Source organism: Camelus ferus, chromosome 5 (genome assembly GCF_009834535.1).
Source record: "Camelus ferus isolate YT-003-E chromosome 5, BCGSAC_Cfer_1.0, whole genome shotgun sequence".
Taxonomy (NCBI): domain Eukaryota; kingdom Metazoa; phylum Chordata; class Mammalia; order Artiodactyla; family Camelidae; genus Camelus; species Camelus ferus.
Genome location: NC_045700.1, coordinates 66,655,611 through 66,799,789, shown reverse-complemented (window position 1 = coordinate 66,799,789; position 144,179 = coordinate 66,655,611). Strand labels below are relative to the sequence as shown.

The window sequence follows — 144,179 nt, the reverse complement described above, 5'->3', positions numbered from 1 at the left end:
CTGAAGGTCATCTCTTTCCCTTCTGAACAATCTGGACTTTCTCGGCTCCCTCATGGTACTTACGACCAACTACCTTATTTTAGGATTGTTCTTATGCAGGTTAATCTCACTTTGTAAACTCTAAGTACCTTATGCATCTTAGCATCCCTCACAGTATTGATCTACTATGGTTCTGCATAACTCTTTGTCATCTGTTAACAAAAAGGATAAATGAATAGAAGTCAAAATACTGGTACAGTCTAAAATGCAACCGATTTACACAATGAAGAGGTCACTGACTTACGGGTATGTTTTATTGGTCTTACACTGGTGTCTATATAAATATAGTTACAGGAATAGAAGGTGGAAATTATCAATAGGTCTACACACTTTCTTTTTCTGAAATCATTCTGATATTGGGCTGCCTATCTATTATCTGGATGTCAGTGTTTCATGTTTATAGCAACTTTATACATATTTGCACAAACCCAGAATTTTCCAAAAATGTTCATATTTAAAATGATATCATGGGGGATGAAAGATGGACATATATCCCCACTGAGAGGTAGGGTCTGCATCCCCTTCCCTTGAATCTGAGCTGGCCTGGGACTGCTTTGACCAATGCTGTACAGTGGAAGTGACATTGTGCCAGTGTCTGGCAGAGCCCTTAAGGGGAGTAAAAATTTCCATCTTGGGCGCTTAGAGCCCTAAATTGACGCATAAGAAGTCTGGCTACCCTGAGGTGCCATGCCGGAATACCCAAGAGAAGGAGAATGCAGAGGAGGGAAAGGAGTGGGGAGAGTGAAGGGGAGGAGAAGCGGGGTAAGGGAAGAGAGCATCTCAGCTAGTCTCCAGCTGTTCCAGACTTCAGCCAGTTGGGTCATCCCAGTCCAGCTGAGGCTCCAGATACTGTGAAGTAGGGAGGTGAACCTCCCTTCTGTGCCTTATTTAAATTCCTGATCCCTAGAATTGTAAGATATTATAATAATAAAGTGTTATTTTAAGCAACTCCATTTGGGGGCAGCTTACTAAGCATTCATTGTTAACTGGAACAATTTTAAACTACTATAGCCAACTATTACTCTAATTCATAAATGCTCATACACAGATTACATGAAATAAAGAAATTAAGTACATATGTCACATTTTAAGGATAGGTCTAACAGGTTCCTGGTGCAAAATTAAAGTGAGCTTAAGCACAGATTATTTTTATATTTTCAAAATTAGTCTTTTTAAAAAGTCATTAAACAATGAATTTATGTATGTTCATGTATAACTGAAAAATTGTGCTCTACACTGGAATTTGACACAACATTGTAAAATGACTATAACTCAATAAAAAATGTAAAAAAAAGTCATTAAAATTGAAAAAAAAATAGTGTTGATTAATCCACTGTGTTATATTTAGCAAGAATAGCTCAGATAAGCTGCAGAAAAAAAAAATTGAAGATCCTTCTTATGTCTTACATCCACAGAAAAATGCAATGCCAATAAAATGACCAAAAACAATAAAAAGATATAGTGAGCTTTATATCTTGGAGCCAAATAATCTGAAAGCATCTGTCAGGGGATCCACACAAAAGCTGGACACTGATTTCTGGAAGAGGAAGAATTCACTGGGCTGTTTCCAGGAGACACGGATTCTTGGCTTCAGAGTTCTTGAGCTGTTCACTCACTGTGCCAGAACAGCTGACCTCCCACAGCGTATATTTCAGTATCTCAGCAACGGAGGTGCGAAAGCGTGCTTGGAACTTCTTACTAATTAAGACATAAAGGATGGGGTTCAAGCAACTATTGAGGAATGCCAAGCCAGTGGAGAGGGGGATTCCGGCCTGCAGCACTTGGTGGAAATAGCTATTGTGGTGAATTGTGAGTTCCCAAATGCTAAACAGATGATAAGGGGTCCAGCAAATCAAAAAGGCCACGACCACTGCCAGGATGGTCCAGAAATGCTTACTGGAGATCAGGATGCTTCGCTTCTTCACCTTGAAGATGAGACACAAGTAGCAAATGCTCATTGTTAGCAAAGGGAAGAGGTACCCAATAATAAATTTCAGCCAGGTCAGAAGGTGGTGTCTCATCAACGTGAGGTCAGGATCATGCTCGTGGAAATTGTTATAGCAAAGAGTGTGGTTATTGAACTCCAGAGTGTCCCGGAAGAATAGGGCTGGACCACCTATGAGTGAAGCCAAAAGCCAAATGAATATAATAACAATCAGAGAATTCCTTAGGGTCCGGTGCCGATGTGATAAGACAGGATGGATCAAGTAGATATAGCGGTCCAGGCTGATCACTGTCAGGAAAAAAACACTGGCAAACATGTTCAACTGGGCAATGAAGGAATTGGCCTTGCACAACCAGATGCCAAAGGGCCAGTGGAAATTCATGGCCACGTAAGAGATGTACAGGGGCAGGAAGAGAAGAAAAATGAAATCTGCAATGGCCAGATTGAGGAACCAGAGAGTGGTGACTGTCTTCTTCCACTTGAATCCCGTGAACCAAATGACTATGGCATTTCCTGGAATGCCCAGAACAAATGCCAAACAGTATAACACCAGGGAGACCCAGTGAATGACTCCCAGGTGTGCATTCTCCTCAAAATCAGTCTCTGGGGAGTAATATTCCAGGACATAGGAGTAGTTCTCAAGTTCTTCAAATAATGTTTCCTCTAGATCTTCCATGACCTTGCTAAGTGCAGAATGAAAAAATCTATAGAAGCAAATTTCAAAAGAAAGAAACAACTTTTAAAAGAAGAAGAAATGTTCAGCGAATGATAAAAAAAAAAAGAATAAAAATATTGCATTGTATGAGCTGATAATAGTATATTTCTTGGTAGGACCTGTGATTACACTCTAGATGTCCAAGTCTTGGAGATCCAAATTTCACTATAATTATTCTCAATGCTGTGAGAGTTTATTTTTGTAAAGTATTAAGTAAGTGGTAAATTAAAATGATTGACTCTGCAGGTGCAGTTCCTATCTCTGTTCATAATGGCTGTAGGACTGACTAGAGAGCATCTAACATTCAACAAGTATTTATTAGGTTCTTACTACTTGTTGTTATTTTATGGAAGGAGCAAAAGAAAACAGATTAAGACTTACGTGGTGATAACTTCAAAATTCTTATTTGTACCCCGATTTCTTAAGCTCTAGACAGAGTTTCAGTTACTTCCTTGGCTCATCCGCCTGAATGTCATAGGCAACCACTGGAGATTTTGAGCCACTATTTGCACTCATGAGTGTTTTGATTCTATGTTTATGAATGCAAACATGTCCACCAGAATTATATCACTATGGGAGGTTTTTCAACGAAAAGATACCTTTTGGAATAAACTTGACTATGGCCACTTAATTTCTATATTAATTTCCAACAGAGTGCGGTAAAGCTTTATTAAAATTTTTACTTTACTGAAATTCCTTTGTCTTGAATTAATTTGAATTAATTCTTTTCTATATTTACAGCAAAGCTTTGACTTATTATTCAGTTTCAGTTTCATTTTGCTTATTTTTGACCATACCAAATGTTATCTCTTATAATTTCACTCAAAGTAAGTTTTTTTGGTGTGGCCTTTTTTTTTTCCTCTTATCAAGTCCAGTTTTCCTGGGTTAAGAAGACTTGGATGTCAATTTTTCAATCAAAACAAAGTTTACTGGGTGCAATTCCAGCTTCATCAATTTTATTCTGTTATTTCTATCTGGAGTGTTCAAAATCAAGTAGAAAAAAAGACTAATAGTTATATTCATTTTATGGAGCTACAATCATTAATGGGGCAAATACATAAGATTTGAAAGGATTATAGTAGGGTTACAATGAAGAGGTCAAAACATCTTGTGTTGCTCACAGCCATTTCAAACTCAATTCAACTAACACTAAAATCATTTGAAGAATCTAGCAGGGCATAATTAAAAACAAAAGCAATTCATTAGCATCCTCCCAACCCCAGACCTAGCCAACTTCTCTTTATTTTTCAATATTCAGCTCAAATGCCACTTTTCTTGGAAACTTTTCCTGACATTACCTTCCCCCAGACAGTTATAATACTATAATAATAATAATAATAATAATAATAATAATAATAATAATAATAATAATACACAATAGTCAATGTATTGGGAATTTACTAGGTGCCAGGCATATATGATCTAATTAATCCTTGCAAGAATCATATAAAGTGGGTAAGTACTATTATTCCTACTCACAAGAAAACATACTGACACTTGGAGAAGCTTGGTGACTTCCCAGTGTCACACAACCTATAATTAGATCTAAACTCAAATCTGTTGAACCCAGATCCTGAGCTCTTAATCACTGCAGCGTTCCCCTCTTTTGTCATATTTCTTTTACTGTACTTCACACGCTATTCTGCCATTGATTTGTCTTTGATTTCAGCACTACCAAACTGTGAACTCCTTGAGGATAAATGTCATCTCTGTATCCCACAGGGCTTAATGTATCACAGATGCTTCACGTGTGCTCAGAAAATGATCCACTCTGCTATGATGAACCCTGTTCAGAACCAAATGTAATTTTAAAGCCTCAGTTAAGAGATTACCTGTAAATCACTGTCATTGCCAGAATCTCTCTGACCTCGACCCACAGTTCTATCCCCAAGATCTTGCCTTGTTCCTTGTCAACAGGTCCTTTCCTTCGTGTGTCCTACTTCAGTGAGCAAGGATTGGCTTCTTTCTTGCTGCCCTTTTCTTTCAGGTCTGGGGTCGTCCTCTGCCCTCTCCACTCCTTCTGGGTGGCTGATCCTCCTCTGTGTCAAGTCCTTTCCAACATAGTCCCCATAATCTTGGTTTTCTACCTATAAACTAGGACACTTTACCTTCCTGGTGCCTCTGACCTGTTCTTTTAGGCTATTAGCAATTCTGAAGCCAAATGGACCTAAATCACCTTACAAAACCCTAAGTAGTGGGTAGATGGAACCTCATTCCCCAAACATAGAGAAGCCAACGGAGGACCTCTAATCGCCCAACCACTATCCTCACCAAGTCGGGAGACTTCCCCTTCCAATGTCACTGCTGACCCTGCTGGGTCAGAATGATCACAGAGTCTACTGAGGGATACCAGCCACCCCTCTTCCCAATTCTCGTGGGCGGGGGGAGATACCTTGAGGATGAGTGATCTTTCTGAACAGAATCCCTTCCAACAGAAAGCCCTGTACCAGAGAAGTTCCTAGTCTTCCAGAAAGCAGATGAGTAGATCAGCTGCAAGGACCAGTTCAGGCTTGAAGAAGAAAGATCTTCAAGAGGAGCTGAATTCTGCCCAGCTGAATCCTTCACAGGAAATATAAGCTAGGAATTCCCCGAGACTTGGAGCAGATGTTTTTGTGTGCTATGTAATGTTGAGAGGGTGGAGTGGGATGGAGAAAAGAGAGAAGTAAGGCAGAATTCAGCAACTCTCCTACCAAATCCTTGGCCAGACATAGTTAACCCTTGAGGGTATATTCTTAATTATACCTTGCTTGTATATTGCTTTAGAGTTTACAGTCACCTCCAGATTGAATTAGGTTTCCAAACCTTACTTCGACCTACCCAAATATCTAGAGACTAATGTATTAGTTTTTTAGGGCTGCTGTTGTTCTAAAGCACTCTAAACTGGGTGGCTTAAAATAACAAATATTTACTGTCTCAAAGTCTGGAGAAATCTGCAGTCAAAGTGTAGGCAAGGTTGTTTCCTTCCAAGGGCTACCAGTGAGAATCTGTTCCATGCCTCTTGCTTCGATTCTGGTGGTACGTTGACAAACTTAGGCAGTCCCTGTCTTGTACATGCAACACCAGTTGTTCTGACCACTTCATTCTATGCCACTGTCTCAGGCCTTCCCCTACCCTTTTTCTCTTCTTCTCATTGGCTGAATGAGGATGCAGGGACGAGCCATCATGTACCATATGGACGAGGAAAACATGATTTTTCATAAGATAGAAGCTGAAGTGCCTGGATGACCTCACGGAGCAGAGCTGCCCTACTTCTCTGGACCGCCTCCTTCTGCATTACTAAGTGAGAAAAGTTCCACACCCTCTCCCATTCTTTTGGGCTTTTGTTAAAGCAGCTGAACCTGTATCCCAACTACTATAGCTTCTCTAGGCCTTGCCTTTAAGCACTGTGGTGGAGGTTGGCAGTGTTCACCTCCGATGAAAAGAAGTTACAAGAAATGCTTGAAGCAGGAGCTAATCTTAACAATGGTCATGGCTTCTGGAAGAGAGATGGGAGCTTCCCTTAGGAAGAACACAAAGAGGAAGAAGCTGGCTTTGTGAGGAGGATCTCTCTTATCCCAACAAGGGTCAGGGAACCATTTAAGAAACACCCTTTGGCCATGGAGACAGAATATAGGGGAGTTTTTGCAACTGACTATGGTGGGCTGGTAAGGCTCCTACTGTCTAAGGAAATGAGGGGGCAGATCTTGAGTTGTGATGATAACAGGCTTATGTTATCTGGGCAGACTTTTAAACGTCCTTTGTCCTTTATCTCATAATTCAAATATCCCAGGGGCAGGTAACTTTAATGGATGCAATAGTCCAAGCTGGGGGAGACAATGGGATTTGGGTGTTTACTTGCTTTCAGTGGAGAGCAGCTACTCAGTTCTAGCCAGCTGGTTCCATGTGGGAAATGAGGGCTTAGTGTTGCCAGAGTTTCTGAACAATGGCTGATTATCTATATTTTTAATGTGAAAAGTTTCCAAATTCTAAACTCCTGTATTAAAGCAAAACAGTTGTGGGCCATATTCAGCCCATCTATAAACTTGTGACCCCTGGGACAGGCAAACTCTTTGACAACTTTGAGCTTTTCGACAGTGAAGGAGGAGGCTACACATTAAAATGGAAATAGAAACTCGGAGTTAGCCCCTTGGTCCCAGGGAGGCAACCAGAAGATTTAATGCTGCCCAGGGGCCTCTCCACAGGTCCTCATTTTAGCCTTCTTCCAATGGATATAGGAAATTGACTGTAAGAATTGAGGCAACTCCTTTTTCTCCAAGAAATAATGCCATGGACAAGTTCCTGACTCTATTGGGTTTTGGCTAGAGTTACCAGGGAGGGCCGTGGTTAAAAAAGGCAAAATAATGGATCAGCACCTAGAACCAGAGATATTCTTTGGAGTTGTAATAAAGCTCCTGGTTCTCCAGAGGCCATAGTGAGTAAATTCCCTGATAAAAGAAGGACCCTCATCCTGCTTCCAGCCATCTTTGGGTAGAAGATCCCTATGTTCCTGCCTCTTCATTACTCTAATCCCCACAGCTTGAGTCTTTCAGCTCTTGTCTGTAAGCTCTGCTCGGCCCCAGACTTGAATTCAACTATGTTCCTCATTCAAAGTATAACTTGGCAGTCATCCTGATCCATGGTTCTCCTTCTACTTTATTCTCTGATTCAGGTAACTGGGTTACTGCCTTGTTCCCAGTCCTTGCTCCCAGGTTCCAGTTTTGGATTGCTAGACCTTTGGTCCTCTGGAGAACACTAACATCTGTTACCACATCTCCATGACTCTGCTCTTTTGCTCTCTGGGAGGATCCATGCTTCTCTCCCACCTCGACCAGACTACTCACCACCACCCCAGGAGGCATTGCTCTGACACCGGTTCCCAGCCTTTAATACCACCGAGATCTATACCAGTGGTTCTCAACCCAGGACAAGTTTGCCTCCCAGGGGCTATCTGGCAGTGTCTTAGAGACATTGCTGATTGTCACCACAAGGGATGGGGGATAACAGGGAAAACGTTACTGATATCTAGTGGGTAGAAACCAGGGATGCTGCTAAGCATCCTGTAACAGACAGCCCCGCAGAACAAAGAATTATCTTACCCAAAAGTCAAGGAAGCCAAAGCTAAGAAACTCTGATCTACACATGCTGAGCTCAGCCTGAACTCCCTTCTTCTCCCCTGCTGCTGAATCTGCTCATTTCCTAGGAGCACACTTATCTTCCCAGGAGCTCTCTCATCTTGGAGTCCTGCCTTGGCCTGGTCTGCTCTACCCCCTACCAACCAAATGTGCGTCACAGAGGTTGCAAGCTGTTGGTCTGTGTGTTTAATTTGGTTGAAAAGGTGTTAAAAATGTTCGATGTAGACGCTAATAGTTAAACATAAATGGACTTCACAAAAAGATTCCAATTTTTAGCTTCTCTTAATAATTTACAACATCTGTTAATAATGGGTCTGTATTTCCTACAGCAGCATTTGCATTCCTCTTTAGACAAAGTATGTACTCTCTGATTTGCCAGTCACCCCCGCTTCCAGATCACTCATTTATGACACTTTCCAGGATACTGTCAGCTCTTGAATTTGCAATTTTTGCTAATGCTATGCCTTGTATATAGTAAGAAATAAAATTGCTGAACAAAATAAAACTGTACACATGTGAGAGTGCAAATGAAGTGTGATAATGCAATCTCAAGATAATATCTGCAATCTCAAAGGAAAAAGGTGGCCTATAAAGAAATCTTACTGCCTTGGGCATTTCTGCCGATTTAAACTTAAGGGTCTACTTATAAGGACATATAATTTTAGGGGGTGGTTTAGTTCAGTGGTAGTTAGTGCTTAGCATGCACAATGGCCTATGTTCAATCCCCAGTACCTCTGTTAAAAATTTTTTTTAAATAAATAAACAAACAAACCTAATTACCTCCCCTCCCCACCAAAATAACATATTTTTAAACTCATAGTAACTGATATTATGCTGTATCATCAATTATGCTGTGTATACTTAACTTTTTTTTCTTGGTGAGATAGAGAAATGGGCAAAAAGAGATACAGAAAGAAAATATGGGGAAATTTGTCCTCAGTTTAACCATATGGCTATAAATATATACACATTCACATGTATATCTGTGCATATATATACACATTTACGTATTTTTGAGAAGTGATGGGAGGATGTGAATGAAGACTCAAAGGTGAAACTGGAGGGATGTCTGGGTAACTGAAAAAGCCTTGTTAGGCAGTAACCAGAAATGAAGATTTAGGTCTTTAAATCCAGGTTTAAAGGAAACATTGTCATTTATTAAACAGGAAGAGTCAAGCTGTCTTGGCTGGCAGTGACTTTTCATTGAGACAGCGTATATTTTTCTCAGTTTGGAAGTGCTTGGAAGAGCACAATAACAATGCCAGGATGGAGCTTTTAGACTTGACTGAAAAGAGGAAATAGCTACTGTATTTTTTTTTAAGCCATATGTGCTGCTGAAAGGCAAATAAATAATTCTGACTCAAATAAAGGCTAATAAAGTCCTACATGATCTTAAATCTTTTGAGTAGCACTGAAGTGAGTGTTAAGCTGTACCGTGGACATGAATATAAGCAGGTCTACCCAAGTCTATCAGAAATGTGTGAAAAACTCTTGGTGAGAAGCGAAGTTTGGAGAAGCATCCTGGAAATTTGTGGTTTAGTTTCCAAAGAATGTGAAGAAGCATGTTTACTGCAGGGATTCAGCTGCTGTGGGGACCCACGTTATCAGATTCCTGGGTTACACTTACTTCAACACACAAGTGACACACGTCTAGTCCAGGAGCACAGAACTAGTTACTGAATTAAACAAACTGGTTTCTGATCTATGCAGACTTAATTGGTGATAAAGCTGGAAGTCTTTCCTGAATAAGTAGATTTCACTGCAAGAGCTCTGGCAGAAAGTGTCGTGATAAATAGTCTATAAAATCCAGATGATTTGGGGAAAGGACATCTGGTAGAAATGTGTATCACTAAACTTTTAAATGTGGTTTTAAATGAAGCTTGGTTGTAGAGGGAAACATTTTTTTTTATCTACCCTGACGAAATACAGAGATTCCTTCTGGCAGAATATTTGGTGTTTACAGAGGGGTTTAATTTAGTTCCATATTGTTGAGTGAGCTGGGTTTTCATGGACCACTGCAAAAATGTATACCTAACAGAATCTTAAGAAAAGTTAGGCTCGAATCTGCTTTAAACAGAGAGAAGGAATTGGTTTCACTGACTGCTGTCTGTATGGATTGCCTTCATGGAGTCCCCCATACACTCTGGTAAAAAAGAACTCAAGAATGTATCTCCCGTGAAATGTATCTCCTGTCAAAACCATAGAGGCCCTTGAGGGAACCTGTACTCTGCTTCTGATTGGATGACAGGAATGAGTAGAAAGAATTAATGGTGGGGAGGGTATAGCTCAGTAGTAGGGTGTGTGCCTAGCAGGCACCTGTGTTCAATCCCTAGTATCGCCATTAAAAAATAAATAAACCTAATTACGTCCCCCTTCACCAAAAAATAAATAAAATAAAAATAAAGTGATGTCATTTTAAAAGGAAGAAAAAAAACTAGACATTTTTTATGAAAAAAGAATCAATAGACATGAAAGAGAAACTCTCTGGTGAAAACCACACCCAGCGAACATACATGGTCAGCAAATTTTATTTTTCAAGGGCTGTCTGCTTAGAGAAGAGAGATTTTTATCTGAAAAGCGTATTTGTGTGTATGTGTTTGAGGGCACGGGGTTATCTGAGATCATTGCTCAGTATTTTCCACTAACTATCAAATATAAACTTGATACCACACCCCAGATTGTGCTCAAGATGTTTGGCACCAGTGGAATATTTTGCCACCCTTTGGGTGAATAATCACTGCTTGGAAGATGTTGGGGCGTAGCGGTATTTCATAAAGATTCCCTGTTTATTCACCCAAGGGAAGCAAGGGAGGTTTTAAATAGAAATTGAAGGCTGAGTGTGATATTGCTGGTTCCTGGGGTTGGCGGGTGGTAGAGCGGGATTGTCAGATTGCACATTTCCACCCCAAGCGCTAGCATAGCCTATTCTTGACTAGAGAAGCATCTTGCCTATCTGTAGCTCCCATGCTTAGTTGCATACATTAAGACAAATGGCAATATTCTTTGCCGCATTAGGATAAACGGAAGTATTTCGGTTTGGCTGGAAAAGACACAACAAAAAAGGGGAGTGTTTTGGTCACGAAGGTGTTTGAGTGTCATGCTTAAGCATTTGGATTTATTGCATTGTCAACTGGGAGCAAATAATGCTTGTAGCAGGGAGTGGCAATACTGAATTTTTGTTTTTGTAAAGATCATCTGGTAGCAGTTTGGGAGAACACTGCCACAACTGAAGTCAAAGACGGAAGAGCCTTAGGCAATGAGAGTTAGAATAGAGATGAGGGAGACATATTTGAAAGACATTCATTTAGGAAATTAATAGAATCTTTCAGAAGCTTAGATAAACTGAGTATAACCTTTTTTATTGACTTGGCATTGAAAATCAAACTTGGGTTAAAAAAAAACTAACTAATTTCAGGCATACAAATGTTTTATTCAGTTTTAAAGGCATTGGAGTTGGGAAAGAAAATTGTTTCTTTACCAAAAAATACAATTAAATCAAGTGGACATGAAATGATAGCTATTTCCATTCTGCTGGGATCAAAGGCACTTGTAGTTTGATTTGCATGTCTAACCCCCATGCTTCACTTGGCCAGTTTAAGAGGACACAGCATATATTTGAAAGGTCAATGCCTACTAATGTACCAGTTGATTTAAAGCTCTACCCAGAAGTTAGTGTCCTGATTTGTACAATCTGTTTAGCTCTGTCGATCACTGAGGGAAAACAGAGTGAATGATTAACCATGGGTCAGGGAGAAACTTTCAGGCTTAATTCCTTTGCAAGACTTTAAAATAATTAACACATGGGTATAATTTAAATATCGGGCCATAAAGTGGTCTACAGCCTCTGGAATCAGAATGCCTGCCTTCAAATCCCAGTCCAACCTCTTCCTGGCTGTGGAATCTTAGACAAATCAACCACTACCCAGAAACCTCAGTTTCCTCATTTGTAAAGTGGAAGTAGTAATAGATCTAACTCAGAGGGTTGCTGTGATGATCACCTAAGCAAATCCTCAGAAAGTGTTTAGCTCAGTGCCTGGCGCACAAAGCAAGCTCAATAATTCTAGCTACTGATTACTACCAGTTTAAAACTAAAAGCAGTACACAGTGGAGGAAGGTGGAGGGAAGGTAGAAAGATTAAGGGATATCTTTGTGTTACTTCAAGAGAAGAGTGAGAAGACTTAATTAGAGATTTTAAAACTTGTTTTGTGTGCTTTCTATTTTGAAAGATATTGAATCTGTATGGAACTCACACATTATTAGATGCCTTCCTTCTGAAGGAAGTTGGGGGACCCTGTGTCTAGGCCCCAGATGCCATTATTAGCCCCAGATCTGTCCAAGAAGGGTGAGAAATTAGAATGCTGTAAAGCATTATATTTCTCTTCCTCTGGGAAAAAAAAAAGCTATTTATTCACCTTTTATTAAAAAACACAGTCTAGGTCTTTATCTCACTTTTCTCCAAATTTTATCTAGAGTCTGGGAAGGAATCACCACCATTAGTGATGAAGTGTTTCAAAGCCTTGGTCAGAGCAGAGGGAAATCCCTAAATCCCTAAACCCCTTTTCCTTGAAAAGGGATTTCTGTGTATATAAATAATTTTGTAGCAGGAAGATGTGGGCACTTACTTTGGAAATCTTGATGGCATGGAATTTCTGTAACTCTGTTTTTGTAGGGCCTAGGATGAGATAGCTACGGGGGATCTGAATTGTTCAGTTCATATTGTGGATAGTTTCACCCATATATGTAGTCAAAACTCAAGCTTTAATCTTTTTTAGTGTCTTCTGGGCAATGTTATGTCTACTGAAGAATTGATTTTGGAAGTAGCAGTCACAACAGGGTACCTACCAGATTATATAACTTCTCATAAATAGCTAACACCCACGGTTTAGACAATAAAAGAAAAAAATAAATTTGAACATGACTACGTTGATCTGTATTTAGAATCTTTAATTTTGACCTGAAGTCTCTTCAAAGATATGCTTCAGAGTAGTCAGGGACACGTAGTGGAAGTATGTACTGCTACCATAATATATTTGTTTTCTGTTTCATCACTACTTGGCACTAAAGACGTTTTGGTTCTTAGTCGCATACTGTCAATGACATTTATGGAAATCTAGGAGGAATACCCAGTTTAGGATAGAAACTGAATTGGCAGCTATTATATGCTTATTTCAATTTGTATCAAGATTATTTCCTCTCTAAAAGAAAGAGAAGGCTGGTCTCCTAAAGGAGAAGGAACAATACTTAAGTAATTTGCAAAATACATTGAAGTTGCAGCCATGCCACAAAACAATACTATTCATCCTCCAGAGAGATAGTAAGTGAACTTGGTAAAGCAGGAAATTTGGGCAGCAATGATAATGTTTTTTCCAGACAGTAGGCAAAAGTAGGGAGAGGAGGGAAGGACAGCAATTCTAGAACTTCCTCCCATTCATGCAACATTACACCTGAAAATATTTCTGCATTTTTTCACCTAGAAGGAGCCAGGAGGGAGTGCAGGATCAAAGTAGCAGCAGAAGATAAAATAAAGCACCAGTTCAAAGACTTGCCCATTCATGCCAACCAAACAGTTGGGTGCCAGAATCATTATTGTGATGGTTTAAAGACATACTTCACGAACACTTCTAATTATTTGACGGTAATGATAGTAAAGCTAGCAGCTCAGCACTCCACTTTGTCATGGTCAATCTATATTAGGTATAGTTTGTACAGGTCTACGTAAAATAGATTGTGAGAAGACCACTGAAAAAGAAGCAGTGCCAAAGAAAGGACTGAGGGGACCTGAAATTATGTCTGTTGGAATGGTTGAAGGGATCAGTGAGAAAGGGAGACTGAAGGAGTCTGTGAGCTGTTTACAGATACTTGAAGATGAGGAAACAGTAAGGCATTTATTTCTGTGTGGCTCCAAGGTTGGAGCTAGTTGGCGTGATAGCCAGGAAAACTTTGGCATAGTAGAACCAAGATCTTATAGCCGTTCAAAGTGGAACATGTTGAAAACCTACCATCCAACAAATGAAACACACAGATCCATTGCACTGTGTGGCCACTAACAAGGTTCAAGCACAGCAGGAATGGCTGCTGGTGGGGATACTCAAGAAGGCAGAAGGCCTGCACGAAGGGGGCCTTTATCATCATCCATGACGGGCAAGAATCTATGACAATAGATATTATTTTTGAGCCCTTATTTTCTTTTTTTGTTTCTTTGTTTTTTGTTTGTTTTTTGAGGGGGTGGTAATTAGGTTTATTTATTTATTTGTTTAAATGGAAATGCCCAACTTCTTACCCTCTAGGCACCTAGAGCACAATAATTCTTTCTCAAGAATGCTTAAAACCGTAGTTTCTGACAGTGACACTGAATTGAGAGAATAATTCTTCTTTCCTTTTCAAGAGCTGTCCCTGTGGCTGAACAAAAAAACAAAACAAAACAAAAATAAACCACTCTTCCCTGCAAATGAGGAAGACTAGACAGGAGGCAGCTCAGAACAACATAAGAAAAAGAAAGTTACTTTGGTTCTTTCCTAAACCCTTTCTCACTACTCCTCACCACCCACCCTCACCTCCAGGGCCAGTGGACCCAGCTTGTGAGAACAGTGGCTACACATTAGCGCTGTTGTCAGAGGCCCACATTTACCCAGAATCTATTCTATTTTGGGGCCTGGTTCTGACTCTGCTGTTAAAAGTTACTACAAATGTGGAAAAGTAAAGAATTAAGTGACCAGACCAGGAACCTAAACCAACCCCCATCCAGCCATGACAGCTAGATTCTGAGGACATTCCGGCAAATGCATATTCTTTACTTATCTATGGCAGGTTAAGTCTCATGTCCCCTCTTGGTGAACTGGACCACTCCTGGACTGCATTTGCCCCAGAGCCTCTCCCTTCCTCCAGGACCCCACCATGATTTCTTCTTGGCTTACTAAGGGCAAAGATACTTTCAAATGATGCATATGTAGGTCCTGGATTAATATTTCAGGCGTAGGACTTGGATAAGAGAAGACAATCCAAAAGAGGAAGAAAAATTTAACCCAGTTTCTAGTTCCAATCAAAGTCCTCCAACCAAACCTCACTGTGAGGCCCTGAGCACTCCATTTTGTCTTCTATCCTGCAAGAGCCCTTGAGGGGAACAGGGTTCATCATGGGAGCAGCGCCCCCTAGAGGTCAGCATGATCTACTGTCACATCTCCAGTTTTTCCCTCTGTGGTCCTCAGTAGGCTTATTAAAACAAAATGAGAGCTATTTTATCTCAGTACACTACTGTGGATCATTTGTGATCCATCTCTGAACATCTGGACACCTCAGTCTATCCCTTTCAGGATTGCTTTACAATTATCCCAGCCAGAGAAATATTTTTTTGTTGGCTTTCCCCCTTGGTCCACCCACAAGTTAAGACTGTATGGCATACGGCCAAGACTGGGGTGAGGCAAGTGAGACTGGGTCATGCAAGTACAAGGTCAGACCCTGACTTTATCTCAAATTTTTTGACATTTTATTCAGCATGGATTTTTTCTTTTCTTTTCTTTTCCTTTTTTTGGGCGTTTATTTTGATTACTGAGATTTTTGATGCCTGTTAACATTTTGTCTCAATAACCTCACTCTAATTCCAACCGTGCTATGACACTTGACCCTATTGACGTACACAATACTAAGCAGCCTGGTATGTTGAAAGAGCACTGGAACTCAGGAGAGATGATTCTAAGTTTTTGTTCTGCACGTCATCCATTAGCTGCATTATTTTAGATGAGTCACCTTCCCACTTGGGACCCCAGGTGCCCAATCTGAAAAATGCAGGTGACATTTAAACTTTTACGAGAAGCTCAAAGATGGCAGGACAAAGTAATCTAGCTCTTTTACTACCTTCGATGCCTCCCAGTAGCCCCAAATCCGGTGCTTTGTACAGAATGGGTATTCAAAAAATGTCTTCTAGTAAATTGTTTTTTGAACACTGGAACAAAAATATGGGCCAAAGTTCAAAACTAAAAGCCCACACAAATTAAAAACATTTTGCAAATGAAGACAAAACCTCCCCAAACAAGAATACTGTCCCTCCCACATTCCCTTCAGAGAAAAGAACGGATTTGAAATCATCGGTCTTGCTGATTCATTTAAGTACAGCAAAGTCTTGTTGCCTTTTTTCCCCCAGGAAATATTCTCTTCAAATATTTCAGGTTTTGTGTGAACAAGACTTGTGTAATCATCCATCCCTCAGAGATTTATTTCCATCGAAAGATGTACCACCCTGATGAGTCACATTTCATAAAATCTAACATCTGTGAGAAAAGATGATAAACACGCAGCAGCGCCTGGAACAGCTATAGAACTGGAGAAGAAACGGATCTCCAGTGCCCGGCCAGTTTTTCGTATTTAAGTTTGCATAATGAGAAAGCAGGGAGAGACAGCATTTGTGCGTATAGCCCAAACTCCTTTGTATTTTCTCCTCTTCTTTCCTTGACCGACAAGGGAGGGATGGAAGGAAAGAAGGGAGGAGGGAAGGGAGGAGGAGAGGGAAGGAGGGAAGGATGGAGGAAAAGATACTGGTAAATGATAAAATGATAAAACATATGACTATATTTTAAGAGCTCATTTCTTTAGTCTTAGCTCATTTTATATTATGGCATCTTTTCCATTTACTTACTCTCCAACCAGTGGTAGGAATATGAGGGAAGAACCGCTTCTGAGACCTCAGCTATATTATTTTGCAAACTGGTTCTGAACACAGTTGATATTCAGTAAATAATTTCAATGTATTTAATTTCTTTCTCCCATATTTGATATCACTCACCTTGCCTCTGAAACAGGTCTGGTACTCGAGGAAAATAAAAGTGACCTTCTAAAGGTCACTAGTATGGCGGTTCATGAGAAAGGATGGATGTGGGCATATATCTGTCCCTGTGGTCTCAGTACAGATCTTCTTCGACTAATGATGGGGTTATGTCCCGATAAACCCATCATAAGTTGAAATACCATAAGTCGAAGCTGCACTTACCACACCTAAGCTACCAAATGTCATGGCTCAGCCTAGCCAAACATAAATGTACTCAGAACACTTACATTAGCCTATAGTTGGGGAAAATTACCTAACACAAAGCCTATTTTATAATAAAGTCTTGAATAGCTCATGTAATTTATTGACCACTGTACTGAAAGTTTAAAACAGATGGTTACCTGGGCACAAAAGGGTTCTAAGTGTATCAGTGTTTTACACTCGTGATGGGGTGGCTGGGGCTGTGACCGCTGCTGGGAAAAGATCACTCGTCTGGGAAAAGATCAAAATTCAAAGTTCGAAGTACAATTTCTACTGAACATGTATCGCTTTTGCACCATTGTCAAGTCAAAAAATCCTAAGCTTGCATCATCGTAAGTTGGGGACAGCGTTTTGGATAACTCAAAAGCCAAGTACTTCTCCAAGTACTCAAGTCCAAGAAAGCAGTCAGAAAATACCTTGGCACCTACGCAAGTAATTCAATACCCTGTCATTAAAACATAATGCAGTTAGTTTATTTCCTGACAAGGAAATTGGAAGGAACTCAGTAGCGAACCACTTGATACAATAAAATTTCTTTTCAAAAATTCTCCTTCTAGAACAGGTTTCTCTATCTTTTCTGTTCATCACAGATTTTCTCTAACAAGGTAAAGTCAGACAAGCCACTTCAAGCCTAAAGTCTGATTCCCTGAAAGCATGTTTAATAACTCACATGACTAGTTATTAAAAGAAAAATGCTTGGCAAGTCTAAGCTCAACTTTAAAACCATCTATTGTTAGTCATATTAATAGTAACCATAGATATCTTGAGTCAAAAACACTTTAGTTTTACTTGCATTCAAGATAGCAAAGTTTTGAAGGTTCTGGAAAGAGATATTCTGAACGGCCATTCTGTTACTTCTAGAAAAATCTAATTCTACCATACTGACCTGGGAAATGGGACTGAAAGGCAGTGTCCAGAGTATTCTATAGAAGTTACCCGTCTCCTTTCACTTCAGAATTCATTTGTTAAGCAACACCTGCATTGAACTTCATGCCAGTTACAGCACAAAGCCGATCATCTTCTCCGACAGGTTTTCCCAGTTCTAATGCTGCTTAGGCAGCAGTTACAGGCCCTGAATTATTTCCCTAAAATGGATTTGGTAAGCCTACATTAAAGAGGTACGTAATATGGACTAATGGCTTATTCGGTGCTTTTTCACCATCCACGAGAAGAGAGCTGATGTGACACACCCAGGTTCCCAATCGACCACCTTCACCTACGTTTCTACGGGATGAGCAACATTCATCAAAGGAACTGAGATCGGCGCCCTTTGGTGACCTCTTCTAACACTTAGACATGCTAAATTTCTGCCCAGATAAAAGCTTTCTCCTTGGGTGACTTTGCCCTTGGCTGAATTTGCCCTTGGCTGTTTAATACAATTGGGGGAGTGTTGGTACAACTCTGTTTGAGCTGGTCAGTTCCTTTCCGGGAGTTACAGCTTGTGATGAACAATGATGAACTGGAGCATGTCCAGAAGAGAGCGAACAGGATGGGGAGAAAGCTTAAAATGACATCATGGGAGGAACGTTGAATGAACTGGTGGAAGCTATTTACCCTGGAAAAGAAAGAACAGGGTAACTTTTTTCAGCTGCGTTAAGGACCTGCATGCAGAGGAGGGAACTGTTTTATTTAGCCAAAGAGTAAAGCAAAGAATATGAGGGGAAAGATACATTCTAGCTCAACATGAGGCAAAACTGTCTAAAGATTACAGTTGTTAAAAGTTGGTATTTATTCAGTTAATACATATTTACTGAGCATCTGCTATGTGTTCTAGGAGCCGGTGAAACAGTAGTGAATGACAATAAGCTGAAGCCATGGAGCCTTCGGTCCAGTACAAAGCTCTGTCAGATGACGGTACATTTCTCTTACTTGGAGATGTTTAATGAGACAACCATAAATTGAAGGATTTTCAGGCATCAGATGTGACTGGACTTGACATCTAAAGTTCTGCCAACCCTTAAACTATGCTTTGGCTACTCTGTTATACTTGATGCAGTTTGATGACTCTCCTTACCACGGGTCAGGATGTACAGTTCTGGTTCTGTGGCTTAGCCATGGTCTTCTATCAATCAGTGTATGTATGCAGTACTGCCTCTGCTAGGTTTTTAGAGGGATGGGGTGGTATGGAGGGTAGAGAGAAAACATCATAATAGTTCTTTCATACGTGATGGACAGTGAAGAGAAACAATTTTCTTATGTCCCACATTCACCCTCAAAGATCTGGTTGTCATTTCTACTACTTTCACTCTTTTTCAGCTTGCCATTATTGCTTGGGGAATGGGAGTTCTTCCTTTACAAATCAGTAATCTCTTTGAAGGAAGATGGAATCAAGGTGGCTAAAGATCGTAGAATCGTAGTCTTTAAAGTGAGATGGAATATTAGAGATCATTTACTTTAGTGCCTTAAATTTTATACATGAGAAAATAGAAATTTAGCAGAACACTTTAAAAGGCCTGAATACTAAAGACAGAAACTCCAATAACCATTAGAATTTTAGATAGAATACCTACTTTGGGCAAGGAAAGTTTTATAAGGAATCAATAGAACTTCTAGAAATTATAAAGTTAATCGTGAAATTTAATTTAATGGGTGCATAAAATTGTAGCTTAAACCCAGTTGAAGGGAGAAGGTAAACAAGAAGGCATATCTGAACAAGTTATCCAAAATGTAGCACAGAGAGACAATGAGATGGAAGATATGAAGGAAAAGCCAAAAAATGAGGAGTAAAGAGTAAGGAGATCTAACATACATCAACTCCAGAGTTTCAGAAGGGGATAAAGCCTTGAGTTAACCAGGTGGTTAAAAGTGGATCCACAATTCTTACTCATGTTTCTTTTCATAATTGTATGAAGTTTTTTCCTTTATTAAAAGTGGATCCACAATCAGAATCTAGTTTATATTCAGATGTTTTGATCATATAATAATAGAGAATTATGAAATAATGACATAATAGTCCTAATCAAGACAGAAGAGGACTGATTTGGGTATCACACAATCTGGTGATTCTCAGAGGTGCCAATTACCCTCTGAAGAGCAGAGGGACACCTATTGTTCTGTCTTGATATTATCCACAAGTCCTTACTTCTTTGGTTTAGGAGGAAGGGTCATTTTTGAAAACAGGGTCCCTGTGGTCTTCACCTAAATATGGAACAACTCTTTAAGAGAATAAAATTGGAAGACAAAAAGCATCTTAGCAGGACATCAAGACCATGATTGTAAGACCTTCTGTAAAGTTATGCAATGCTTGTAAATTTCTCATACTGTTCATGGTTTCTGTTATCTCCTATTTCCTTCTAGTGATTAATAGTAAAGGACTATTTATAAAGATAAAAATAAATTTTTGTGGAGCAAAGAATATGGAAGTTGGAGAGATGTGTGACAAGAGAAGTGGGTAGGGTCAGATCCTGAGGGAGAGGGGACTGTCTGACTTCCTGGGGCCCCTCAAGGACAAGAGTTGTAAATGGCAGCTGGTTCAAGCCTGGCTTGAGGCTGGACAGTAGAAAAAAACAAATGAGATGGCTCAGTAAGGCAAACTGCATAATAACTTTTCCCGCCTTGCTACAGTCAGATGTGAAATGACAGTGAAGGCAGATCCTTCCCAAAGATGCAAGTGCAAAGTAATAGCCCATCTCTTTAAATGTATGGCTGAGCTGGCAAGAAAGTAAGGAAAATTTTTAGTGGCCTGAACTGAAATGGGAGCAGAAATCTAGTGACATCAAAGTTACTGGCTGTCCGATGGCCCATGTGACCTTCCCTTTATGGTTACCACCGTGCAAAGTTCAGAAAGTATAATGTAGGACTTGGAAATTTCCTTAAATGCCAGAAACAATAAGTAGCTCAATTTTTTGGTGAGAGGCTCTGTGTGCATGTTGGGAGTGCGTTTTCCTGTCTGCCTTAACCTACACTTTCCTTGCGCAGAGCCTCAAGGTCATCCAGAGGTGAGAGCTTAGGGCCTCTGCAAGTCTTTCTTGGCAATACACAGAGCCCTAGGCACGAGGACAACCCTACACATGCATGGGGCTTCTTGATTCAGAAGTTTCCCAAAGCCCCTCTGCATGTCTCATTCCCAGTTTTTCTTTTTAATTTTTTGTTTGATCTAATGCTTTCCCCCAGCTGGTATCCATCACCTCAGGCAGCAGCAAAGTTAAGTAACTGCCTGTAACTGTTTTTGATGAATACTCACGGGGAAAAAACTTTTCACACTGATTGAGCTCTGAGTTAAGTCAAATAGACGGTCTTGCAAGTGGAATTTTTCCAGGGAACCGAAAGACAGGTCATGTAATAATTCTCTGGGGATGAAGATTTGAAGGAGCTCCAGCCCCTTTCTGTTCCTTCCGGTGGCTGTCAGGCTGCTGGTCTTCACCATGAATGCAGGTATTTGTTTTCAAGAATATTACAAAGCAGGAGAATCTGAGATGGGACTAGGGCAAGGTAAAAATGCCACAAAGCTCACCTCTTTTACTGAGATTGAGCTGTTTCTCTTTCTTTCTTTCTTTCCCCTTCTTCTCCTTCTTCTCTTTAAAAAATAAACACCCCCAGATTGTTGCAAGCTTTTGGGTAATTTCCAGAGTTCTGAAAAATTTGATTCTTACTATTTCGCCAGTTTCTTGTTACTTCTGTGAAAGAGAGAATGTTCTGAGGTCCTTACTCCACTGCTTTTGCTGATGTCTCCTGGACAGAGATTTGAACTGGCACACTTTGTGTACCTGAAAACCACTTGGCCAAATAGCATGGTGTTCTTTTAAAAATTAAGCTTATGAAATAGGAATATAGACCATTTAATGGTTAAACTCCTATGGGAAAATCTGTATTTTTCTACCATTTTCTTCTCCCTCCTAAACTTGCTTTGGCCCCGGAGACTATAAACGTGAATGAATAAATAAATGAATCAATTAATCAATTAAATTTGTGACTCATCAAAAGATCCAACACAGGGACTTAAACACAATGAGTACTCAAGAAGTGGTACCAAATCAAAATCTGGCTCAAAATAGGCAAAATTGACCTGTTCTCCATTATATCTTATATACTATTCATAACATTAACTAGTTTTATATTTATCACACATAAAATTGTATAATCTTTTATATTGAAGACTTCCCACTTCCTTTAATTTTTATGGGATAGATCTTAGTTTGGATAAAAATAGGTCCTATAATACAGTTTTAAGAGTACATTCTTTCCATTAAAAAAAAAAAAAGGAAGAGTGGGGAGGGTATAGTGGTAGAGCAGCATGCCTAGCTTATTTAAGGTCCTGGGTGCAATCCCCAGTATCTCCATTAAACACAGATAAATACATATACCTAATTACCTCCCCCACAACAACAAAAAAATTAAAATAAAAAAGATAATTAAAAAAAAAAGAAGAAAGGAGTTAGGAGACAGGAATATATTTTTGTCAGTTGTCAAGGTGGTGACCACTGGCAAATTTTTAAAGAATTTTGTTTTTTTTTCATTTTTATTTTTTTAATAGCCTTATGTTTTACTTATTATTTAATTACTTTATTTTGGTGGGGGGAGGTAACTAGGTTTATTTATTTTCAGAGGAGTTCCTAGGGATTGAACCCAGGACCTCATGCATGCTAAGCAAGCACTCTACCACTTGAGCTATACCCTCCCCACTAAAGAATTTTGATAAATGAAACTGGTAGAAGCACACTTCTTTTCCATCAGAAAAATTCATAACTAGCTCAACTGAAGGACATTAAGTAAAGAAGCTTGTTTGGAAATAATCTGCAAAGATTCTTGTGTCCCATGTCTTTCTTAATTTGTTATAATGAAGGAGTTATAATATTTTAAGAGGATTAGCGCTGCTTATAATGTAAGTGCTACATTTAAAGGACTAAAGAAGATTTAGTAACAATATAATATAATATGATTACGATACAACATGATATGATGGAAGAAGACAATACAATTCTTACATTTCTTGTTCTCACTAGCAAATTACAAAAAAAAAAAAAAAAAACCAAGCAGCTTTTTGTTTTGCTTCATGCTTTGTTAGAGAAAACGATGTGAAAGTGGAATAGAATCAGGCTATATTTTCACACACACACACACACACACACACACAAATGTACAAACAGTGGGTTAACTCAATTTTATAAATACATAATAAAAATGGTATAAAAATTATCTTTTTACTTCTCTTTGACTCTTCTTAATTAATAATGGATGTAAAAACAGGCCTTCAATTGTTATTCTAACAAAGATAGTCCACATCTCTAAAAATTATTCTATCTGTACTAATACTCAAAATCATCTAAGAAAAAGCAAATGGTATTTTCCTCAGTTCTTGTGACATTGTCTTATGACTTAGAAATTTGCAAAAAAAAAAAAAAAAAAAAAACACTCTGAAAAATAGGAAGGTTCTTCAAGACATCAGATGTCATCTCCTTAGAAAGTTTTTGTCATGAGAAAACAAATAAGAGGATTTTTCCAGATTAAAAGACCAGAAAAAAAAAAAAAAAAAGAAAAAAAGGATTTTAGTGTGACCATTGATTAGATACTGATTTTAAAAAGATATAAAAGATATTTTAAGGATAATAGGGGTAATTTGAATATGGATTGGATATCATTAAGATTTTTTTCATTTTCTTAGGTCTGTTAATGATATTGCTTTGTAGGAGAATATTCTTTTTTGTGGGTGTATACTGAAGTTTTTAGGGCTGAAGTCTATAACTTAACTTTCAAAAGATTCAGAAAAATATATACACATGGCAGTTGTCCAGCTGGAATGTATGATCTGATTTTAATCATGAAATGTGGTGAATGGGAATGCATTGTCCAGATCCCCCTTCAATGACAAACCTGTTGCCCTAATTCCTGGGAGAGCTGTCAAGAGACAGGCTCCAATTAAGCGCATTTCAGACACTGCTGCTATTACATAGAGCCTATTGCCCAAGGTCAGTCCTTCTAGGGTAGCCAACCTCCAATGATGATTGAGGTGGAAACAGAAAGGCCTGTCCATTTTGGCCCAATGGGGGAATAATTCTAATGGGTCCATTTTAGCTTCAGAGGTCCACCCAGAGTCAGCTATGGCTGTCCATCCTAGCTTGCAGCTCAATTTCTCCCTCTGCCCAGTTGTGCTGTTCCCCCTCCCCCCATCCCACACATAGGTATTGATCCTACGGTCCTGACTTAGTAAACAGCTGATCATTAAACTCTGTGTCAAAGTCTTCTTCTAGGAAAACTGAATCTGAAACAGAAGATGAGTATCAGACAATCTCCAAATGATGAATTTTTTTTTAAGTTCTGTTTTCTTAAAAAATGCCAATGTTGTCAAAGACAAAGAAAGACTGTGGAAATGTTCTAGATTAAAAGAAACTCAAGAGACATGACAGCTAAATGTGATACGTGATGCAGGACTGCATCTTACACTGGAGAAAAACAAAAGGCCAAAAAGAACATTACTGGATCAACTGACAAAATGGAATATGGATCATAGATTAGATTTTAAAAAGTATTGCATCAATTTTAAATTCTCTGTCACTGAGAAGTACACAGTAGTTAGGTAGAATGTCTGTATTTGTAGGAAAGAGACACTAAAAAATATAGGGTATCTGGGACATGATGTACACTACTTCCTCTCAAATGGTTCATAAAAATTACCTACACACATACATAGAGAGAATATAAAAGCAAAAGGGACAAAAGCTTAACAATTGGTGAATCTAGGTAAAGGGGGTATGAGAGGATTCTTTGTATTTTTCTTGCAACCTTTCTGTAAGCTTGAAATTATTTTCAGATAAGAAATTTTAAAAATACACATTCATATACAAATAATTATACATCAACCAAATATAGCAAAATGTTAACAACTGTAGGTTATAAGTACATGGTTGTTCTCTGTTATTCTTTCAACTTCTCTGAATGTTTAAAATTTTTCATAATAAAAAGTTGGGAAAAAATACAGGCCAGGATGTTTGCTATCGCTTACCTCTTTAAGGCTTGTAAGACTATACCTTTTGGAGATTATGCCTTTATTTCAGTTGCTGCCACGAGTTTTCTGGTTAATCTATCTGTGATTAACTGAGAGAACACAGATTAGAATACCAATTAGACTCTTAAAGTTTCCCCCTATAAAGCAGAACTCTTTAAATAATTAATTATTTACCTCTTCATTCTAAGAAAGCCTCTTAGGTATACAGTGTAAACTCTGAGTACCAGAACTTTGCCTTTTTAAAATTCTCTTCTATATCCTTAGTTGCTAGATAAATCCCTAGATTATGGAATATGCTCAGTAAATACCTGCCGAAGGAACAAGCAAGGAAGTTCAAAAGTAAAAGTGATCTTGATATAGATTAATAATTTTAGAAAAAAAAGTGACAATGAATATATGTATGTTCATGTATAACTGAAAAATTGTGCTCTACACTGGAATTTGACACAACATTGTAAAATGACTGTAACTCAATAAAAAAAAGTCTAAAAAAATCGAAAAAGAAAAATAATTTTACCTACTGAACACCAAGCCCTACCATTATGGCCAAAATTAGATTTGGTTTTCTTTTCTTTTTTTTTTTCTTTTTTTGCTTACTTTCTCTTTCTCATTGCAGGTTGGGAGAATTAGAATTCTGGAATTATTTCAGCACCAAAGTAGTTAATCTGAGTGAAGCTGAGCCAGGAAGTAATTTGAGGTCATGTTTCTGGGTTCCCAGATGAAGCAGCTGAGAGCCTTTTGAGTGCAAGCCTGTTAGGGGGCTCAGGTGCAGAGTGACCTTGAGGGAAGAGGTGCAACCACAGCTAAGGGCTAGGAGGGGAGGACCCACCTTAGGAGGGTAAGATCAAGCTGATTTGAAGCCAGTAGAACTGACGCTCCACCACGTGTGGAGGAATGAAGTCAGGAGGCTAGCTGAAGCCACACATCAGAGAAGACAGCCTGTTTATTAGTAAAATGTTAATACTCACACAAGGAGGCTGGAAATAATAACGCTGCAGGAGACAGGGCAGCCAGGAGTCAGGATGCAGAAACTGGGACTGGAGCAAGAACCAAGAGGAACCTAAACAGATGCGGAAATAGGGCACAGCAGCTGCGGCATCAGTTATGTTTGCCCACATGGGCCTGGGTGGAAGTGTTAGCCACAAAACAGTCTGGCCATGATCATGACCTCCTGGCAAACCACCGGGGGCTTGCTGATGGTTCTGGAGGCTCACCAGGGTCCTGACCGGCAGGTGTCCCCTGAGGCACACTCTGCTGTTGTTTCAGGTAACCCTTTATATCCTACTTCACCATCCTTACTATTTCTACTTCCAGCTCAGAGTCAGAAGAAGTCAAGCTCAGTACCACCAAGAACCTTCAATTTTTCATCTTCATCCTCCTGTCCAGCCCCCACCTCCATCATTTTCAAATCTAGAAAGCTGCTTGCTCCCTAAGCAACTTTTTATTCAAAATAATTTGTTTAAATTTGTAATTAGTTATTTTGCATTGAATAATGAAAAGGATCCTTGTAGCTAACAGACCAGCCAATTATCTGAAGTGTTTTCAAGGTGACGTCTTACAGTACTGCTTAGAAAAGACCACACTCCTCAACTTCTTGACACATTGAAGTGGAACACTGGAAGGAGACTCAGTACAGTGGTCTTACTACACAGCTACACTGTAAGACATGATTTATGATATGTGGGTATCCTGAAAAATATGATTTATTTCAGGTTCTCTCTGCCTGTCACTGTCTTTGTGTGTTTTACAATTGTGCAAGTTGTAGACAACTTATAATAATGCAAACAGTCTTGTCTTGAGAAATATAAATGAATTGTGGCTAGTAGAATGTAATTAATTATTGCCCTGTAAATATTGACCAGTTTTGCAACTGTTTATAAGTCATTTCTTTTTTGTTTGTTTTTTAATGGAGGTACTGAACCCAGTACACACTTTACCACTGAGCTATACCCCTACCCCACGCCCTATAAATCATTTCGACACTCCTGATGGTCTATGTATGTGTGATACTATGGATTCTCCTTTTAACCCATTGTAATATCTGACTGATTCTATCATTAATTAATGAGTTGAATAAAACCTTTGAAACAGGTTAACTTTATATTTGTATGTGAGTCACGATCTACTTGTTTTTTTTTTTTTTTAATGGTTTTTTAATAACTCTTTAGTCCAAAAGTATTGGTCTGACCTTGAGGGCACAAATGAGAGTGGGGAGAGGTGGGCAGGGATGTGGTAAGGTGTTTTTTTTAAGTGTGTATGTAGTTTCTTTCTGGCTCACTCAAGATTCTAAAACCTAAACTTACCTTCCCCTTCTATGATAATGATGGAACTGAACAGCAGAACGGGGGAAGCACTCATTTAGAGGAAGGGGTGGGGTGGGGCTGGAGGCTTGGTCTGGGTGCAGTACAAGGCAAGCAGGAAGGGCTTAAGGAGGGAGAACTCTGGCATCACCATAAGTTTGTATTGCTGAGCAAAGCTCTTTCTTTAGGGATCCCGAGATCTCTCTCTTCCCTTCATCCTTCATTCCTATCTGTTCTCCTTAAGGACGGAATGTTAGAAATGAGGCCCTTAGTATGACTATTGGAATCAGAAGGCCAATAAGCAAGATTAATACAACTGTTTTACACAGCCAGGACATTAACGCAGCATTCAGATATGTGCAGCTTTCCTTTTATCTCTCTCTTTCTTTGTTTTTTGTTTTTTTTTGTTTTTTTTTTTTTTTGCAGTCAGACTGAGGCCACTTAATCCCTTCGGCAGCTACTCAAATCGAGGAAGAGAGCCAAGCCAGTGTTCCAGCCATCCCCAAACTCCAAAATAAATGGTTAGATGTGGCACTTTGCCTGATCAAGGCTGCAGTCTGAGAAAACAGAATGCCTTTCCCGGCCTGAGGAGACACTTCCCGCCTCACCAGAGGGGGATGGAGAGAAGTCAGCAGCTCCCCGCGAAGTCCCAGCTCCGTCTCATGGGCATCCGCCCTGGCGCTGGCCTCGGCTCGCCCTTGGGATATCTAAACCCATCAGGGTGTTTATGCAGACTTGACTTTCTCCACCTTTCCTTCTCCAGGCTTCCATGTCTGTCTTCTTTCTCTTCTGTCACCCTGGTTAAACCACTCTCTACGCCACCGTCTATCCTCACCATGAGCTTTGATGTATCCAGAAGGGATCCTAAGCCTTTCCGGGCAGTATATGGTGGTTATGAACAAGAGCCCTGGAGTCAGACAGACCCGGGTTTCTAACTACAGGGCCAATTGTCACCCACCTGGGTGGCCCTGGGAAGTCAGTCAGAAGCTCTAAGCCTCAATTCCTCCATCTGTAGAAATAGGGGTAATAAAAATATCTACTTTATTGGGCAGCTGTGAGGAGGAAATGAGGCAACTGAGTGAAGCTCAGGGTCTGATACACAGTCATCTATTACTACTATAATCTTCTTCTGTCTCCAGTCTCCTTTCATATTTTCTTATTTGTAGGTACTACTTCACATTTCCCCCTGCTCCAATCCAACATAATTACTGATGAAGTTAAAGACACGCCAACTAAAAATATGGCACCTTGGCATATAGAATAGTTTACGCTGAAAGAATATGAGAAATAGCAGATGCAGGAAGGACTTTCTGAACTTCCCGAGTCAGGACACAAGATCCTCATGTGAGAAGTGCCCTCCCTGTACCCTTAGGAAGGGAGTATCTTTATCTCCAAAGTAGGAGGGATGCTGAGGGACATCTGAATGAACAAGCCTTGCTGAGTGTCCCCCAGTTTACCACCCTTAGCTCACACCCCTTTTGTCTATCACATTTTTCGATGACTCTCCACTTTTCATCAAATCCAGTACGCATAAAAACAATCAAGTTTAATTGTTCCTCAAATCTTCATTTTCTTCTGAAGGCTCCCATGTCATGTAAAACTCCCATTTAAAAATGTGTATGCTCTTCTCCTGTTAAACTATCCTTTGTTATAGGGGCCCCAGCTGAGAGTTTAGAAGAGGAAGAAGAAAAGATACTTTTTTTCCTCCTCTACAATAGCAAATCAATGACAGTGCTCATATGTGCCGTATCATTTTTTGATTACACTCAATTTCAGTTTCTTCGTCTGTGATCTGGGGAGAAACCCCACTAGTAAATCACTGTTGTAAGAATTACACAAGATACTGTATATACATGCCCTAGCACAGTGCCTGGCTCATAGTAAGTGCTCAAGAATTGTGAAATATCATTGTTTTATCTTATTTCATGCATCCTTTGATTAGGGTGTATTATGAAATAATTCACATAACTAACATATGGCCTTGTTGAAAGAGACCAAATTTGGGGGCTTCCAAAATTTAATGATCACTGTCTCTAGTCAAAGAGCTTGTTTGATATTATTTGTAAATGGTTTAGATAACATTTGGATTTATGTTTCATCCTAAAAGAAAACATTAGTTGAAAGATACCACTGGGAGCAACAAGGGTTTCCTGTTGTTAAGTAAAGCTACATTATGCTCATTTCTTCCTTCCCAAAGCAGGACATTCTGATCCTCTGGTGCTGTTCTACTTAAAGGAGTTTATTTGTTTTACATCAAATGATTCATGTAGATGAGTTCATTTCTTGTGATGAAGATCGGTACCAGGTAGCTGGGCTTCTTGCTGTAATCCAACTGGCTAGAAACTACATCAGTTCCCTGGCTTAGTAAAAACAAAAAACAAAAAACAAAAAACACCCCCAAAAAATCTCCAGCTTTTCCAAAGAAACTCTGTTTGGGAATCCTCTTAAGTTTGATGAATGAGCTATTTACTGACTGAGAAAAGTGTAAAAAGGAAGAAATGGTCATTCTTCAGGAAATTATTGAAGAGCACTCAGTGGATTTGAGCAGATTCCATTTGACATGGCTAGAAAATCTCATTTTTAATAAATCAAGCTTTTGTTTAATTAAGGCTGAAATCAATGAGCGTGAATATTCTTGTAAATGATCTAATAAAAAATTAAAATGGAGAGACACTCTCCACAGTCATTTCCCCAACCCACTCCTGTGTTCTGGGAGATGAATACCTTCCTGGAAAAATCTGAAACCACCACTTTTAAACAGTGTTTGGTATATTATAATACCTTCTACAAGATAAGCAGTTTTAAGTAGATGCTGAAATTCCTCCTTCCCTATTCAATCTCTCAAAAAGCAAAAGGCAAACCAAGGAGAAATGCTATGCTTAAACATGAGTTATCATTTCAGAGCAAGGAATCTCTCCCAGGCAAGGATAGAAGATGGTCATTCTACTATCTTCTAAATTTTTCCATCTTCTTGGTTGATTTATGTAAAGAACTGTAATGGATAAAATCACCCCAAGGGAGAATGGTTTTATTTTGAATAGAGGCAATGAAATGAAAGCCCATTTGGACAAAATGACAATCAAACAGAAAAGTCATATTTAATATTATCTATACAGTTGGGCAATAGAATAAACAATTTATATAAACTTCATATTTTCTATAAAGTAACCAAACAATTGATTTGACTAAGGTCATATTTCCTGAACTTGATGGTGGTTTGGAATTAAGGGGAAAATCACCAGTTCTTCTAAAGGGTAAGCTGTGTTTTTAGATATTACTTTCCTAATTGAAGTCTTCTCTGACCTCTACAAGCCCATCTCCCAACCTAAATCAGGCCTCTGCTCTCACTCTTTTTTTTTTTTTTTTAACATTTTTTATTGAGTTATAGTCATTTTACAATGTGTGTCAATTTCCAGTGTAGAGCACAATTTTTCAGATTATACATGAACATACATATATTCATTGTCACATTTTTTTCGCTGTGAGCCACCACAAGATCTTGTATATATTTCCCTGTGCTATACAGTATCATCTTGCTTATCTATTCTACATGTCTCACTCTTCACTTACAATTTTTAGTTATATATTTGAATGCTTACTTGAGGAATGTCTCTCCTCCACCCGACTATAGTTTTGTTTACCTTCATACCCCCAGAGCCTAGCACAGTGCCTGGGCAAAGAACAGAGCTCAATAATATTTATTGACTAGCAGAATGAAGATTCAGTGGCTTTTGATAAAAGACATTCATGCCCATGGGTATCTTGGCAGCAATTAACATTTACATTTGTCTGAGAAGGCAAAGATGAGTTTGAGGAGGAATTAAAGGTCTTAATTATCATCAAATCCATTAGGTCCTGTTCCCAGTTCCTCTTTCTTATTAATGGTGTTAAAGGAATGTCGAATCTCACTCCCCAGAGATGTGTTGAATCTGTCCAGCCACTTAACTAGACCGAGACTTGACTGACAACAGTTCCTACTAGGATGATGAGATTTTTCTCCGAACTATTATCAGGAGCAAATTACTTCACTATAAACCTGTTATCTAATAATCTGTTGCTTATAATTAAAACCAGTTTACCTAACTGCATTCAAAAGAAAGCAAATACGAAGCATACCTAATTATATAATACCATTTAACACATTAAGGAAATACCTAACATTTCTTGAGTACTTGTTAAGTACACTACATTGCTAAGTAACTCTACATGCATTTTCACATTTAATTCTCACAGCAACCCTGTGAGGTACTATTATTATTTCCATGAGGCTAAAAGGGGTTGGGCAATTAGCGAAAGTGGTGAAGCCTAGACAAGACTTCTGGGTCTGTGTGACTTCAGAGATTTCCTTCTTAACCCAGTAATTATCAGTTAATGTGTTTATCCCCTTGCGAAATAACTGTGAGCACCTCAAGGGCAAAGACTAAGTTTTACTCATCCTTATATCTCAAGCACAGAGCAGAGTGCAGGAAAGATAACAGGTGCTCAATAAAAGTTTAGTAAATCAAGGAGGAAGCGCTTTCTCAATCCTCAAAACTATATAGTATGTTTAATGTTAAACTTAGTTAACTCTATAATGTGCATAAAGAAAACACACAAATCAAACAAGTATTTATGTAATAAAACAAATAATACGTAAATACATCTTACTATTTTCATTAAATTAGTAATCCTTATTTTATGTAAGCATGCCATTTTGTCAGGTCAAAAATGGTCAAGGTCAAATAACAGCATTTTTATATGGTACAACCCAACTTAAAATAAAAAAAAACCAATTTTGTCAACTCCTAGTTATATAATGAAGCAGAACACTCCATTACCAGATGTTTTCCACTCAAATAGAGGTTTCTCATTACAAACTGCCAAAGAGAAACTTTTATGAAAAATTAAGGATGTCCTATCTATATGCACTTTCTTCTAGGTCTAATGATCTAATTTAATACACAAATTATTTTTCATGCTTTAGGTCCTAATGAAAACTCAACCCAGCACACATTATTAGACTTGGCTTGGATTCTTTATCTTTTCCAAGCTGCTAGGCTGCATAGCTCCTTGCAAAAGTCCTTCCCCAGGAAGTTCTCCCTTTTTAATATTAACTCTGCCTTTATCCCAAGCCCTCATGCACCCCCTAGTGTTCCTCAAACACTTTTGTAATGAGTATATTACATATGCATGTAACGAACACTTTTCGTTGAATAATAGGGTCTGTTATATGTGATTGTATAAAGCATTTGAAATGGAGAAACGATACTGAAAGGAAGCAGAATATGTCCACCCAAATATGCCACTTTGGCATACTGATTATTTTGAATTAAAGTTACCTGAGAAACAATTGGTATAAGAATATTCTGACTCCCTTTTGTTCCCCTGAAAGCAGGAAATAAATCTCCTATGTGAAAGGTACCCTCCCCATGTCAGGAGGGTAGGAGGCACCCCTGTCCCCAGAAATAGAGAGTTTAGGGCCAAGAAGCCTATATAAACAAAACTTGTTACGTCTCCGCGACCTCAAATGCAAACTTCTTTGCCTTGTCACTTCTTCACAGATTTTATTGTTTCTTTGCCTCAAAGATATAAAAGCTGTCTGCTTTGGCCACTTCTTTGAATCTCACATTATGTGAACTCTTGTACATACAAAATTAAATTTTTCTCCTATTAATCTGTTTTGTGTCAGTGTAATTATTAGGTCAGCCAAAGGACTTAGAAGGGAAGAAGGGAAAAGTTTTTCATCCCTACAATCTCCAACTGATTCAGTTATTATACTAAATTCAGCTATTATACTAGCTGGTTGACCATGGGCAGTTTTTTTTTTTTTTTAATTGAAGTACAGTCAATTTACAATGTGTTAATTTCTGGTGTACAGCATAGCAATTCAGTTGTACATATATATATATCTTTTCATATTCTTTTTCATTATAGGCTTTTTCATTATAGGCTGTTACAAGGTCCATTGGACCATGGACAGTTCTTAATATTTTGTTTCTTGCATTAAAAGAATATAAATACATAAATAAACAAACAAATAAATAAATATAAATATAAATATATATATATATAAAAAACTGAATCACTATGCTATACCAGAAACTAACACAACATTGTAAATCAACTATACTTCAATAAAAATAAAAAAAACTTTGAGAAAGAAATGCAAAATTATAACTTTGAGGAGTAACCCGTGAGGCCTTTGTAAGCACACACGATAAGCTTTGCTTCTGCGTGATTCAATAAGGAGAGAAGACTGACCTCTCCTTATTGAATTCTTCATATGTTAAACTTTATGAAATGAATTATTTTGTTGGCTTCGCCACGCTTTGAACATTGTCATCTAGTGGTTGCATTTTTGTTCACAATACCAACAAGATCTCCTGCTTTTGGTGTTCTAAGAAAGTTCACCTAACCCACTGGTGAGCCTGAATTCTCTTTCTACTCTGCTTCAGTCTTCAATTTAAAAACTATACCCCAAGCAGAGTCCACTTGGGAATGTCCCGGTCTTAGTTGGGTTAGCCTGGCTTTAAGTGCACCTGTATTATCCGGCTTGGTAAAATTCTGAAATACTGTATGTAGGTCAGCAGCTCTGGTATTACAGGCTTTCAGGACTTAAGTGAGAACCTTTATTGCAGAATTTAATTAGGTTTGGATTTCCTAGAGAATGGAGGTCACAGTGTGGTCAAAAATAGCACAGTGAAAAATGTAAAGTGCTATATACTTTTATTGTAACCTGAAAATTTCCCCAGTTGACAGTGGGCACAAATGAGGTAGTACTTAGAGTTTTAAATCAGGATTCACTGGGTTGTCTCCATTGGCTGATGCAATATCCACTATGTTTGCCCAATAAAGAGATCATACTTGAGAAGAGTTCACAGAAAAGTATTTCCAGGGCTTCCAGGTGAATTACATGTGTTTGTATACAAGTTTGTTCCTCCTGGGCACCAAGACTCTACCAGGTGGGCTGCCAGAGTGCTGGGCTACCTGCCTTGTCAAAGCTGGGTAGAGCTTTGGGGTGAAGTTAGTGTAGTGGACTGGAGAATTCTCTTCCATTATATATATACATTTTTTGTTGTTGTCAGAGCGCTGCTTGTGCCCTGATGTTTTAGTGGAAGCATCTCAGCATTTTTAATTGCATGCTGCTCTTACACCCCCTTCTCCTCTCAAAGGTCAGAGGCTGTTCTGGACTCCTCCCTCCTAGCAAGTTCTCCCATAAGCCTCCTCAGGCCAACAAGAACTTCAGGTGGGTACACCCCATCAGTTGCTCAGTCAAGTCCAAATCTTGTCCTCTCACTTTGACTCATGATGGGACACCAGGCTCACCTCTCCCACTGTCTCACGTCCTCCATGAGCTGTTAACTTGGATACTCCCATCCACATCCATCCCTCCCTTTTCTGAACTCTGTATCTTGTAGGTACTACACACTTTTTATACTCTTTTCATTTAGTAATTTAATTCTGTCTCCCAGGCAGCACAACTCTAAGCTTACTAAGGGCAAGAACCTTCCATTAAAATCCATGTCTTCTCCCACCAAACCAGCTGAAAGTTCAGTCAATATTTGCTTGACTGAAAAAAAAAATTTGCTTGACTGAATGTGACATGTACAGGTACCTTCTCTTAGTTAATGATAAACAAACAACCCCCTTCCCTCCCATAAAATAGAAAATAGCCAATTTCCAAACAAGTAACCAAACTTTCTACCACCCATCTTCCTTTGCTTGAAACAGAGTAAAACAAAACAAAACAAAATTTAAGCCATCCAGAAAACCCGAACATACCTTACTAATTTGATGTGATCAATTCCTTTATCACAGGTCAAATCTTTATTTGCACTCGTCCTGCAAAGAATTGCTGTGTGCAGCATTTGACGCACTCAAATTCACAAGGGCTAGTTGATTGTGTTTGCTGAACAAGGGGCCAATGAGATTGAGGTTGGCTGGTTGGCTCTTCCCTGGATCAGTATGCTTCACAAAGAGAAACTTCCAGAGGCAAAGCCAGGCCCCATTTTAACCCTTGCCCTTCCATCCTCTAATTAATCATCTGGCCAATTATACTCATTAGGCTGAACGAAGGACTGCATAATTTCTAGCAAAACGTTTGTGCCTGACTCATGTTTACTTTGTTCCTTCTGATATCATTTTTTTTAAAACAATGAAGGGCATTTTTCATCCTATTTGAGCATCAATAAAATAATCAGAACATACTATGATAATTGAAGAATATGAAAAAATAGAATCTGAATAAAAGATTTGTCTCAGCAAGTATTTATTCGGTACCCAGTATATGTCCTAGGGACCCATTACATACATCACATGGAACAATGACTTAATAAGGAAAGGTTGTTAAAAAAAAAAGGAAGAGTGGGAAGACTGGAGTGCTAGAAGGACCCTAGCCAATAAGATTTATTCAAGAGGAAAGGAACCTGAGATCCAGAAAGTTTTCTCTGCCTCAAGCTATGAAATAAGATTGAGGCAGAGTTGGGATTAAAGTTTTGGGTGACAGACAAAATAAAAATAGCAAGTATAAAGATATTGTGCAACCGTAGATTTGAGGCATGTTTGGAAATTGTCCAATTTAAGAGAATGCTGTGTTGGTACTCTTGATTTAGCTAGTTATGTTTTTTCTATCTTTAAAATTTTTGTATTATCAGTTTTTATTGTGGTCTTGGCTTTTACTACTTTCATTAGAAGTTTTACGAGGCAGAGAAGTTAATTACTAAATTTAATTACCAAATTACTAAAGTTAATGTCACCAAAGAAACCAAGTGAATTAGAACTAAAAAGCCCCTACCAGATTGAAGGATTTAACTTTTTGTGGTTTATATGAAAATTGAGACCTGAAGAAAAAAATAGATGAGAATTTTCGATATTACAAAGTTTTAAAATTATACATGTAATGGACTATTAGAGAAAGTTTGGGGAAAAAGAAGAGATATATCACCTGAACGGGTCCAGCATATGCCACTGTGGCATAAAAATTATTTTGAGCAGAAGGCATTTGAGGCCCCCAAAAAACTCAAAAGAACTCAATTGTCATAAATCTCCTCCCCAGGAACAACAAGGAAAGGTTGTCTCTTATCACCAGAGTTGAGAAGTATCCACAGCAGACCTAAACAGACGTTGTCACAAAACTTATTATATTGTCCGTCTATTCTCCCAAAGGCCCACTTACCTAAGAAGTCATTTGTTTTCCCACAGGTGCCCTTTCTCCCTCTCCCCTTCCCTTATTAAGAAGTCACTTGTTTTCCTGTAAGTTTTACCTCTTTTCTTCCCGTTAAGATGGTACATAGGCCCCAAAATTCAAGCCATCCCTTTGAGTCACATCTTTGTGTGAACTCCCCTATGTATGTAAAAATACATGATTAAATTTTGTGTTATCTCTTGAAAATCTGTCATTTGTCAGTTTTACTCGCAGGCCCTCAAACTGAACTTAAGAGGGTAGAGGAAAAGTTTTTCCTCCCTGACAAACCATCGGTTCCCAATTAGCACACCAAAGTTCGCCATCAGCTTAACACAACTATTTTTAATTTTGTAGCTGAATTTTGCCATTTGTCTTCAATGTTTTTCAACTGCATTTACTTTTTACATAAGCATAATCATTATTAATATTTTAATATGAACACTTATCCATGATGCAACATAACCTTCCAAATTATGATTTAATAATTACTGCAAAATATTTCATTGAGATAATATATAAGAAGTTTCTTAACTAGCTTCCTACTGTAAGATATTTTAGATTGCTTCGGATTTTTTTAAATTATAAGCAACCCAGAAAAAAAATCTTTGAGCATAAAGTTTTTCTCCTTTTAAAATTACTTCCATGGATTTGCTTCAATTGCCATAGCTTTTGAAAGGGGAATGTTGGGTTAAAAATCTCTCTCGGGGAGGTGACAATTAGTGGTAAAGTAACACAGAAAATGTATGACTTTCTTTTATAAAATAAAGGACTTAAGTCGGTAAAATCATAAATAAAGGCCATGAAAAAACTTAAAAATAATTCAGTGTCTGGAAGATGTGCAAACATGATGAGAATTTACTCAGAAAGAGGAACTACTTGAATTAGGCAATTTGAAATTAGAGAAAGTCCCTTGGCTTCTTCATACACAAAACAGAAAATACTAGTGGATTAATTTAGCAACACATTTGTGGAAGCTTGGGCGAATGAATTTGTTTTAAGTGAAAAGGTCCAATTTAAGAGAATAATTGCTGGTGAAAGCTCAGTTATAAAATTTTCATTTGTTTTTTATTAGCTTTCCTTTGGAGGAAAGGACAAACTATGACACACAAAAAAACAACTGGTGCCTACAGTTATCTGGCTACCAAAGGAACAATCAAGTTAGCTGAACATTTTCTCCCATATCCTTCCCTTCAATTAGCCATTTGTCCTTCATTAGATGAGCCCAGATACCAATTACTCTAACAGGCAATTGATTATGAGATTTCAAAAATGCAACAACAAAGAAATGTTTGTCCTGAAGAAGCACAAAGCTATTCATCTTAAAAAGAGACGAGAAAATCAAACCACATTACAACTCAATTTAGAACTTTTTTTCCTACCTTGTAATCTAAGGAGGGCAAAATCAATTTTCATCTCAGAGTACCATTTCCTCCCACTAGATTTCTCTACAGTAGGCTTTCCACAAATGATGTTTGACATTTCTGAATCACGACTACATTTTGGAGCTGTAATTTGCTAGGTAAAAGCCTAGAAAATGACTGAAAGTTCTTCACTGTGCTCTCCCGCCCCACCTACCCTAGCAACCTCCTTCTGTTCTCTCTTTCAGTGTTTTAGATTTAATCACAGCTGTAGCAAACCCAGTTCTGCTCTTCCTACACACTTTTGACAGGACCAAAAATATGAATCTGCACAGAGAGCTTTCCATAAACTATCAGGAGTCCTTTCTCTTTCTTTGCCAGCTAGTAGTTAGTCCAAAAACAGCTTTGTAAATGAATCTGCAGGAATCCCCATCAGGTCAGCTGCAAACGTGTCAGTTTGAGGAAAATAAACAAGACAGCACTTACCAGTTAATTTTCCGTGAATAGAGAAGCTTTTGTGATGTCTGGGTGTAACCTCCCTGCTCCAGAATGAAATGGAGGGTGGTTTTCAGAACAGCTACGTTGTTCACTCTTTTCCCAGCCTCCTCGTTTGGCTTTTATCTGGCTTTTGAAATGACACTGCAGAGGAGAATGATGTTGGGTTTCACTTGAATGTGGTTCTTCCCTTCCTCCACTACCCTCCATAGAAATTCATCATGCATTCCAGGAGAAAAGTAAGCAATGAACATACTGCAGAAATTAATTCTTTTGCTCAGCGTGTACACATGTGTAACTGAGGTTTGTTTTTTGAATGGAAATTATTGCTGTTGGCTTCAACGCTGCAGGCTGAAAACCAGGGAGAGGGAGGCACCGATCCCGCCTGTGTTTGGGTGGGCTTTTGCTTGTGAAAAGTCAAGTTAAACTTCATTCCAACCATGGAACGAAAAGAACCTTAAAATGTCAAAGGAGCCGCAAACTATAGGGCTTATTAGCAGAGAGATTTTATTTCCTGGGATTTCAGCGTATTTCTGATAGGGAAGAATCAGAATTACATACTAGTTAAGTTATGTATTTTATTTTTTATTTCTTTACTTAGGTGGGTTGAGAGAAAAGTTTCCAAGCTTGGAGGAAATTAAAGGTTTGATTTTTATCTCTCATTTCATCTGTGGCCCTGGCAGATGAGGGCACATCTGTGTACCTGAAGCGGGACTCAGAATTCAGAAATTCAGGGGATGGGAAACATGGAGGCTGACAGTAAGCCAGCCTCGGTGTGGTTAGCTTTCCCTCTGCAGAGCTAACTTGATTTTCATGTCTAACATCAGCTTGACCATGTGATATGAGAAACTGAACATTATTAGGTCATGACACATTGTTAGGCCGGCTGATTGAACACTGTTAGGTGAGCTGCCAGAAAAACACACAATTTGTATTTGACGGGCTGCGAATGCTGGAGGGTTAGCAGAATATGCCTCTTTGGAGAGTAAGAATTATTCTGAGTTGTTTATTTTGAAGAACTGCAGGCACCTTGCAGAAGCTCTAACAGAGGAGGTGTTATCTATGAGGGAACTTACACTTATAAAGGACATTTACATTAGCAAAGGGGCCTGTATCAGCAAGACAGCTATTACCAGAGATCACTTTTTCCCCTGAGAGACTTATCTGCTTGACCCAGCCACCTTTGTTTACCAAATATTTCTTCTTTTCACCTTCCTGTGAATTGCCTTCCCCCACCTTTAATCCCCAAACCTCACCGCTTTCCTTAGCTCAGGATGGAATATAATCTTCAATCTTATGGCCACCTTTTGAGTCTCGTATCTTTGTGGGGCACCTGCATGTACATAAACATTTTTTTCTCTTGTTAATCTTTTTTTTTTTTTTTACTGAGGAGGGAGAGGAGGGGGAATTAGTGAGGAACAATGAAAGGTAGAGGGAAAATTATTTTTCTTTCTCTAGAAAATGAAGTCTAGAAAATCCATACTGTCAGGGGTGGGGGTTGGGGGTGGAGAGGGTAGGGTACGCTGTTTCAAACTACAAATATTCCTTCAGCCCCATAAAGATGTACACTGTCCCATGTTTGCCCCTAGTCCCTTGATTCTACAGATATAACCACGATTAATAATCTTGGCATATGTTTTGTTGGTATTATCTGAGTGTGGATGTGGTCCTTGAAGGAGATAGTAGTAAATTCTCTGCTGGAGATTATATCCAGTCACCAGTTCCCGCCTCTTGGCATCAGCTTACATGCTGTCTTCTGTAATCACACAAAAGCACAATTTCATCCACAAAAGACATTCTGAGGAGAACTTCAGGAAGTTTTGGTTATTTTGCATGGTTTGGGGTTTATTTTTTAGTAGTGGGACACGAAGCACTGAGTAGCAAAGGACAAAGAAAGAAGACAAGAAAAATGACATTTCGCAAGCATTTACTGTGTGCCAAGCACAGTTCAAACACGGTCCACGCTGCAACCCCAGGAAGTGTCAGCATTTTTATTTTTGTGTTTTAGCTACCACCTAAAACAACAGAGTTGTAACATAGGCTTACTTAGCTTTGAAATTGGTCCCCTCAAATCAAAGTCGGTAAATAAAACCTCTCTCCTAATCAGCCCTATAGTCTGCAGTTTGCTATGTGTTTGAGGAGCTCCCAGTCCGCACCCTGAGGCTTGCCTTATGGTTGATCCTGTATTCAAAAGTAGCTGAAGCTGGGGTGCTCGGATGTACGAGGGATAACCTAACCTGCATTGGTTAAGCTGGGGAGTCGGGTCTGTTAAGAGAGCCTCTCCCATAAGTTGCAGTTAGAGTTCAGTCCCCTGCATTCTGACTCGAAACACCATGCTCGAAAGACCCTTAATCATTAGACTTTCTCTCTATGGGAAGCAGTAGTACCACAACTGAGTGACTAGGAGGAAGGGGCAGGAATGACCTTTGCCAATACAAGGCTTTCAGGACAGTTCCAGCGCTTTCTAAATCACTGCAAGCTCTCTGAAGCCTGTTGGTTGCAAGAGGCCTTTCCAGAGGGGCATGTGTGTGCAAGCAGGTCTGGAGGGCCAGCTGGGCTCAGAGGAGAAGATACACAGTGCCTTTATCATATTGTTTTGGGGAACAGGATTTTCTTTCTCTAAGAATAGCTTTTCTCCACCGCTGCTCGAAATTTTACTGTTAGAAAATGGCTCTTTTGAAGAGATTCCATTTTAAGAGAGGAGCTTTGTATTAATCAAGTGAAGCTCTAATAGAATGGATTGGGCGATTTTAAGATGATCCCTCTCCCTACTGCACTCTCACCAGAAATAACTGGCGTCAGCAACTTGGCCTCCCATCTTTGGTATGATCCAGAATATCTTTATTCTTTTCCTTTCTTGTTTGATGTTAAAATAGCATAACTTGCCCCAAACACCTGAATACTCAGATGATAGAAATTTCAGAAACAGACATTTGGGAGAATACAATTAGGCCATTTGGGTTTTGTTAATGATCATTTCTAATCTTTTTGTTATTGTTTGTAAAAAAAAAAAAGGGGGGGGGGGGAAATAGTCCCAGAACATAACCACTAAAAGAGATAATAGGATACAGATGGACATTTTCTTTTTAAAGAAGCTAATTTGTGAAAAAGGGAAAGACTTCATCTCTTTTGAGTTTTTTTCCTCTGGTCAAACAGGGAGATGACTGTCTCCCTGTGTAAATGCCCCTCTGTGGCCAGTTTCTTCAGGGTAGGCAGAGTCAGAGGTTAGACCTGGGGGCCTTTGCTGGGTTGAACAGTAAGGCTTGGGCCCATGCAGAGACTCACAGTTGCTGACTCAGTGTCTTTGGGAGGTCACATCGAGGAGCCATGCCAGCCTGCCCATTCAGGGCAGCTTCCATGCCACTTAAACCAGAGAATTCTTAATGGCCACAGAGGACAAAGCCTTTTCCAAATTCTTGCTTTAAATGCTGTATGGCCCTGGCAGGAACTGAGCCTTGAGGATACTCAGTAAATCTGTTAGAGGATTTAGTATATAGCTTTTTTTCTTTGGGGGCGGGGGGTACCAACCATTTTTTATTTGTTAATTATAGTATTATATGCAGCGAAAATCAAGACAGTCTGCTGAATACTGATTAGCATTAACAGAATTTAGTAACTAGCTAGATAGAAAATGCCTGTAAATAATCACTCAGTTATCCTCCCTCCCCACCTCTGCCAGCTCCCTGCTCCTGAATTTCAAACAGTGCTTCAGTCTGATGCCATCTGTGGATACAGATCAGAAAGCACAACCCTATGAAAACCAGCATTATATTTGTTTTAAGTGTATAGGACTTAGTTCAGGGTCACAGAGTAATCCCTTTTCGTTATATCATTTTTCACTACATTTAATTTCTTTTTAATTATAAGAGTAATCCATCAATTCTAAAAAAATTCAGCCATGATCAGTATATAGCTTTTTAATTATGATATACAAAGGTCTAATCACCTGTGGAAATGGGGGGTGGAGGAGGGACAGCCTCTATTGTTACCTTGGAAAAAACCTTATCTTTTAATATGGCAAATACCAAATCAAGTGAGATTTATGTGTAAGGATTTAGATGATTGATTTTCTTAACTACCAGTGTCAGATGCTCAGCGCCTGAAATTTTGGAGGGCTAAACGAACACTCACCTCTCAGAAGGTGTCTGGGCTGTGCAGCTGCAGGGAGGCTCGTGGGCAAGGTCTTGGGGCTCTGTGCTGTGAATCTCTGTGGTTAATAATTTCTTTGGGAGAACTGGCCGCAGCTACCCTGAGTCTTGGAAGAAGTATTTCCTTTTTTGTATCCAAGGGCGGAAAATAATCTTTTAACTTATTGCCCTTGAAAAAAATGTGGTTTGCCAGTGGTTAAATAAATCTGGTTCACATCACTTCGTCAACAGGCATCTGGGTGACACCATCCTTGGCTCTGACTCAAGTGAAAGAAGGGATCTGGGAGTTCAGACCACTCCCAACTATTTACTTTAATTATGCCGCTTTTCTCGTTAAACTACAGATTATGGAAATGATGTAAGTGCATCTGGATTTTTCTAAAATGTGACATTTGAGAAAAGGAAAAGGATCGGAGAATAAAGCATATTTTCTCGACCTCTGTAACTGGTTCAATCGCTACTTGTATTTTTCATCAGGAATTCGGTAGCCTGCGGGCGTAAGGCAGCTGCGGTCATGTTTTGTTTGCACTGCAGTGTTTTCTAAACTTAGGATCAATTTCCATCATTTAAAAATCAGGAGATCCTCCGTGGACATCAGATTGTAGGCCCCTCGTGAAAAAATTGCCAGATCTGGGTAACAGCGGCCGGCGGCGTCCCGTCAGGATACAGTTAGAGGAGGATACATTGGCTACTCCCCGCGCCATCTGGCCACTTCCAGCGAGACATTTCTTTCCATTTCTACACCTTTCTTCCCTGCTGTCCTCACTCACAGACTACATCCATCTGGACCCTCCAAGAGTTTGCACTTTCAAGCCTCATGCCTCTTTTCTAATTCTTTTCTTATTGGGTTTCTTCAATTGAGGACAATTGAAGTGCACAGAAATATAAGTTATGGGGCAATCATTTTTTATTGCACAAGGAATTTTAGGTTTGGTCATTCAAAAAAATATGGATTCCCAATGTTTCCCTTGTAAAACCTGAATCCACTCACGATTAAATTAACAAACCAACTTTAACTAGCTTAACTATGAAACAGTGGTGCGTCAAGGAGGGAACAATGGGGGCGACCTGCCCAGTGCCGGCAGTGAGGGAGTGTTCTGCCTTTAGGGAATTTAAAACCAAAAATAAAACCGACTAAAGCCCTTCCGCTTTTTGTGATCACTGGGCGCCAGCAATTCTTAAGGTCAGTAATGAAATACTTCTGCCCTCAAAAAATCTTTTGTTGGCTTCAGTTCTAAAAAAATTGCTGATGACTGAGTTTTAATTACATATACATATCTATGTAAAAATTTTTTTAATGGACTGTGTTTTATATGAAAGTTAGTTATTCTTAATTTTTGTTACTATTCTTTAATAGACCCAAACGATAAAGATCCCAGTTCTTGTCTTACCTGAAAGATAAGTTTACAGTCAAGAGATGGTGCGTTGTGTAGTGAAAGATTTTGAAAGATTTTCAAATATTTATTTAAAAAAGGAAAACATACATACCTCCGAGAATGGGAGGCAGGCTGATCCAAAGGAGGAAAATCGGCGGGATTTGTCTCCCCTTTCTCTTAAACTGTGGCTTCGAGGCAGTCTTTTGATTGATTGACAGCTCTTGTCCCTGGAATGCTTTGTCATGTTTGGCCCCTTTGCGCATGTCCTTATCCATGGTGTACACAGAAAAACCCACAGTCGAGTGCCTAAATCGCACTGTTCACTATAATACAGTGAGCATTGGGTCCTGTCCAGTTAAGGCCTTTTTGCTGCCTGCACAGTTGTGGCTGTTGAGTTCTAACTGGTTTCTTACTAGCACTCATTTAGAAGAAGTACAGTCCCTTTATGCTGGAGGCGGGCACAGTGCCATCTTCCAGACCATCCTCCCTCTTCTCCACCTGTCTGCCCAGTGCCCCCACTTATCTACCTACCTAACAAATGTATTTTATATGGAAGTTAATTGAAAAAACTCCCAATTGTAGCATCATCCCAGTACCCGTGGGTGGACTCAGTTATGCTTTCTTTTGAGATTAAGTTGGTAATGGTTCCAAATCATTGGTGCTGTTGGTGTTTCCCCACTGTAATACTACATATGCCTGCATTTAGATGGTAGATTTGACGTACACAGTGGTGGCACCATCACGGTAAAGATGAAGAAACAGAACTTAAGACATTTCAACTTCTTTATTCCATGCTACCTACTGCTTGGAGTTTTTAGTTTTATTTAAAATGTGCAAGGGTGAAACAAGGGGGAACTGCAGGGTGCACTATTTTTTGTTTGGCAAATGTAAAATTTAGTTCAGGGCTAATTTTTTTTTTTTTACTGAGTTTGGATAATATTTAAAAAATTGAAAATCATTTAAAAATTGTTTTAAAATGACTGATTCAAAAAGTAAAAGCATTACCGCAAGGATGTGATTTAATAGTTGCCTGAATTGTATCTTCTGCAGACATAAGATTTATTAAACTTCAGTTATTTAATTGCTGATTCTGATCTTTTCCCCCATCCAAGTGAGGCCCATGTAACAAAAGACAGCTTAACAAGAAAAAAATACAGATTTATTTAATTTCAGTTTTACATGACACGGGAGACTTCCTAAGGAAATGAAGACCTGAAGAAGCAGTTAAACATGAGTGTTTTTACGCTAGGTTTGATGAAGTGTGCGAAGTCTTGAAATAATGCGGTAGGACCAAAGGGTAGAAGCTAAGTGTAGGAAACTAGGGGAAGCAACAAGGCCCGTTTGTTGAAATTCCTCTTGGTGTTTTGGAGATAAGGATGCTTCTTTCCTTGGGTATAGGAAGGGCACCTCTCACATGATGGTTTTATGACCTTTTTCAGAGGAAGACCAGAAAGTCTTTCCTAGGTTTTATGACTTGCTTCAGGAGAAGGTCAGAAAAACATGCTGTTTCTCCAATTTCTTTAGCTTAAAATATTCACTATGCCAAGGTGCCATACTTTGGGGTAGTGTATCCTGCGCCCTGTCATTAACAATTATTTGCAGAAAACATTATTATATCAGACTGTAAGCAAGGGATCTACGGTCAAATTGTTAGGTATAAAAACTGTTGAAGAAATAATTGTTCAGTTTTCCTCTTTTTCTACTATAAATATATATTATTAATTTCTTTTTCATTTTGTTTCCTGGCATACTTATAGAGACAAAGTTCTGTAAATGAAAATTCTCACTATCTAGATTTCTTTTTGTTTCATTTCATGATGTTACTGAAAATAGTTTGGTCATTTTGAGGAGGAGGTTACTAAAAATCGATCTGCTCCAAGTGTCAATGGATGGGTATACCACTGCCTTGGCACACAGGGACTACCAAGGTAACGTAGGAGAGGAGAAACTTTTCCTCTACCCTCTTAGGTTTTGTACCTGGAGCCTGTAAATTAAACTGACAAAAGATAAATTAACAGGAGGAAAGGTTATTTCTCATACACACAGGGACTTCACAGAAAAGAAGGGAAAGCCCAAAGAAGCAGTTAGGCCTAAGAACTTATATACCATGTTAACAAAGGGCAGTAAATTATGGAGAAGAGACTAGGCAAAAGAAAGGGGTGGCTGTGCTTTCAGGGGTGATGCATTGTGGGAATTTAACTAGGAAATGTATGGGAAATAAGAATTGTTTAGTAAGTGCTATGGTCTGAATGTCTGTGTCCTCCCCCTCAATTCATATTTAAATCCTAACCTCCAAAGGTGATAGTATTAAAAGATGGGACTTTAGGAGGTGATGAGGTCATGAGACAGAGCCCTCATGAGTGGGATTAGTACTTTATAAAAGAGGTCCAGAGAAATCCCTACCTTGTCCCGTCTACCAGGTGAGGATGTAGCAAGAAAATGCCAGCTGTAAACCAAGAAGAGGGCCTTCACCAGAACGCCACCATGCTGGCAGCTTGGCCCTGGACTTCCCAGCCTCCAGGACTGTGACGAGTAAATTCCTGTTGTGTATGAGCCACGCAGTCTGTGGTCTTTGTTGAACAGGTTGTTATGCAGACTCAAGTCAGTGCCACTGGCAGAGATAAGAGTCATTCTCTTCCTCGTACAGGAAAGGAAGGCACCTTTACAGGTGGAAAATTTGTTACCTCTACAAAGGGAAATGTATGTCTTGTTTTGAGGCAGAAAGGGAGGGCAGAGGGCTCTTCCTGTGTCCACTGTTTCTTAATTGCCTTCGGGTTAAAATAATCTCTATGCCATATTCTGGAGTGGCTTATGCTGATCCCCTCCAGTAACCTCACGAACTCAGCAAGATGACATAGGCTGGGTTTATTCTCTTGTGTTGGAGATCTCTGTACTAAATTAATTTCTTTTTCTTTTTAAAAAATTGTGGTTAAAAAAACACATAACATAAAATTTTATCATTTCAGGTGGGAGGGTATAGCTCAGTGGTAGAGTACGTGCTTAGCGTGCACAAGGTCCTGGGTTCAATCCCCAGTGCCTCCATTAAAATAAATTAAATAAATAAATAAATAAATAAATAACCTAATTACCTCCCCTCATAAGAAAATATTAAAAAAAAAAAAAAGAAAAATTATCACCTCAACCATTTTTAAGTACTTTAATATTTATACTGTCATGGAACAGATCTCCGGAACTTCTTAATTTTCCAAATGGGCAACTCTTTACCCGTTACACAGAACTCCCATTTTTGTAGTGAATTTTTAAAAGAAATTTCTACTGACAGGTTAGGCAAAGGAAGGACCCTCAGGAAGTGGCCAGCACGAGGAAGGGCAGGGTGAGGGGTGAGGGAACCAGCCTCACATGTGGCGACATGGGTAGAAAGGGCAGTAGGAGCAGACCCTGATGGGGCAGCCTTATTTCCCCAGAGTGGCAGCCGTCCCGGTGGAGTTCTTGGAGAGGCTAGAAAGGGGCCAGGGCCGTTTTTACCACAGTCTTGGGAGGTGCTTGGTATCCTCGCACAGAGGCCATCTGTGGAGTGAGATGCCAGCTGCTTGCTTAGGCTTTACTGCTATGGAGTCACTGTCATGCCTCACACCTGCCACCCACCCATTCAAAGTTGCTTTTAAAATAATAACCCTTTTCAATTAAAAGAGTAGTATGCTTATCATAGAATATTCAGAATATATAAAAGAGCATAAAATGAGAATTAAAATCATCCTTAACTGCACCATTTCAAGAAACTAAATCCTGGGACTTTTGGCAGAATTCTGTATTGTAAAAATATTTATGTGAGATTAGATTGTACTTGCAATTTTATAACCTGCCCATTTTGCTTACATGTCATTGTAAGTTATTCAAAGACATATTTTTCCCATGTCATTATACGTTATTCAAAGACATTTTTTAAATGACTGCATAATATTGCATTCTACAGACTTGTTCTTTAAGGCATTTTAAAAAATGGCAACTTTATTGCCATCCTAGAACAAAAAGTTGCAGTGCTGTCAAACCTGTCCTCAAAGCAATTCTTGGTACATCTAATGCTGAAATAAAGTCCTATCAAGCTGGGTCCCAAAGATAAGGACATTCTAAGAAATATTAAAGTGAAATATTAAACCTTAGCACAGGCTGCAATTTAGGCAAATAGAAACAGAATCTGGTATTATCTGTCAACACACAACTTAGAAATCTTTTCCACAGAATTAAATAATGATGTGATGTGTTATCTGTAAATTTGTAGCAGCATAATTATAATAATGAGACATATTTAATATAATGAGACTTTATATTTTAAAAAATGTTAACTTATGCCAAGCATGCTATTTGGTGGGGCCCAGCCATTAGGCAATTTAATATTTTCATTTAAATGTTATGAGCCCCAGGAAGCAAAGCAGGGAGAAATGCTGAATTATAAACATATTGAAATGGAAAAATGAAAGCTTCCCTTGCATCCTCCAGAGTCAGTTAGGAAGAGAGTTGCAAGTTTATAGCTTTAGTTAGAGTCCATGAGCCCTTTCCAATGAACACAAATGTACGGCATTTTAATTTAAAAACCATACTTAATATATTATTTTCTTTCCTGTCATATCAGCTATCAAAATGTTGCAATGAATATCACACTTGGAAATTTACCTGAAAAACAAAACAAAACAAATTATTATGGTACCAGTGCTCATAAGGATGACAAATGCAAAGATCAAGGCATTTATGGCAACACAGAAAATGGAAATGGCACTGAAGAAATTACTCATTGGCGGAAAAAGTAGAGTCAGATTGATTAACATTGCACTTTTAGACACGGAGCCCCGTGCTAAGAAGGTGCTGACCACACATGCTCTGGAAGTCTTCGCTCTCTAGAGCAGATGCTCTCAATTTCGTGATTAGTCACTTGTGTCAGAGGGAGAGTGGACTACATCACATACTGGCTGCAAAATACTGGACTTTAGGAGAACCTGAATTCTAAGTCCAACTGCTCCCCCACTTACAAGATGAATGACTTTAAGTGAGTTTCTGAAATTCTTCAAGCCCTGGCTTTCTTATCTGGAGAATGGGGACAATATATTACCTACATCATAGTGCTGTTGTGAGATTTCAGTAAGACAGGATACATAAAGTACATAAAGGGTAACATCTTAATAAATACTCATATTATTATTATCATCATCAGCCATCAATTGCCCAAGGTGCTTTTCACTTGTACAATCTGTTGATGAAGTGCTATTGTTGCCAAAACACAGCCTCCGTACTCTGCTTACCAAGTTAAGACTTGAGGGCAGAGTTTTGGATGAAGTAGAAAGGGCAGCTTTAGTTCTTTGCCAGGCAAAGGAAATAGGCCTCTCTGAAAATTGTTGACAATGTCCTGAGACAACTTATTGTGAAGCCACAGTGTCCAGGATGATGTGCAAAACACATAAAGGATAAGATTACTGCCTTCCCAGCTTTTTGCCCTGCTTATCCAAACAATGGCCTAACTTAAGTGGAAGGAAACATTTTCTATGACAGCCATTCATAGATATGTCATACATGGAGAGTGTAGAATTGGTAACCACATTCTAATATTATAAATTGTTTTAAAACATTAAAAACGTTCACCCTACCACTCTCCCCAACTTTGAATCTGCCATTATCAGAGGAACCACCAGAGGAGGGGGGCCACCTCCTTATCCACCTCACAGTAAGACAGGGCCAGATGTGGTATCTCCCTATAAGACCTGACAGGGCACCCAATCTGGCCTGGGAACTACTGACACCCCAGGAGTAGGGCAGTTTTCCTTAAGGCAGTGGCCGATTGGAGTGATGGAGTCCAGACACCCAGCCGGTTATGAATGGACATATAGCCCTTTCGCTACTTCTGATTTAATACACTGGAGGAGCCAAAACCCCATTTAGAAAATCAAGCAGTGCCCACAGTGCATTTAGCTCTCTCGGCAACTGAGCCAAATTGGGACCCTAACACCCCAGTTGGACTAAATATGCTTAATCATTACAGGCAATGTATATTGGCTGGATTAAGAAAAGGATTTCCTAAACAAACAAATTTTAATAAGGTCCAGGCTCTTAAACAAGAACCTAATGAAAATGCTTCCGCATTCCTAGGACACATCCACCAGGCCTACAGAAAATATACTGCTAAATCCAGATGACCCAGAAAATGTTCGTACGGTCAACATGACTTTCATCAGTCAGAGCACTGGTGACAGATGGAAGAAACTGAACAAAATAGAAGGGGCGGTGGCTAAAAACTCAGGAGAATGATTAGAAATCGCCTTTACAGTACACAATGCTTGTGAGGAAAAAAGAATGAAACCAGTACAGGTAATGAGTGTCACCCAGACCAAAGCCAAAGGGGGCCAAAGAAAAACTTCCAGACAAAAAAGAAGGATTCTGCTGTAGGAATCAATCAACGTGCATATTGTAAGGAGGAAGGGCACTGAAGGAAGGATTGCCCAAAACTAAAAGCAAAGGCTGAAAGGGAAAGAAGCAAGCCTCCCCAGGTTATGGCTGCTCAGGAAGAAATAGAGGATGGCAGTGACTGAAGGGGCCCGGGCACCCTAGGATTGTTAAGGGCCCTCACAACTATTGCTCCCCAGGAGCCCTGGGTACAACTAACAGTGGGGTTTCGACTCACAGATTTCCTAGTAGATAGCGGAGCTGCTTACTCCGTTCTAAATGGCAAGCTGTCTGCACTAACAAAAACAACTGTCCCTGTAGTAGGAGTGACCAGGCTGTCCCAAGAACAGCCCCTGTTACAACCTCTTGAATGTAAACTTGGAGAAAAGACTTTAACTCACAGTTTTCTGTACATGCCTGATCGTCCAATTCCTCTTTTAGGGAGAGATATACTATGAAAACTTAATGCACAGATAACCTTTTTTCTGGAAAAGCAAATGATCTGTTTCAAAGTCTCACCGGACAGCGCCTTGCTCCTTCAGCAGGAACTGGACCAACAAGAAAAACAAGCTGAGCCGATACCAGAATACATTCTACAAAACCTGAATAAAACCGTCTGGGTGGATGGGGTCCCAGGACAGGCATGATCTGCCACCCTGATTAACATTCAGCTGAAACAGGGAGCAACCACCCCTCAGAAAAAACAATATCCTTAAAAAAAAATGAAGCTTTAAAAGGCATACAATCCATCTTAGATCAATTCCTAAAATACGGACCTACGAAACCGTGCAGATCACCTTATAATACCCCCATTTTGCCAGTTAAAAAAACCTCGCTTGGAGGAGTATCATTTAGTGCAAGATCTAAGAGCAATCAATGATGTTGTGCAAGATATACATCAAAACAGGTCCAAATCCTTATACATACCTGGAGAATTCGAATATTTCACCATGTTAGGTTTAGGTTAGGATGCCTCCTTCTGCATTCCTCTTGAGAAAAAGTCTCAACTGTTGTTTGCCTTTGAATGGCAAGATCCTCATTCTAGGGTAAAATCACAATTTTGCTGGACTGTGCTCCCACAAGGATTAAAAAATTCCCAGACCATTTTTAATGAAATTTGAAGCCCAGGACTTGGGAGACTTACATCTAAATCAAGGAATCTTTTTACAGTGTTTGTTGCTGAAAGATTGGCCCCCGTCCCTGACGAGCGAAGTAACTCAGAGACAGGGTCTTAGAGTTTAGAAGAAAAGAGACAGCTTTATTGCTTTGCCCAGCAAAGGGGACTCACAGCAGGCTAGTGCCTTCAAAATTGTGAGCCCACCTTGGGGATGGGGCAGGGTGATTATATAGTCATAGCTTAAACAAAGATAACAATCAGCAGAATCATTTTTCTTGTCACCAGGTTTCTTGGCGTCACGGTGTCTTCAGGCAACAATTTTATAGAGACTGGTAGTTGCTACTTTTCTAATCCTTTCATCTCACAAACCCCTGCGGCTTGTCTCTTTTTGACAAATTAGGCTATTTTGCAGGGTTACAGTTCTGTGACCTTCTTCCTGAAGAACAACTCAGAAGCCAAACATGATTATCATTTTTAATTACCAGAGCAAAGAAAAAACAGTAAAATCAATAACTAAGGCTTTCACAGTGGGCCTAGAGCTGGGAGCAGGAACCGGTCAGTCAGGTTTGCTGACCGTTCTGAGCAAGCAGCAGGCATAAAGCCAAGAATTTGTTAGCCTAAACGTGGCCATTTTATTATTCCTCCTTCATGTTGATGACTTATTAATAGCCAGTCTTAATCTGGCAAACTGCAGATAACTATTCTAAATCATCTGGCCTGGTGCGGATACAAAGTGTTTCCAAGGAAGGCACAAATATGTAAAAGAAAAGTGACCTATTTGGGATTCCAATTATCACAAGGAACCCGTAGTCTCATGCATGACCGTAAGAGGGCAATCTGTAACTTCCAGATTCCAAAGAGTGAAAAACAACCCCATGGGTTCCTAGAGATGGCTGGATTTTGTCGAATATGGATACCCAATTTGGGGCTAATAGCCAAACCTCTCTATAAGGCATTAAAGGGACTAGATTCAGAGCCTCTAGCATGGACTGCAGTGCCAGAAGGCATACACCATCCTAAAAAGCAGCCTTCTGACTGCCCCTGCTCCTGGGCTTGCCAGACTTGAAAAAGAATGGGGCAATGGAAATGGTCTTGGACCCTTGGATTCTACCCTGGGGTTTTGGCAAATGATTCCAGAGAAGCTCCATCAATGGCTTTGGACAGGGTACGGGTTGCTTTGTGCGGAGTTGGGAGGGCGCACCTGAGACCCTGACAGGTGCCATGACGGTTCCAATGCTGAGCATAAAAGGTCAAAAAGTGGGCGGGGGCCCAATTCCTGGGAATCCCAGCCCCTTCCTCAAAGTAGTTGGAATAATCCTCCCACTTGTTAGCATATGAAGTAACCAAGCCTATAAAAATTAACCCGCTCACCTTGTGGCCACTCTCTCTTCTGAGTGAGATGGCCTGCACCATCTGTGGAGTGTGTAACTACTTTTTCTTTAAACTAAGGACCCAAGCTCCATGCCTCGTGGCCTTTGTCTTGCCTTCTGAAACAGCCTGCACTCTATCTGTGGAGGTACGTATCTCTCTAGATAAAGCTACTTTTACTCAACTGCGGTTTGCTCTTGAATTCTTCACTGTGCAAAAGCAAGGACCCACACTTGGCAGGGTGTGTCCCAGGGACTCAGCCGGGGCCTGGGACACAGCCATCCTCTTGCTCCACATTCATTTTCCTGTTTCATCTCTCTGGTGCCCACCACGGGCATTTGAATAAAGAAACAGGGCTCAAAGGGCATGATCTCAGTCGGCTTATTGGGCTACAGCTGCCTTCTCTTCGGAGGGTGGCAGTGGGTTTCTCCTGCGCCAGGCAGGCTCAAGGGGCTCAGGTGATGGTTGACGCTGCCTGCAGGATCTGGCAGTGACCACCTCTCGAGCCTTGAAGGAGCCCACAGAGCCCAGGGCTTTTCTTCCCTCCATCTTTTCTCATTCTCCTCTGTCGCTCTACCTCTTTGGACTCGAGAAGATCCACCAAGGCAATCATTCGTACATCCAAATTAAGGACACGCGGCAAGTAATTGACAACCTGATGGGGTGAGCTCCCCCTCCATGGCTCCTCGAGCCCATTTCCACTTCTCTACGTGGTCTCAATTTGGTTCTGGGACGCCGGCACTGCATAAGGGGGCCCAAACTAGAGGACTCTGGGAATTTCCCCTTTAAAAATTTGTAGCCCGGCGCTCCCCGAGTGCTCTCGGGGCGCACGGCCTCACTGCATCCCTGAGCAGGAGTCACAGGCGGGCACTACCTCAGGGGGGCCTATGGATCTCTGGACTAGGAAGCGTCGTGGCTGTACATCTTCCCTCTTCACCCTGGATCTCTCTTACATCCTCCTCTGTCCTGACTCTGCAGACTGTCTTTTGATACCTGAGACTTGATACCACTGCTTTGCTGTGCTCTAACCCCACCTTTCAGCTGTTTGCTTCTCCTTTCCCAGAAGGTAATTCACTTAGTTAACTCAGGGCCTAGGTCTCCTTCCTCTGAAGAATTAAGGCCCTGGAACTGTGGTCACTTTTTCTCCCACTGGGTCATTGAATTACAAAGGAAAGGTAAATGGGGGAAGTCCATCTGTCCAAGTGTTCCTGATCTGATTCCAGGACGCAGGTTTAAAGAACTGCTGGGTATGCCTGACTCACGTCCCACCAGAGTGTCTTCCCCCAGAGAAGCTGGATGCTTTAGATGACTCCTCATGGGCCCACCTCCCTGAGGTCCCCAGCTGGGAATTTTACCTCCCCTGACTCTAAGGGCAGATACTCTTCCCAATCATCTACACCTAATGCTACTTCTGGGCGTCTGGGGACCCCAGACTCCCATCAATCAGCTCATGGATCTGGCATTTGGAGTATTTAATAATAGAGACAGGGTCAAAGAGGCAGAAAGGATTCAGGGACAATAGGAAAAGGCACAATTTTTGGCAGCAGCCCTACCCCTGCACCTCCTCAGGGTTACCCTTGTTTGTGAAGACGCACGGTGAGGGCAGGATCCAGGTTGCCTGGATCAGAGCCACTGTCTTGCCAAGAAAGGGAACTGTTTTAAGTGCAACCAGGTGGGCCACTGGAAGGACAAATGCCCTATGTATAGGAAAAGTCCACCAGGATCCTGCGCAATATGCAAGCGAGGTGGAAGCGAGGCTGCCCTAGGTCCCAAAGAGGGCTTGCGGTGCCCAAACCTGTGATGGCCGAAATGACTAAAGACTGACAGGGCCCAGGACCCTCCCTGGCTCCCAAAGGATACCTGGTCATTTTTCTGAAGGCGCCTTGGGTAACACGACGTGGCAGGCAGGGAAGTTATTTTCTTTCTGTTTTAATTTTCTTTTTAAATACAGGAGCCACCTGCTCTGTGCTGACTGATTTCCCTGGACCCTTGTCCTCCCAATCCTGTGTAATAATGGGGATCAGTAGAAGGCCCCAGACAAAGTGCTTATTAGGAAATTTACTTTTGCATATCAATTCCTGCTCATGCCTGAGTGCCCCATCCCCTTGACAGGAAGGGACTTGCTCACTAAATTCTAGGCAATTATCCAATTAGGAGACCCTTACATGAAAGACAGCCACCAAGAAAAATGACACTCTCGGCTTTGGGACCCTGCCTCAGCCCCAAGCCAGAGGAGGTCTCCCTTCCACCCCATATTGTTTCTCAAGTGAACCCCGCTGTTTGGGAAACTGAGGTCCCTGACAGCTACGATTGTCAAGTTATCATCAGAAATGGGACCTCGTGAGGCTATAGGCAAGCCTCTTCCGATCAAATGCTGAACTGGGAGTCATAATTAAAAACTCAAACCCTCAAAAGTGTTTGTAAATAGATTGCCAAATGGGAGGCCATGGGTCAGACTAAATCAACCATAGCTGATATTTGGAGCCTGATAGAATTTTGGTGGGGAAACCTTCTCCCCTAAGCTAAATGAGGAAAAACAAAGCTGTCTTTGTTTTACAAATCTAGTCTTAACAGGACCAGAAGTGTGACTCCAGAAATAATACAAAGCCCACCTATCCTTTTAACACTCTGAAAACCTCCCCTACTTATCTTAAGAGACTTACAAGTATTGAAAGATTTTTTTTTCCCCCTGGCCTTAAGGGAACAAAGAGACTTGCCTTCCTCTGTCTTTGAGATACAAATGGCCTACCTTGTCTTCTCCAGGAACTCTGATCTCACCATCCTTTTAAAATGTAAATTTCAGGGAGAGGGCATAGCTCAAGTGGTAGACGGTATGCTTAGCATGCACCAGGTCCTGAGTTCCCAGTACCTGCATTGAAAATAATGAAGTAAAACCTAGTTACCTCCCCCTCCAGATAAAGTGTAAAAATACATGAGGAAAGTGCCTTTGAAAAGATGTTATTTATGTAAAAATAAAAATAAAATGCAAATTTTCCAAAAAGAGGGGAATAAGTAATTTGTAATTTAAGGACAAATAGAAATTTTGACTCCTTTTCATAAATATTAGTAAAAAGGTCTGGCCATCTAGACAGGCATCTTTAATTCCATCTGCCAAAAACTCAATTTGAATCCTACCTTTTTTTGTAACGAATGGGTTTTACACTGTTGTACCCAAATCATGGCTAAAATTTGGAACAAAATTGGTCTCTGTTTTGTATTGTGAATGAAAAATAATACAAGCCATATTAGTAAACAAAGAATACTGAAGCCATTAACTCATCAGCCGCTGCCACCACCCCCAACAGTGAAGACAAGCAGTGAAGACCAGAGGCCTGGCCTCTGCAGCCACCCACAATGGTGCACCCCAAAGGGACTCAGAATAAGAAAGGACAGGTTGCTGACCCTAAATGGTTAGGTGCTTATCAAAGGAATGATTTCAGTGAACCCAGATGTTTGTTCCTTCCCATATATAGAAAAGCGCTAAATTCTTTAACTTGAAATGTCTGGTTTTCTTTAACAGTAATCTTTTAATGTTCTGACTACCTGGTCTTTGTTGTAAAACTCCTGTATGCCCTGCTCCTCCCCTACCTCTTGGGAGCAGTCCCTCAGCCATCTGAGAGGCTGCCATCCCACGCTCAAAGGTGTTCGAGTCCTCAGAATTGTCCACCAAATAAAACATAGCTCTCAACTTTTAGGTTGTGCATTTATTTCAGTGGACAGTCTGTTTGTATGCCATAGAGGTATGGTATTAGCAAAATTAAATGGTGAAAGAGCTCTGTTTAATTGGCTTACAGGAAATTAAGTGCTTATATGAACACTCAAAAATATAAAGGAAACTGGCCAAAATGAATTTCAGGTTTACATTATCTAAAAAGTATTCAGTACTGGTATTGGTATTGAAGCTAGCTTAAGCTTGTCGGTTTAATTAATATAGACATGTTTTTACAGTCATCAATGTTAACTATAGTTATAGTTAATAATTTTTGTCATATCTAGACTTACTAGAGGTCAAATAAGACCTTATATCTGTTACAAATTTGTCAACAAAGTAATTCAATGTGAAAAAAACTTTCAAGAAAAGAAAAGTAAACAAAATAAGAGCTTTGGGTAAACTCTGTAAGAGTAATCACATTTTGAGAATGTCTGTCTAAAATTCTTTCTCCAGATTTTGGTATCTGAAACTTAAAACTAAATGAAGAGGACTCACTATCTGTGTCATTCACAAAATATTGAAACATTAATTGATTTGCAGGTCTAAGTTTACGCACCTTTGCCTTCTTAGGGAAAAAAACAAAAGCATAAGTTTCCAATCAGGAAACACTGATATGATAGCCAATTCATAAAGCTTGCTCCTTGATTTTTGCCAGAGATTTAAGGACTTTAAGGGTTAAAATTATAGTGTATGTAATTAAAGCTATTAAAATAATGAAAATATTTCAGTATCCTAAAAATGTAAGATGTATGTTTTCAGTTAAAAAAAGGCTTGTGGAAAAGAAATAATGAGAAAAGAATTTTATGCATTACCAGGATTTTCTAAGGTTGGATTATTTAATTAGGTAAAAAATTTTGTTATTAAAAATAGATTAATACAAGACTGGAGTTTTATTCTCTGTTAAGAAAACAAAGTTTTCTTGAAATTTTGCTTTTGATAACAGATTGCATGTGATTCTTTGCCTTTAAGTGATCTGTAATTGCTTTTAAAACGTTTGGTTAAGTAAATAAGTATTTAACAAATTCTAAAAGTTCTTCGGACCTCCAGCTAACTTCGAGATGCTTTAAAGGAACCCTGAGGTATCTCAGATATTAAAATAACTAGGATTATTTGGTATGTTAAGTTAAATGCCATCAGTCACAATTCTAGTAATTATAAACAAGTCTCCCTTTATCAATTGCAGGTATTTAACCATGCCTTTTAAGTCTTTTTGTTATTATAGACAGTTAAACAGATGTTACAAAGGTGCTTCATCTTTAAAAAGATTCATACGAAGTCTATGGAAACAAGCCAAGGACATAAAATACTATGAGACTTAACTATTTTGTACTAACAGACCTCTGTCCCCACATTGTGTTCGTAATTTTTCCCTTTCATGGTTTCACATGGCTGCTGCCTTGTGAAAACTGATCTGCTTGCAGATCTTTTGTTACATCTTCAGGATATATCTAAATATGTGGCACTCTCCAAAATGAGGGCCCAAGGACAAGTGTACTCCAGGAACAATTTGATCCCTATATGAGTGGTTATCTTTATGTTAATAATGTGTGGCACAGGGAAGCCTGGACATTTGGACATTTGGTCTCATTTACAATTAATAGTCATAATCTTACTCTTTCTCCTTAAACTTTTTTCTCTTTAAACTCTTGGTAAAGTTTGTGTCTTCCAGGTTACTACAGCCCCACATCAGATGACGGCTATGCAAGGATTCCAGCCCCTATTGCCCTCTGATGCAAAAACAAAAGGCTGTCCTGCCCCTGGGGCCCATTCTGTTAGGCAGGGGCAATGCCCCTACTCAGCCCTGGAGTCCTTTCTGAAGATGGACTGTCACCCCTCTGCACCCCAATAGAGACAGGAAGGAAGGGGGCAGGGCACAGCCATTCAAGAATTAACAGCAATTAACACCAAACTCCTGACAGGCTTTGAGGCCCAAGATGGCGGGAGATTTGACTTCTAGTAGATTTTGAGGTTTACCACACACTCACTGTTAATATATTAGCAGGGTAAATGGCACTCCCACAGGGGCCATGGCAGTTCCCAGGCTGACCACAAAATGTCAGAAGGTGGGCGGTGGCCCAATTACTGGGAATCCCCTTGCCCCAAGTAGTTGGAGTAATCCTCCCACTTGTTAGCATATGAAGTTACCAAGCCCATAAAAGTTAACCCCCACGCTGCCTGGGCACTCTCCCTTCTGAGTGTGTAACTACTTTTCCTTTTAACTAAGCACCCAACCCCCACACCTCATGGTCTTTCTCCTGCCTTCTGAAACAGCCTGCACTCTGTCTGTGGAGGTGTGTATCTCTCAATAAATCTACTTTTACTCAACTATGGTTGGCCTTAAATTCTTAACTGCTCATAGCAAAGGACCTACATGTAGCAGGGTGTGTCCCAGGGACTCAAGTGAGGCCTTGGACATGGCCATCTCACCCCATATTCATTTTCCTGTATCATGATGATGCAAGCACCCCACACAGCCGCACAGTGATTCCTGGCCTCATTGGCCCTGGGCCCTCCAGACCACCAACTACTGCCCAGGGGAGCCCAGTGCTGAGGCCTTCCAGCCCCCAGGGTCCCCAGGACTGATGCAAGGGACTCTCCAAGGAGCCAAGCCTCCAACACCCACACCCAGAGACAGGCATACTGCTCGCCCACCCCCCAACCCCCCCACATCTGAGCCTCCCAGGAAGCTGGCCCCCTGATCCACAAAGGGCAGGCTGCGGAGGGAGGGACTGGGCTGGGCTGGCACTGCCATCCCTTGCTCAGTGGGAAACAGCCTGCACCCAGACATGGTCACGCAGCAGACATTCCTTGGTTTCCAAATGAGCATGTACCACCGCCTGTCAACAGGTCACCAGGAAGACATCACAAGCCAGCTGAGAAAGGTGCTCTTGTGTGCCCCCATCCCCAGGCTTCCTAGGTCAGCCAAAGGGAGTATATGGTGTGCAGGGTAGGGGACGCTGCTATCTCCCATACTGTTCATTTTCTTTGATTTAAAGCAGTGAGATTTTAAAGCTGCAGGATAAGGGGAGAGGCTGGGCAGGGCCACGTGGTCACTGCAAGTGTTGCTGCAAAACCAGCCTCTGTACCCTGAAAACAAACAGACTGGGAGGCAGAGTCTGGGAGGATTAGAAAGGAACAGCTTTATTTGCAGGCCAAGGGGAGTCACAGCAGGCTCCTCAGGAACTGAATCCATCTTGGGCTTGGGATCTTGAAATTTATGGAAAAGAGGATGGAACAGACAAGGTGACAAGAATCAGGGTGATTTACAGGACGCTACATTCCTCTTAACCTCCATGACCTTGCTGTCCTTAGGAAATTCTGAAGGTCTGTTCATTCTTCTGGGATTATGGGCCCGTTACCTCCTCCCTGGTTAAAACTATTGAATGTTTGTGGGTTGTTTAGCATAAAAAGCAGTAAGGAAACAAGGCAAACTGCAGGGTTTCCTAGAAAGAATCAGCAGTTTGAGCATCAGGGAAGTTCATTCATTTCCTGCTCCTTCAAATCCCCACTTGTTTGTTTACTCGTTCCATTTCTATGGACATAGGGAAATGGGTGTAGTTCTCTAGCTGCTTCCTGTAGAATTGGGGCATCCTCTGGCAAGTGTTAAATAGAAGAACATATATGATCATGCCAATTATTGGGGGATTTTGAAAGAGTTTTTGTGAACATTTGTAGAGGTGAGGAATGAGACAAATTATATATATTATATATATAATTAGTTAGTTAGTCAGTTAGTCCTGTTATCAGAATGGAAAGCAGGAATTGAAAGATTCCTAAAAAGATAGATCAGAGGCCTTGAGGGACCCAAGAAAACAGACCTGAAAACCAGCTGGAGAATCTGGTATTCACTTCTGAGGCTCAGGCCCCCTTGTCTCCTTTTCCCTGAATTTGAGACCTCATATCATTTCAAAGTGGAGGGTACATGTTCAGATTCACCACGTATGAAAGCAAAAAGGCGTGTGAATCACAGCACAAGTTCCGCCCTGTGAGGCAAGCCGCACGGCTAAGGCCGTCCAGTCGGGCACCACTGCCTTTTGAATTAAACAGACTGGGCTGTGACTGGCCAGCCCCCCAACTACAGGAATGCTGGTCTTGCTTAAAGAGGTGGATTTACAATGTAGAGGGGAGTAGGTGGCCCCAGTGTTCACTAGGAAACCCACTAATTGAGGCCCCACTTCAGTTGTCCTCAGGGCTCCTGAGAAGCTCTCGTTACTGGGTTCTCTAAGACTGCCAGGAACCCTGGGCCCCCTTTAGTCACTGTCATCATTCATTTTATCTCGCTGGGTCTTCAGGACCCCTGGGGAAGGCTTGTCCCTGGGCATTTTTGTCCTTTATTAAACATTTTCATAAAGGCCTGAACAAATAGGTAATTTCTTTTTATTTACCACTTTTTTTTTGGACAAAACAGTTCTAATTGCAGAATAGTATAATAATACAAAGTAGCATTCAATGGCTTTTTTTCTGGGGGGGGGGACACTTTGGGGAGACTTAAATATCAGGTAGCCAGCTGTCTAATGTTAAATTTTGATGTGGTATTTACATACACGTGATAGGAGCTACCGACCATTACATGAAGGTCTTTTCTATTAATATCTGGTCTAAAGTGATTTTATTATCTAGGAACTTAATAATTACAAGGAGACCTTGCAACCATAAGGTTGCAGCTACAAGTTGCCAGCAAACACCGCTTTGAGGATGGCTGGTGGCATCCCAGGTCTGACATAGTTCAGAAAACTCAAGTTCTCAGCAACACAGAAACTTGTCTGAGATCTCACCTCCAATGGTTACCTAGTTTTACCTTAGATGTCTGAACTACAGTCACTCCATTTTGATTTTCAAATGCATTTCTCTCCTTAATGGCCAAAGCAGATGTCCCCATTAATGATTTTAGTACTTTTCTAGATAAGAGGACATGCAAGAATTTGGGCTCATAAAATCTTCTTCTAAAAATTTATCTATCTATCTGAAGGCCTGTAACTGGCAGTTTTTCCCAGAGCAGAGTGTCTCATTTCTGGTCTCCACCCTGAAATCGTTTCAGGGTGTGCTGAAGGTCAGCGACTGCAGTGGTGTGTGACATAATCCTTGCAGAGACAGATGACAAGTGCCAATTTTTAGTTGGCAGGGCCCCCCATGATCACAAATTCAACCATGGCTTGGAAGGCATTTAATGACCATTTTTCCCCATGAGGCTAGGAATGCTCATTCCTAGGCCAAGCAAGGATTTCACTGATAGGCCACTCAATGTGCTGTTACTAGACTAGGCCTTACTAAGAGCAGCCCAAACTCTCTGGTCCAGGAAAATATTCCCTCTTGTTGCTTCTTCCTGTATTTAGATTTACACCATTAAAATCATAAATCTCATATAAAACTGTATATCTGGTTAACTGCTTCAAGTTGCCTAGCTATCATTTTATCAGATGCTCAGTTACATATTTAGTAGTGCAAGAAACAATTTTGTAAAATAGGCAATTTGCAATTAATATAACTAGAAATACAGTAAGATCATAAGTAGGAATTCAAGTTAAGGACTTCCAATACGTGCAACCCATATATCCCCAGTCATCTGACTTAGTCTGTCCTAAACCAATCCTTATCTTTAAAGGAAATTATATATTGGAATTGTCCATAAGGCCATAATTTCATAACCATAAATCCATAAGCCCAGTTTCATAGGGTTATTAAGCTGGTTGTCCTTAGTATGATTTAATTTTTTTCAACATAAGGGAGACTTTAAACCTAAATGACCGTAGACTGGTGTTAACCATAGAATTCTATCCCATGATTGTGGGAGGTTATATTCTTTGGCTGAAACTTTGCTTGTTGCTCTGATTGAGCTTGGGTAACTTCAAAAGATTCATATTTATGGCCAGAGTCAGAGCAGGTAGTAACTGGCCAGGTGAGGGAATCCCACCTGGTAATATCACCAGTGGCCTGAAGACAACTATAATTACTCTCCTCTAGAATAAATTCCCTCAAGGCCCACCAATTAGACACTTGGGGTGGAGAAAACCACCAAGGTAACCCAGAAATACTGGATATAGGTAATTGATCATAAACCTAACAATTGGATTAACTTTAACTCTGCATGAGATTGTGAAATACATTTGGTTCATAAGCAAAGGTATGAGTGATTATCAAAGTAATTGGTACACAGGCCTGGTCCAGTGTCTTGGGCCAGCTGCCTACCTCAGATGTCATCTTCATCTCATCCTGGTGTAGTAGCTTCTCCTTTGTGTGAATATTGTTTTAAGGTGGTCAGCAGTCTTCTCTACAGGCCAGTCCAGTGCAAGGGCCCTTTCTGAATGAAAACTAATCCAAGAGTCAATTTCCTTCAGCTTTACTGTGCATGAGCTAGTTAAGAGTACCTGATAAAGGTCCTTCCATCCTGCTTGGAGACAGTCCTTTAAATCATGTCATTTCCAGTATGCATAATCTCCTGGTTGCAGGTCATGGGGTATTAGATCTTCATCCAAAAAAGATTACTGGGCTTCAGAAACAAATGTAGAGTTCTTTTAATAATTCAATTAAACTTTGCAACAATATAACCTAACAGCAAGGAATGGTCTGGGAATTGAGTCTTAGTAATTATAGATCTGAATAACAAAACTGGAATTTAATATCCACTAAAACATAATCACTTTTCTCTATAATTACACTCATTTAAAATCAAACATAGCCAAATAAATATTAATTGATTGTATAAGCTCTTTCAAATTGGCTATGTTGGAATTCCTCAGGAGTCTCAGACTGCTTCCAAAAGGCCTCTTGAGGCAAGGAGAGCCACATCAACAACCTGTCACATTTTGTCTTACAGATTTAGGTGAATTCCTCCCTTTTTGTAGTCCCTAAAATACCTTGAGATTTTTGCACCTGTCAGGAGGTGGCGTTCCTAATTTACCTGTAAAGCTGCTGGGAACCTAAGAGTTTCCAGTCTCTGGAGGGGTCAGATGGAGAGAAAAGATAAATGTTTCAATTCTGCTTTCAAAGGTATAGTTTACCAAGTTGCTCTAAGTCATAATTAGCTTGAGAAGGGTTTCTTTATATCTGGAAAACACAGATTAAAAGTCAGTAATATTTCTGACAAAACTAAAAATTGCAGTCATATTGAGCAATTTCCTCAGTCTCATGTAACTAGTGCTTTTGTTAACAGTTTCATGCTATCTGAGTTTCTATTAGACTTTTAAAATTTCTTACCCAATTCAGCAATATGATTTAAAAGTTATCAGAAAGCTATACTTGTCAAAAAAGTTCTTCTCTTAGATCTGAAGAGAAAGCATTTTGCAAAAGCATCGGAATAAAACAAGAACTGTCTATAAATCACAAAAGGCTTAAAAGCATGGTTAAACATCTGGCTGCACTATAGTTGATAACCCTGGTTACAATAACTAGAATTATGCCTGGTAACATTTCAGACATATCCAATTTTTAGGAATTCTGCATAATTTCTAGAATTTCTATAGTAACAATATTTTTTTCCATACAATATAATCTAAGATTTATTATTTATTTATAATACCTTGCATGCAATTTAACATACCAAATAAAACTAATTCATTTAACACCTCTCTTTGTGATGCTTCAGGCGCCCTTTGAAGCATCCCAAATTTAGCTGGACATCAAAACAACTTAATCAAAGTTTGGTATTTGAGAAGCTGGTTAAAAAGTTTTAAAACATTTGGTCAGATAAGATCATAGATCACTGGGAAACAATACTTATTCCCGAGAAAACAATAAAATACATCAAAGGCAAATACAGAATAGATCACTTAAGGGATAAAAGAAACATTACAATCTCTTACCAAAAGGAGTTAAACATTTAAAGAAAACTTTGTCTTTTTTGTGGAGACAGAGAAAATCAAATTCCAGTTTTGCACTAGCTTATTTTTAAGTTCATTTACTCAACTAAATTTATCTTAAATTTAGCCAATCCTGATTTCACATAAAATTCTTTTCACAGGGTTTCTCTCTTATAAACCCTTTATCACTTTCTGTATCCATATGAGCTTGTCCCTTATTATTTTAGTAGCTCTAATTACTTATAATTTTAACCCTTAAAAAGCTTAACTCTCTGGCAAAAACCAAGAAGCCAGTAGTTGTGTATTGGCTGTTATATCAGCATTTCCTGATTGAAAACTTATGCTTCAGTTTTTCCTTCCTAAGAAGGCAAACGTAGGTAACTAAAACCTGCCCAGCAATTAATGTTTCAGTATTTCATAAATGGCACAGATAGTGAGTTGTCTTCACTTAGTTTCAAGTTACCAAAATCTGGAGAGACAATTTTACATAGACATTCCCCAAGCGAAATTATTTCTATACAGTTTACCTAAAAGTTCTTATTTTATTTACCTTTACTTTTCTTAAAAGCTTTTTTTTTTTTCCAAATTGAGTTAGTTTCCTTGTTGACAATTTTGCAACATATATAATAAGATCTTTTCTGCCCTCTAGTAAACCAAGGTATCACAGAAGTATTACATCTAACACTGATGATTGTGAAGACATGTGTATATTAATTAAACCAACAAGCTTAAGATACCAGATACTGATTTAGTACTGAATATTTCCAAGATCATGTGAACCTGAAATTTATTCTGGTCAGTTTTCTTTATATTTCTTGGTATTCATATAAGCACTTGACTTCCTTTAAGCCAATTAAATACAGCTATGTTTTGAATTAATTTTGGCAGTACCATAACCCTGCGACACACAAACATACACACCACAAAGGCCTCATAACTTTTTTCTAATATTTACAGGGGAGACAAGATTGCTATTTGTCTTTAACAAGTCAAGTTCCAAATTATTTACTCCCCTTTCTCAAGATTTGCATTTTTAAAAAAGATGGTGAGATCAGGGTTCCTGGTATAGACCAGATACAAATTTGCATCTCAACCGCATTGAAGCTGGAAACTAAGTGGAATTTGATGAGGCCGTCAAGATTTTTCCTAAGGGACTTTCTGATGGAATTGAAATGATACCACCCATTTTGATCTTTCGTGTACACACAATACAAAATTCAAACCTCACCTAGCAAATGGAAGTCTCAAAGTACAAAGCAGGTACAAATCAAAATTCAAAGTCAAAACAACAGCTTCCTAGTCTCACTGAGCTCAGAACTGCTATCATTTAGTGCCTATCAAATGGGAATTCTCTCAGGGAGAGAGCCCGGTCAACCCGGGGACTCCCATGCCTTAGGGAATCACAGATAGGGTCGAGGGGTCTTGGTCATCACCAGGAAACTCACCCTAGTCCTGGCTGAGGAGTCTCGGCATCACTAGCAGAGTTCTTTTCTCTCCCAAGTTTTTGAGCAGCTGGAGGTCTGGAGTGAGGTTGGAAGGAAGAAGGAAGAGTCCTGAGGCTAAAAGGGCTTTGGCAGCTGCTAGGCTTATTTTCCTCTGTTTCCGTCCTACCTACTTAAGCCTGGACTGTTGGTTATGGTAACCCAAGAGGCTGGGACACAGGTCCTTTCCTCTCCTGTTCCGGATTGCCCAGGTGATCTGGCCTTACTGGGCTCCCCTGACTCTCCATTCTTCCAAGGGAGGCTGGCACAGGGGTTGCCCTTAGCGCGTCACATCAAGCCGAGGTGTCTGCGGGTAGGAGAGAAGAAAGGAGGTTTGATCCCGATGTCGGGCGCCAAGGTTGCTGGCACAAAATTGGCCTCTCTACACTGAAAATGGATAGAGACTTGCAGGTAGTTTGGCGAAGAGTAGAAGATAACAGCTTTACTTTATTGCCAGTCAAAGAGGGTCACAGTATCAAGTAAACGGTTCAGGCACCAGAGGTTCCTTTTTGCGCCAAAGAATGCCAACATGGCGTGTCCTGGCCCAGCACGCCTCCTCACTGCTTGGTAGGTGCGGCACAGCCTAGCGTAGCACAGCTTGGCACTGAGTGGCAAAGTGTGGCACAGCCTTGAACAGCGCGGCACGGAGCGGCACAGCGGGGCCCGGCTCGGTGCAGCCCAGCACGGCGGGGCACAGCCTGGCCCTGCTCTGCAAGGCGCGACATTACATGGAACTGCGCGGCACAGGGCGGTTCAGCCTAGGACAGCGCGGCACGCCCCAGCACGGCCTGGCCCGGCACTGTGCAGCCCGGCAAGGTGCTGCTTGGTGCAGGGACCACAGTTCTACTCCCTGTGAACAAAAAATGTCCTATATATCCTGGCCTCCCCTACCTCTTTGAAGCAGTCCCTCAGAGTGATCGAGAGGTTTGAGTCCTCAGAAATGTCCACAGGATAAAACATAACTCTCAACTTTTAGGTTATGCTTTTTTTATTCAGTCAACACATTCTTGCAACTTCCAAGTCTTGAGACTGAAAAAGGAGCCCAGAGTCAGAGATCAACACTATATCAGAAAGGGACCCTTATAAGTCAGAGGCTAAGGTCCTGGAGTGAAACCCCGCTGCATATTCAGTGAGCTGGCAGAGAAAGGCAGCGATCTTGGCTACCCAAGGGAGGAAGAGGCGATCAGTTACAGTGGGCCTGACGCCAGAAGGGCTCCTTGGTTGTGAGTGGCCTGCTGGAAGGCGTCCCCCAACTGCTCCTCAGGTTAGCAACTGTGGGGGTGGGGCTATTTCCTGTGGAGGACCGAACTTGCTGGAGCCATTCTGGTCCAAAGGCTAGAACAATTGTTAGCTTGGGGCTGGGCCAACCAAGTAGGTAGTTACTGATTAATCTTTCAATTGAGAGAGGCGCCTGGAGGCATGCGGCTTAGAAGTGCGAGAGGTGGGAGACGTACTTATTGCCGCAACAGGAGGAGGAAGGTGGACCTTTTGCCGCAAAACCAGATTCTGTGCCCTAAAAAAGAATTGAGACTTGGAGGCAGAGTTTGGGGGGCTTAGGAAAGAACAGCTTTATTGCTTTGCAGCAGGCTCATACCTTAGAGACCGTGAATCCATCTTGGGCTTTGGGTCTTGAGGTTTTATAGAAAACTGGATGGAACAGACAAGGTGACAACAATCAGGGCGTTTTACAGGGTGCTACAATCCTCTTAATACTGATGATCTTCTTGCCCTCATGGAGGAACTTCGGAGGCTCTGTCCATTCTTCTGGGATTATGGGCGTCCTCCCTGGTTAAAGCTATTGAATGCTTGTGGGTTGTTTAGCATAAAAAAAATGGTAAGGGAGACAAAGCAAATTGAACAATCAGCAGTTCTCGCATCAGGAAAGTTAGTCCATTTCCTACTCCTCTGTAAGTCTGATATCACGTTGTGTGAGGAAGGGGTCAGTAGAAACCTGGTGTGGCCCCTCTTCCCTGGTAGCCTTGGGCTCATGACTGCTACCAAATCCAACTCTTCTAATCGATGAGAGACAGAACAGCAGAGGGAGAAGGGCTTCTCCTTACACGATGTTCAGGCATTTATCAGTAGAAAGCTGAATTGTGTATTCAAATGCTGGTACAAAACTCTCTGGAACTCTCTGGGACAAACCTTTGAAAAACAGCCTCAGAATAAGGAGAATCAGTTACAGGACCTGGCTCTTTCCAGTTCAATCCTGAATTTATATTGTCAGCTCACACCCACAATTTTAGCTTTGGAATATGTGGTCACCAGAATTCCATACAAACATTTGGGCAGTAAAGATAGGGGTGACCTGCAAAGCATTTCTTACTGGCTGCATCATGACTGACACATCAGAACCTTCAAATCTTCCAGCAGTGACTCTTTGAACAACTTCGTTAAAAGGGTTTAAAAAAAATCACTGATAGCTCTCAGAAGTCAAATGAGTCACGTAGCCTTGTAAACAGAGCTGGCTGAGTTTAATATCAATCTCTCTATCCAAAACTTTCTTTTCCTGTCCAACCCCTGTCTTCCATGGGACTGAGAAGTATCAAAGAAAAGTGGGGGTTGATACAGAGCAGGACCCTGCGGGGCCTTCTCGGGTACAATACCCCTCTATGGCTCCCATTTCTTGTTTGTAGAAAAAAGACTTCAGCCTGCTAGGCCTTCCCCAGTTCTAAAAAGCAGAGTCCAACAGTTAGTAATTAGAGAATTGAGGAAATGCAAAATCAAAGGAAAAGCATTTATGTAAGAAAAGGAGTGATAGCTTAAACAATAGTTCAGTGATAAAACAGAATCCTAGTTCCTCCTAAAGGGGATATACATCACAATCTGCTGCATATCTCTGAGTCTGTGCTGCAGGAACTGAGACCCCTTCCCAGGTGGTGGCTGTGACGACATGCTGACCATGGCTAGAGCGCAGACTAGTTGCAACCAGAAGGTTGATGATTAAGATTCCTGAAACATCATCCTGTAACCTCACCTCCAACCAATCAGAAGAAAGTCCATGAGCTGCAACCTCACCCTAAATGTTGCCCTGAAAGCTATCGGGGGATTTGGGTCTTCTGAGCAAGAGTTTTCCTCATTTGGCCTTGGAATAAATGCTGTATTTTCCTCCACCTCGGTCCGGTGTCAGCAGTACATTGGCTTTGCCGCGCAGCAGGCAAGAGGACAAGTTCGGTTCGGTAAAAAAGTGGGTGACTACTAAGGGGAAGCTGTCCTAAGTGAGCATCTCACCCTTGACGTATAGGCTCCTGGCTGGTGGCAGCATTGGGATCCTCTCCAGCACTGCCTGAGCAACTTTGCCTCATAGACTGTCCTGAGCGCTTGCTGCGGATCTGGCATGGTTGGCCCACTGTGCTTTTGATTCTGTTGTGAAAGAAAGAAAAGGTCCTGATCTTTCAGACATCTCTGGTAAGTGGCAGAATCTCATGGGAGAGGATATCAGGTTATCTTTCCCTATTAGGATGCCTTGAAATTTTGACCTGTTTTGGGGTCGGGGGATGGGGACAAAACCATAGGACTTGGTTACCTAATTTTGAGCTGAGTGCTGATTTGACTGATTTTTTCCCCTGTTGGTTGAGGAAAAGTGGATTTGAGACAGAGCACTGCCTGAGTGGCAATTGGGAAACACAAAGAAGGCTTGTTTGCACCTCTGTCTGGAAGGGTAGGTAGGAAACTTTCCATTCTCATGGTGCTGGATACTGATCTGCCAGCCTGTCTGTTTCTCGTCAAATTGGCCATGAATAGAAATAATTGCTCTGTTCCATCTTGTAGTCCCCTAGGTTGAATTTTGCAAAACTGGGAGATCAATATTTCATGAAGGGTAGAGCTATATGTCCTGTCTTATAATACTAAACAAGGGGAGCATTCCCCAATGAAACATGTTTATCCCACAATATAATTGAGCAAAGGAGATATAACCATCTTATATAAAGCTTATTTAAATATACCAACTTTTATAAACTTTTATCTCAATGCTATCAACTTTTATCCCTTCCCAGTTCCTTTCACTGAGGATAACCCAGGTACCCCTTCTTGAAATTAAGTTCCTAAGCAAAGATGTGAGCAATTATCAAAGTAATTGGTATACAGGCCTGGTCCAGTGTCTTGAGTCAGCTGTCTACTTCTTCTCATCCTTGTCTGGTAGCTTCTTCTCCATTTGAGCTATGTTTTAAGGTGCAACAGTCCTCTCTATAGGCCAGTCCAGTGCAGGGGCCCTTTCTGAGTGGAAAATAATCCAAGAGTCAATTTCCTTCAGTTTCACTGTGCATGCGCTAGTTCAGAGTACCTGATAAAGGTCCTTCCATCCTGCTTGGAGATAGCCCTTTAAATCATGTAATTTCTAGTATGCATAATCTCTTGGTTGCAGGTCATGGGTATTGGATCTTCATCCAAAAATAGATTACCAAGCGTCAGAAATAAACCTAGAGTGTTCTTTTAATAATTCAATTAAACTTTGTGACAATATAACCTAACAGCAAGGAATGGTCTGGGAAGTGAGTCAGTAATTATAGATCTCAGTTAACAAAACTAGAATTTAATATCCACTGAAACATAATCTTTTTCTCTGTATAATTACCCCCATTTAAAATCAAATGTAGGCAAATGAAGATTAATTGATTTTTATAGGCTCTTTTAGCTGTGCTGGAATTCCTCAGAGAGAATCTCAGACTGAATTTCCAAAAGGCCTCTCAAGGCCAGGAAAGCCACATCAACAACGTGTCACATTTTGTCTTACAGATTTAGGTGAATTCCTCCCTTTTTCACTTGTCAGGAAGCGGCCTTCCTAATTTACCTGTAAAGCTGCTGGAAACCTAAGAGTTTCCAGTCTCCGGAGGGGTCAAAGAGAGAGAGAAAAGATAAATGTTTCAATTCTGCTTTCAAAGGTATAGTTTACCAAGTTGCTCTAAGTCATAATTAGCTTGAGAAGGGTTTCCTTACATCTGGAAAACACAGATTAAAAGTCAGTAATATTTCTGACAAAATCAAAAATTGTAGTCATATTGATCAGTTTACTTGGTCTCATGTAACTAGTCCTCTTTGTTAACAGTTTCATGCTATCTGAGTTTCTATTAGACTTTTAAAATTTCTTACCCAGCTCAGTAGTATGATTTAAAAGTTATCAGAAACTTGTACTTGTCAAAAACATTCTTTTTATAAACGTTCTTGAAGAAAAAGCATTTTTCCCCCAAAAGGTATCACAGTAAAACCATAACTGTCTATGAATGACAAAAGATATAAGCTTGATTAAATACCTGGTTACACCATAATTGATAAAGAAACTTGTTTACAATAACCAGAATTATGACTGATAACATTTTAGATGTACCAGATTTTTAGGAATTCCATATAATTTCTAGAATATATATTAACTTTTTTCATACAATATAACCTAAGCAGATTTATCATTTATTTGTAATACTTCCCATGTGACTTAACATACCAAATGAACCTAATTAGTTTAATACCTCTCTTTGGGATGTTTCAGGGGCCCTCTGAAGCATCCCAAAGTTAGCTGGAGGTCAAAGAAATTTAATCAAAATTTGATATTTGGGAATTGTTAAAAAATCAAAGGTTTTAAAACACATGAGGTCACTGTTAAATATTATTTATTCCCAGGATAATAATAAAACATTTCAAAGCAAATACAGAACAGATCACTTAAGGGATAAAAAAAGTTACAATCTGTTACCAAAAGCAGATGAACATTTTAAGAAAACTTTGTCCTTTTTGCGGAGACAGAATCAAATTCCAGTTTTGCACTAGCTTATTTTTAATTTACTCAACTAAATTTATCCTAAATTTAGCCATAAAACTCTTTTTTCAGGGTTTCTCTTTTACAAACTTTTTATCACTTTCTGTGTCCATATGAGTTTGTCCCTTATTTTTGTAGCTCTAATTACTTATAATTTTAACCCTTAAAAAGCCTAACTCTCTGGCAAAAACCAAGAAGTGAGTAATTGTGAATTGGCTGTCATATCAGCATTTCCTGATTGGAAACTTATGCTTCAGTTTCTCCTTCCTAAGAAGGCAAACGTAGGTAACTAAGACCTGCCCAGCAATTAATGTTTCAGTATTTCATAAATGGCACAGATAGTGAGTTGTCTTCACTTAGTTTCAAGTTACCAAAATCTGGAGAGACAATTTTACATAGACATTCCCCAAGCGAAATTATTTCTATACAGTTTACCTAAAAGTTCTTATTTTATTTACCTTTACTTTTCTTGAAAGCTTTTTTTTTCACATTGAGTTATTTTCCCTGTTGACAATTTTGCAACATATATAATAAGATCTTTTCTGCCCTCTAGTAAACCGAGGTATCACAGAAGTATTACACCTAACACTGATGATTGTAAAGACATGTGTAAATTAATTAAACCAACAAGCTTAAGATACCAGATATTGATTTTAATACCAGATATTGATTTAGTACTGAATATTTCCAAGATCATGTGAACCTGAAATTTATTCTGGTCAGTTTTCTTTATATTTCTTGGTATTCATATAAGCACTTGACTTCCTTTAAGCAAATTAAATAGTTATGTTTTGAATTAATTTTGGCAATACCATACACCTGTGACACACAAACATACACACCACAGAGGCCTCATAGATTTTTTAACTAATATTTACAGAAGAGACAAGATTGCTATTTATTTTTAACAGGTCAAGTTCCAAATTATTTACTCCCTTTCTCAAGATTTGCATTTTTTAAAAAGATGATGAGATCAGGGTTTCTGGAGAAGACTAGGTAAAACATTTGCATCTCAACTGCATTGAAGCTGGTAACTAATTGGAATTTAACAAGGTGGTCAAGATTTTTCCTAAGGGACTGTCTGATGGAATTGAAATGGTACCACCCATTTTGATCTTTCGTGTACACACAATACAAAATTCAAACCTCAGCCTACAAATGGAAGCCTCAAAGTGCAAAGCAGGTACAAATCAAAATTCAAAGTCAAAACAACAGCTTGGTAGTCTCACTGAGCCCATGACCGCTATCCAGTTGGCACCTTTCACAGGAGTACTCTCTCCAAGAGAGAGCCCCATCAAACTGGGGACTCCCCTGCCTTGGGGAGCCCCAGATAGGGTCAAGGGGGCATTAGTCACCACCAGGAAACTCACCCTAGTCCTGGCTGAGGAGTCTCTGCATCACTAGCAGAGTTCTTTTCTCTCCCAAGTTTTTGAGCAGCTGGAGGTCCAGACTGAGGTTGGAAGGAGGAAGAAAGAGTCCTGAAGCTAAAAGGGCTTTGGCAGCTGCTGGGCTTGTTTTCCTCTGCTCCCGTCCTCCCACCTTACAGCCCGGGCCATTGGTTGTGGCAACCCGAGGGGCTGGGGCCCAGATCCTCTCCTCTCCTGTTGTGGATTGCCCTGGTGGTCTGGCCTTGCTGGGCTCCCTGCACTCTCTGCCCTTCCAATGGAGGCTGAGACAGGGAAATCTTGCCCAGAAAACAACTAAGTTGAAGGTCTTTTATTGGTTACACTGTTAAGTTAAAAAAGCCAGAATTCTGACCTTACAAAAACAAAACTCTTTCTAGGGGAAACTTGCATTTCTCTTCCTATGCGTTTGGAATGCAAGTATTCTACCTGATCCTCTTTGGTGTTTCATTTGTGTATATGTGTGTATGTTTTTAAAAACTTGGGCTCTGTCATACAATAGGTATGAGTATGGTGCACATTTGGCAGCCAAGCAAATACATTGGGATTCTGAGCAATCCTTTGTACCAGTTCTCAGGCTTTTCCCATCCTAACCTTCATTGCAGCAGCCTAGACCACAAAGGCCTTTACTTTTTTGTGGGAGTAAAGTTTTAAATCTTATTTAGGGGGCACCCCTCACTGTCTCGTGGGGAAGTCTCTTCATCTTATTGGTTTAAAATCACTACTAATATATATATATAACTTATTGATGGCCAGATGATGGATCCTTTAAATCGGAGAAACTTCTAAATTGGTAACATTTTACAGAGCTCTCATTATAATCAGCTGTTTTATTGGTACCTATAAAAAGCAATCAAGTACAAATGTTTTGAAACTTTCTAACAAGCTTCCCAAATATCAAATTTTGATTAAAGTTCTTTTGACCTTCAGCTAACTTTGGGATGCTTCAGAGGGCCCCCTGAAACATTGAAAAGAGAAATATGAAACTAATTGGACTTATCAGGTATGCTAAATTATTTTAAAAACATTGTCAAGTGATTGGAGATAAAGCTTAGGTTATATCATAGAGACAAAAGTCCCTAATATAGATATTCCAAATTTTGTATGGAATTTCTAAGAATCTAATATGTCCTAGTATCAGTTGTAATTCTGATTATTATCTTAAAATGTTGTATGTCAGAAATATCCAAGTTGCTTGTCTGTTGCATTATAATCAAATCTTTAACCATGTCATTTTGTCTTGTCATTTATATAAACAATCATTGTTTTACTCTGAATCTTTTATAAAATGAAGCTCTTCAGGAAGATTCATAAAAAGGGACTTTTAAACCAATACACGTTTCTGATAATTAGCTGGGTAAATTGGGTACTGGGTAACTGGGTAAATTATGAAACGCTGATGGAATACCTGATAACTTCATTCAGCTGAATAGGAATTAATTACATGGGACTGAATAAATTGATAAATATGATTGACAACCTTATGGCTTTTGAGAAACATACTGGTCTTTAATTTTTATTTTCCAAAAAACCTTTCCTCTTGTGCTATGACCTACAACAAGTTGATAAAATATGCCTTTATAAACAAGGATAAAATATTTATCTTTTTCTCTCTACCTGATCCCTCCAGAATTTAATTCTGCAGCTGGCTCTCCTGTGGACCTGATGGTTATTGCATCCAGATTACAACTAATTATACTAATCATGGTTTTAATTTGTTCTTTGTTTCCACATTGTTACATTTTGTACTTTATTAATGTTACTAGCTGTATTGTTTATATTCTGTCTATTTTATAAGATTGTTGGCTCTTACATTAGCCAATTTGTAATCAAGCCTCCAACAAAACTGATGATGGCTAAACACCATGAGGAAATAGATTATACTTATAACTCTACATAGAATAATTGTAATAGTGTGATTCAAGGTATGGGAAGAAGCAACAAGGGAAAACATTTCTTGGATCATAATAGACTAGTAAGACAGATGATCCAGAGAGTTTTTTGAATATCACAGGCCCTGATCCAAAATTAGCACCTTGAGTGGAACATCAACAGAATTCTCTTTCCCTAACCAAGGAAGAGACTTCCCAGCACATAGGACAAAATTGGCCATGAAATGTCTCCCAAAATATTGGTTGAATTTAGGACCAAGGGGGAACAGTGTGAACAAAAAATATTGCAAGCCATATCAGTTAACAAAGAATGCTTTGGCCATCAAGTCATCAGCCACTACTACTAGCCCTAGAGTGAGCTAAGGATGCAGACAAGCAGGCAGCCCAGCCTCCGCAGCCACCCCCAGTGGTATACTCTGAGGGAAGACAGGATGTGGAAAAACAGGATACCGGCCCTAGACACCTAGGTGCATATCAAAGAAATGATTTTATTGAGCCCTTACCTTTGTGCCTTCCTATATATAGAAAACTGCTAAATTCCTTAACTTGAGATATCTGGTTTTCTTAAATTAACAGTAATCTTTTGATGTTCTGACTACCTGGTCTTTGTTATAAAAACTCCTATGTATCCTGGCTCCTCCTCTACCTCTTTGGAGCAACCTGAGAGGCTGTCATCCTGGGCTGGAGGGCTTTGAGTCCTCAGAAATGTCCACCAAATAAAACAAAACTCTTACATTTTAGGTTGTGCATTTTATTTCAGTCAACACATATCCTTGCAACTTCCAAGCCTTGAGACTAAAGAAAGAACCAGGAGTCAGAGACAGAGACATTAACAGTTTATCAGACAGGGACTCAAAGAATCAGCAAGCAGTTCTAGCATCAGGGAAGTCAGTTCCTTTCCTGCTCCTTCAAATCCCCACTTGTTTGTTTACTCATTCGATTTCTATGGACATAGGGAAATGGGTGTAGTTCTCTAGCTGCTTCCTGCAGAACTGGGGCATCCTCTGGGGCACCTTTAAATAGAAGGAACAAATATGATCATGCCAATTATTGGGGGGTTTTGAAAGAGTTTTTATGATCATTTGTAGAGGTGAGGAATGAGACAAAGTATATATATATTATATATATATAGTTAGTTAGTTAGTTAGTCAGTCAGTTAGTCAGTTAGTTAGTCCTGTTATCAGAATGGAAAGCAGGAATTGAAAGATTCCTAAAAAGATAGATCAGAGGCCTTGAGGGACCCAAGAAAACAGACCTGAAAACCAGCTGGAGAATCTGGTATTCACTTCTGAGGCTCAGGCCCCCTTGTCTCCTTTTCCCTGAATTTGAGACCTCATATCATTTCAAAGTGGAGGGTACATGTTCAGATTCACCACGTATGAAAGCAAAAAGGCGTGTGAATCACAGCACAAGTTCCGCCCTGTGAGGCAAGCCGCACGGCTAAGGCCGTCCAGTCGGGCACCACTGCCTTTTGAATTAAACAGACTGGGCTGTGACTGGCCAGCCCCCCAACTACAGGAATGCTGGTCTTGCTTAAAGAGGTGGATTTACAATGTAGAGGGGAGTAGGTGGCCCCAGTGTTCACTAGGAAACCCACTAATTGAGGCCCCACTTCAGTTGTCCTCAGGGCTCCTGAGAAGCTCTCGTTACTGGGTTCTCTAAGACTGCCAGGAACCCTGGGCCCCCTTTAGTCACTGTCATCATTCACTTTATCTCGCTGGGTCTTCAGGACCCCTTGTCCCTGGGCATTTTTGTCCTTTATTAAACATTTTCATAAAGGCCTGAACAAATAGGTAATTTCTTTTTATTTACCACTTCTTTTTTGGACAAAACAGTTCTAATTGCAGAATAGTATAATAATACAAAGTAGCATTCAATGGCTTTTTTTTGGGGGGGGACACTTTGGGGAGACTTAAATATCAGGTAGCCAGCTGTCTAATGTTAAATTTTGATGTGGTATTTACATACACGTGATAGGAGCTACCGACCATTACATGAAGGTCTTTTCTATTAATATCTGGTCTAAAGTGATTTTATTATCTAGGAACTTAATAATTACAAGGAGACCTTGCAACCATAAGGTTGCAGCTACAAGTTGCCAGCAAACACCGCTTTGAGGATGGCTGGTGGTGTCCCAGGTCTGACATAGTTCAGAAAACTCAAGTTCTCAGCAACACAGAAACTTGTCTGAGATCTCACCTCCAATGGTTACCTAGTTTTACCTTAGATGTCTGAACTACAGTCACTCCATTTTGATTTTCAAATGCATTTCTCTCCTTAATGGCCAAAGCAGATGTCCCCATTAATGATTTTAGTACTTTTCTAGATAAGAGGACATGCAAGAATTTGGGCTCATAAAATCTTCTTCTAAAAATTTATCTACCTATCTGAAGGCCTGTAACTGGCAGTTTTTCCCAGAGCAGAGTGTCTCATTTCTGGTCTCCACCCTGAAATCGTTTCAGGGTGTGCTGAAGGTCAGCGACTGCAGTGGTGTGTGACATAATCCTTGCAGAGACAGATGACAAGTGCCAATTTTTAGTTGGCAGGGCCCCCCATGATCACAAATTCAACCATGGCTTGGAAGGCATTTAATGACCATTTTTCCCCATGAGGCTAGGAATGCTCATTCCTAGGCCAAGCAAGGATTTCACTGATAGGCCACTCAATGTGCTGTTACTAGACTAGGCCTTACTAAGAGCAGCCCAAACTCTCTGGTCCAGGAAAATATTCCCTCTTGTTGCTTCTTCCCGTATTTAGATTTACACCATTAAAATTATAAATCTCGTATAAAACTATATATTTAAGGGAAATTATATATTGGGAAAATATATATAAGGGAAAAATATATATTTTATATATTTAAGGTAAACTATATCTTTAAGGGAAATTTTATATTGGAATTGTCCATAAGGCCATAATTTCATAACCATAAATCCATAAGCCCAGTTTCATAGGGTTATTAAGCTGGTTGTCCTTAGTATGATTTAATTTTTTTCAACATAAGGGAGACTTTAAACCTAAATGACCGTAGACTGGTGTTAACCATAGAATTCTATCCCATGATTGTGGGAGGTTATATTCTTTGGCTGAAACTTTGCTTGTTGCTCTGATTGAGCTTGGGTAACTTCAAAAGATTCATATTTATGGCCAGAGTCAGAGCAGGTAGTAACTGGCCAGGTGAGGGAATCCCACCTGGTAATATCACCAGTGGCCTGAAGACAACTATAATTACTCTCCTCTAGAATAAATTCCCTCAAGGCCCACCAATTAGACACTTGGGGTGGAGAAAACCACCAAGGTAACCCAGAAATACTGGATATAGGTAATTGATCATAAACCTAACAATTGGATTGACTTTAACTCTGCATGAGATTGTGAAATACATTTGGTTCATAAGCAAAGGTATGAGTGATTATCAAAGTAATTGGTACACAGGCCTGGTCCAGTGTCTTGGGCCAGCTGCCTACCTCAGATGTCATCTTCATCTCATCCTGGTGTAGTAGCTTCTCCTTTGTGTGAATATTGTTTTAAGGTGGTCAGCAGTCTTCTCTACAGGCCAGTCCAGTGCAAGGGCCCTTTCTGAATGAAAACTAATCCAAGAGTCAATTTCCTTCAGCTTTACTGTGCATGAGCTAGTTAAGAGTACCTGATAAAGGTCCTTCCATCCTGCTTGGAGACAGTCCTTTAAATCATGTCATTTCCAGTATGCATAATCTCCTGGTTGCAGGTCATGGGGTATTAGATCTTCATCCAAAAAAGATTACTGGGCTTCAGAAACAAATGTAGAGTTCTTCTAATAATTCAATTAAACTTTGCAACAATATAACCTAACAGCAAGGAATGGTCTGGGAATTGAGTCTTAGTAATTATAGATCTGAATAACAAAACTGGAATTTAATATCCACTAAAACATAATCACTTTTCTCTATAATTACACTCATTTAAAATCAAACATAGCCAAATAAATATTAATTGATTGTATAAGCTCTTTCAAATTGGCTATGTTGGAATTCCTCAGGAGTCTCAGACTGCTTCCAAAAGGCCTCTTGAGGCCAGGAGAGCCACATCAACAACCTGTCACATTTTGTCTTACAGATTTAGGTGAATTCCTCCCTTTTTGTAGTCCCTAAAATACCTTGAGATTTTTGCACCTGTCAGGAGGTGGCGTTCCTAATTTTCCTGTAAAGCTGCTGGGAACCTAAGAGTTTCCAGTCTCTGGAGGGGTCAGATGGAGAAAAAAGATAAATGTTTCAATTCTGCTTTCAAAGGTATAGTTTACCAAGTTGCTCTAAGTCATAATTAGCTTGAGAAGGGTTTCTTTATATCTGGAAAACACATTAAAAGTCAGTAATATTTCAGACAAAACCAAAAATTGCAGTCATATTTACCAGTTTACTCGGTATAACTACTCCTTTTGTTAACAGTTTCATGCTGAGTTTCTATTAGACTTTTAAAATTTCTTACCCGATTCAGCAATATGATTTAAAAGTTATCAGAAAGCTATACTTGTCAAAAAAGTTCTTCTCTTAGATCTGAAGAGAAAGCATTTTGCAAAAGCATCGGAATAAAACAAGAACTGTCTATAAATGAGAAAAGGCTTAAAAGCATGATTAAACATCTGGGTGCACTATAGTTGACAACCCTGGTTACAATAACCAGAATTATGCCTGGTAACATTTCAGACATATCCAATTTTTAGGAATTCTGCATAATTTCTAGAATTTCTATAGTAATAACATTTTTTCCATACAATATAATCTAATAAGATTTATTACTTATTTATAATACTTTGCATGCAATTTAACATACCAATTAAAACTAATCAGTTTAATCTCTTTGGGATGGGTCCGGCCCCCTCTGAAGCATCTCAAAGTTAGCTGGACATCAAAACAACTTAATCAAAGTTTGGTATTTGAGAAGCTGGTTAAAAAGTTTTAGAACACTTGGTAAAATAAGATCATCAGTTACTGTGAAACAATACTTATTCCAAAGGTAATAGTAAAATATGTCAAAAGCAAATACAGAACATGTCACTTAAGGGGTAAAAGAAACTTTACAATCTCTTACCAAAAGCAGATAAACATTTTAAGAAAACTTTGTCTTTTTTGTGGAGACAGAGAGAATCAAATTCCTGTTTTGCAGTAGCTTATTTTTAAAGTTCATTTACTCAACTAAGTTTATCTTAAATTTAGCCAATCCTGATTACGCATAAAATTCCTTTCTCAGGGTTTCTCTTTTATAAATTTTTTATCATTTTCTGTGTCTATGTCAGTCTGTCCCTTATTATTTTAGAAGCTTTAATTAGTTATATTATAATTTTAACCCTGAAAAATGTTAACTCTCTGGCAAAAACCAAGAAGTGAGTAATTGTGAATTGGTTGTCATATCAGCATTTCCTGATTGGAAATTTTTGCTTCAGTTTTTCCTTCCTAAGAAGGCAAACATAGGTAAATTTAGACCTGCCCAGCAATTAATGTTTCAGTATTTCATAAATGGCACAGATAGTGAGTTCTTTTCACTTAGTTTCAAGTTACCAAAATCTGGAGAGACAATTTTACACAGACATTCCCCAAACATAATTATTTCTGTAGAGTTTACCTAAAAGCGCTTACTTTGTTTACTTTTACTTTTCTTGAAAGCTTTTTTCCCCCCCACATTGAGTTACTTTCCTTGTTGACAAATTTGCAACAGATATAATATGGTCTTTTCTGCCCTCTAGTAAACCTAAGTACCACAGAAATATTACACCTAACACTGATGATTCTAAAGGCATATATATATTAATTAAGCCAACAAGCTTAAGGTAGCTTTAATACCAGATATTGATTTAGTACTGAATATTTCCCAGATCATGTGAACGTAAAATTTATTTTGGTCAGTTTTCTTTATATTTCTTGGTATTCATACAAGCACTTAATTTCCTTTAAGCCAATTACATAGAGCTATTTTTTGAACTAATTTTGGCAATACCATAACCCTGTGACACACAAACACACAACACAGAGGCCTCATAGTTTTTCTTAGTAATATTTACAGGAGACAGAAGATTGCTATGTGTCTTTAACAAGTCAAGTTCCAAATTATTTACTCCCTTTCCCAAGATTTGCATTTTTTAAAAAGATGGTGAGATCAGGGTTCCTGGAAAAGACCAGATACAACATTTGCATCTCAACTGAATTAAAGATGGAAAGTAACTGGAGTTTGAGATTTTTCCTAAGGGACTTTCTGATGGAATTGAAATGGTACTGCTCATTTTGATCTCTCCTGCACACACAACACAAAATTCAAACCTCACCTAGCAAATAGAAGACTCAAAATTCAAAGCAGGTACAAATCAAAATTCAAAGTCAAAACAACAGCTTGCTAGTCTCACTAAGTCCATGACCACTATCCAGTTGGCACCTATCTCAGGAGAACTCTCTCCAGGAGAGAGCCCCGTCAACCCGGGGACTCCCCTGCCTTGGGGAGCCCCAGATAGGGTCGAGGGGATCTTGGTCATCACCAGGAAACTCACCCTAGTCCTGGCTGAGGAGTCTCTGCATCACTAGCAGAGTTCTTTTCTCTCCCAAGTTTTCGAGCTGCTGGAGGTCTGGACCGAAGTTGGAAGGAAGAAGGAAGAGTCCTGAAGCTAAAACAGCTTTGACAGCTGCTGGGCTCATTTTCGTTTACTCCCGTCCTCTCGCCTTAAGCCTGGGCGATTGGTTGTGGCAACCCGAGTAGCTGAGACCCAGATCTTCTCCTCTCCCATTCTGGATTGCCCCGGTGATCTGGCATTGCTGGGCTACACCGACTCTCTGCCCTCCCAAGGGAGGCTGGCACAGGGGTTGCCCATAGAGGGTCACATCAAGCCGAGGTGTCCAGCGGTAGGAAAGGAGAAAGGAGTTTCGAGCCCCATGTTGGGTGCCTAGGTTGTTGGCACAAAACTGGCCTCTCTACCCCCAAAATGGATTGAGACTCATAGGCAGCTTGGGGAAGATTAGAAAATAACAGCTTTATTGCTTTGCCAGGCAAAGGGGAGTCAAGCTACCAAGCAAAATGTTCAGGCACCAGAAGTTCCTTGTTGCACCGCAGAATGGAGGCATGGCGTGGCACCGCCGAATATCGATCGGCACTGCTCGGTAGGGTACAGCACGGCCTGCCACAGCATGGCATGGCCCAGAACAGCCTGGCACTGCATGGCACAGCGTGGCACAGACTGGAATATCACGGCATGGACCGAAATGGCCCAGCACAGCCTGACACTGCGCGGCATGGTGCGGCATGGCCTCGAACAGCGGGCATAGCCCAGCATAGCCCGGCCCAGCCTGGCACTGCGTGGCACGGCCTGAAACAGCTCAGCATGGCCCAGCACGGCATGGCCCAGCACTGTGCAGCCCAGCATGGCACGGCTCGGCGCAGGCACCCACAGTCCTGCCTTCTGTGAATAAAAAAGTCCTATACATCCTGGTCTCCCTTACCTCTCTGGAGCAGTCCGTCAGAGCGATCGAAAGGTTCGAGGCCTCAGAAATGTCCACGGGATAAAACGTAACTCTCAACTTTTAGGTTATGATTTTTTTTTCTTCAGTCGACACATTCTTGCAACTTCCAAGTCTTGAGACTGAAAAAGGAGCCCAGAGTCTGAGATCAACATTTATCAGACAGGGACTCTTACAAGTCAGAGGCTAAGGTCCTGGAGCGAAACCCCGCTGCATATTCAGCGAGCAGGCAGAGAAAGGCAGCAGTCTCGGCTACCCAGGGGAGGAAGAGGCGATCAGTTACAGTGGGCCTGACGTCAGCAGGGCTCCTTGGTTGTGAGGGGCCTGCTGGAAGGTGTCCCCCAACAACTCTTTGGATTAGCAACTGTCGAGCGGGTCACTATTTCCTGTAGAAGACCGAACATACTGGGGCCGTTCTGGTCTGAAGGCTGGAACAATTGTTAGGTGTGGGCCGGGCCAACTATGTAGGTAGTTACTGATTAAACTTTCAACTTAGAGAGGCACCTGGAGGCGCTTGCTGGGAGGCGCCCAAGGTGGGAGGTGCACCTGTTGCTGCAAAACCGGCCTCCGTATATCGAAGATGGATTAAGACTCTGAGGCAGAATTTGGGACGATTGGAAAAGAATAGCTTTATTGCTTTGCAGCAGGCTTGTGCCTTAGAGACTGTGAATCTGTCTTGGGCTTGGGGTCTTGAGGTTTTATAGAAAACTGGATGGAACAGACAAGGTGATAACAATCAGGGCGTTTTACAGGCTGCTACATTCCTCTTAACACTGATGATCTTCCTGCCCTATGGAGGAAGTTTGGATGGTCTGTCCACTCTTCTGGGATTATGGGCCCATTATGTCCTCCCTGGTTAAAACTGTTGAATGTTTGTGGGTTGTTTAGCATAAAAAAAAATGGTAAGGGAGACAAAGCAAATTGCAGGATTTCTTAGAAAAAAATCAGTAAACAGTTTTAGCATCAGGGAATTTAGTTCGATTCATACTCCTCAACAAGTCCACTATCACATTTGGGGGCAGGGGTCAGTAGAAACCTGGTGTGGCCCCTCTTCCCTGGAAGCTCTTGACTCACGTCTACCAACAAATCCAACTCTTCCAATGGATGAGAGACAGAAGAGCAGGGAGAGAATGGCCTCTCCTTACAGGACATTCAGGGATTTATCAGTAGAAAGCTGGATTGTGTATTCAAATGCTGGTACAAAACTCTCTGGAACTCTCTGGGACAAACCTTTGAAAAACAGCCTCAGAATAAGGAGAATCAGTTACAGGACCTGGCTCTTTCCAGTTCAATCCTGAATTTAAATTGTCAGCGCACACCCACGATTTTAGCTTTGAAATATGTGGTCACCAGAATTGCATACAAATCTTTGGATAGCAAAGATAGGGGTGACCTGCAAAGCATTTCTTACTGGCTGCATCATGACTGACACATCAGAACCTTCAAATCTTCCAGCAGTGACTCTTTGAACAACTTTGTAAAAAGGGTTTAAAAAAAATCACTGATAGCTCTCAGAAGTCAAATGAACCATGCAGCCTTGTAAACAGAGCTGGCTGAGTTTGATCAATCTATCTAAAACTTTATTTCTTTTCCTGTCCAACCCCTGTCTTCCATGGGACTGAGAAGTATCAAAGAAAAGTGGGGGCTGACACAGAGCAGGACCCTGCGGGGCCTTCTCGGGTACAATACCCCTCTATGGCTCCCATTTCTTGTTTGTAGAAAAAAGACTTCAGCCTGCTAGGCCTTCCCCAGTTCTAAAAAGCAGAGTCCAACAGTTAGTAATTAGAGAATTGAGGAAATGCAAAATCAAAGGAAAAGCATTTATGTAAGAAAAGGAGTGATAGCTTAAACAATAGTTCAGTGATAAAACAGAATCCTAGTTCCTCCTAAAGGGGATATACATCACAATCTGCTGCATATCTCTGAGTCTGTGCTGCAGGAACTGAGACCCCTTCCCAGGTGGTGGCTGTGACGACATGCTGACCATGGCTAGAGCGCAGACTAGTTGCAACCAGAAGGTTGATGATTAAGATTCCTGAAACATCATCCTGTAACCTCACCTCCAACCAATCAGAAGAAAGTCCATGAGCTGCAACCTCACCCTAAATGTTGCCCTGAAAGCTATCGGGGGATTTGGGTCTTCTGAGCAAGAGTTTTCCTCATTTGGCCTTGGAATAAATGCTGTATTTTCCTCCACCTCGGTCCGGTGTCAGCAGTACATTGGCTTTGCCGCGCAGCGGGCAAGAGGACACAAGTTTGGTTCGGTAAAAATGTGGGTGACTACTAAGGGGAAGCTGTCCTAAGTGAGCATCTCACCCTTGACGTATAGGCTCCTGGCTGGTGGCAGCATTGGGATCCTCTCCAGCACTGCCTGAGCAACTTTGCCTCATAGACTGTCCTGAGCGCTTGCTGCAGGATCTGGCATGGTTGGCCCACTGTGCTTTTGATTCTGTTGTGAAAGAAAGAAAAGGTCCTGATCTTTAAGACATCTCTGGTAAGTGGCAGAATCTCATGGGAGAGGATATCAGGTTATCTTTCCCTATTAGGATGCCTTGAAATTTGGACCTTTTTTGGGTTCGGGAGACAGGGAGAAAACCATAGGACTTGGTTATCTAATTTTGAGCTGGGTGCTGCTTTCATTACATTTTTTCCTTCAGGGTTCCTGGAGAAGACCAGACATAACATTTGCATCTCAACCGCATTGAAGTTGATAACTAACTGGAGTTTGAGGAGTCTGTCAAGATTTTTCCCAGATGATAGTCTGATGAAATTGAAACAGTACCGCCCATTTTGATCTTTCGTGTGCACACAACACAAAATTCAATCCTCAGCCAGCAAACGGAAGCCTCAAAATTCAAAGCAGGTACAAATCAAAATTCAAAGTCAAAACAACAGCCTCCTAGTTTCACTAAGTGCATGACTGCTATCCATTCGGTGCCTATCAAACGGGAACTCTCTCCAGGAGAGAGCCCCATCAACCCCGGGACTCCCCTGCCTTAGGTACTTCCAGATAGGGTCAAAGGGACCTTGATCTCATCAGGAAACTCAACCTAGTCTTGGCTGAGGAGTCTCGGCATCACTAGCGGCATTCTTTTCAGTCCCAAGTTTTTGAGCAGCTGGAGGTCCTGACCGAGGTTGAGAGGGTGAAGGAACTGAGCCCCAAAGCTAAAAGGGCTTTGGCAGCTGCTGGGCTTGTTCTCTGTTTCCATCCTCCTGCCTTAAGCCTGGTCCATTGGTTATGGCAACCCAAGTGCCTGGGACCCAGATCCCCGCCTCTCCCGTTCCGGATTGCCCGGTGATCTGGCGTTGCTGGGCTACACCGACTCTCCGCCGTTCCAAGGGAGGTGACACAGGGGCTGCCCTTAGAGAGTCACATCAAGCCAAGGTGTCCAGAGGTAGGAGAGAGGAAAGGAGTTTCGAGCCCCATGTTGGGTGCCTAGGTTGTTGGCACGAAACTGGCCTCTCTACCTCAAAAATGGAATGAGACTCGCAGGCAGTTTGGCAAGATTAGAAAATAACAGCTTTATTGCTTTGCCAGGCAAAGAGGAGTCATAGTATCAAGCAACGGGTTCAGGTATCAGAGGTTCCTTGTTGCACTACAGAATGCAGACTTGGCGTGGTGCGACACAAGCATCGCTCGGCACTGCCCAGCAGGGTGCAGCACCACCTAGCGCGGCGCGGCATGGCCCAGCGCGGCATGACCCGGCACTGAGCAGCCCGGCACGGCGGGCCATGGCACAGTATAGCACGGCCTGGCACAGCCTGGCACTGCGCGGCACGGCACGGCTTGAAACAGCGCGGCACGGAGTGGCACTGGCTGGCCCAGTGCGGCATGGCCCAGCGCGGCATGGCCCGGCACTGTGCGGCCCGGCATGGGACGGCTCAGCGCAGGAACCACAGTCTTGCTGTCTGTGAACAAAAAAGTCATATAACCTGGCCTCCCTTACCTCTTCGGAACAGTCCATCAGAGTGATTGATAGGTTTTGAGTCCTCAGAAATGTTCACAGAATAAAACGTAACTCTCAACTTTTAGGTTTGCATTTTATTTCATTGACATATTCTTGCAACTTCCAAGTCTTGAGGCTGAAAAAGGAACCCAGAGTCAGAGACCAACAATTTATCGGACAGGGACTCATACAAATCAGAGGTTAAGGCCCTGGAGAGAAACCCCGCTGCATATTCAGTGAGCAGGCAGAGAAAGGCAGCGATCTTGGCTACCCAGGGGAGGAAGAGGCAATCAGTTACAGTGGGCCTGACATCGGAAGGGCTCCATGTTCGTGAGGGGCCTGCTGGAAGGTGTCCCCCAACAACTCTTTGGATTAATAACTGTCGAGCGGGCCGCTATTTCCTGTGGAGGACCGAACATACAGGGGCCGTTCTGGTCTGAAGGCTGGAACAATTGTTAGTTGGGGGTCCAGCCAACCACGTAGGTAGTTACTGATTAAACTTTCAACTTAGGCGCCGGGAGGCACACGGCTGGGAGGTGCATGAGGTGGGAGGTGCACCTCTTGCTGCAAAACCGGCCTCTGGACCCTGAAAATGGATTCAGACTTGGAGGTAGAGTTTGGGATGTTTAGAAAAGAACAGCTTTATTGCTTTGCAGGAGGATCATGCCTTAGAGACCGTGAATCCATCCTAGGCTTAGGGTCTTGAGGTTTTATAGAAAACTGGATGGAACAGACAAGGTGATAACAATCAGGGCGTTTTACAGGCTGCTACATTCCTCTTAACCTCAATGATCTTCCTGTCTTTCTGGAGGAACTTTGGAGACTCTGTCCATTCTTCTGGGATTATGGACCCGTTATGTCCTCCCTGGTTAAAACTGTTGAATGTTTGTGGGTTGTTTAGCATAAAAAGCGGTAAGGGAGACAAAGTAAATTGCATGATTTCTTAGAAAGAATCGGGAAACAATTTTAGCATCGGGGAAGTCGGTTCGTTTCCCCTGAACAGAGGTAGGGTCGGTGTGCCTAGTCTGCAGCCTGGGGCACCTCCACTCCTTACTTGGAAGTGCCTAATACCCCAGCAGCGCCAGAACTAGTTTCCAGTTCATCCCAGAGTTCTATATTTCAACATAGTTGAATTATTTTATCATGCTGTTGCTGGGGAATGTGAGTAACATTTCTAAAGCTACTAGTTTTATGTTGAGCTTTAAAGTCTATAATTGTTATCTTCGGAAAATGTTTGACCCACAGTATGTCCAAATCAATTTAATAAAATCACTGTATTAAAAAAAATCTTTCAGCTTAGGATCAGGAGGCAATGACGGGCATAAGGTATGGATGAGGCAGGACTGGGTCCAGCAGGCAGTGGACAGAGAACAAGAGAGCAGCGATCTTATGAGGCCTGATGGTACCCCAGGTAAGGTAGGGTGCTTCCTGACAGGCTGCAAAAAAACCTTGATAAGGACTGAAACGTGAGCTCCCCTAGTGCCCTTGTCTCCTGCCTCCTGACCACTTCAGTGATGTTCCATGTAGCCCTGCATATTGTACCCCACTGTGCCTCCTGTCTCTGGGACCTGGAAGGATTCATTGAATAAAGTATATATTTGACTGGAATCCTTGGTGACAGAGGATGGTAACATCAGACCGAGCTTTGAAAACTCTAATTCAAAATTAATGGAAAAAAAAACACTGGCAAATATATGAATAACTATTACTCAAGCTGAAGAGGATGATGACAGGTCTCATAAAAACACCACCACCACACGACTTAATCATTGGAGAATCTGAATAATTCTTTAGCTTTAGGGTTGTTTTCCCGTTGTGTAAAATCTAGAGTTTGCATAGGTTTTTTGTTTGCTTGTTTGTTCGTTTGTTTTGGCTTTGGGGGTGTTTCCCAGCTGTGTAAAATCTGACCACGGAGAGTCTGAGGATCTTAGTGCATCATGAGTCTTGGGGCTCGTGCCAGGCCAGCTGATTGTCACTTCCCCCAGGCGGTGAGCCAGAGCTCAGAGCTCACCTCACAGACTCATTGAAGTTACTGTCCCATTTATTTTCTTTTATATAAAATCCTTAAGGATAGTTTGAGTTCTCTCTAATCTAGTAAAGTTTCTCAGTCTCTATCCTCTCCTCTTCCCCAACATTTTCATCCACTGGGTGTTCACCTGATACACAGTGAGCCCCCTCTGGCCTGCTTTGAGCAGCAGCCTTGCTCTCCGGCATCCTTAAACTCCGAGGGACTGGGTCCACATCTAGGCAAGCTGTAGAGCGGTCCATTTTACCTTGCCAATGGATTATGAGTATGAAACATCTGCTCACTGATAAATGGCAGCACTTAAGACAGTCCATGTCTGTCAATTAGGTGTTATGTAGTCTTTTTCTTTTGGTTCATAATTCATTAGTTTTTACAAAAGATCAATTGTTGACTGTAAAGAATGTAGACTAATGGGATGCAGTATTCAATTTTATGCCTATGTTTTTCTTATTTTTTGTTTTTATTTTCTCAGCGGAAGTACAGCTGATTTACAATGTATTAGTGCCCGCTCTACGGCATAGTGCTTCAGTTACACATATATACACTCCTTTTTGTATTCTTTTCCATTATAGACTAATACAAGATACTGAATATAGTTCTCTGTGCTATAAACGTGTTGTTTATGTATTTTATATATAGTGGTTAGTACCTGCAAGTCCACAAATTTTGACTTTTGAAGAAGGCGATGTTCTGTCAGAGTTCAGCAGGTGTTCTGAGTGAATGGGTGGGTCCGTGGATGTCTCTCTCGGTGTCTTGTGGGAGAGGGTGAGCTAAGAGCACCCGTTTACTCTGTCATCTTGGCTGCTCTGAATATACTCATCTTATAACTCAAATTTTGTTCCCTTTGACCAACTTCTTCCCATTTCTGCCAGCCTCAGCCTCTGGCAACCCCTGTTCTACTCTCAACTCCTATGACCTAGACTTTTTTAGATTCCACATAGGGGTAAGATCACACAGAATTTGTCTTTCTGTGTCTGGCATATTTCAGTAGCATAATGTCCTTCCGTTTCATCCACGTTGCAGCAAATGACAGTACTTACTATTTCTTTAAAGGCTGAATAATATTCTACTGTACATATCTATACATTATATTTTGCTCATCCACCCATTTGTCGGTGAATACTTAGGCTGTCTTCATCTCTTGCCTACTGTGAATAATGCTTCAATTAACTTTGGAGTGCAGATCTGATTTTGTGAGATAGCATTTCCTATGGATATATGCCCAGAAGTGGGACTGCTGGATCGTTCGTCAGTCCTACTTTTTATTTTTTATGGAAACTCCATAGTGTTTTCTAAAATGGTTGTTCTCATTCACACTCATTTTTTGGAAGGGTTTAAAAAGGACTGGCAATAAACACTATCTCCTCTATTCTTGCACCATGCCTTGGTAACCTCCATTTCACTTTTGTCTATGATTTTGACTACTTTAGATACTGTATATGAGTGAGAACATCCAATACATTTTTAGTGACTATCATATTTCACTTAACACAAATTCCTTGTGTCTGTTCATGTAGGACCATAAGACAGGCTCTTTTTCTTAAGGCTGCATAATAGTCCATTTTATGAATATACCCCATTTTTGTCTCTTCATTCATCCACACGTGGACATTTGATTCACCAAAATTCCTCAGACTCCTGAACCTTCTCCCAGGCTCATCTGTGCTCTTTCTTGTAAAATCCTGTTTTGGCAAGAACTTACCTAATTCAGTCTCACCAGAACCTTCCATTCTTTGTTTCTGCTCACCCTGAATACCTGACCGGCTTTGTCATCCTTCGCCATTCTCGCTGGCCCATCTTCAGCAAAAATCCCATTAGGTTTGTTTAACTAGATAGCCCCTTTCCCCTGATGTTTCCCCTTAGTCATTTTCCATCTTCTGTCTGCAACCCTGCTCCTTGGCTATAAATTAGCACTTGGTCATACTGTATTTGGAGTTAAGCAGCCTCTCCACTGCGAAGTCCCATTAGAGAAGTCCTTGTACTACTGGTATGTTTCTGAATAAAGCATGTCCTGCCACTTTAACAAGCATCATTGAATATTCTCCTCTATAGCAACACCATACACCATACACAGCATGGAGTCGATGAACTGTACTGCGTTGGCATTGGTGCCGTGAGCTTCTCCTCTGTAAGCAGCATCCTACAAGCGACAGAACTTTCGATCCTTACGTTAATACCAAAGGCGTTAAGGTACCCTACTTTGGTACCAAACCCGGTACTTGGGGCCTTAGGGAAGCACCTTCTGGTGGTGAACACTCTGCTTCATTAACTTTAAGCAGATCCCTGAACCTCCTAGTCTTATCTGTGGACTTTATTAAATTTAGTTTTAGCAAAAGCCCCGCTAAGTCCATTTCACAAGAACCTGATCTCCCTGGATATCTGATCAGGTTCGTCATTCTTCACCTCCATGGGATTCTATAGTATTTGTCTCTCTTTTGACTGGCTTATTCCCTTAGCATAATGTCCTTGATATTCATTCATGCAGTAGCGTGTAATGTTTATTTTTCTTTAGGCTGGGTAATATTCTATTATATGTATATACACCGTTTTCTTTCTCCATTCATCTATTGACGGACATTTGGGTTGGTTCTGACTTTGACCATTGTGAATATGTTGTGACAAACACGGGGGTCTAAGTATCTCTTTGAGATAACACTTCGAGCACTTTTGCACAAATGTCCAGGAGTGGGATTACTGGGTGAAAAGGTATTCTCTCTTTTCATATTTTTGAGGGACCTCTGTAATGGTTACACTATTTACAGTCACAGCAAGTGCTCTTGAGTTTAACTTCTCCACTTCCTTAGCAGCAATTGTTTGCTTCTCTCTTTTTAAAAAAACAAATCTTTTTTTAAAACTTTTTTTGGGGGGGGGTGAGAAGGTAATTAGATTTATCTAGTTATTTACTTTTTAATGAAGGTACTGGGGATCGAACCCAGGACCTCGCGCATGCTAAGCACACACTCTATGCTGAGCTATACCCTCCACTCCCCAGCAACAATTGTTGTTTTCTATTCTTTTGATAGTGGTCATTCTGATACCTGTGAGGTAATGATATATCGCTGTGGTTGTGATTTGCAGTTTCCTGATGATTAGTGATGTTGAGCATGTTTGCTGGACATTTCTCTACTTTCTTTGGGGAAATGCCTATTCAATCGCTACCTCATTTTTAATCGGGTTATTTGTTTTGTTCTTTGAGTTGTAGAAGTTTGTTCAATATTCTGCATGAGAAGCCCTTATCAGATATATAATTTACAATTACTTTCTCCCATTCTACAAGCTGCCTTTTGCTCTGTTGTTTTCTAGATGCTTAATACTTTTAAAGTTTGATGTAATCTCATTTGCCTATTTAAAAAATCTATATGGACAGTGTATTAGTGTATTTGGGGTAATAAGTATAATAATTAAATGCACAATGGTTACTGTAATAGTTTTCTGTTGCTGTGTAACTCATTGCCACAAACTTAGTGGTTTAAACTAAACTTATTTATTAAGTCATATTTCTGTTGTCATAACTGCCCACACTGTGTTCAGAGTTGAGCCCAGTCCCCTTACTGTTATGTCCCACTCGGAGGTCCTCATACATATTGCTATGATCCTGAATAAGCCTGTGTAAGCACCATCCATTGCATCATACATGGAACTGTACCATGCAGTGTATGTGGTGCTGTACCTCAGCACTGGACCTCAGGGTCACAGTCAGGTGTATTTTAGCACAATTCCGAGTCACTTTTCGCTGACAAGGATTCTTTTTTCACTATACTTTAGACAGGCTCTTGAACCTTCTCCTAGGCTCATCCAGGCACTTACTTGAACAATCTTGTTACAGCAAGAATCCTGCTATGTCAGTTTCACTAGAACAACCCCCTCTTTCATTTCTGATCTCTTTGGATATCTCATCAGGTTCCTCATGCTTCTCCACCCCTCCAGGTAGTATCTGATTACCCTGACCTCTCTTTGGCAAGAATCCTATCAGGTTGGTTCCACCAGAGCTTTTATCCCTGATGTTTCCTCTTAGTAGTTTCCCATCCACTGTAAATTCCCATTTGCCCATACTGTTTCGTGAGCTAAGTGCAGTCTCTCCCTTACTGTGAAGTCCCAGTTGGAGAGGCCCCTGTCCCTATTGCTATGGTCCTGTATAATGCCTGTCTTCTCGTTTTCGCAAGCATCATTGAATAATCTTCTTTACTGTCGCACAGGACTACAACACTGAAACACGGCTTGGCCAGACCAAACTGCGTAAGTAGCACTATACTCACTGCGCACACGATACCATTAAACTCACTTCGTGGCTCCTTGCGAAGCTGTGCTGGGCTCGGCAGCTCTTCTCAGCACTCTCGGGAGCAGCTGGAGGAGGACTCAACTTCTTGAGCTCCCTAATTTTAGGCTGGGAGATCATGGCAACAGCTGAAAAAACCAACACAATGCCGTAACCATCAAGCAGCAAGCCGGCCAAGCAGTTCAAGAATTTACCACCTCCTTCTGGTGAGACCACTCTGCCACTCAGTGCCAGTTGTTCTAAAAACCTACCCTGGATTTGTTTTGAGCATAAACAGTAAGACACATATACAACAAAAAGGATGGTGATGAAGGAAGAGATTCTGTATTAATTGCACAGTTCCCTAGAACAGGGCCACCAGGGGAGGTAATCTGCAGGATCAGCAGAAAGGTGGGGTGAGGGCCTTTCTGGAGGTTTTCTCTGGAAGTATTGGCAAGGTAAGCAGGGCAGAAACTATGATGGGAGAGTTTGAACAGTTCCTAGGGACCCTGAACCATACGGTTAGCCCCCAGTAGTCTTGCACTTGGCCCTGAAGTGATTAGGGCAGGGGATAGAGTCCTGGAATGTAGAGATCTGATAAAAGAATCTGTCCAGGTAGGGGGTATGACTCTGAATTGGTTTGCTTGCATATCAAAGTTTTTTTTTTTTTTGGCAGATAAATTGTTTGTTATCTCTTGGATTTAGTTAATCCAGGCGGATGGGTTCCCATATCCAAAGGCTCCAAATTCCACCAGAAGGGTGGGGGCGGCTCACAGCCCTGCTCTCCTGACAGTTCACCTGAATGACGATATTGCTGCGCTCATGGTCGATGACGGCTCCAGCATGTGCAAGGCCGGCTTCGCAGGCAACGATGATCCCCGGGCCGTCTTCCCCTCCATCGTGGGGCACCCTCAGCACTAGGGCATCATGGTGGGCATGGGCCAGATGGATTCCTATGTGGGTGACGAGGCCCAGAGCAAGAGAGGCATCCTGACCCTCAAGTACCACATCGAACATCATCACCAACTGGGAGGACATGGAGAAGATCTGACACCACACCTTCTACAACAAGCTGCATGTGGCCCCTGAGGAGCACCCCATGCTGCTGACCAAGGCCCTGCTGAACCCCAAGGCCAACCATGAGAAGATGACCCAGATCATGTTCGGGACTTTCAACACCCCAGCCATGTACGTGGCTATCCAGGCTGTGCTGTCCCTGTACTCCTCTCGCCGCACCACTGGCATCATGATGGATTCCTGGTGATGCGGTCACTCACACTGTGCCCATCTACGAGGTGTAAGCCATCCCCCACACCATCGTGCATCTGGACCGGCTGGCCAGGACCTGACGGACTACCTCACGAAGAGCCACACGAAGCGTGGCTACAGGTTCATCACCACAGCTGAGTGGGAAATTACACGTGACACCGAGGAGAAGCTCGGCCGTGTTGCCCGGGACTTCCAGCAGGAGATGGCCACCGCCACCTGCAGCGCCTCCCTGGAGAAGAGCTACGAGCTGCCTGACGATCAGTTCATCACCACCGGCAACGAGCGCTTCTGCTGCCCTGAAGTTCTCTTCCAGCCTTCATTCCTGGGCATGGACCCTCCTCTGGCAACCACGAGACTACCTTCAACTCCATCGTGAAATGTGACGTCAATGTCTGCAAGGACCTCTATGCCAACACGATGCTATCTGGTGGGACCACCATGAATCCTAGCATCGCCGACGGGATGCAGAAGGAGTTCACTGCCTTGGCTCCCTGCACTTCCCCTCCTCCCCAGCGCAAGTACTCCATGTGAATCTGCAGCTCCATCCTGGCCTCATTGTCCACCTTCCAGCAGATGTGGGTCAGCAAGCAGGAGTACAACGAGTCCGGCCCTTCCACTGCCCACCGCAAATGCTTCTAGGTGGACTTAGTTATATTCCACCCTTTTCTTGACAAAAACTAACTTGCGCAGAAAATGAGGTGAAATTGGCATGGCTTTATTTGGTTTTTGTGGTTTTTAAAAAATACATAAATTTATTTATTTTTGGCGCTTGACTCAGGATTTAAAAACTGGAATGGTGAAGGTGACAGCAGTCAGTTGGGTCAAGCATCCTTAAAGTTCTACAGTCTGGCTGAGGACTTTGTACATTTTATTTTTCAATAGTCATTCCAAATATCATGAGATGTATTGTTACAGGAAGTCCCTTGCCTTCCCCAAAGCCACCCGCTTCTCTAAGGAGAAGGGCCAGTCCTCGCCTGAGTCCACACAGGGGAGGGTGATAGCATTATTTTTGTGTAAATTATGTACTCCAAAATATTAAAAAAGTTTGCCTTAATACTTGTTTTTGTTTATTTTATTTCGAATGGTCAGCCATCACGGCCCCTCTTTTTGTCCCCCAACTTGAGATGTATGAAGGCTTTTGGTCCCCCTGGGAGCAGGCTGAAGTGTGGAGGCAGCCAGGGCTTACCTGTACACTGACTTGAGACCAGTTCAATAAAGTGCACACCTTAAAGAAAAAACAAGCAAGCAAGCAAGCAAACAAACAAACAAACAAATTCCATCAGGAGTACAGAGAATAAGGAGGGAGGGGATAGCTCAGTGGCAGAGCGCATGCTTAGCATGCATGAGGTCCTGGGTTCAATCCTCAGTACCTCCATTAATAAAAAAAAAAGGAGTACAGAGAGTAAGATAGTATAGTTAATACAATTGACCCTGTGTGGCTCAAGCATTTCTTAAAGGCTTTGGCGGTAATGAATGGAAGATACCTTAGCCACAGGAGTTACCCAAGTTGAACATGTTCTAGAGACCTGATGTGCAACATTGTGCCTACAGATAGCAATGCAGTCTTGTATATCTATCAGTTAAGAGGGTAGATCTCATTAAATGTTCTCACCCCAATGAAATAAAATACAATAAAATAAATGTAACAGTAGGGAACTACATTACTACACTATTTTAAGAGGCAAACAAACAGGAAATTGATCAGTAATATACCTATTAATAAAATTATCAAAAGTTTGAGAGGTTTATAACTTACAGTGTGCAGGCAGGATAGAACGTAGCAGGATCCTGGGTGAAGCAAACTGCTGGCTTAAGGAAACAGACATCCAGTGGGTGATACTGTTGTAAACAATCCCAGAGAAGTTTGGAGGAGGAGTAAGGGAGGCTGCTGTAAGTGTAAAGCAACACAGCTGTGTTGAGTCCAAGGGATCATGTTGAAGAAGAGCTTGAGTAGGATGCTAAGTCCTCTTTAGCAGCGAACTCCTGGGCTGGGGTAACGCTGCCTGCAGCATGGTCCTCTACGACAGTGAGCCAAAATCATTTTTGAAAAGTTGTTAAGTCCTATGTACCCTGGATAATCTATTTTGATGCTGGGAAGCCTCATGCAGGGCTGTCAGGCAACGGATGTTCTGTCTGCTCTCAGGCCCGTGGCGGTCTGGACAAACTGTTCAGGCAGGTCCAGGTTCAGGTGGGGAAGCAGCTCCTCAGTTTCTGGAGGGGAAAAAAAAAAAGACTCCAATTTGTTACTCATTGTATGGTCATGTACAAAGGGTTCTGAGGTCCATTTAGTAGCAAATACCCACAGATAGTCTTTCCAAGAATGTCACTTTTCATCCCTGCATCCTTTTCTCCAGAAGTTTCTGAGTCAGGCTCCTACTCCAGAGTCCATCATCAAAAACTTCATTTCCCCACTGACTATATTTTTTAGTTTAAATTTTAATTTAACTAAAATTTTAAATAGAAAAAATTCAGAAGACCCATAAACCATAACTTAGTAAGTGCAACGATAATTTTCACTCTCCTCACCTTAATCTTCCACATTACTCACAACCTCACCTCTGCCATAACTGATTTTATTCATCTCCTGAGTTTCATTTAGGTTTCTTTGTGAAAATACTATTATAAATTTACATCCTAGTTCTCCTTTTCTTACACAAAAAATTATTATACTTTGCTTTTTTCACTTAATACAATCTGGATCTCTTTCCAAATAATATTTGAAAATGATTAATGAATTTTTAAAAAGAGCCTATGAAATTCACATGAGTCTCTTAACTCTTCCTTACAGTAACTGTATTCCAATGGCATATTCTTCTGTATTGTTGCAAGTCAACCAGTGAAAACATCTGGGAACTTAAATAGAGGAAAAGGTTCAATAATATAGTTCTCATCTTGATGACGTCATCATATAAGAAGGCAGTATTAATTTCAAGTGAAAACCCCAGAGAACATGAGCTTTGCAATAACTTTTGAGTTAAAGGTAGGAACAAGTGTTAGGTTAAAAACATTTTCGGTCCTGATCATCACTAGAAGTTAAAACCACTATTTTGGAAGGCTACAACTTGTATTTCGGCTAGCAAGAAAAAAGAAAGGAAAAGAAAAAATAGGCAGGCAGAAGCAAAAGAGGAGAACGAGAGAAAGAAAAAAAGAAAGGAGTAGAATATGGTAAAAACTGGCCAATAATTATTGCAAACAAACCATGCTAAATTATGTCCCAGCTTTGTATGAAGGTGTCTTACAGGTGTATTATAGGTGTATCCACAGAATATAAAAGTGGTAAAGAGTTGATCTGACCAGATTGAAAGAAGAATAGGATGGGAAGACTATAACAGAATTAAATCTCATCGCGCATTATTTTAAATAGATGTGGTGGAAAATGTTATTCTGTTAGAAGTTAGTTGATTGCCTTCCTGCCGTGCCTTTTCCTGACAAGCAGAAGCAACTGGTAAAAAAAAAAAAAAAAAAAATTGTTTTTAATTCTAGTGGATCATCGGTATGCTTATTTAGAAATAGGTTTTTATTGCCATTTAGTGATTTGCCGACTTTAGACATTTTACAGTTGAATCTTGAACAACATGGGAGTTAGGGGAGCCGACTCCACTCCATCAGCAGCTCAAACCTGTGTTGGTTAAGGGTCAACTGTACATTCAATTCTTACATGGTGCATGAGGATTTAACTCATCTGCACAATGTCCCCTGCACTCTCCTCCCCACCTGCGTTCTCCTAGGTCCACCACATACCTCTGCAACTTTAAGCTATATACTTTAACTTTCATTCCCTTTTCACAAGCCTCTGTGTTTTCTGTTTGCAGCAATCAATAAGATGAAGATGTCAGCATTACTCTCCTTCCCTCATCCTTCCTTCTTCTTTAGAATGAAATTTTTATCAAGGATGGGAACTATTTTACAGGAAGGAATCAAGAACAAGATAAAATGAATGGAGGTATTTTGTGACCATTCTCATTAATTTTAAAATCATGATTTGGATGGGGCATATCAGTAAATTCTTTTCTCTTAAAGATGACATTATACCCTTTAAAGAGGTGCAACGCCAGGCTAATGGATAAAAGCTTCATAATGTTCTCACCTGACTGTGAATTGGTAGACAGGCACAATAATAGAATTTTGGGGAAAAATAATCCAAACTCGAAACTGATGGAGTTTAAATTCTTTTATGACTCAGGAATGAGATCTAGGTTTTCCCTTTAGCCTTTTTCCTTAAGACATTAGCCTAGTGTTAGCTTACACAGCTTATAAAATACAGGCATTATTGGAATGATTTCTGGACATAAAAGAGAAGTTTTCATTCTTCCTTTGAAGAAAGAAGAATATGAAATAACACGTACATAGGATCATTTTTCCCCGGGGAGGGAATGGGGTACATCCAATTCCAACCTTGATTCCTAGTGTCCTTTAAATAAATATTTGCTGAATGAATGAGTTTAGATCTATAAGAGATTAATAAAGGATGGGGGGAATTATACATTTTAGAGCTTAAAGATAATTAAGGTCTGCCAAAAATGTACCTATTGCCACTAGACAGAAATCTAGTCTGGAAAGACTGCTAATCTGATGCAGGATGGCACTTCCTCTAATTTTCCGTGGTAGTATCATGCTGGAAAAAAAATACTGCCCACTAAACTAAAATGCAATGGTTTCCTGCAATTTAGTAATTTGATTTCATACGTAGTGAAAGAATACTTTCAGACTTAGGTACATATTATGTATCAATCTTGCACATGAATAAAAAAGGGAAATATAAGTAAAATTGGTTATGGTGTTCCAAAAATTTCTTCACATTCAGAACCAACTTTTCTAAATCACTTTTTGAATCAGTTGTCGATGGCTGTGGTTTTCTGTTCAGCATTGTCTCCTGTGCTACCAAAAGCGGTGGTGGTGCACCAAGTCTTCAAAGAGTGCCTCACTATGGAATCCAGGACTTTTTCCCAAGTAGCGATTCTATTCCTCAAGTGCTTTTTTTTTTTTTTTTTTAAATTGAATTATAGTTGATTTACAATGTTGGATGCCTGCGCTTTCTTGGTCTATCCAGAAAATGTCAATGGATGGTCTTCAGGTAACATCCAGGATTTATTTTCCGTCTTCAATGAGTTTTTAAACTAAAACTTAGAGCAGTTGTGACTGACCAACCACACCATGAGGGATAATAGCTAAGTCATTTCACTTTTTTGTGTGGGGGGTTGTTAGGCTCACAATTTAACTGTTCAGATATAGGCTTCCAAAGTACATTAAGAATTAATGTAGCTGGTGAGTAATTCAGAGCTCCCATAATCTAATAGCTTGTAGCTAGCCCCATATCTCTTTTCTGTAAGTGCTGGAGAAATCTTTTTGATTTTGGGAAAATCTTCTCTCTTTTCCTAAGGAAAACTTTAAGTCTGAGAGACTCCTATGCCTGTTAATTCCCTCCTCTTAGGGTTGTGGGTTTTATTAAACAATGCACTTAACTCAGCTAAAATAAGGACAATGTGAACAGCTACTTTCAAGCTTGTAAGTGGAGGTAATGGCAACTAGGGTAATACAGCCACCTTGCCAATAATATTAAGAGACCAGTTTGTAAAATACACCCTAATTTCAGAGACGTTAAAGAGTGAAAAATGCATGTCTTAGCACCTGTGAAATACCATGGTGGCTGGGTTAATGTGTAATGGCTTTTCTTTCACCAATTTCAAGGTTGAGATTTGGAGAAGGCTTGACTAAAAGAAATCAGTACTTTTTGGTGTGTTAAAAAATCTGAAGGGGGTTATAAATAAACAGCTGCAATAGCCCAGGTTTAAAGGGGGGGGGAAAGATGTAGTCGGGAAAGCAAGAGCTGAGAAACACAGAAGGAATGGAAACTATGGATGCCAAAGGAATGGACAAGTTTTAAAAAGGGGGGCAACGCCACAAGGTTACCAAAAACATGTAATGACGCTTATAGCAATAGCCAAAGAGCAAAGTAGTTCATTCTAAAATTATTTTTACATAAGACATAAGCTCTCCAATCAGGGCCCTCTTCATTTTAGGTATGATTATTTTCCTTATCACAGATTATTATGATATATTCAGTACTGTGATTGATGTGTAGGTTTGTATCCCTCATACACAAAACTGTTTTTACACACCACTATATTCGTAGTGCGTAGTACATAATACAATTGTATGACTGAGTGGATTCTGGTTAATATTCGTCACCCTTTCATGTGCAGTGCAGGTCTCTGAATACCTAAGTTCCTTAAACCTCAGTTTTCTCATTTGTCAAAGGGAAATTATAGATTCCGCTTAAGAGCCTGTAAAGGGTTGCCCTGAATATGAAAGGCAGGAATACATATATAAACCTTAAATACTGTGCCTAGCACAAAGTAAGAGCTCATTAAACAGCAGCTTTTGTTCGATGCAGCTCATGCGGCAAACAGGAAAACAGCGCGAACGACTAGCTCTCAGTCCCATTTGCTTTTCTACAGTTCCTTTGTGGCTTTGAATTGGCAAGCAATTTCTGTGTGGACCCTCAAACGCTAAAACGTTGATGTCTATCCTGCGCTATGAGCCTAGTCACTTGGGTTGGAACAGGTTTGATTTTATAAGCTCGGGACTGGGGCCCTGACCCTGGAGGAAGTGCTCGCTTTGAAGATGTTGAGGAGGGGAGAGTGAGGCGGGAGGGAGGGGACTCTGCCGCAGGGGGTGGGGGGGGTGGGCAAGGGGCGGTCCCCGGGCTCCTGCGTCAGAGGGGCCCCTGATTTCGCACCTTGCCTGACGTCAAACCTCAATGAGGGCTGCAGCGCTACATTCCCCGCGGATGTCTACGTGGGCTGAGCCGTGACTAGAGCCCGGGCCCTGCGAGTGACGCTCTCGCTCTTCTGCTCCCGCGCTGGCGGGAGAGACGGTGGCTCGAATTTCTGGCTCTGCGGGCGGCGGGCAGCCGAGGCGCTCTGGACGGTCCGGAAACCAGGCACCGCCGGGGATCTGGAATAAGAAGAGAGCCCACTCCGCGGGTCCTCAGCCCCCACGCAGGTCCGCAGGGAACCCGTGCTGCCTCAGCCGAGGTGAGAACGGCGGCGGGGCGAGGTGGGGGCGGGGCGAGCGCAGGGGGGGCGGGGCCAGGTGGCGCGCAGTCCGGACGACGCCCGCGGGCTCTGTGCGCGCGGCGGGGTGTTGACCCGTGCCCGGGACGACTGCTTTCTTCCGACGGACGCGCGGACGGCTCGGCGGGCTCCCGCGCCCACCTCGCAGGTCCTCGACTTCCCCTCACCCCGAGTCCCTTTCTGCTCCTCCTGCGTGAGCGGGGCCGGCGTCTCCGGGCCCGGGTCGAGGTGGCTGGGCGTGGGGTGGGGGTGGTGCGCAGGCTGCCTTGAGATTCGGTGGGGGGCCCTGGGTCGGAGGGGCTCGCGGACCAGGCCTTGGGCTGGGGCCTGGGGAGGGGGCGGCCTGCGGATGTCGGATTTAGGGCTTTGTACCTGTGGGGACTTGCATGGGCACCTGCGGAACCGAGATCCGAAGCCACCTGTCCGCAAATCGCTTTCCCCCAGTGTCCTGCGTTATGCCCCGCGCCCCCAGACCTAGGCCTTTACCGGCCTCTGGCGATTAGAATTTATTTCGGAAATGTTAGATTTTTGTGTTCACGATCATTTTACTATTGTCGTGCAACAGTTGTGTAAATCTGGTCACATTACGCCGTCGTTATCACGTGCTCCTAAGGCCCTTTAAGGTTCCTAGCGTTTTCCGACGCGATGATTCTGGCAGCGCGTGGAAGAAATAGTGGCTCTCACGGAACTGAAATGTTTTTTACTCCCCCTCCCCTTTGAATTGTGTTTACTTTGTTTTGTTTGTTTACAGCGATTATATACTATCAGGAAAAAAAAACGCTGAAAAAGCTTATAGCAATCTCATCATCAAGAGATTTCACTGTTAAAAATTTGGGGCACATAAACATATATTCATGTTGCATAAATGAGGTGCTAATGTGATCTGCTTTTTGATAAATTTTTAGTACATTTTTCTGTATCAGTGCATGATCATTTTTCCACTGCTTTCTGAACTTGCACTGATTTGGACCCAAAGCCTGTAAGTCAAGAATTTTCTTTTCCTTGAACCTTAACCGGTGGCCAACCTTAATAAAGACCACCTTAAAGATTCAATAAAATATCACTGCAGTGGCCAAGATATTGGATAGAAAAAAGCTGAATTCAGGATAACAATCATGTTGTGTAAAATACTGTTTGGTTAATAATTTGAAGCAATGTTTTTTTAAAATTGCAGCTTTCCAACCATTGGTGAATTGTGAAATAAATTTAGTGGATCATAACTAGCACTAAAAAAAACACAAAAAACGAAATAAGATAATAGAGAAAATGCCAGATCTCATTACATGTCCTGAGGGTATTCTGTGAAACTGTTTTAACTTTACTTGTGTGTGTGTGTGTGTGTGTCCACATATGCTGGGTCGTGATATAAAATGTATTGCTTCCCATGTGCCATGCTAATTAAGTTTGAAAGTCGCTAATTCAAGGTACTGTCAGCACTTCTTTCAGAATGAGAGCAATGATGCAATTAAGCTTAACATTAGTTTTACTCTTTTCTTTGGAATATGTGACAGTATTTATTGCAGTATATTTGATTTCTAATTATTTGTTTTCACCAAATATTAAAACAATAATTAGCGTTCCTGAAAATACAGAGTGGAAGCTATTTAAAGAAGTTCAGAGGTTAAGAGCATAAACTGCTCAGATTGACCTAGGGTCAAATCCCAGCTGCATTGGTTATTGGTGTGTGACCTAGAACAAGACAGTGCTTCTTTCTAAACCTCAGTTTCCTGATTTGTGAAGTGGGAGTTACTGGAACACCAACCTCATAAGGCTGTTTGATATTCAAATAAGATAATGCATGTGAAACTATTGATTTAGTGCCTGGCCCAGATTAAGCACTCACTAAAAGTTAGCTATTATTATTTTATTAAGACTGAATGGAGGCATTCAGGATAATTCTTGTTGCCAGAGGTAAACCTATATAAGGTGGATAATCAAAAAAAGTGGGAAATTGACAATTACTTAACAATGTTACAAGGAAAGGGACACTGAATTAAGATGGTCTTTTTATATCATTTGGCCATTGTTTTGTGTTGCTCCTCAATTGTTTTCCTATTGCTAGAAAAGTAATTTAGATTGTCATATTCAGTAAGCCAAATGCCCTTCTGTTGTGTTTCTTATTTATTATTGAGCTGATGTCTCTATTGTCAGGCAATTGAAAAATATTTCCTATAGAGATTCTGCGTTTTGTTAGCTCTTATTCAGTACCACAGTCAGCTTGAGAAACTTAAACACTACAACCCAGTGCATTTCAACGATGTTTTTATTTATGTCTGCAGTAGGTACAGATCTCAAGTATGCAAGAAATAGTCCTCCCCCTCCAAAAAAGCACAACTTTGTTTCTGTTTTGAGATAATTCTGAAGTTATCTCAGGCAGTTCAGAGATCTCTGTTAACTGCCCCTGCCTGGTTTTTGCAGTTTTAAATGTTACATAAACCAATGAAAAAAAATGTAAGCATTGCCATTTTTATAGCATTGTTATTTTTATGAAAAATAAATTGGATGATTTGGCCTCAAAAAAAAGACTGTTGCAAAAGTACTTAATTGGGTATCACAACTAAGTAAAAGGTTGGGGGAAATCTTAAACATTAATCATAATACTACTCTCAGTTCTGAAAATGTCTTTAAGTTCTTATTCTGTTTTAGAGGGACCAAAATGGAAATGTTACCGAACCGAACTTGGGTCTGCTCGCCTGCTGCACGGCAAAGCCAATCTACTGACACCAGGTTGTGGTGAAGGAAAGTACAGCGTTTATTTGCAGGGCGCCAAGCCAGGAGAACAGGCAGCTCGTGTTCAAAAGACCCGTAACTCCCCGATGGCTTTCAGGGAAGGGCTTTTTAAGGGCAACAATTGGGGTGAGGGTTGCAGCTCAGTGGATTTTCTGCTGACTGGTTGGGGGTGAGGTAACAGGGTGAATGTTTTGGGAATCTTAATCATTAATCTTCTGGTTCCATCCAGTCTGGGGTCTACCTGCTTGTGGTCAGCCTATAGTCATCATCCTCCACCTGGGTGGCGGTGTCTTAGTTTCTGCAGAACAACTCAAAGATATGCATCAGATTGTTGTATATATATCCCTTGAGGAGGAACTGGGACTTTTTTTTAATCACTGAACTATTGTTTAAGTTATCACTGCTTTTATTGCTTAATTGCTTTTCCTTTGTTTCTGCATCCCCTCACTTTCCCTAAGTAGTAACTGTTTGAGTCTGCTTTTTTTGAACTCATGGAAGGTTTAAGGAGACTAAAGCCTTTTTCTACAAACAAGAAATGGGGGACACAGGGGCTTTTGTACCCACAAAGGCCCCACAGGGTCCTGGTCCGTCTCAGTTCCCCCTTTTCTTTGATACTCCTCAATCCTGAGGGAAATGGGGTGGAACAAGAAAGGGAATAAAGTTTTGGATACAGAGGTTAATTATAAACTCACTGAGGGAACTTGGTTTTAGAGGGTCTTGGTTTCAGAAACCCCTCGAGGGTAAATCATGATACTGGTTTATGAAAATACGATTTTAAAAAAAGACTGAACTCCAGCTGTCCACAAAAAGACGTCAATGAGACAAAAAAGCATATCTTGACTTTAAATCAAACATGTATTTATTTGTATGTTTTAAGGTAGATAAAATACTAAGTTTATGTGTGTATATATTTTTGAAATCATCTTATTGACTAATTTCTAAGAAGTTAACTCACCAACTACTGTGTCTCACATTGTCAGATAAGAGGGTTTTTATCTTACACTGATAAAATGAAATAGTATGCAATTAAACATTCTGTTTTGGAATTATATATAATATGATACAGAGGTGATCATCATAAATGGTTAAGAGAGGAGGCTATAGACCAGAATGTGTAGTACCATTCCATTTTTGTAAAAAACGTGTTTAGAACAAAGAAGAATATATGAAAAATGTTAATGGTGGGATTATAGCTGACTTTTATGCTCTTTATTTTTTAATTTTTATAATTGTGCTACAATTATGTTTTGCTTTCATAATAAAGTGAATAAAAGTTATTTTTTAAAGAAAAAAATTAATGTGTGCTTTCCTAATTTACCAGCATAAATGAGACTAAGTCTCTGCTCTAAGGGATTCTGACTCTTTAAACTTGGATATTTTGGGTATAAACTAATTTTCCAGTATTCTAGAAAATAATGCTGAATAGTTTAGAAGTTATATTCCTTATCTTCTGAAAAGCATTTTTGAGTAAGAAAGAACATTGTTCCAGAATTTTATTAAAACACTCTTTGAGCATACTACTTTCCAAAAAATTTGCACACTGCCTAAATCTTTATTCTACTTTTAAATCCTGTCATGTCAGAACTCAGTCTACTTTTCCTGTTTTATTGCCCCTTAAATTCTTAAGTGAAACCGTAGCTCTAGCTGAACCTGTCAGCTTACTATCTCCAAATGTACTTTGTGCTTTCTTGCTTTTGTACTTTTGCTTCTTTGTTACTTGGGATATCTTCTTTTTTTGACAGTTGTATAAGCAAATTCTACCCATTTTCCAAATCCAGTTAAAAAACCATATCCACTGTGACATCCTTGGTCCCTCCAGCTAACACTGAATTTTGCAATTGAAGCCATTTGCACTTACTATTTGTGCTTAGGCATTTCTCAGATACCACCTGATATTTTTTAGTTTATTTCCCAATTCTATTTTAAACTTAATTAAGAGCAAGAAAGCTTGTTTTATATTTCTTTCTACCCCTTGACTCTCCTAGCATGCAACCCTGCACAGGGTAGGTACTAAATATTTATTCCTTGATCATACAGTGGTGCCACTGGCTTTTTTGAGTCCAAGATTTGAAATTTTTTGTTAACCAGTGATCCTGGATAGAGGTCAACATCTTGCCCACAACGGTGTGGAGGAAGAAAAAAATAATAATTTGGCTTGTCAATTGATGGATGATAAGGAATTGACAGTTTTTTAAAAATTAAAACTAACACAGTCAAGAGTTGCATGGCTAGTTCAGGACTCAAACTTAATTTCATGTAAATACTTCTTGAAAAAGTTTCTCATGTAGCTCATTTTGGGTTTGATAGACTCTTTGTTCTTAACCCTACCAGAGGCACGGTTATGCCTTGTGTTCTTACAGCTACTGTTCCTGGAATCCAGAGCTCTAAAGTATTTGATGGTGGGTTATATGGACCATCATAGTTACTCTGTTCCAGAGCATCTTAAGCAGTCATGTGGGATTCATTGAGTCATAGTATGTAAAGTGCTTTGTGCTTCAAAGGTTAATATTTTTTCTCCTATTATTGGAAACATAATTGTGTCACTTTTCAAACTTAAATTGTGACTTGGTACTTATTTGGCTATGGGTAGACACTTAAAGGGCTTATCTTTTTTCTTTTAAATAGTTTTATTCTAATTTATAGATGTTTGCCAAGACTAAATATAGCTGATGAAATACCTGCCTTTTTCTGCTCAAGGTAAATGATTTGTTACTTTATAAAAATACCAGGTACTAATAAAATTCAGTGTTTGTATAAAAAGACCCATTTGGTCATGTAAAGTAATATAATCCCAAGCCCCAAAGAAATGATCCCTTTAAGAATTTTATTAGTACATGAAAAATGATGACATATTATTGGTTCAACTCATATCAGAATCACCTCGGGACATTTTAAATATGTATAATATGCATGTGCCTGACTCCCCACCGGGGGACTTTTGATTCTGTAAGTTATTCAAGTGGGGTCCTAGCATGTGAATTTTCTAAAATGCCAACAGCTACTTTTGATTTATTGTAACTCAGTTTCATTGTGGCATGTGTATGACATTAGAATGATGAAAATGGCAGGTAATAATGCCATGGGAGTTAAAGGCCATAAGGGTTAAAGATCAAAAATACTTAAAAGTATTTAAATTTTGTGTGTGCGTGTGATGTTAGACTCATACTTTGATTTTGCCTTTTAATGAATGTCTTAATTATATTTTAAAGACAGCACTAAAAAGTTTGTTATTTTATGATTTTCAGAGTTTAGGTCTAAACTCTGGGGTTCTCTCAGCCTGATAATTGCCATATCTATGAATGCAACTTAAAATAAAACTTTCTTTCATTTTGTTGCTTCAGGTTAATAAGTGAAGTAAAGGGAAAAAAGACCAAATTTTAAGTAACTAATTTCTTATATATTCTTTATTTCAGAGGCTGATTTAATTGATTTATTTTCCCTATAAGTGTGAGAAGTCAGAAACTATCAAAATTTCTCATAATAAAAAGTAATAGGTAAGTGAATGTTACGATAGCATTTTGATTTAATGAAGCTTTTATATTATCGAGTGTAAGGCTATGATTTCATTTTTGAACATTGATTTTAATGAATAAACTTTTTCTTTGCTGGATAATCTTATCAGAAATACTCATAACAAGATTATTCTCTTTATGGTTTTCAACAGACGAGAATGTTTGAAATAATTAGTATTAAAAACTTGATGAAATTATTTCTTAAAATCCTATTTTCACTTTCACAAAACAGCAAAAACTGTATTGCATTGAATTTATTTAAAATAATCATAAACTATATACATTTTGTGTCAGTGAATAAATTGGCTGTGTATCAGAGTTATCTGGGGAATTAAAAAGTTTCTGAATTCTAGGCTCTGTTCTCAGATGTACTAAGTCAGAATTTGGGGGGATGATTTTTATATTCATCCTGGTTTGGAAACCACTGCAGTATGTAATGTGGGAGAATTATACTTTGGGGGAGGAGGGTAGAAACTTGTAAACTATTTTTTATTTGTGGAGAAATCTTATTGCACCAGTTGGAAAAAATACCTCTTACTTGTTTGGCTTATATAATTGTCAGAAGAAAAATGTTTTTTGTTTCAGAGGCTGTATTAGTTGTTATTTTGCTTTTTAGCAACTTTATTGGATAAATTACTTTAAAATCTGGCTCTTTGTGGATTAAGCAGAAAATAAATGTGGTATCTTTACTCTCATGACAAAGTAAAAGATATTAATATGACAGAGTTCACGTAATCTGGGATTTTGTGTAGAAGCATAATGTGAAAATTAGTGAGCTTCTTTAGCGTATAGTAAACATACTATAGTAACAACTTAGAAATATAATTTATCTTTACAAATTGAGTAGTGTATGCAGTACTGAATCAATTCCTGATAACTAACAACTTTTCAGAAAATTAATAAAAAATGTAGTCATCTAGGCTTCAAAGATTGGCAACAAACTACTCTTTTAGAAGATGCATAAATCTCAGAGGAAGACAAATACTGTATTATATCACTTATATGTGAAATCTAAAAAATAAAATAAACTAGTGTATGTAGCATAAAAGAAGCAGACTCAGATATAAAGAACAAACTAGTACTGGTTGTGGGAGTGAAGGGAAGAGGGGCAAAATAGGGGAAGGGGATTGAGAGGTGCAAACTGCTATGTATAAAATAGACAAGCTATACAGATACACAGTGCAACACGCATATAGTCAATATTTGTATAGTAACTGTAAACGGACTATAACCTTTAAAAGTTGTGAATTGTGCTGTGTTGTACATCTGAAACTTATATTGTGCATCACCTACACCTCAATGAAAAAAAAAGATACAGAGGTCTCATCTCTACTGTAGGCTCACTGAGTGATTCAGGAGCTTATGGTAGGCTTGTCTGTTTTCATAATTAATAGAAATATGAGTAGGCAGGACTGATGAATAAATTTCTGTTCTCTAATATTTTCATAGCCAGTTTCCTTGTGGTAGTAAGGAATCAATGTGATTTTGCCATTTTTCTCTTTTTCAGTTTGAGTGTTCAAGGACAACAGCCGTCTATCTGACTTTGGTTATTCAATATGCAGAACAGACAAGGATATTGCAGCTATTGCCGTGTGTGCTATAGTAACCTGGAACAGGTGAGAGGATCCTGTCATCATGGTTACACCTCAAGGACCTAGTAGTAACTTTCTCTTCTTTTACGTTTTATTAAATTCCTTTATTCGTTCATGGAACAGACCATATTGAGAGTCTACTTAGTGGGCAGATACTATTTTAAAGGTTGCAGGGATTTGGCCATGAACAAAATCAGTTTTCTTTATTAATGAATCTTACATTATAGTGCAGTAAGGCAGATTATAAATAGTCATGTAGATTTAGTACATAATAGATCAAATTGTGATAAATGTTCTGAGGAAATAGAGAAGAGTGTGCAATTCTAGGTAGGATGGGCAGATGATGTTAAGAAAGTGACATTTAAGTTGAGGTATGAATGAAGTGTGGGGGCCAGGCGTGCTTGTATCTAGGGGAAGAATTTCCAGGTAGACAGAAGAGAGAGCAAGGACAGAGACCCTGAGGCAGAGGGGTGGTTGGCATGCTGACCAAAAGCCAGGAGGCCAAAGTGGCTGCCATGGAGGGTGGGTGGGGAGTGGATGCTAAGTGACAGGTGTAAAATTGAGAGCATTGGATTTCGTAAGACATTGTAAGATAAGATAAGGACTTTGAATTTTAGACATCGATGCACAAAAGTTACAGATTTTACTGTAGTTGAGTTTATCTTGTCTTTTTTCTTTTGTTGCTTGTGGTTTTGGTGTCATAAAGGTTGCCTAATTCAAGATCATGAAGATTTATGCCTGTGTTTTCCTCTAAGAGTTTTATAGTTTTAGCTTTTACATATAGGTCTTTGATTCACCTTGAGTTAATTTTTATATATGGTATTGATTTAATTACCTCCCCAAAGCTCTGTTTTAAAAAAATACAACCATATGAGGGGTTATTAGAACTTCACCATAAGAATTTTGGGGGCGGGGACACAGTTCACTCTATAGCAATTACATGGATTGAGTTTTGGATGTTAAACCAATTTTAAGGTGTGAGGTGGTGTCTCATTGTGATTCTGATTTGCATTTCTCTGATACTGGTGATGCTGAGCAGCTTTTCATGGTCCTGTTGGCCATCTGCATTTCCTCTTTTGGAAAAATGTCTGTTCAGATCTGCCTATATTCAAAATGGGTTGGTTGGTTGGTTGCTTTTTAATTGAAATACAGTTGATTTAAAATGTTGTATTAGTTTCTGGTGTACAGCATGGATGGACTTGGAGAACATTATGCTAAGTGAAATAAGTCAGACAGAGAAAGACAAATACTGTAAGATAGCCCTGACATGTGGAATCTAAAAAGAAACAACAAACTAGTGAATATAACAGAAAAGAAACAGACTCACAGATGTAGAGAAGGAACTAGTGGTTACCAGTGGGGAGACGGAAGGGGGAGGGGCAAAATGAAGGTAGAAGAGTAAGAGGTACAAACTATCAGATGTAAAACAAGCTACAAGGATGTATTGTACAGCATGGGGAATATAGCCAATATTTTATAATAACTATAAATGGAGTATAACCTGTAAGAACTGTGAATCATTATATTGTATACCTATAACATGTAATATTGCACATCAACTATACTTCAATTAAAAATGTGATATTGTAAAATAAATATGTAAATAAATAAATTTAAAAAATTTTGATGTGGGGATACATTCAGTCTATAGCAATTATATTGATTGAGTTTTGAATGTTAAACCAATTTTTCGTTCCTGGACTAAATTCCACTTGGTCGTAACGTATGATCCTTTTTATGTGTTGCTGGATTTGGTTTGCTCGTATTTTGTTGAGGATTTTTGCATCTGTATTCATAAGGGATATTGTCTGTAGCTTTTTTCCCTTGTGATGTCTTTGGTTTTGGTATTAGGGTAATACTGGCTTCATAGAGTGAGTTGAGCAGTGTTCATTTCTCTTCTTTTTGTTGGAAGAGTTTGTGAAGCATCATCTATGGAGATTTGAAGTAAGTATTTATGGTAATAATAGATGCAGTTTTCTGACCAGGGTTGGTTACTTAGAAGAGTCTCACGTTTTTCTCCAGGGTATAAGCTGTGGAATTGTGTCATAGGTGAAGTAGTGATATAATGAAGCTCTGGGTCTGCTAGTGCTAAACTGTTTCATCTTATATAATATCTAAGACAAGTTTATAATACGTAAAAATTCTGCTGTTTAGTGGCTTTTTGCTAACTCATCCTGGATACAAAGATCAATTCCAAGTGGATTGTAGATATAAGTATTGTAGGTGAGACAATAAAGCTTCTAGAAACAAATAGGAGAAAAATCTTTATGACTTTGAAGTGGGAAGAGATTTCTTAAACTGGTCACAAAAAGCAATGACAAAGAAAAAAATTGGTAAATTGAACTGCAGTGAATTTACGAAACAGTGGAAGATGACTAAGAAAGCGTAAAATTATCCTGTAACTATTCTTGGGAAAGATGTTGGATTTACTTGGGGGTTGTCTGTGTGTGCACGCATGCAACAATATAACTATTTATGAACACACATACACACGTACACAAAGTGAAAAGATAAGCCACAAAGAAGATGACACAGATCTTCCTCAATTTGTGATGAGATTACATCCTGATTGTAATTTGAAAAATCTTAAATTGAGAATGCATTTAATACAGCTAACCTACTGAACATCATAGCTTAACCTAGCCTACACTAAAGCGCTGAGAACACTTACATTAGCCTACAATTGGGCAAAATCATTTAATCCAAAGCCTGTTCTAAATAATTGAATAGCTCATGTAATTTACTGAATACTATGCTGAAAGTGAAAAACAGATGGTTGTCTGGGTACAGAATGGTTGTAAGTCTCTGGGTTGTTTACCCTCGTAATAGGATGACTGATCTTTTTCCTCTACATCCCCTCCCACGGACTTTAGGTTCCAACTGGATTGCTTTTCATCCCTTCCTACTCATCCTACATGTGTATCTTTCTTACAGGCTTGGTTATATAGGAGTCTTGCTAGTTTCCTGTTTTCAGTGAGAATTGTTCTACTTGTAGATGTATTTTTGATGTGTCCTTGGTGGGGGAATTAAGATCCACGTCCTCTAATACTCTGCATTGATTGGAGCTCCCCATTTGGGTTTTAGATTGTATTTTAGAATTGCTTTATAGAAAGGATGTATCAATTTATACATCTACCAGGAGTATAATGAACCTATATATTCTGACACTCTCACTACTTGTGAGTATTACCCATTTAAAAATACTTATTTTTTTTTCTTTATAGCATATGTCCAGTGATCGGCACAGATACTTGACCATACAGAGTAGACAGTGGAAGGGTTCCCGTACTCTGATGGAACGTTTCTTGCAGGATGTACTGCGACACCACCCATATCGTTATCAAAAAAGCAGGTAAAGTAACTGAATGGAATAATATTAGTACATAGTTATATGTTATAGCATACATATAAGTTACAGTTTGTGTTAATGTTCCAGTACTTCCTAAAGTGAATCTTTTGAGTCAAGCAATATAAAGTGAAATTTTGTCTAGTAACATACCTTGGCAATCATTTTTTAATTTTTCCCAGCCTAAGTAAGAAATTTCACTATACAAGATATGTACTACACTATGCTTTTACTAAAGAAAAGTCTTAGGTCAGTAAATAATTATATATCATTAATGTGTTTTGTAAGGATGTCATAGGACTAAGCACAGGAAAAAGGTGGGAGTAAACATAGCTTTTACAAGATTAGTAACCAAAAAGCTGGGGACAGTAGCCAAGTAAGGGTGGTCAAAGTAAAAATTAAGTCAATTACACATTAATGGAACTATTTGCTAGCTATTTGCTAGTCTATCAAATAGAACTGGCTCTTTTTATTATTTGTCAGTATCTTGATAGCTTACTCATATCAGTTTATTTTGGTTGTTTTAATAAAAATAAATATTTTGATACCAGTTTAAAGGTTAATATCCTATGTTAAAGGAAAACTTTGGTAGAAAATCAGATTATGTACTGTGGTGACTTTGCAGCTACAACTATACGAGAGAAGGCAAAACAGATCATTTGCACATCTGTGAAGATTTGTTTGAGTTCAGCACCAGCAGTAGAAAAAAAGGATGCACTTCTTGAAGGCTTTGCAAGTCATCAACCTAGAATTTGCAAATGGCGAAAAAAGTTTTATGGGGAAAAGTTAGGATAAAAATATGTAGTTTCTTAGCTGGTGGAAAGATGGAATTAGCCTATCTTGGGGTCAGCATAAATTTCCAGTTTTCAGTGTATATAAACAGTGCTACAACAAACATATTTGTACGTGTAACTCTGTAGAGTAGATTCCTAGAATTTGAACTTTTGAGCTAAAATTTATGGACATTAAAGGTAGTTTTTATTTCTTAAATTTTCATTTTGAAATGATTTCAGGCTTACAAAAATTTAGTTACAAAACCAGTACAAGGAGTTCTTGTGTAACTTTACCTAGCTTCCCCAAATATTAAATCTAAAATAACCACAGTACAGTGATCAAATCCATGAAATTACATGATGCCATATTATTTATAGACCCGAGTCAGATTTTTTCAGTTGTCTTACTAATGTCCTCTTTCTGGACCAAGATTCAATCCAGGACCGCACATGGCATTGAGCTGTCACATCTTACTCTCCCTTGATCACTGGTAGTTCCTCAGTCTATCTTTGTTTTCAAGACCTTGACACTTTTTAAAGAGTACTGGCCAGTTTTTTGGGGTAGGGTATCCCTAAATTTGGGTATGCCTGATGTTTTCTCCTAATTAAACTTAGGTAATATATTTTGGATAAGAATAAATTATAATTGATGGTTGTACCCTTCTCTGTATCAGATGAGACCCATGATATTGAGTCTCATTGCTGGTGATGTGGACTTGGATTACTTGATTAAGGTGGCTTCTACACCGTAAAGCTAATAAAATTTTTCCTATTGTAATTAATAAGATACTTGTGGGGAAGTACTTTGAGACTATATAAATATCCTGTTTCTCATCTTACTTTCACCCACTGATTTTATTCATTCATTCATTAATGATTTATTCAATCATTCATTAATGATTCTTCCCTGAAACAGTAGTTACATGTATTAATCAGAGTTCTACCATAAAGAAGATCTTTCTTATTCCCTCACTTAATTATTCAGTCATCTATTTCCATCATTTTTAACTCAAGAATGTCTTTTATTCTGTGGGTTTTAATCCATTGCTATTATTTCTTTCATTGCTCAAATTGTATATGGAAATGTTTAATTCTTTTAAAAATTAAACAAAATTTATTTTATTTCATTTTTAATTGAAGTATAGTTGCTTCACAATATTATATAAGTTACACATGTAAAATATAGTGATTTCCAATTTTAAAGGTTATACTCCATTTATAGTTATTATAAAGTATTGGTTGTATTCCCCATGTTGTACAGTATATCCTTGTAGCTTATTTTATACCTATTAGTTTGTACTTCTTACTCCTTTACCCCTATATTTCCCCTCCCCCCCCTTCCCCTAGTAATCACTAGTTTGTTCTTTATATCTGCGGGTCGGCTTCTTTTTTGTTACAGTCACTAGTTTGTGGTATTTCTTTAGATTCTGCATATAAGTGATGTCATACAGCATTTGTCTTTCTCTGTCTGACTTATTTCATTTAGTATAATGCCCTCCAAATCTATTCATGTTGCCACAAATGGCAACATTTCTTTTTAATTGCTGAGTAATATTCCATTGTATATATATATACCTCATTTTCTTTATCCATTCATCTGTTGATGGACACTTAAGTTGCTCCGTATCTTAGCAATTGTAAATAGTACTGCTATGAGGATTGATGTGCATATATCTTTTCAAATTAGTATTTTGGGGTTTTTTTGGATATATACTTAGGAATGGAATTGCTGGGTAATATGATAATTCTGTTTTTAGTTTTTTGAGAAACCTCTGTACCATTTTCCACAGTGGTTGCCCCAACTTACATTCCCATCAACAGTGTACGAGGGTTCCCTTTTCTCAAAATCCTCACTGACATTTTTTTTTTTTTTTGATGATAACCATCTGACAGATGTGAGGTGATATCTCATTGTGGTTTTGATTTGCATTTCCCTGATGATTAGCAGTGTTGAGCATTCATGTAACTGTTGGCCATCTGTGTTTCCTCTTTGGAAAAATGTCTATTCAGTTTTTCTGCCCATTTTTAAATCAGGTTGTTTTTTGGATGCTGAATTGTATGAGCTGTTTATATATGTTGGATATTAATCCCTTATTGGTCATATCATTTGCAAATATTATCTCCCTTTCAGTAGGTTGTCTTTTCATTTTTTGAGTGATTTGTTTTGCTCTGAAAAAGCTTTTAAGTTTAATTAGGTACCATTTGCTTATTTTTGCTTTTGTTTTCTTTGCTCTAGGAGATGAATCCAAAAAAGTATTGCTCTGATTTATGTCAAAGAGTGTTCTGCCTATGTTTTCCTCTAGCAGTTTTAAAGTATCCAGTCTTACATTTAGGTCTTGGGGGAAGGTATAGCTCAAGTGGTAGAAAGCATGCTTTGCATGCGTGAGGTCCTGGGTTCAATCCTCAGTACCTCCTCTAAAAGTAAAGAAAGAAATAAACCTAATTATCTCCCCTCTGCCCCCCCCCCAAACCAAATAAACACTTAGGTCTTTAAACCATTTTAAGTTTATTTTTGTTTATGGTGTTAGAGAAGGTTCTAATTTCATTCTTTTACATGTAGCTGTCCAGTTTTCCCAGCACCACTTACTGAAGAGACTCTTTTCTGTATTGTGTATTCTTGACTCTTTTGTCATAGAGTAATTGACCATAAGTGTGTGAGTTTATTTCTTGGCTCGCTATCCTGGTCCATTGATGTGTGTCTCTTTTTGTTCCAGTACCATACTGTTTTGATGACTGTAGCTTTGTAGTATAGTCTGAAGCCAGGGATTATGATTCCTTCAGTTCTATTCTTTCTCAAGATTATGTTGGCTACTCTTGGTCTTTTGTGTTTCCATACAAATTTTAAAATTACTTGTTCTAGTTCTGTGGAAAATGCCATTGGTATTTAGATAAGAATTGCACTGAATTTGTAGATTGCCTTGGGTAGTATGGTCATTTTAACAATATTGATTCTTCCAATCCAAGAACACAGTATATCTTTTCATCTGTTTGTTTCATCTTCAGTTTCTTTCATCAGTGTCATAGTTTTCCAAGTACAGGTCTTTTGCCTCATAAGTAGTTATATTTCTAGGTATTTTATTCTTTTTGATATAGTGATAACTTAATTGTTTCCTTAATTTCTCTTTCTGATACTTCATTGCTAGTGTATAGAACTGCAACAGATTTCTGTATATTAATCTTGTATCCAGCAACTTTGCAAAATTCATTGATGAGCTTTAGTAGTTTTCTGGTGCATCTTTAGGACTTTCTATGTATAGTATCATGTCATCTGCAAAAGTGACAGTTTTATTTCTTTCTTTCCATTTTGAATTCCTTTTATTTCTTTTTCTTCTCTGATTGCTGTGGCTAAGACTTCCAAAAATATGCTGAATAAAAGTGGTGAGAGTGGGCATCCTTATTTTATTCCTGATCTTAGAGGAAATGCTTTCAGCTTTTCATTGTTGAGGATGATGTTAGCTGTGGGTTTGTCATATATGGCCTTTATTATGTTGAGGTATTTTTCCTGTACATCCACATTGTAGAGAGTTTTTTTAATCACAAATTGATGTTAAATTTTTTCAAAAGCTTTCCTGCATTTATCATATGGTTTTTATTCTTCAATTTGTTAATTTGGTGTATCACACTGATTGATTTGCAGATACTGAAAAATCCTTCTATCCCTGGGATAAATCCCACTCGATCTTGGTATATAATTCTTTTAATGAATTGTTGGATTTGGCTTGCTAGTATTTTGTTGAGGATTTTTGCATGCATGTTCATCAGTGATATGGCCTGTAATTTCCCTTTCTTATAATATCTTTGTTTGGGTTTGGTATTAGGATGTGCTGGCTTCATAGAATAAGTTCAGAAGTTTCTAACCTTACACCTGAAGTTACTAGAAAAAGAAGAACAAACAGAACCCAACCCAAAGTTAGTAGAAGGAAAATATTCAAAAAGATCAGAGCAGAAATAAATGAAATAGAGACTGAAAAAAATTAGAAAAGATAAATGAAGCTAAAAGCTTGTTCTTTGAAAAGATAAACAAAACTGATAAACCTTTAGCCAGATTCATCAAGAAGAAAAGGGAAAGGGCCTAAATCCATAAAATCAGAAATGAAAAAGAAGTTACAGCTGACTTCACAGAAATACCAAGGATCATCAGAGACTACTATAAACAACTACATGTCAATAAAATGGGCAACCTAGGAGAAATGGACAAATTCTAGAAAGGTACAATCTCCCAAGATTGAACCAGGAAGAAATAGAAAATATGAGCAGACCAATTACTAGTAATGAAACTGAATCAGTAATTTTAAAAATCCCAATGAACAAAAGTCCAGGACCAGATGGCTTCATAGGTGAATTCTACCAAATATTTAGATAGGAAATTTTTAATTCTCGATAGACATTCCCTAGAATGCTATACCAGTTTATACACAATTTATGCAGTTGGTCATACATGTTTACATTTGTCTTTCTCTGTCTGGCTTACTCAGTGTGATAATCTCTAGGTTCAAGAAGAGTGGTTTTTAAGCTTTAGTAGTTATGATTTTAGAGGGCTTTTTTGGGTCATTGTTGTAAAATTAGTTTAAAATGCATAGAAATATGAATTGTGATTTGGTTGTTAATTTTATTTATTTATTTATTTATTTATTTATTTATTTATTTATTTAGGTTGTTGCATAGTTGTTAATTTTAAATTCACACAAATACAGATGAAAATCTTTTGGGATTTCCAACATGTTTGATTTTATAGTTCTGCCTTCCTTTCTTTTCTTAGCCAAATGTTATAAACTTAATTTTATTTTGAGAATAATTGTGATAGTCTTTAAGACAAATGGAGATTATCTTTTAGGGTTCTGAAAAACTAGGATAAAGTGATTATTGTGCTGCAATTTTATTGATTAGCATTCAGAAGTATGAAAAATTATAGATTTTTTGCCTCATCATGATATTATTTTGATACCACAGTTAACTTTTTTATTTTACAAATGCCAAAAAGTGTTATCTTAATACTAATTATGATAATATATTTTCATGGAAAAGTAATAGTAATATTTAGGACATGTTAAAAAAAATTTCTTATGGTCAACACATGTATGCATGTCCTTGTAGACAACTTTATCATCTCTCAAACTGAAAAATATTTGATAAAGCTGTATTTTAGTATTAATCTATTTTAAATTATTTATTTATTATTTTTAATGGACTATTTTTAGGGCAGTTATAGATTTATAGAAAAATTGAGAAGATAGTACAGAGAGTTCCTATATATATCTCCTCATCCAGTTTTCCTATTACTAACACCTTACATTAATAGGTTACATTTGTTACAATCAAGGAACTAATACCATAACTAAATTCTGTAGTTTATTCAGATTTTCTTATTACTTGTCAGCCTTTTGGCTAAAGTCAAGTGTAGATTTTCTTAATTTTCACCTAATGTCTTTTTCTGTTTTGGGATCCCATCCAGTACAAGCACATTACATTAACTTGTCATGTCTCCCTAGACTCCTTTTGGTATTTTTAATTTTAATAGACATTGCCAAATTGTTCTTCGCAGAGATTAAACTAATCTAAACTCCTACCAAAAATGTACTAAAGTGCCTGTGTCATTGCACTCTTGCCAAAATAATGTATTAATAATAGCTAACATTTGTGAATGATTACTATTTTCCCGGCTTTTTGCAAAAATGCTTTTTTACATTCAGTATCTAATTTACTCCTCAAAACAATCTCATGAAGGAAAATAATATTAGTTCCCCTTTTTTGGAGGAGGAAACTAAAGTCTAGATGGTTAAATAACTTGTGTTAAACTTTTTGCTATTTACCATTCTGATAACTGAAAAGTGATATATGGGTTTATTTACATTTTTTCATGTTTAGGAGCCATTAGTGTTTATTAAGTAGCACTTTGTGGAGTTCCCTCCATCTTCTGCACTGATTACCTTTCTGAAATACATGTAATGTATAGCCTGGTGTGATTGCCTTGACTCTGTCTTCTAGGAATCTGGCCCAGGATAGAAAGAAAATAATTTTTAGTATGTCTTTTAAAAAAAGCATTTTAAACAGATATTAATATATTTTCATGGCTGTTTTCCCTTGCTTTTTAGATCAATGCAAAAGAAGAGACTTCCTATGAATACTGCAGCACCTTCTGAAGTGGTTCCTAATAATGATTTTACTCCTGAAGAAATGGCAGTAGATGCTGATGGAGTCAGAGGAGAGATGCCCACCAAGGATTCTAAACCTGTTGAAGACATGTATTCTAGATCTAGTAAATCTCAAGAGTATATACAGGGTGTTTCAGTTCGACCATCAGTTATTCAAAAAGTGGAGAAAGGACAGCAGCAGTCCTTGGAGTTCGTTCACAAAATTGGGAACAACATGAAAGAATTTAATTCAGTTGGTATTGGTCACTCTACAAATAATAGACAAAGTGTAATACGTTTTTCAGTTATTTCTAATGCTCCTGTTAGTTGTTTACCTGAAAGTTCTCATGAAAGACCAGTTACAACTAATACTACTACTTTGTTACCACTAGGAGCCCATTTTGATTCAGTTGGCGAATGTGACCCAAACAAAGTTGACAAATACCTTAAACAGGCTGGATGGGGACTCTGGAAATCTTACGCTCTCATGTTATCCAGAAACTTCTTCAGGTTCATGTCAGAAACCTAAAGAATCAAATAGGGAATCTTTATGTATAAATTCAGATAAATTGGTTATACAGGAAGATGTAAAATCTCAGGGTAAAACTTTGTCAGCTGGCTTTGAAGCACATGAATTTGTGGGTACTGAAGGCTCCTTAAAATTGGAATCTCTTTCCAAATTAGCAGTAAACCCAGCAATCAACATGAATAAAACTGACATACCTGTTAATAAAGGAATCTTTGAAGATGGCATTCCAAAGCATCATGAGGAATTCTTTCCTAATATGGATTGTACCCAAGAAGGAAAGCATTTGGCCTTTTTGGAACAGAAGACCTCAGTGAGTTCCGAAATGAAGTTGGCTGGTGGCTCTCTTCAGTCAGCGTCTGATCACCCTGAAGAGGATGTGCCAGACCTTTGGAAGGAGGAGCAAATTGACCAAGAAGATAAGAACTATGAATTAAGAAGTTCTGAAATGAGTTTTGATGGCAGTTCTTCTTTTTATTCACTTACTGACCAATCGAAAGAGACTGCTAATGAAATAAACCTTTCAGAGGAAGTACATGCTGATTTGCAGTATAAGAATAGCGAATCTTCTGTTTCTGAAATAAGTTCTGATTGTGATGGCTCTCTTCACTTGATTACGAACCAAACTCAAGTAATTGTTAAAGATATAAGTGCTCAGAAGGCAGTGCATATTAGGCTGGTTGATGAAAGCTATGAATCTAGTGATTCTGAGATGACTTTTGATAGCAATGCCTCACTTCAGTCAAGTGATGACTACCCCCAACAGCCTGATAAAGAAGCAAACCTTCTGAAAAGGGCACACACTGGCTTGGTTGATATGAACTATGGATCCAGTAGCTCTGAAATAAGTACTGATTCTGTTTTCTCACTTGAGTCAGTGGTTGACCAACTCCCAGTGGCTGTCACAGAGAGAAAACTTCAGAAGTTTCACAATGGCTTGGTTGATATGAACTATGGATCCAGTAGCTCTGAAATAAGTACTAATTCTGTTTTCTCACTTGAGTCAGTGGTTGACCAACTCCCAGTGGCTGTCACAGAGAGAAAACTTCAGAAGAAGGTTCACATTGGCTTGCTTGATATGAACTATGGATCTAGTAGCTCTGAAATAAGTACTGATTCTGTTTTCTCACTTGAGTCGGTGGTTGACCAACTCCCAGTGGCTGTCACAGAGAGAAAACTTCAGAAGGTTCACAGTGGCTTGGTTGATATGAACTATGGATCCAGTAGCTCTGAAATAAGTACTGATTCTGTTTTCTCACTTGAGTCAGTGGTTGACCAACTCCCAGTGGCTGTCACAGAGAGAAAACTTCAGAAGAAGGTTCACATTGGCTTGTTTGATATGAACTATGGATCTAGTAGCTCTGAAATAAGTACTGATTCTGTTTTCTCACTTGAGTCGGTGGTTGACCAACTCCCAGTGGCTGTCACAGAGAGAAAACTTCAGAAGGTTCACAGTGGCTTGGTTGATATGAACTATGGATCCAGTAGCTCTGAAATAAGTACTGATTCTGTTTTCTCACTTGAGTCAGTGGTTGACCAACTCCCAGTGGCTGTGACAGAGAGAAAGCTTCAGAAGAAGGTTCACATTGGCTTGGTTGATAAGAACTATGGATCAAGTTGTTCTGAAACAAGTTTTGATTCTGATATTTCTCTTCAGTCAGTAGTTGATCATCCCCAACTGGCTGTCAGAGAAAGAAACCTGGTAGATAGGCTTGTTTACCTGAAAGATAAGAATCGTAAACCCAGTAGTGCTAAAGCACATCTTGACTGTGATGTCTTTCTTGAGACAGTGACTGATGAACCTCAGAGGGCCATTGAAGAAATAAATCTGAAAGAGAAGAATGACCTTATGGATATGAGCTATGAGTCTTATGGCTCTGAGATGAGTTTTCACACTGATGCTCAATTAGCACCTGACCAATCCCAAGTAGCAGTTAAAGAAGTAAACATTCAGGAAGTAGCTGTTGACTTGGAGAGTAAGAGTGTTATATCTAGTGTTCCTGGTCTAAGTTTTGGTTCTCATGCTTCTCTTTATCGATCAGGTAATGACCAACCTCAAGGGGCTTTGAGTGAAATAAATCTGAAAGAGTTAAATATTGACATGGAAGTTAAAAGGTATAGGTGCTCCAGTTCTGAGTTGACTTTTGATTCCAATTCTCCTCTTACATCAGTTACTGAGTATTCTGAGCTGGATGTTGAAGAAGTAAGAAAGAAGCACATTAACCTGGAAGATGAGAGCTTTGAGTCAATTAGTTCTAGAATAACTTTGGATTCTGATACTCCTCTTCATTTAGGGCCTGATCAGCCTGAATTAGCCGATAAAGAAACAGTCATTCAGAAAGAAGGGTATGTACACTTAGGAGGGAAGGACGATGAACCCACCACTTCCAAGATAAGTTTGGATTCTTACATCCCTTTTCACCCAGTGATTAATCCTCCAGAAGAAGCTGTTAAAAATCTGTTAAATTTTCAAAAAGAAGAGTGGGTACCAGTCGAAAATAGAGAAAACAAACCTAATGGTTCTGAATTAAGTTTTGATTATGGTATTTTTCACTCAGTTACTGGACATTCTGAAGATCCCATTAAAGAAAGAAGCCTTCAGAAAGAAGAGAACGTACACTTAGAAAATAAGAATAATGTACCCAGTGTTTCTGAAGGCAGTTCAAAATCTGATACCTCTTTTCAGTTAGTGGCGAATCATCCTGATGTAGCTATTAAAGAAATAAATCTTCAAAAAGAAGAACATGCAAACTTAGCAGAGAACGGTAATGAGTTAAGTATTTCTGAAACAAGTTGGAATTCCGGTATTCGTCTTCAGTCAGTGATCTACAAACCTGAAATGGTTGTTAAAAAACTATGGCTTCAAAAAGAAAAGCATGCTCAATTAAAAGCTAAATGTGCTGAATTTAGTGGTTCTGAAACAAATTTAGATTCTGATATCCCTCATTGTTCAATAATAGAACCTCAAATAGCTGTTAAAGAAATAAATGTTCAGAAAGAAGAATGTGTTGGTCTAGAAAATAAGAGCAATAAATATAGTAGTTCTGATACAATTTCGGACTCTGATGTCCCTCCTCGGTCATTGACTGAAAAACCTCAAGTAACTGTTTTGAAGGAGGACCATGTTGACCCAGAAGTTGAAAGTACTAGACCTGGAAATTTTGAAATAAATTTGGGTGTTAATGCCCCTCTTCATTCAGTTCTTGACCAACCTCAGCTAGCCCTTTTGAAGGAAAAACATGTTGATCTGGGAGATAAAAACAGTGAATCTGGTGGTGGTAAAGAAGGTTTTAATTCTGATCACCTTCATTCATTGCCTGGACAATTTTGGAAAGTGATCAGAAAAACAAACCGATGGAAGGAAGATGATATGGGCCTGAAAAATAAGGTCAATGAACCTAATGTTTCTAAATTAATACATAATTCTGATGTTTCTCTCCAGCCTGTGTCTGATCAACCTGAAGTGGGTGTTAAACAAATAAACCTCGAGAATGAAGGTCATGTGTACTCAGAAGATAAGAACAGCCGATCTAGTGGGTCTGAAATGAGATTGGATTCTGAGTTCATGGTTCAGTCAACAGTTGATCATCCTCAGATAACTATTCTGGAACAAGAGCACTCTGAGCTAGAAGATAAGCACAATCAATCTTGTGGTTCTGAAATAAGTGTTGATTCTGTTGATCCCCTTCAGTCAGTGCCTGACCAGCTTAGAGAAACTGTTAAAGAAAAAAGCCTTTGCAAGGATCAAGTTGACATGGAAGATAAGAGAGATAAATCTAAGCATTTTGAAATTGTATATGATTCTGATGTCCTTTTTCAGTCAGTGGCTGGCCAAACTAGAGAAGTTGTTAAGGAGATCAACCTTTGGAAGGAGCATGTTGACTTGGAAGATAAGGTTGTCAAACCTAGTGATTCAAAAATAAATTTTGATTCTGATGCACCTCTTCAGTCTGTGACTAATAAAATTCAAGAGGCTGTTACAGAAATAAATCTGAGGGAGGGACAGGTTTGTCTGGATGCTAAGAGCTATGAACCCCGTGATTCTGAAATCATTTTTGTTTCAAATGCCCCTCTTCAGTCAATGGTTGAGCAGCCACATGTTTTGGAAGAGCAACAAGCCAATTTGGAAGATAAAAGCAGTGATCCTTGTGATCCTGATATAAATTTTGTTTCTGATGAAACTTTTCAGTCAGTGGCTGACCACCTTCCAAAGTCTGTTAAAGAAATAGGTCTTTGGCAGGAAGACCATGTTTACCTGGAAGATAAGAAATATAAACTAGGTGATTTTGAAGTAAGTTATGATTCTGATGTTCACTTTGTAGCTGGTCATTCTCCTGAGGCTGTCAAAGAAATAAGCTTGCAAGAGAAGAATGATTCTGGTGTTCATCTTTGTTTAGAAGTTGGCCAATCTCAAGTGGTTTGTAAAGAAATGAACCTTCAGAAGAAAGAGCATCTTGGCATGGAAGAAAAGACCAGTGAACCTAGTGATTCTGACATAATGTGTGATTCTGATGTCTCTTTTCAAATAGTGATAAATGAACCTCAAGAGTCGGTGAACCTGGTGACTGGTGATATGATTGTGAAGTGATTTCAGATTCTGATGTCCCTTTTCAGCCAGTGATTGACTCACCTCAAATGACTGTCGAAGAAATCAGCTGTATAAATGCTGAAAGTTTTGTTCTAGAAAGTGAGAGCTGTGACTCTTGTGATACTGAGCTAGGATATGTTTGTGAAGCCTCTTCTCAATCAGTGACACACCACTCCAAAAAAACCTTCAAAATAGTAAACCAGAAGAAAGACTATATTATTCTGGAAGAGTCAAGTTGTGAGCCATATGGTTCTGGAGTCAGTTTTCCGGTTGATGCTTCTCATCAGTCCACAACTTACCAATCACTAGGGCCTGAAAAAAAAAAGGCAAAATATATTGACCCAAAAGATAAGAGCTGTCAGTCTAATAGTCTGAAACGAAAATTTGAATGGGAAGACACTTGTCAGCCACTGGCTCATCAACTGCAGAAGGTTGACAAAGGAGTCAGCCTTTGGAAAGATGTAGAAAATACTGGCCTAAAAGATAAGAACTATGAATCTAATGTTTCTGCCAAGGGTTGTAATGAGTCTCCGGAGTTGGTGATCCACCAAGTGGCTGATAAAGAAAACCTTCTGAAGTTAAAATGTGCAGATCTAGAAAGTATGAGCTGTGACCCTTGTGGTTCTGGGATGAATTTTCAGTGTGATCCCTCTCGTCAGTCTAACACTGATCAGCCTCAAAAAGCTATTAACAAAACAGGCCTGTTAAAGAAGGTGTCTTTTGACCTGAAAGAAACAAACTATAATTGCCATTCAAGCTCTGTTCCCGGGGTTGATTCTATAGGGAACCTGGAAAAAGCAAAGGAGGTCACAGAGGATGATCCTGATGAACAAGTTCCTGAAGGCGTGCCTCAAACCCCTGCTTCATTGGTGGGGAAAACATGGTCTCAAACAATGAGAGAAGGTGACATGAATACTAATGCTCTTGCGAAGGAATTTAAGGAAGATAGCTTCCGCTGTTACGTTGATGACCGTGAGACCAGGAAAATAAAAAAAAAAAAACTGAATAAAGGAAAAAAGATTGCCTGGGCTGACCTTGAGCAGGACACTACATCAATTCAGGTCGTCTCAGATTGTGATGATGGTGCAGGTGGTATTTCAGATATTGATGACTTTCCAGTGGCCTTAGATAAACCTAGCCATTTTCTTTCAACAAAGAGGCACTGTGAGCAAACATGGCGAGTGGCTTCTCGATGCCAGGCTGTAAAAGTCAGCCATGGAACTCAAACCAATCTCTCAAGTAACCCAGGGATGAAAAGAAGAATGACTGGACAAGAGAAAGACTCTCCAGGAAGGAAACGTCTACTTTTACAGAACGACAGAAAAACAAGAAAGAACGTAAAAATTGGAACAGCTGAATTTCCTGAGTCATGTAGTACAGTCTTGAAGTCTTTGCAACCAAATGCCTTAGTTTATGTTCTTTCTTCAAATATTAAGCAGAAGAAAGGTGAACCCAACAACTTCTCTAAAATGAGGCACTGTAGTAGAAATAATTGGGATATTAACATTCAGTACAGAGATAAACAGAGTTCCTATAATTATTATGACCCATTGAATAAGCGAATTGTAATTGATCCTTCTTTGAACATAGAAGTACCAAATTCGGACAGGAATAACTGTGTTGAAATTCATTTTAGTGACCTGAACTCCCGTGGAGGAGATGATGACACTTATGTACAGAGCTCTGCTTCAGCACCTTTTATGACAGTGACAGTAGGACATGAAGTAATGTCACATCAGGAGGCCAGTGAGCCTTCTGTGTTTCTGGAAGAATCTGAGATTTTGAATTCTAGTGAAGTTCCAAAGGAAAGTAATTTCCAGTCAACTCTTTTAAATTGTGATGTTACGAACATTTCTCCAAAATCAGTTAGAAATAAGTTTTCTGAAAGTAAAAAGAAAATTCAGAGAAAGAAGGTGACAACTAATAATAAGCCAGGTTTTCCCCCAAAGGGCTGTAGACCAATTATTCCCCAGCAAAAAACCAGCATTGCTTCAGAAAAACAGTCAATTTGGAGTCAGACCAAATTAAGTGATATAATTAAAAAGTATATTCTAAAATACTCTGTTTTTCTGCGTCACAAATATTGGTCCAAGAACACTTTAATTAGGATGCATCATAAGAAGAAAAAATCTCATGTTAGTAGGTTAAAGAAGGCAAAGAATCCAGCCGAAATGCTTCCGAACTCGGTTCCCTCAGCTGGTGCTGAAGAGCAGTCAGGAGCTCCAGCAAGCTCTTCTCCCAAGCAACCTGTGCAGGATTCTCCTGGCCCTGCAGGAAGTACGAACAACGGTATTAAAAGAAGCCCTAGAAGAAATCAAAGAAAGCCTTCTAGACCTGTAAGAGTATATGATTTGAGAAGCTTATATTCTCAGGTACCATATACTGATAGAATGAGTACTCGGCTGTCACACAGATTTCAAGATAATAAGGTGAATTAGAGGTGTTTCTGTTAAGGCTGGTTGAGGATTCAGTACCTCAGTGGAAATTGTATTTGGTACCTTGTGTACAGAGCTTTCCTAACTTTGGTGAAAAAATTAATCTTCAATTATTTGGCTATAGACTTATTTTTTAGAACTTTTATATTTATTTAAAATTAGTATGTAGGGTCTTTTTTTTTAATTTTAAGATTCAAAACCACCCTTTGCTGTAGAAGAGCTTCATCTTACTTATATTACATAATTTAGCAGAGTGTATACAGTTTTCTCCCTCAGAAATCATGTCCCTCTTAACTTATTTTTTGTGATTGTATCTCTCGTGTCAGTAGGTTATAATTGCAAGAAAGAATATGGCACACATTAAATGCTATCTTATGTTTTACTTTTAAAAAATTGAACAAATGAATATATAGTTATCTTTTGTGAGTTTCTGAGTAATGTTGTCAATGTTGTATTCTAATTGGATAATTTAAAAACAGAAAGTCAAATAGATTATCTCAGCTTTTGAGTAGGACCTAAGTAGTCCTACACAATATGTAATTCATCTTTTTTAAAAAGAATTCCAGAAAATGAGATTCCATCAACTTTAATCCAGTTTTTAAAAGCTGCCTGCTGATTTTAAATACATAACACAAACTTCTCCTGCTTCATTTAAGTTGGACCCGTAGGTCTCTAACTTTCCTAATTTGGATGAATGCACATGTGCAGGCTCTGTAGATTTTTCCTTAGCGTTGTTAGGTCTTAAGGAGGGATGATCTTGCCAGTGTGGTTATGCTTTTCTACCACCTTTATTCCCCTCCACCTGGAAGGGTTGGTGGTTTAATATGAAAATCCAGGTTATCTTATGGGGCTTTATCTCTTAAAAATATTTTAGACATTACCATATTCTTTTTTTTTTTAATAGCTTGAACTGAAATTACTGGCTTGGTAATTTGGGCAGACCATTAATTTTTGTTATTAATAAGTTACTTATAATCTTAATATTTCAAAAGATCTGATAAAACTAATAACCTAGGTGAAGGCCCATTTTGCAAGTGAAAAACTATGTCATTGTACATTAGTTTGGCTTTCCTTAAACTTGCCAACTGATTTTAGTAGTTCAAATAAAAGATGTCAAGAGAGGCAGTTTAGGCCTGAGGTACTCACAGTATGTTTAGACCTTTTATTCAGGGACACAGGTTGAGCTGGTACAGGTACATCCAATTATCCTGTTAAGCCAAGGATCCTGGATCCTTCTCTGCCATCAGTGTTAAAGGGAAACATGGATTTCAACTGTTACATTGTATAAACCATATTTTATTGAAACTAGATCAGTGTACCATGATTTCAGAGATAAAACTCTATTACCTTAGAATTAATAAAATATAGTGTAACAATTGGTTTCTAAATATAGCTTTATTTCAGGAGCCATTATTTAACCTGTGGGTATGTTATGGTGTGTTGTAATTTCTTTACTTCTAAATTTAAAACGGTAAGTATGTTGAAAAAAATGGACAAATGTTTATATTTTTAGTTGCAGCAACTTCAACTTTGCCTCATATATGAATATTTTAATTTCTTAAAGTATGACTGTGGTCTTTTAGTTTAAAATAATCCTCCAATTTTAATTTAGGAAAAAAACCTGTTCTGTTTAGGAAGTAAACAAGCAACTAATTCATGAAAATATTCTACTTGTGGGTATTGGTGTCTTTGTTCCCTATGAAATAGACACGCAACTCCCTTGAGTACAGTTAGTAAGCATTCTGCATACTTTTAGTGTCAGTTTAAAAGTAAGAGATCATATGGAAATAATGTACCATGTAATTATTTATACATCTATTGTGATCACATCATGCAGAGAGGATAGTGCTTATAATCTGAGTGATCAAAAACTTGAAGTTAAAAAAATTTTACTACATTTTTTGCTTTGGAAACTCTTCTAAGTACCTTTTTCTTTCCAAATTTTTTAAAAATACATTTTTATTGAAGTATAGTCAGTTTACAGTGTTGTGTCAATTTCTGGTGTACAGCACAATGCTTCAGTCATATAGGAACATACATACATTTGTTTTCATATTCTTTTTCACCGTAAGTTACTACGAGATATTGAATGTGGTTCCCTGTGCTGTACAGTATGAACTTGTTGTTTAGTACCATTTTCTTTTGAGAGGGAAAGGTTTGTATCTAAAATTTATATCAAAGTATAAAAGTCCTGATGATTTTTAGACATTTTGGAAATGTTTACCAAATTCCTGTAATCATTATTTTAGACAAGTTGAGATCTTGAAATTGTAAAAGTTATGATTATATAAGAAGTGAATAACTTTCAGAATTTGGTAGGATACAGATGTATTTGTCAAAATACAGTTTGGCTTAATTTGCATATTAGATAAAACAGTTGTTTTTTGTGCATTCAAGTAAGTATTAAATTCTTTCAATAGTGAAAATCAAATTATAACCACATGAGTATCTTATGAATCTTGTCCTTGTTCAGTATCTTGTGTAGATGTGTATTATAATTGTTCCAAATTGTACAATATGTAGATAACATTGTGTAAAGTGTGTTTTGGGTTTATGCTTTAAATTTTTTGTTAACTAGGGCTCTGAGTGACAATTTTTTGCTAAGGAGAAGCTATATTTAAGTATTCAAACAGTTATATATTTCCATGGAAAACTGATGTAAAGACTAACGTATTTTTTATAATGCAGTTTAAAGAGTAAAGTTGTTTTTGAGGTTAGGTAAAATTTATTGAGTATCGAAATTTGTCTCTACTTTCTCCTGTTAGGAACTTTTCCCTGAGGATACTTAAGGAATCAGAGAATAATGAAAACAGAAGTTCACTTTATAAATGGTCTTAGAGGTAATAAATAAGGGAATATAAATATTGATGCTGGTGAGGAAATAGTTTAACCAAAGATACACAGTTTATGTTCAATGAAGAAATTATTTCAAAGGATTAAAATTAAACAACTGTTTGATGGAGTGATAGGTTAGCAACTTTTCACTTTGTATACCTCTGTTAGAAGAGTCAGTGAACAGAGTTGAGTTCAGGAGGCAGTGTCTACATCATTATTTGACACCTACTGGAAGAGAGAACTTCGGTGCCTTCAGTGCCATAGCATACTTTATAAAGGGCAAGAAAACATGAAAGAGTGTATTTGTGTCAGTGAAATAGGTGCCTTTGGCCTCAGTTTTGATTTCTGGGGTTTTTGGTCCAGGATTATATTGTTAAGATGAACAATAGCCTACTCTTTATATAAAAAAAATCTTAATAGAGTAAAAATATAAGGTGGAAGCCCATTTTCAGTAAAATACTTTTATGTATAGGTAAAAATGTGGAAAATACTAAAAAAATATATAATTAGGAAATTACACATCAAAATGTCAACTTAAGATGAGAAGCTGAGGAAGAGTCTCAACATTTCCTTATACTTCATGGACCCCAAATACTAGGGAAATAACAGAATATTTAGTAAGTTTTCATTGTTCTTATACTTGATTGTGTATATTTAAAAAGTTCTCCCAAAGTATTTTTAATTATTTACCTGGATTAAGGAGTTGTCAAGGATGAAGTATAGTTTGTTGCTGAATCTTTAAAAGTGTGAGCTTGTGCTTTTTCCTGTGTTTATAATTCATTAATTACATGTTTTTCTTATATGCATTTTATTTTCTGATTTTTTAAGCTGGGCTTGTATGTGTACATCTTGAGCCCTCACTAAGTGCCAGGCACTGTTCTAGGCTTTTAACCTGTATTGTCTCATTTGATCTTCAAAGAGCCCTTTTGACTAGGTACTGTAATTGTTACTAAGTAGCAGATGAGAAAATTGAGGTATAGAGCCTCGATTTGGGGATTACAAATGAGTTGTTTACTGTAATCAAGTGAGGATTACAGATAATTCCATTCGCATCCCCACCCCTAGTCCCAGGCCGTCCCTAATCTGCTGTCTGTCTTCATAGTTTAGCCTCTTCTGGACATTTCATATAAATGGTATCATACAATATGTGGTCTTGTAAAAATTATTTTATTTATTTATTTTTAAAATACTTTTTATTGATGTATAGTCAGTTTGCAGTGTTGTGTCAGTTTCTGATGTACAGCACAATACTTCAGTCATATAGGGACATACATATATTTGTTTTCATATTCTTACACGTGGTCTTCTGTGTCCAGCATTTTTCATTCCCGTACTGTTTTTGAGGCTCATTCATGTAGCATATATCAGTATTTTGCTCTTTTTAAAAAAATTGCTGAGTAGTATTTATGATTAGTTTTTTAACGAAGTTGGTAACAGAATGCTGGTCTCCTGATGACAAATAAGGGTAAAAGCTGTTAGGCTTGCGGCTAGCTGTTCCTTTATGCCTCTCACACCTGTTATCCTTGATTACTCTCCCAATTCCAAGATCAACAGGATATCTGCCTTTTTGCAGTGCTCTTATTCCATACTGGAATGTGTTATGCTTCCTCTGTCTTTGACTCTTATTTCCTTTCTGCCCATCTTGGTATTCTTTTCACTGTGCTTTGTGAATTTTCATTTTCAGTGTCGACACATTACCCTGTGTTCTCGATCCTTTCATAATGAATTGCTTGCAAGTAACCCAACTGAGAGTCGTATCCAAGTTGCCCATTATTCTACGTGTGCCGTAGAGCCAGGAAGTGTTGATGATGGTACTGGTCATGGCGAAAGTTCTGTTTAAAATTACTCTCCTACGTAACCACAGGGTACATCATCACAGTCAGGAAACCAACACTGATAATGACGTAACCCTCTACTCCACAGACCTCATTCAGATTTTACAGATTGTTCCAAAATGTCCACTATAGGTCTAGGATTCAATTCAGGATCACACACTAATTTCTTTCTGTAGGGAGCAGTTCCTCAGCCTTTCTGTATATTTTATAACTTGACATTTTGAAGTGTACAAACCAGCTTCTTTGTGGAATGTCTCAGTCTGAGTTTGTGTGATGTTTCTTTATAATGCTTTTTGCGGGGGTGGGGGGGGGGCGGGGGCAGACATTCTGTGGACTTCTCAGTGTATCATAACAAAAATCAAGTGATGTCAGTTTAAATAAATGTGGTGATTAAAGATAGCAGTTTTTGTCCTTATTTTATTTTATTTTTAGCGCTTAGAAGAAAAGAGACAGCTTTATTGCTTTGCCTGGTAAAGGGGACTCATAGCAGGCTAGTGCTTTCAAAACTGTGAACCCATCTTGGGGATCTGTCCTTATTTTAGAGTAAAAGCTTTTTAATAACCTGAAATGGGAGCTCTCATAGAGGGTAAGTTGAGATATCAACTGATAGTTGTGTTTTTCTACAACTGAGGTTTGAGGCAATTGTGACTGAAAATTTTATATTACATTTATCATCTAACTCATCAATAAGACAGTCGCTTATTCATACATTTAGCAAATATTATAGACCCCTGCTATGTGCCTGGCCCTGTGATGGGTGCCAAGGGTCCAAGATCAATCAAACAGGTCTCTGGTCGTTCACTTTCATCCCTGATATGAGTGAAAGACAATTTCAGTAGTGTGTCTGTAGACTTGCAACGTAATTCTTAGGCTTTCAAAAGATCATTAAAAAACATATATAGGGAGTTCCAGTCAAGAAGGCACAGTCGTAGGACCACGAGCTTGCCTCTCCTCACAACTACAACGAAACCACAACTGAATGCTAAATGACCATCTAAAAAGGAGGAAAAAAAAAAGATCTTCTGCAACTGGAAACAAAGAGGGAACCACAGCAGGATGGCAGGAGTGGCGTGCTCGTATTATAATTGGGCCCTATACCCCCTGGGTGGGCAACCCATAAGCTGAAGATTTGTTAAGTTGCAGATGCCCTTCCACAGGAGTGAGAGCTCTAAGCCCCACGTCAGACTCCCCAGCTCAGGTCCCGGCATTGGGAAGAGAAGGAGACCCCAGGACATCTGGTTTTGAAGGGCAGGGGGGCTTGGCTCTGAGAGCCTCATGAAACTGGGGGAAATGGAGAGTCCATTTGCTTGAGAATTGTACACGGAAACTCACAAGCACCAGGTCCAAGGGCAGAGGCAGTGATTTCATAGGACCCTGAGCCAGACCTGCCTGCTGGATTTGGAGGGTTTTCTGAGGATGTGTGGGATGGCTGTGGCTCACTTAGGTGGCAGACATTCTGGGAGTGTTCATCTACATGAGCTTTCCTGGAGGCTGACATCTTGATTGGATCATTAGCACCAAGACCAAGCCCCACCCAACAGCCTGCAGGGAAGCTTCAGGCAAAGCAACATACAGGGTAGAAATGTTGCAGAAAAACAAGTTACAGCCCGCTGTTACAGCTCAGTTGTGACAGCAACCTGGATCCGGGCGAGAGACTAAGCAGCACTCGGAGAATTGGAGAACTCAGGTTTATTACGCAGGTGGGCCCAGAGGAGTTAACACTCCAAGCTCTGGACCCTGTCTGTTTACACAGGTTTACACAGGCTTTTATAGGCTGCCAGTTTACACTCTGCAACATCATATGCAAATAAGGTATAACAAAAATTGACTAATTAGGAACAAGCTTTGTAGAAATGGACCAATCAGGAGGGAGAGAAATAACCAATCAGGAGTGAGCTTCATGCAAATGAAGTACTACAAATGGACCAATCAGAAATTAGGGAAATGGACCAATCAGGAGTGAAGGAAATGACCAATCAGGACTGAGCTCAGGGAACCAATAGAATTTTAGGAGTAAGTTCCACTTTCCTAGAAATAAGCTGCTTCAGAGGCAAAAAGTGAGATAATGCTGCTGGGCCAGGGAACCGGATGGTGCTGGCAGGAGAGTAGTGGCCCTGCATGGGGGTCCTGCTGGTCTTTTTTTAATGGGGCTTCCCACCTCAGGAACACAGCCCCATCCATCATCAGACTTTCCTAAGCCACAAAGGCCTCTAGACACAGCCCTACCCACCAGAGGTCCAGGACCAAGCTTCACCCAGCAGTGGGCAGGCAATGGCTCCCCCTGCCAGGAAACCTGCATAAGCCTCTAGTCCAGCCTCATCCACCAGGGGCAGATGGGAGAAATAAGAAAATAATCCCAAAGCCTGGGGAAGGAATCAACAAACACATAGAAAGATAGACAATATGAGGCAGCAAAGGAATATCTCCCAGGCCAAGCCACAAGATAAAATCCCAGAGGAAGAAGTAAGTGCTGAGGAGATAGGTAATTTATCTGAGAAAGAGTTTAAAGTAATGATGGCCAACATGCTCAGAGAACTCAAGAGGAGTATAGATGCACAGCATGAAGTTTTTAGCAAAGAGTTGGAAAATATAAAGAATGCCCAGAGTTGAAGAATAAAATCACTGAAATGAGCAATACACTAGAAGGAACCAAGAATAGACTAAATGAGGCAGAAGAATGGATCAGTGAGCTCCAAGACAGATTAGTGGAAATCACTACTACTTCAGAACAGAAAAAAGAAAAAAGAATAAAAAAGGAATGAGGATAGTTTAAGAGAACTCTGGGACAACATGAAGCACTCTAATATTTGCATTATAGGGGTCCCAGAAAGAGGAGAGAGAAAGGACCTGAGAAATTTTTTTGAGAGATAATAACTGAAAACTTCCCCAACTTGGGAAAGGAAAGTCACCCAAGTCCTGGAAGCACAGGGAGTACCACACAGAATCAACCCAAAGAGGAACACACCAAGGCACCTAGTCATCAAATTGACAACAATTAAGGAAAAGGAGAAAATATTAAAATTAGCAAGAGAAAAGCAACAAATAACATACAAGTGAACTCCCATAACATTATCAGCTGATTTTTCAGCAGAAACTTTACAGGCCAGAAGGGAGTGGCACGGTGTATTTGAAGTGATGCAAGGGGGAAACTTACAACTAAGAATACTCTATCCAGCAAGGGTCTCTTTCAGACCTGATGGAGAAATCAGAAGCTTCACAGATAAACAAAAGCTAAAAGATTTCAGCAACACCAAACCAGCTTTACAACAAACGTTAAAGGACCTTCTCTAGTCATCAAACCATAAAAAAAGAGAACAAAAAGAAGAAAGAGAAAAAAAAAAAAAAAACCTACAAAAGATTGATTTGGGTGTTCAGGGTCTTTTGTGGTTCTTTATAAATTTTGGAATTGTTTGTTCTATTTCTGTGAGGAATGTCATGAGTATTTTCATGGGAGTTGTGTTGGATCTGTGGATTGCTTTGGGTAGTGTGGTCATTCTGATAGTGTTGATTCTTCCAATCCAAGAGCACAAGAAATCTTTCCATTTCTTTGTGTCATTTCGGTTTTCAGAGTATAGGTAACCTCCTTGGTTAAGTTTATTTCTAGGTGTTTTGTTGTTTTTGATTTAGTGGAAATGCCTCTGCCAATTATAAAATTCTGGTTTTTGAAGTGAAAAAAAAGTGAATAAAGGGCCACAAGTGGCAAAACATCCTTATTTTTTATGGGTGAGTTGTATTCCATTGTATATATGTATGCTGCATCTCCATTATCTATTCAACTATTGACGTGCACTTCCATATCCTGGCAATTATAAATAATGTTGCTGTTAATAGCAGGGTGTATATATCTTTTTGAGTTAGTTCTTATTTTATGAATGGCTTTATTCCTTTGATAACTATGTAAGTTTAAAAAACTAAAGCTCTAAACGTTCTTAGAAACAGTGAACAGTACATATATGTAAATTAAAAAATATATGTGCAGTAAAAAAAATGTCTTGGGGAGAGGGAGGGAGGAAGGGAGGAATGAATAGATGGAGCACAAGGGATTTTTAGGGCAATGAAATTTTCTGAATGATACTATAGTGGTGGCTACACGTCATTATGCATTTGTCAAAACCCATAGAATGTACAACATCAAGAGTAACCCTAATGTAAACTATGGACTTTGGTTGATAATAATGTGCCCATGTTTGTTCATTGATTGTACCAAATATGCCACACTGATGAGGGATGTTGAGGGTAGGGGAGTATTTATGTGTGGATGGGGAGGGCTATGTGCGAACTCTGTATTTTCTGCTCAATTCTGTTGTAAACCTGAAACTGCTCTAAAAGAATAAAGTCTATTAAAAAAAAAAAAAAAAGGAAAAAGGAAAAAAAAAACCTATATAGATAACACCAGATACTGCTATTTGGCTTGAAAAATTCCTCAACTTTCTACACTGAGGCCCATTGCAAAGCATTTCTCATGATTATCTGGGAAGATTGTTTTCGTCTGTTTGCATTATTATGAACAGCCTGTTCTGTGCTGGTTTGATGCACCAGGATGAAGTATTATATAGATTCACTTAGTTACCCATCTTATCGTGGCACAAAAATGATTTCCTAAGGACACGTTGCTGTATTTATCAGATGTTTTTTAAAAACATTAAAAAATTTAAATTGAAATATAGGTGATTTACAATATATGTTACTGTACAGCACAGTGATTCAGTACCTTTGAAGGTTTTACTCTATTATGTGTTATTACAAGATAATGGCTATAATTCCCTGTGCTATGTAGTACATCCCTGCTGCCTATCTGTTTTACATATAGCAGTTTGTTTATGTTAATTCCATACCCCTAATTTATCGCTCCCTACTTTCCTCTCCCCTTTGGTAATCACAAGTTTGGTTTTTAAAAAAATATCTGTGAGTTTGTTTCTGTTTTGAGATATATACATACATACATATGTGTATGTATATATATATTTAAACACACACACATATTCATTTGTATTATTTTTTAAATTCCACATATGTGATATCATACAGTATTTGTCTTTTCTCTGTCTGAATTATTTCACTAAACATAATGTTCTCTAGGTCCACCCACATTGCTGCAAATGGCAATATTTCATTCTTTTTTGTGGCTGAGTAATATTCCATTGTATATATGTACACTACATCTTCTTAATCCAATTATCTCTTGATGGGCACTGGGGTTACTTCTAAGTCTTGGCTATTGTAAATAGTGCTCCTATGAACATTGGGGCACATGTATCTTTTTGAATTAGTGCTTTTATTTCCTTCAGATATATACCCAGACGTGGAATTACTGGATCATATGATAGTTCTATTTTTAGTTTTTTTTAAGGGACCTTCATACTGTTTTCTGTAGTGGCTGCACCAAGTTATATTCCCACCAAAACTGTACAAAAGTTCCCTTTTCTCCACATCTTCTCCAACATTTATTATTTGTAGACTTTTTGGTGATAGCCATTTTGACAGGTGTGAGATGCTATCTCATTGTGGTTTTGATTTGCATTTCTCTAATAATTAGTGATGTTGAACATCTTTTCATGCACCTATTAGCCATCTGTATGTCTTCTTTGGAGAAATGTTAGCCATACATTCTGCCCATTTTCTCATTGGGTTGTTATATAATAAGTTGTATGAGCTGTTTATATATTTTGGACATTAAGCCCTTGTCAATAGATAAATTTTTATTTATTTATTATATATATTTTATTTTCATACACACACACACATATACACACCACACCTTCTTTATCCAGTCATCTGTTGATGGACATTTAGATTGTTTCCATGTCTTGGCTATTGTAAATAGTGCTGCTATGAACATCGGAGTGCATGTGTCTTTTTGAATTATAGTTCTCTATATGCACAGGAGTGGGATTGCTGGATCATATGGTAAGTTTACTTTTAGTTTTTTAAGGTACCTCCATACTGTCCTCCATAGTGGCTGCACCAATTTACATTCTCACGAACAGTGTATAGGAGGGCTCCTTTTTCTCCATACCCTCTCCAGCATTTATTTGAAGACTTTTTAATGATGACCATTCTGACTGGTGTGAGGTGATACTTCATTGTAGTTTAGATTTGCATTTCTCTAATAATTGGTAATATTAAGCATCTTTTCATGTGCCTGTGGGCCATTTGGATGTGTACTGGCACACACACAAAAAAGACACATAGATCAGTGAAACAGGATAGAAAGTCTAGAAATAATCCCATGTACTCATGGTCAATTAATCTATGAGAAAGGAAGCAAGAATATACAATGGAGAAAAGACAGTCTCTTCAATAAGTGGTGCTGGGAAAACTAGACAGCCACATGTAAAAGAATAAAGTTAGAACATTATCTAACTTTGGATCTGGATGTCTGTTTAGGTCTTCTGCCCACTTTTTGACTGGGTTGCTTAATTTTTGATATTAAGCTGTATGAGCTGTTTGTATATTTTGGAAATCAGTTCATTGTCGATCACATCACTTGCAAATATTTTCTCACATTCTGTAGATTGTTTTTTCATTTTGTTGGTAGTATCCTTTGACATGCAAAAAGCTTTTAAGTTTCATTAGGTCCCATTTGTTTACTTTTTCTTTTATTTTCATTACTCTAGGAGCTGGTTCAAAAAAAATATTGCTGTGATTTATGTCAAAGAATGTCCTGCCTGTGTTTTTCTCTAGGAGTTTTGTAGTATCTGGTCTTACATTTAAGTCTTTAATCCATTTTGAAGTTATTTTTTGTATGGTGTTAGAGAATGTTCTAATATAGATACAAAATCTATAATATAAATATAGAAATTATTATTTATGAATCTATAACTATAAAGAGCCAAAGAAGGAAACCGTGTCTAAAGAATTAATGTATGAGAGCAATGTTTCACCAAGTTGACAATATTAATAAAGAGAAATTGGGAAAAACAGAAGCAATGAGAAATTTCGGAGTTGGAAAGTTTTTCATATATTTTTCTATAAAAGCTTATTCATCTTGTCCTCCTTAGTAGGTTATGTATGCTCCTTAAAGATGTAATAATTATCGTGTATATTACATTTTTGTGTCTCTCAATATGTCTAGTGTAATACATGGTTCTCCTTCTTAGAACTTAGCATACATAATTTGTGGATGTATATTTATTGTGTGCCTGTCTTCCTTAACAGCTTGGAGACTTCATGAGAATTAGGCCTTGTCTACTTTATTCACCAGTGTCTATCCAGCATCTGACTTAATATCTGGCTGGTAGCAACTTTTCAAAGAGCGTATGTTGAATAAATAAATTACAAACTAATGAATGAAAGGAATGATCATTTGATGAACATCTGCTATATATCATGCATTGTGCTGTATTTATATATATTATCTTAATTAGTCTAGGATGTATATCATTACCTCTATAATCCAGTCACTAACTTCCTTATCTTGGAGTTAGGAAAGACCATTAGTAAAATTGGTTTGGTTAGCACCCTATTTGTAGGTTAACAATCAGATGATCTCTAGGCCAGGAGATTGTGGGTCTCCCTGGTTCCCCCTACTGAGTATGGCTGACTGATTGGTTTCCTCCTCTGCTTTGCAGATGAGCATTCACAGAACTCCAGAAGTTTGAGTCTTTACATAAGATTCACAACGATGGAACTTATGTGGGGCTTCTAAGGGAACAACTCCATATGGCACCCTGGCAGCCTCACGCATATCCACATAGGTCATGTAGTCAAGGACCTGAACCACAGCTAATCTGAGTCTTGGCAGAATGGTTTATTATTCTCCCAGAACACGAGGTCTGTGATAGGCTGGTCCAAGGCCATCAGCCTTGAGTTTCTCATGGTGTGAAAGCTCTCGAGGTACTGCTGAGTATGATTGTTTCCTGCCTTGCCCCTGTGGAACAGAGCTGCAGGCTCCAAAACCTTCCAGCTGCAGTTTAGAATTAGCCCCATAGCAGTGGAATGTCCACGGCTGGTGTTGCAGTCTTCTGGCCCTGATTTTTAGGGAGTCACCCTTTTTGTTGTTGGAACAAGAATAACCGGGAACTGGAGGTTTGGCTACTGTTTTGCTGCCAATGTAAATGATACACTGTCTAAATCTAAAAAGGGCTAGTGTGTCTTTATCAGTTGCATCCGGCAGCCGGCCTTGGCTTTGGCTTTCCTTGTTGCTGTCTGCTTTACAAGGCCCTGATCCCAGAGTGGGAGTCCTCTCCACCCAGATGTGTGGCCTGAGTCTCCTCCCCTCCTCTCTGGGACTCAGCCCATATGCTTTGAAGTCTAGATCTTGGTTATTTCTCCTAGATACCTTCTGGAGGTAATTAAGTTTGTTTGTTTGTTTATTTAATGGAGGTACTAGGGGTTGAACCCAGGACTTCATGCATGCTAAGCACACACTCTACCCCTGAGCTATACCCACCCCACCCCTCCTAGACACCTTTTAATTTTCAAAATATTTTTTTCAACATTGAATCTTTTTTTTTCAACATTGAAAGTCGAGTAGGAGATTCTGAGGATAGAGGGGAAAATTCACTGAGGGGTATACTCTTGGAGTGGCAGTATGCTTTTTTTTTCCTTTATGATTGGCCTTAAAAAATTATAATGTATATAAAAGTTATATATAATTTAATATATTTTAACATGTAATTAATTCATATATTAATTTAATATATACTTAATATGTTTTAATTATAATTTTATATAGTTTAAATATATAGCTTATAAAAATATAAATTATACAGTTTAATTATATATAATTTAATCATATACAATCAATTATATATAATATAATAAATTGTAGTTTATATATAAAATAAAATTATATACATAATTTATATATATGCTTATTTATAAATTGTATGTTAAAATTCAGACAACGAACATTGGGATTCTGGAAGGGATACTCTCTTGTCAGTTCCCACACAGCTTTTGACTTGTTATTATGCAGAAGAGGGTGTTTTTCCTTCTTTCTTTGAATTTCATGAAAATATCTTCTCTAATAACTTGCCATTGCAGGATCCTTCGAGTGTGTGTGTGTGCATGTGTATGTGTTCGTATGTGTGTTTTTTCTTAACTAGGGGAGGTGGGAGAGAGGGAAATCCTCTTACATAGGAAGGAATTGTAATATAGAAAGCTTAGAGCTATTGTCATCGATCCATAATCAGTAAGTGTTGAAGAAGCCCTGTGTTCCTTAGCAACATGTCTGATGTGCCTGTTCTGCATCCTCATCAAAGGCTTCTGGAGACACTGGTGTTGGGCTACTTGTTTTCCTGTAGGCTTGTTACGAGGGGCACAGAACACTTCTACCCCTTCCAGCTAGTGTGCTATGAGTGAAAGAACTGTGGCCATCAAAATATTTATTTCTAGAACATTAACTAACTATCTGGAAGTTATTTGACAAATTTACTAATTGATGTTCAAGTCAGAGATGTTGAGTGACTTTTCTTTACCAAAATCAAAAATTAAAACAGAAATTTAAGAAATTTAAGGTAGCAGATAAAATAAATTTACCTGTTTGTTGTAGAAAAATTTGAAGCTATGGACAAGCCAACAGAAAATTAAAATTATCTATAATCCCATTATCCAAAAATAACACAGCTGGTATTTGGTATATATGCTTCTGGACATGCATTTTAATGGGATGATCCTGTAAAAAGCGTATGGATTACTGTTTTGTGACTAGCTTCCCCTACAACTAAATACATTGTGATCATCTTTCCTTGCCGACATTTTTTGTACGACATTCCTTTTAACGATCGTACAGTATTCCATTGTGTGGATGGCAAATGTTTATTTGAATAATTCTAGATTGTCGTCTATTAGATGGTTTTCAGTTTATTTTTTTCCAGTATAAAAATCCTGCCACTACTAGTCCTGTGGATGAGCTTTTTGAATATTCATGATTATTTTTGGGGGATAAATTCCTAGAAATAAAATTGTTGGAGCACAGCCTATGTGCATATTTAATAGGTGCTTTTTCTAATGTAGACCAAACTGGTTTTATAATTAGTTGTTCTACCAAAAAAGTGCAGCAGAGATTTAACATATGGCTCTTTCTTAAACTGGTTCATAATAAAAAGCTGAGGCTAACTTTTGTGCTGTCATATGGTGAAAGGCAATTCCATTAAGAAAAAAAGCAATATAGTACAGAGAGGCATTTTTCTGGCAGTCTGTCTTTTTAATTGTCTATCTGCTCCCATTAGCATGTAAGCTCCATGAAGAAAAGGACTTTTTTTCTGCTTTGTTTAATACTGTATTTCTAGTGCCTATGTCTTGCATGGAGTAAGTACTCAATAGATAATTGTTGGATAAATAAATGAATGACTCTGGGCTTTTTATAGGTGCCATAGCTAACAGTACACATTGAGGTCATTAATGAGTGCTTGAATTGCATGGTGTTAAGTAGAGGCCCGTTAGTAGGGTAGTGGCGAGGAGGAAATATAAGTTAATTTTATTTTATTTTTTGATTGGTAAGAAAAATTTAATTATTGCTTGTGTTCCTGGAAGAAACACTGGGACAGAGTTAGAAATGCAACAACAGACTTATTGTGAAACATTCCTGTCAAATAAAAATGCCTGTGAAATATAAAAATGAGGGGAGCAAGGGTAGGCGGAGAAGGTCTTCAGAAGCAGTGTATGTCTGACACTTATGAAAAGAGAGGCGGAAAGAAAGAGGGTTGGGTGGGAAGAGCCACAGACCGTGGTGTAGTCTGATAAAGTCTTGGCCAGCCTGGAAGGGGTTTCCGGTATAAAGATGACCCATAGAAGAGTTCCACATTGGGCAGCAGTGGCTCAGTCATTGCCTGGGTGCTGTCCGGGAGGCTCATGGGCTCAGCACAAACACTTAGTGGATCCTGAAGGTGCTGCAGCTAGAGGCTGTCAGCTAATCGCACTCCTGGCTGCTGACCAGCAAGTTCCTTTTACAGGGACCACCAAGAGCTGCGTCTCCATGGTTACCATAGTCCTCCCTTTGAGCCGTGCAGATCCACTTCTCCACACACATTTGGAAAACAGCTTCAACACGGTTTGTTACGGAGTGCTGTCTTTAAGCTTACACCTTAGCAAGCCGTTTCACTGCTCTTTCAGGCTGGTTGCTCTTCAGGTGGTATTGTGTGTGACACAACCAGTGAATCCTATGGTCATGAGCCCATTACTGGACTTCCTTTGCTGGATGCTATCTCGTGTGTGATTTCATGGTTGCAAATTTGTCACTTAAGCTCCCCAGATGGTGGATGTTGGCAGGAAAGGAGGCAGAAATTACAACCCCATTACTTGAAAAAGTATGTATTCTTGAGAAAATGAATCCCTGGCTTTTCTAGGACATAAGGGATCCAAAGTAGTTAACTTGCACCAAATGGCTTTTGAAAGAGTATCAAATCATGGGTTCAACGTTGGTCTCTATTGTTGGCAAGTTAGACATTCAGAGATAGCAGGACCTTGATAGGCCTTGGTAGGTAAAAGTCCATGCTGTTGGGTCCATGTGTAGCCTCCATCTCTGACATGGTGGTCACTCTATATGTATGCCCCTTTCCAATTCTCAGGTGATTAATGAGGAAGATTGGCAAATGTCAACTGGCCAAGCCATTTTATCTACTCTGTTGTTTATTGCCTCTACTGTGGTAGATGTTTACTGGTGAGTGTTAACATTCAATATACAAATTGTTACATTTTGTGCCCATTCCTATCTGTTCACCCACTTGTCTCTCCTCCAGAACTCTTTTCTCCAATCACTCAGAATTTCCCTCCTAACCCTTTGACCAGCCTATGAGGCCATTCATTACTGCCCATGAGTTTGTATATATTCTCATCTTGGACCATTTCTCTTGCCACACAAAGAGAATGATCAGATGTATCAGATGAGGCTCCTGCCATTGCAAAGATTTTCTCTCACCACTGTCTTTCCAAGTCATCCCTGAATGGGACTATAATGCACTCTCTGTATATTTTCACCTTTCATCCACATTCAGAGCCAATCCACTTGTAAACCAAGCTCAGGATTTCCCCTCTTGCTTCAGCTGTTCACGTGAGGCCCTCCCTATGACCATGAGGTGTAAGCTAAAGGAGGAGCTTTAGTGCAACCAGGAGTCTGGACTACTTCCCCATGAAGCTTATACATGCTCTCTTATCCTCTGTGAGCTTGATCCCAGGCACATCTTTTCCTTCTTGGAAGGGGCTTCTGTTGGGCAGTTATGCGGCACTGCCTGGTCTCTGCTATTTCAGGGGCCCATTATTACCACTATTTCTGAGCCGCTATCTGTGACTGCCTCTCCTATGGTCAGCCCTAATGTGCAGAGGAGGACCCCCACTGAATTTCTTAGTGACACTGATGCCCTTCTTACCACTGCATTGCTAACGGCCTTTATGAATGGTGTGTCCTCCAGGTTCTCCTGTGGAATAAGAATTCTCTGATTTTCTGGCTCCACATATCTATGCTTCCCAGCATGTCCAATTCCCTGAGGCTTTTAATTATTTTTTTTTCTACTGCCTGCCATGGCAACTCATGCATTTCAAATTCACTTAGCATGGGCCATTTCTTTCTCCAGGTTTTTAAAACTACCCAACCAGTGAGTTTCTCTCACCCTTTTGGGTATTTGCCAGGGTGTTAAATCTTGTGTTCTGATATGGTGTCCCTCAGGCAATAAACTCTTGCTTGTATAGGAGTTGATTAAGCACATGCAAAAATCTAGTCCTTTAGCTTCCATTAGTATATTCTAGCTAAGCCTTGCAGGCCAGGTAATTCCAAATCTGAGTATCCTCAATATTTCTACAGATCCTTAAGTAGGGGATGTGAGGAAGGCTTGAATTTTTAGTCATCTGCCTCCTGCTGGTTGAATTCTTGTTCTTTGTTCTAACTATTGAAGCTGATTCTCTATCTCTGTATTGATGTGATGCCAAACTTAGAACTCAACTCCTTTCTTTTCTCTCTGTATCAATTCTGACTTTAGTTGCAAGTGACAAACAATGAACTCAAACTTGTTTAAGCAAATAAGAACGTCAGCATCATTGATCAGTGATTCTCAAACTTTTTTGGGCTCAGAACCCTTTTATACTCATGAAAAGTTTTGAGGATCCCAAAGAGCTTTTGTTTATATGAGCTATATCTGTTGAGATTTATTGCATCAGAAATTAAAACTGAGAAAAGTTTAAAATATTTATTTATAAATTTAATTAAAATAACAATAATAATCCCACTATATGTTAACATAAATAATGCTTTAATGAAATATAACTATATTTTTCAAAACAAAAAGAATTAGTGAAGAGAGTGGCATTGTTTAACAAATTTTCAAAAATTTTTAAAATGTTTTATTTAATAGAAGACAGTTGGATTCTT

At 39.3% G+C, this 144,179-nt stretch overlaps 2 protein-coding genes, 2 long non-coding RNA genes and 1 pseudogene across 20 annotated transcripts in view; 2 read left to right on the top strand and 3 right to left on the bottom strand.

Annotated features, from left to right (window-relative positions):
• The window catches only part of GPR1 (G protein-coupled receptor 1), a 38,563-nt gene extending 182 nt beyond the window's left edge, over positions 1-38,381 (bottom strand). The window contains exons 1-4 of one of the 12 annotated variants that reach the window (XM_032480001.1): positions 38,079-38,381; positions 24,769-24,860; positions 17,716-18,384; positions 1-2,688 (exon numbers count right to left, since the gene is read on the bottom strand). The exon at positions 1-2,688 is cut by the window's left edge and continues 182 nt beyond it. In XM_032480001.1, the coding sequence (XP_032335892.1) occupies positions 1,593-2,660 (1,068 nt within the window). In that variant the 5' untranslated portion in view covers positions 2,661-2,688; positions 17,716-18,384; positions 24,769-24,860; positions 38,079-38,381 and the 3' untranslated portion in view covers positions 1-1,592. Of the gene's footprint in view, positions 2,689-4,531; positions 5,058-5,091; positions 5,317-17,715; positions 18,385-21,282; positions 21,301-24,768; positions 24,861-25,739; positions 25,759-34,832; positions 35,076-37,613; positions 37,633-38,078 lie in introns of those variants that run through there. The other 11 variants (XM_032480002.1, XM_032480005.1, XM_032480006.1 and 8 more) reach the window with 11 other exon arrangements.
• Positions 38,382-48,251: 9,870 nt separating this feature from the next.
• LOC116663733 lies at positions 48,252-69,548 on the bottom strand. Of its 5 annotated transcripts, none has more exons than XR_004320029.1 (5): positions 67,070-69,548; positions 63,097-66,504; positions 62,385-62,685; positions 55,236-55,355; positions 48,252-51,042 (listed from the first exon to the last, which is right to left on the bottom strand). It is a non-coding gene; the product is annotated as an uncharacterized LOC116663733 (long non-coding RNA). The 5 variants fall into 5 exon arrangements; XR_004320032.1 differs by having other exon boundaries at positions 48,252-55,355; positions 63,097-63,242; positions 65,440-66,504; XR_004320030.1 differs by having other exon boundaries at positions 48,252-55,355; positions 63,097-65,782; positions 66,367-66,504.
• Positions 69,549-69,572: 24 nt separating this feature from the next.
• Positions 69,573-82,394, bottom strand: LOC116663732. Of its 2 annotated transcripts, none has more exons than XR_004320026.1 (3): positions 81,037-82,394; positions 77,990-78,847; positions 69,573-69,693 (listed from the first exon to the last, which is right to left on the bottom strand). It is a non-coding gene; the product is annotated as an uncharacterized LOC116663732 (long non-coding RNA). The 2 variants fall into 2 exon arrangements; XR_004320027.1 differs by lacking the exon at positions 69,573-69,693 and adding an exon at positions 75,272-75,535.
• Positions 82,395-92,714: 10,320 nt separating this feature from the next.
• On the top strand, positions 92,715-94,267 carry LOC102511147 (annotated as a pseudogene).
• Positions 94,268-100,284: 6,017 nt separating this feature from the next.
• ZDBF2 (zinc finger DBF-type containing 2) lies at positions 100,285-131,376 on the top strand. The gene is given in 7 exon segments (XM_032479994.1): positions 100,285-100,531; positions 106,714-106,794; positions 108,320-108,428; positions 111,629-111,756; positions 118,616-119,111; positions 119,113-123,751; positions 123,754-131,376. Coding segments are annotated over 5 exon segments (7,776 nt in total). The 5' UTR covers positions 100,285-100,531; positions 106,714-106,794; positions 108,320-108,368; the 3' UTR covers positions 126,207-131,376.
• Positions 131,377-144,179: the final 12,803 nt, after the last annotated feature.